Source organism: Homo sapiens, chromosome 21, assembly GCF_000001405.40.
Source record: "Homo sapiens chromosome 21, GRCh38.p14 Primary Assembly".
NCBI lineage: Eukaryota > Metazoa > Chordata > Mammalia > Primates > Hominidae > Homo > Homo sapiens.
Genome location: NC_000021.9, coordinates 38,732,346 through 38,873,300, shown reverse-complemented (window position 1 = coordinate 38,873,300; position 140,955 = coordinate 38,732,346). Strand labels below are relative to the sequence as shown.

The 140,955-nt window shown below is 44.2% G+C and overlaps 1 protein-coding gene and 3 long non-coding RNA genes across 8 annotated transcripts, besides 21 other annotated features; 1 reads left to right on the top strand and 3 right to left on the bottom strand.

Annotated features, from left to right (window-relative positions):
- Positions 11,109–11,188: a silencer, noted in NCBI's record as "silent region_13317". NCBI's record gives its function as "represses an Ori minimal core promoter by ATAC-STARR-seq in GM12878 lymphoblastoid cells {active_cell/tissue: GM12878}" and the evidence as "EXISTENCE:reporter gene assay evidence [ECO:0000049][PMID:35858748]".
- On the bottom strand, positions 14,439–15,762 carry LOC101928398 (uncharacterized). The gene is made up of 3 exons (NR_109926.1): positions 15,676–15,762; positions 15,346–15,525; positions 14,439–15,224 (listed from the first exon to the last, which is right to left on the bottom strand). It is a non-coding gene; the product is annotated as an uncharacterized LOC101928398 (long non-coding RNA).
- Positions 40,761–41,960: an enhancer, noted in NCBI's record as "BRD4-independent group 4 enhancer chr21:40203265-40204464 (GRCh37/hg19 assembly coordinates)". NCBI's record gives its function as "activates an origin of replication core promoter dependent on BRD2, P300/CBP, MED14 and CDK7 cofactors, and independent of BRD4, by STARR-seq in HCT116 cells {active_cell/tissue: HCT116}" and the evidence as "EXISTENCE:reporter gene assay evidence [ECO:0000049][PMID:35650434]".
- Positions 41,582–41,771: an enhancer, noted in NCBI's record as "active region_18463". NCBI's record gives its function as "activates an Ori minimal core promoter by ATAC-STARR-seq in GM12878 lymphoblastoid cells {active_cell/tissue: GM12878}" and the evidence as "EXISTENCE:reporter gene assay evidence [ECO:0000049][PMID:35858748]".
- ETS2 (ETS proto-oncogene 2, transcription factor) lies at positions 48,346–68,118 on the bottom strand. 4 transcript variants are annotated; one of them, NM_001256295.2, is made up of 11 exons: positions 67,685–68,118; positions 67,181–67,330; positions 63,195–63,266; positions 60,187–60,298; positions 58,909–59,028; positions 58,320–58,520; positions 56,210–56,293; positions 54,655–54,876; positions 53,535–53,798; positions 51,597–51,715; positions 48,346–50,627 (listed from the first exon to the last, which is right to left on the bottom strand). In NM_001256295.2, exons 1-11 carry the CDS (start codon positions 67,952–67,954, stop codon positions 50,412–50,414), a joined length of 1,830 nt encoding a protein of 609 aa, NP_001243224.1. In that variant the 5' UTR covers positions 67,955–68,118; the 3' UTR covers positions 48,346–50,411. The 4 variants fall into 4 exon arrangements, with proteins under 4 accessions (NP_001243224.1, XP_005260992.1, NP_005230.1 ...); XM_005260935.2 differs by lacking the exon at positions 67,685–68,118 and having other exon boundaries at positions 66,493–67,372; NM_005239.6 differs by lacking the exon at positions 67,685–68,118 and having other exon boundaries at positions 67,181–67,372.
- Positions 50,363–50,900: an enhancer, noted in NCBI's record as "H3K4me1 hESC enhancer chr21:40194325-40194862 (GRCh37/hg19 assembly coordinates)". NCBI's record gives its function as "activates a minimal SCP1, AML or CMV promoter by ChIP-STARR-seq in naive H9 embryonic stem cells {active_cell/tissue: H9 hESC(naive)}" and the evidence as "EXISTENCE:reporter gene assay evidence [ECO:0000049][PMID:30033119]".
- Positions 58,075–59,274: an enhancer, noted in NCBI's record as "CDK7 strongly-dependent group 2 enhancer chr21:40185951-40187150 (GRCh37/hg19 assembly coordinates)". NCBI's record gives its function as "activates an origin of replication core promoter dependent on BRD2, BRD4, P300/CBP, MED14 and CDK7 cofactors, with strong dependence on CDK7, by STARR-seq in HCT116 cells {active_cell/tissue: HCT116}" and the evidence as "EXISTENCE:reporter gene assay evidence [ECO:0000049][PMID:35650434]".
- Positions 58,075–59,457: a biological region, named in NCBI's record as "CDK7 strongly-dependent group 2 enhancer GRCh37_chr21:40185951-40187150".
- Positions 58,671–59,457: an enhancer, noted in NCBI's record as "OCT4-NANOG-H3K27ac-H3K4me1 hESC enhancer chr21:40185768-40186554 (GRCh37/hg19 assembly coordinates)". NCBI's record gives its function as "activates a minimal SCP1, AML or CMV promoter by ChIP-STARR-seq in naive H9 embryonic stem cells {active_cell/tissue: H9 hESC(naive)}" and the evidence as "EXISTENCE:reporter gene assay evidence [ECO:0000049][PMID:30033119]".
- Positions 61,189–62,388: an enhancer, noted in NCBI's record as "P300/CBP strongly-dependent group 1 enhancer chr21:40182837-40184036 (GRCh37/hg19 assembly coordinates)". NCBI's record gives its function as "activates an origin of replication core promoter dependent on BRD2, BRD4, P300/CBP, MED14 and CDK7 cofactors, with strong dependence on P300/CBP, by STARR-seq in HCT116 cells {active_cell/tissue: HCT116}" and the evidence as "EXISTENCE:reporter gene assay evidence [ECO:0000049][PMID:35650434]".
- Positions 66,650–66,749: a silencer, noted in NCBI's record as "silent region_13316". NCBI's record gives its function as "represses an Ori minimal core promoter by ATAC-STARR-seq in GM12878 lymphoblastoid cells {active_cell/tissue: GM12878}" and the evidence as "EXISTENCE:reporter gene assay evidence [ECO:0000049][PMID:35858748]".
- Positions 66,770–66,869: a silencer, noted in NCBI's record as "silent region_13315". NCBI's record gives its function as "represses an Ori minimal core promoter by ATAC-STARR-seq in GM12878 lymphoblastoid cells {active_cell/tissue: GM12878}" and the evidence as "EXISTENCE:reporter gene assay evidence [ECO:0000049][PMID:35858748]".
- Positions 66,980–67,269: a silencer, noted in NCBI's record as "silent region_13314". NCBI's record gives its function as "represses an Ori minimal core promoter by ATAC-STARR-seq in GM12878 lymphoblastoid cells {active_cell/tissue: GM12878}" and the evidence as "EXISTENCE:reporter gene assay evidence [ECO:0000049][PMID:35858748]".
- Positions 67,460–67,529: a silencer, noted in NCBI's record as "silent region_13313". NCBI's record gives its function as "represses an Ori minimal core promoter by ATAC-STARR-seq in GM12878 lymphoblastoid cells {active_cell/tissue: GM12878}" and the evidence as "EXISTENCE:reporter gene assay evidence [ECO:0000049][PMID:35858748]".
- Positions 67,550–67,879: a silencer, noted in NCBI's record as "silent region_13312". NCBI's record gives its function as "represses an Ori minimal core promoter by ATAC-STARR-seq in GM12878 lymphoblastoid cells {active_cell/tissue: GM12878}" and the evidence as "EXISTENCE:reporter gene assay evidence [ECO:0000049][PMID:35858748]".
- Positions 67,990–68,149: an enhancer, noted in NCBI's record as "active region_18462". NCBI's record gives its function as "activates an Ori minimal core promoter by ATAC-STARR-seq in GM12878 lymphoblastoid cells {active_cell/tissue: GM12878}" and the evidence as "EXISTENCE:reporter gene assay evidence [ECO:0000049][PMID:35858748]".
- Positions 67,990–68,573: a biological region, named in NCBI's record as "H3K4me1 hESC enhancer GRCh37_chr21:40176652-40177152".
- Positions 68,073–68,573: an enhancer, noted in NCBI's record as "H3K4me1 hESC enhancer chr21:40176652-40177152 (GRCh37/hg19 assembly coordinates)". NCBI's record gives its function as "activates a minimal SCP1, AML or CMV promoter by ChIP-STARR-seq in naive H9 embryonic stem cells {active_cell/tissue: H9 hESC(naive)}" and the evidence as "EXISTENCE:reporter gene assay evidence [ECO:0000049][PMID:30033119]".
- Positions 68,160–68,219: an enhancer, noted in NCBI's record as "active region_18461". NCBI's record gives its function as "activates an Ori minimal core promoter by ATAC-STARR-seq in GM12878 lymphoblastoid cells {active_cell/tissue: GM12878}" and the evidence as "EXISTENCE:reporter gene assay evidence [ECO:0000049][PMID:35858748]".
- Positions 68,400–68,539: an enhancer, noted in NCBI's record as "active region_18460". NCBI's record gives its function as "activates an Ori minimal core promoter by ATAC-STARR-seq in GM12878 lymphoblastoid cells {active_cell/tissue: GM12878}" and the evidence as "EXISTENCE:reporter gene assay evidence [ECO:0000049][PMID:35858748]".
- On the bottom strand, positions 84,163–89,249 carry LOC107985480 (uncharacterized). The gene is made up of 3 exons (XR_001755102.2): positions 89,210–89,249; positions 86,752–86,944; positions 84,163–85,649 (listed from the first exon to the last, which is right to left on the bottom strand). It is a non-coding gene; the product is annotated as an uncharacterized LOC107985480 (long non-coding RNA).
- Positions 84,965–86,164: an enhancer, noted in NCBI's record as "BRD4-independent group 4 enhancer chr21:40159061-40160260 (GRCh37/hg19 assembly coordinates)". NCBI's record gives its function as "activates an origin of replication core promoter dependent on BRD2, P300/CBP, MED14 and CDK7 cofactors, and independent of BRD4, by STARR-seq in HCT116 cells {active_cell/tissue: HCT116}" and the evidence as "EXISTENCE:reporter gene assay evidence [ECO:0000049][PMID:35650434]".
- Positions 85,161–85,250: an enhancer, noted in NCBI's record as "active region_18459". NCBI's record gives its function as "activates an Ori minimal core promoter by ATAC-STARR-seq in GM12878 lymphoblastoid cells {active_cell/tissue: GM12878}" and the evidence as "EXISTENCE:reporter gene assay evidence [ECO:0000049][PMID:35858748]".
- Positions 89,250–99,823: 10,574 nt separating the features above from the next.
- Positions 99,824–134,280, top strand: LINC00114 (long intergenic non-protein coding RNA 114). 2 transcript variants are annotated; one of them, NR_027065.2, is made up of 7 exons: positions 99,824–99,852; positions 125,841–125,904; positions 126,885–127,002; positions 131,929–131,980; positions 132,233–132,417; positions 132,887–132,985; positions 133,972–134,280. It is a non-coding gene; the product is annotated as a long intergenic non-protein coding RNA 114 (long non-coding RNA). The 2 variants fall into 2 exon arrangements; NR_027066.2 differs by lacking the exons at positions 99,824–99,852; positions 125,841–125,904 and adding an exon at positions 104,327–104,456.
- Positions 106,215–106,344: an enhancer, noted in NCBI's record as "active region_18458". NCBI's record gives its function as "activates an Ori minimal core promoter by ATAC-STARR-seq in GM12878 lymphoblastoid cells {active_cell/tissue: GM12878}" and the evidence as "EXISTENCE:reporter gene assay evidence [ECO:0000049][PMID:35858748]".
- Positions 134,281–140,955: the final 6,675 nt, after the last annotated feature.

Sequence of the window (140,955 nt, the reverse complement as noted above, 5' to 3'; positions counted from 1 at the left end):
TTCTTCCTCCTGAAAGTGGCAGAAACTCAGATCAAACTGCCTTAAGCTTCTAAGGGGACTCATTGACTTGGGTAATTGAGCGCATTAGCGTATGGCGCTTTATGGATAGCTGGATCCAGAGTCACAGATGCTATCAGGATTCTTTCTCTTTCTTTTAGCTCTACTACTTTCTCTGCAATAGGTTAGTTCTCCAAAAGGAACAAGACGGCCACTGGAGCCCCAGGATTACAGGATCCTTTGTGTTTGGGATCTTATGGAATCCTGGACCTGCTTGGGTCACGTGCCCACTTCTGTGCTGAGGAGTTGGAAGTCATTTTCAGGTTGAGGAGGGCATCCCCAGAAAGCCAGAGAAGGGGGCAGAAATGCAGGTGAGCTCAACACCAGGCCTCCGCTACCGAATGTCAGGACACCAGCCTTCCTGAAGGGACATGTTAGGTGGACACCCAGTGAGAACCTATGATAGCAACCAGCAGCAGTTGGAGGAGGGCTGGGTGCGGCAGCTCACGCCTGTAATACCAGCACTTTGGGAGGCCGAGGTAGGCGGGTCACTTGAGCCCGGGAGTTTGAGAACAGCCTGGGCAACATAGTGAGACCACATCTCTACTAAAAAAATAAAGAAAAATTAGCTGGGTGTGATGGTGTGTATTCATCATCACTGCTATGAAGAACTCCTGAGACTGGGTAATTTATGAAGAAAAGAGGTTTAATTAACTCAAAGTTCCATAGGCTGTACAGGAAAGATGACTGAGAGGCTTCAGGAAACTTACAATCATGACAGAAGGTGAAGGAGAAGCAAGGACATTCCTCACAAGGTGGCAGGAGAGAGGGGGTGGGGGGAAGTGCCACACACTTTTAAGCCATCAGATCTCATGAGAACTCACTCACTATCTCGAAAATAGCAACGGAGAAATCTGCCCCCATGATCCAATCACCTCCCACCAGGCCCTTCCCCTAACACTGGGAATTACAATGCAACATGAGATTTGGGTGGGGACACAGAGACAAACCACACCACAGTGCATGCCTGTAGTCCCAGCTACTTTGGAGGCTGAGGCAGGAGGATTGTTTGAGCCTGGGAGTTCAAGGCTGCATTGCATTCCAGTATCCTGGGTGACAGAGCGAGATTGTATCTCAAAAGAAAAGAAAAAGAAAAAGAAAAAGTTGGAGGAAAAAAAAATTTAATAGCAGAAAAAATAGGAGTCTTCATACTGACAGCCTCACAACTCAGAGAACTTGAAAAATGTTATGTAGACAATGGCAATAAAGGGCTGACACGTCCCTGTGCACTGGTGAACACAGAACCTTCTTGAGGCTGTGCCCTTCAGCTTCGTTTGGAATTTGACATTTTAAAAAACACTCCACCCACAGGTTTCCTTTGAGAGACTAGAGTGTCTTTGAACTTAATATTCAGGTAAATAAAAAGACCACTTGGAAGAAAATTATCTCCTCTGAAAAGCTTGTCACTTAACACTTGTTTATTAGGAGAACTACAAAAAAGTCAGCAAAATGGCAGAATTCTTCTCTGACATTTAAAGCTTTCCATGTGGTTTGCCACTGAGAACAAGGTGTATGTTCTTTTCAATTGCCTAAATCTTGCTGCCCCAGCTGGGAACTTTGCTGCAGAATCCAGAGAAGTGACTCTTCAGGGTCTGAGAATGAACTTGGATGGAAAAAAATACGTTTTTATTTTTACTAATTTCCAACAGATATCAAGCATTTTATTCAACTATGGAATGGAAGCAACAGATTACAGCAGCATTAACAAGACCTGGGATACCATCACCAATCAAAATCATGGATATTTCATAGCACAAGAACGTTGTTTCAGAATCTCAAAGTACTCCTCCTACTCAACATGACTTTGAAATTGCAATAGTTGTTAGAACGGTCACTGCAGTTTGATATATGATGTGTTTACAAAGAGGCACATATATTGCTCTTTCAGAATTATAACTCTGTATGCATTTCAATGTAATTGGTTTCCTTTGTCATCTTCTGAATTTTATGTATTTAAAAATATTATTCTGATGTTAATACACAACAAAGAAAGGATAGAATTTTCAATAAATGGTGTTGGGGAAATTGGATATCCATATACAAAAAATAAAAATAAAATTGGATTCTTATCTTAAACCCTACACAAAAATTAACTCAAAATGGATTAAAGACATAGACATAAGACCTGAAACTTTAAAATTACTAGAAGAAAACATAGGGGATGACACTGGTCTGGGCAATAACTTTTTGGATATGACACTAAAAGTACAAGCAACAAAAGCAAAAATAGACAAACACAATTACATCAAGCTAAAAAAGCTTTCACACAGTAAAGCAAGCAATCAACAGAGTAAAGAGACTCTGTTGCAACCTACAGATGCAACTTACAGAATGCAAGAATGTATCTGTCAACCATACAGCTGAGAAGGATTTAATATCCAAAATATACAAGGAACTCAGCTCAATAGCAAAAACAAAAAACAACAACAAACCAAAACCAACTCACATATAACTCAGCTAACAATGGGCAAAAGATCTGAATAAATATTTCTCAAAGGAAGATATACGAATTACCAATGGGAATATGAAAAGATGCTCTACACCACTAATCATCAGGAAAATGCAAATTAAAACCACAATGAGATACCACCTCACACCTGCTAGAATATCTATTATCAAAAAGATAAGTGATAACAAACGTTGGTAAGGCCATGTAGAAAATGGAACCCTTGTACACTGTTGATGGGAATATAGATTGCTACAATCATTATGAAAAACAGTATGGAAATTCCTCAAGATACTAAATATAGAACTACCATATGATCCAGCAATCCCACTTCTGGGCATATATTTAAAGGAAATGAAATCAGTATCTTGAAGAGGTATCTGGACTCATATGTTTATTGCAGCATTATTCACAATAGCCAAGATACGGAATCAACCTTAGTGCTTAGTGTCCATTGATGGATGAATGGATGAAGAAAATGTGATACACACACACACACAAACACACACACACATGCACGCACACACAGGGATATTATTCAGTCTTTAACAAGAAGAAGATTCTGCCATTTGCAACAACATGGGTGGACCTGGAGGACATTATGCTAAGTGAAAGCAAGCCAGACACAGAAAAACAAACACTGCACAGCATGATCTCACTCATATGTGGAATCTAAGAAGGTTGGACTCAGAAACAGAGCAGAAGGCTGGTTACCAGAGGTGGCAGTAGGGATGACAGTGGGAAATTAGGAGAGGTTGGTTAAAGGATACAGACTTTTAGGTATAAAATGAATAAGGTCCTCAGAGCTAACGTACGGCACAGTGACTGTGTTAATAATAATGTATTTTAGATTTGAAAATTGCTAAGAGAGTAGATCTTCAGTACTCTCACCACAAAAAAAGGTTGAACTATGTGAAGTGATAGATAACATTAATTAGCTTGATTGTGGTCATCATTTCACAATGGATATATGCATCAGAGCTTCATGTTGTACATCTATATTCCATTTTTATTTTTTCAATTATAACTCAGTAAACCTAGAAAAAAATAATAATATCACTCTGAAAAGTGGTCTGCAGGTTTCACTAGCTTCTGAAGGGGGCTGTGGCACTTCCTAGATGCTGGGCACTATTCTATGGTTTTCCATATATTATTAAGTGAATCCTCACAGTCACATTATGAGGTATGTATTAATAATTAAGATAAAAAAACTGAGGGTCACAGAGTAGATAAATTCCCCAAGGATAAAGCCAGTAAGTGGCATAGTTGGCACTGAAATCTAGAAATCCAAGCCCCTAAGCTTTTTGCACCTCTCCTTGGTGAGGTAACAACCTTGTCATGGTCCAGTGAAGAGGCAGCGCCCAGCCCTGTCCCAAGCCCAGTGCTTCCTTCCCCCCAGTGCTTCCTTCCCCAAGTAATGTTCACAAAGAGTCCCAAAGTGAGCAGATGTCCCAGGGCCAACTGAGGGGCCCCAAGTCACACTCAAGAGGGAACTGCTATTGCAAGAACAAAGGAAATCTGCGCAGGGTTTGCTTCCCCCAAACGCTCCTGGTAAAGTTTCCCAAACTTTTACTTTCTGTGATCACTTAATGAACATTTAACTTACCCAGAGACAAATCTCAGGTTTTTTTAAAGGTGTCATCAGAAATTTCCCAACAACAAAGAGAAAATGCAGTGTTCTAGGTTAGTAATAATAAAATCTGTTTCTTACAGTGAGAGAGGTGATATTTTCTCTTTCCCTAAAACCTCTCCATCCCTGTTGATGATAGAGAACTCAATCCAACAAGAAGTTTTCTTTCTTCATTTTTCTTTTTTTTTCAAATTGAAAAGTAAAAATTGTAAATATTTATGGTGTACAACATGATGTTTTGATATTTGTGTACATTTTGGAATGGCTAAATCAAGCTTTTTAACATATGCATTACCTCATATACTTATTTTTGGAGTGAGAACACTTAAAACTGCCTTTCTAGAAATTTTCCAATGTATAGTATATTATTATTAACTGTGGTCTCATTATGTATAATAGATCTCTTGAACTTATTCCTCCTGTTTAACTGGAATTTTGTGTCCATTGACCACCATCTCCTCAATCCTCCAACCTCTACCCTCTGGTAGCCACCATTCTATGACTTGTTTCTCTGAGCCCTACTTTTTTAGATTCCACATATAAGTGAGATTATGCAGTATTTATCCTTCTGTGTCTGGCTTATTTCACTTAGCCTAATGCCCTCCAGCTTCAGCCATGTTGTCACAAATGACAGAATTTACTTCTTTTAAAGAGCCCTCACACTCTTGCTCTCTCAAGCTACCTTGTCCTTCTGCCTTCTGCCATGGGATGCGTAGCAAAAAGGCCCTCACCAGATGCAGCCCCGTCACCTTGGACTTCCCAGCCTCCAGAACCATACGAAATAAATTTTTCTAAATAAATTAGCATGAGGGCTAATTTAAAGGTTGAATAGTATTTTCTTTATCCATTCATGCATTAATGGATACTTAAGTTGATTCCATATCTTGGCTGTTGTGAATAATGCTGCAATGAACATGAAAGTATAGATATCTCTTCAAGCTACCGGTTTTATTTCCTTTAAATATATGCCCAGAAATTAAATTGCTGGATCATATGGTAGTTCTATTTTTAATTCCTTAAGAAATCTCCATACTGTTTTCCATAATGGCTGTATTAATCTACATCCCCACCAACAGTGTACAAGGGTTCCATTTTCTACACAGCCTTGCCAACATCTGTTATCTTTCATCTTTTTGATACTAGTCATTTTAACAGATGTGAAGTGATATTAATATCTTATTGTGATATTAATTGCATTTCTCTGATTAGTGATGTTGAATATCTTTTCATATACCCATTGGCCACTCATATGTCTTTTTTGAGAAATATTTATTCAGATTCTTTGCCCATTTTAACTGATTTATATTTGTTTTTGCTTGTTTTTGTTTTTGCTATTGAGTTGTTTGAGTTTCCTGCATATTTTTGATATTAACTTCTTATCAGATGTGTGATTTGTAAATATATTCTCCCATACTATATGTTGTTTCTTCACTCTATGGTCATTTCCTTTGCCGCGTGGGAGCTTTTTTGGTTTGATTGAATTCTATTTGTGCGAATTTATTTATTTATTTATTTATTTATTTATTTATTTATTTATTTATTTATTTATTTTGAGATGGTGTCTTGCTCTGTCACCCAGGCTGGAGTGCAGTGGCGCGATCTTGGCTCACTGCAAACTCCCACTTCCGGGTTCAAGGATTCTCCTGCTTCAGCCTCCTGAGTAGCTGGGATTACAGGTGCCCACCAGCATGCCCAGCTAATTTTTGTATTTTTAGTAGAGATGGAGTTTCACCATGTAGGTCAGGCTGGTCTTGAGCTCCTGACCTCGTGATCCTCCCGCCTCGGCCTCCCAAAGTGCTGGGATTACAGGCGTGAGCCACCGTGCCCGGCTGCATTTTTACTTTTGTTGCTTGTGCTTTTAGGGTCATATCCACAAATTCATTGCCAAGACCAATGTCCTAGAGCTTTTTCTCCATGTTTTCTTCCAGTATTTATAAGGTTCTAGGTCTTATATTTAAGTCGCTTATCTACTTTGAGTGGATTTTTGTGTGTGGTGTGAGACGAGGGTCTAATTTTATTTATTTGCATCTGGATATCCAATGTTCTCAGCACCATTTACTGAAGAACTGTCCTTTCCCTATTGTATGTTCTTGGAATCTTTGTCAAAGCTCAATTGACCATAAATTCATGAATTAATTTCTGGGCTGTTTATTCAGCTCCACTTGTCTGTGTCTGTTTTGTGGCAGTTTTATGCTGTTTAGATTACTATAGCTTTGTAATAGATTTTAAAATCAGGTAGTGTGATGCCTCTAGCTTTGTTCTTTTTGCTCAAGATTTATTTGGCCATTCATGGGTCTTTTGTGGTTCCATCCAAATTTATGGATTGTTTTTTCCATTTCTGCTAAAAAAAGTCATTGGAATTTTGATAGGATTGTATTTGACTCTTGGATCACTTTGGACAGTATGGACATTTTAACAATATTAAATCTTCCAATTCTTTTTTTTTTTTTTTGAGTCGGAGTCTCACTCTGTCGCCAAGGTTGGAGTGTAGTGGCATGATCTTGGCTCACTGCAACCTCCTCCTCCTGGGTTCAAGCAAATTCTCTGCCTCAGCCTCCTGAGTACCTGGGATTACAGGCGCCTGCCACCACAGCAGGCTAATTTTTTGTATTTTTAGTAAAGACTGGGTTTCACCACGTTGGCCAGGCTGGTCTTGAACTCCTGACCTCGTGTAACACCTGCCTTGGCTTCCCAAAGTGCTGGGATTATAGGCCTGAGCCGTCATGCCTGGCCTTAAATCTTCCAATTCTTAAACACAGAATATCTTTCTATTTATTTGTGTCTTTTTTTAACTTCTTTCATTCATGTTTTATAGTTTTCAGTCTACAGATCTTTCATTAACTTGGTTAAATTTACATCTAAGTAATTTTGGGGGGAGGCGCCACTGTAAATGGGATTGTTTTCTTGATTTCTTTTTCAGATAGTTAATTGTTCTTATATAGAAATGCTACTGATTTTTGCATATTGATTTTGTATCCTGTAACATTATTAAATGTATTAGTTCTAACAGTTCTTTGGTAGAGTCTTTAGGATATTTTATATATGAGATCATGTTGTCTGCAAATAGAGACAATGTAACTTTTTCCTTTCCAATTCAAATGACTTTTATTTATTTCTCTTCTAGTTGCTCTGGCTAGAACATCCAGAACTATGTTTAATAGAAGTGGTAAGAGTAGGCATCCTTGTCTTTTTCTGATCTTAGAGGAAAAGATCCCAACTTTTCACTGTAGAGTGTGACGTTAGTTATGAGCTTTTTATATGTAGCCTTTATTGTATTGAGGTACACTCCTTCTATCTCTCACCTATTGGGACTTTTTACCATGAAAAATGTGGAAATTTGTCCGGTGACTTTTCTTTATCTCTTGAGATGATCACATGGTTTTTGTCTGTCTTTCTTTTAATGTGGTGTATCACATTTATTGATTTAATTATGTGAAACCATCTTTGTATCCTAGGAATAAATCCCTCATTAGTCTTTCAAATGGAAAATCTTAGCTCACAGTTAAAGGTCAGAAGGACTGTCAGTAAATAGTCAGTGGCTCAGAAAGGATTTAAATTCAAAGTTGACTTCAATATTAGGGAAAGATTTCTCACTGAAGAAGGCTCTACTTTCCTGAAAGATTATAGGAACTACCAGGAAAACCTTGAGTCATGCTGGGGAATGCTAAATTTTCTTCCCTTCCCTTTTCCTTTGTTTCCGTTTCCTTTCCCTTTCCTCCCTACCCCCAGTACATCCTCTGTCTCCCAGCATGTTCCTATCTCCTTTGAAGCTTCTCTCCCTGAATTAGGTATTCACAGAGTTCATTTGAAAGAATTAATTAAATGTTACATAAAAGTTAAAACCAACCGAAAAGAGATGAGTAAAATATTCACCTCACCTGAATTTTTCAATGAAAAACCCTGAGCACAGTTTTCATGGAGTTTAGTAAGCAGATTTGCAAAGGCTTCAGGTCAGGGAGAATATTCAGGCATCACCATGTGACCAGGACCCAGCAACGTACTCAGTCTATGCGCAACTGATACTCAGTCTATGTGCAACTGGGTTGGGCAGTGAAAGTTGATTGAGGTGGGAAGAGCATCTTGTGTTATAATAGAATATCACAGACTGGGTCATTTATAAAGAAAAAAATTTTATTTCTTATGGTTCTGGAGGCTTGGAAGTCCAAGGTCAAGGGGCTGCATCTGGTGAGGGCTTCTTGCTACTCATCCCATGGCAGAAGGCAGAAGAGAGCTTGGGAGAGCCAGAGCGTGAGGGCTGAACTTGCTTTTATAACAATTCCACGCTCACAATAACTAACCTGCTCCCTCAATAATGACATTAATCCATTCATGAGGGCAGGGTTTCATGACCTGATCACCACTTATTAAGGCCCCACCTCTTAACGCTTGCACCCTGGGGATTCAGTTTCCAAAACTTGAACTTTGGAGGACACATTCAAACAACAGCAAGGAGAAAAATGAGAAAAAAAGGAGAAAAAAGAGAAAAGAGGGACAGAGGAGGGAAAGAAAAGGGAGAGAGAAATAGGAAAGATAAAGAATGATAGAGGGGAGGCAAACAGAGACAAAGATTGAACAAATTAGAGAAGAGGGAAAGGGGTCTGGGGTTCGCTTCTCTGTAAACATGAGTTCAAGCCCTGTTCTAGCCTCACCAGCTTTCTGAATCTGATTTACTTCTCAACCATAGACTAGGGATCACACACAAACCCCAGAGAATTAAGGAATGCCAAGAGGGGCTTGTAGAGCACAGAGCCAGGCCTGGCCCTCCATAGACACTCAGTGAATAGAAATGCAAGTGGTGTAGGGCCTGGCATTGCTGTCACCAAGAGCCGCTACTCACTTGGGCTTAGAGGATGGAGCTCTCCTCCGTGTCTTATCTCAGTCACAAGTGCTTCTGCTGAAAACTGCTCTTGTTCTCCAACCACTCTTTCCTCTGGAACCATAGTGGTCCTTTGGGATCAGAGAGCACAGCTGCCACCACCAAGGAGCTGCAATCACCACCACCAAGAAGCTGTAGCAACAGAGACCAGCGCAACGGTACTGTGAGGACCCAAGAAAACCCAGCTGTGAGCCAGGAGCTTTCCTCCCTGAAGCTTTCAACACCACGGGAATTGATTCATGGCCCTGTCATTTCATCTCATTCCTCGTGGACTCTCAGCATCTTTAGAATGACCTGAACATTGTGGAGGGAGTCCAGAATCCCTACCCCTGGGCTCTGAGGCAATGCCTTGGGTTTTTGCATTGTCTCTTTTCTAGTAATGGCAGCAACAACAACAACAGCGAAAACCCCAGCTCAACCCACTCTGACCCTAGCGCTCTCTTCCTGGTGTCTTCACTTGCACAGCTTAAAAACTATAAATAACAAGGCCCTTTTCCAAATGTCTTTTGGTAAACTATGCCTGACCCTGAAAACAAGGCCACCATCTTCCAGGTGGGAGTGGCCTGTGAGATTATAACCTCAGTCCTCTTTCCTAATAACTGGCTGCTGTGATCTACCTTGCCTGTGTGGCCCTGTCCTTTGATTGACACACTGGTTGGGGTGGAAGGTGAAGAGTCTGCCATGTTACAACCTTAGAAGGAGAATGTGTGGTCCCCAGACCAGTGCCTGGGGCAGAACATCTTTTCCTTGTGACTCAACCAGACTGATGAGGGTTCCAGCAATAACTGGACAGCAGCTAGGCCCTGGATGGCCAAGGAGGAGACAGGCTCTTCACACAGACACCCTCAGGGTGGATGCTGAAATCTGTGAGTAGGCTGGGGTGGGGGAGACGCCCACGTCAGAATACCTGGGAGAGGCTATATGTAAAAGGGAACTTACCTGCTGCTTGTGTGGATGTGGCCTAATACTAAGATGTTTTATGACTCCAGATTAGCTAAGAAAGGGGAGCTAGAGAGAGGCAGTGATTAATCCTCCCACGGAAGAACATGGGATGGGGGAGGTCAGATCTTGATCACCTGGTGACTTCTCCATGGACCCCAACATGTCCCTCCATGTAGACAGAGGGGGGTCAGAGCAGCAGTGCAGGGTCTTCCCAACCACTGAGGAGCCCGGTTGCACCCTGCAAGTTCAACAGAGGGCCTTTGTGGCACTGGTTTGCGTTGCTGGGAGGAGTGCAAAATGCACAGGAACCAGGGCCTACCCTTGGGGTGGAGCAGGTGAACAGCACAGAGAGGCGACACCATCACATTAGACAGACCAGAAATGTGTCCCAGGAGGTAGGGTCCATGTGCTGGGAGCCATGGGGGAGCCTCCATCCCTCTCTCAGGGCTTTCCCCATGGGGGCCTCGGAAGCTGCAGTGCTTGTCATATGCAGTGGCATAAGAAAGAGTCACATCAAGACCCAGTCCATGACATTCCTCAGGGGCCCCTGAGTGGATTTCACAAGGAAAATCTCTTTTAAAGCCAAGCCCTAAGCACATGTGTTTCTCCCAAGGAAGGGGCATGCTTCAGCCCTGATCTTGTTTCCCTTGTTCTTGGCCCATACAGCTTGGCCTCAGTTAGGGACTCAACTGTGTGAACTGTTGAAGTCCTATGGCCCACAGGGTACTTTCTAACCCCCTCTTGGCCCAGCCTCCTCCTGGGTCCTCTTGTCCCCGACCCCTTGTGCATTCACATTTCCAGTTTTCTGTTTTTTGGTGCAGTGTGCACCTTCCTGTGTGCCACCTTGGGTCTGTGGTGGAAGGAGGTAGAGGGTGACAGTGTGCACATCCGTCTGTCTTTTCCAGTCGGGGGTGTCCTAGTGTCTCCATTCATTGGACTCTCAGTGTCCCCAGATGAAGTCTTATCTCAAAGTCCTCCAGGAGAAGATACAAGCAGGGTCAGATGCCGCAGACACACAGTTATGAGAAGAGCCCACCTGGCCAGCCCGGGATGGGTCAGTGGGGCTCCTAGTGCACTGGAACACTCTGTAAGCTTCAATGCAACTGCTTAAAAATGCAAAGCAGTTTTTGTGGGTTGGCTGGTTTGCATATTGGGCGCACGTGTCTGTGGTAAAAGTCTAAAGCCATGTGTTTCCTGGTGGTTAAGAACACAGGCTCTGACCTTCTGTAGCCTGGATTGGAACTCTGGCTGCTTAGCTGTGTGGTCTTCAAGTTACTTAATGTCTCGGTGCCTCCATGTCCTCACCTGTAAAATGAGGATGATGATGACTATCTCATGGGGGAGGAGGGGACTATGAGAGCCCCTATGTTGGTCTTGAATTCCCGGCTGCAAGCAATCCTCCTGCGTTGGCTTCCCAAAGTGTTGGGATTAAAGGCCTGAGCCACCTCGCCCAGCCAAGATAGATACTGTTTTAATGCTATATATATAATCAAAATTAATGCAATAAATTCCTTGATGACAAAATAACAACATTTTAAATAAAGAGGATCTGTATTTCTGAACTTGCCTTTTGCTGCAGGCTCTAACATGGCTTGGTCTACCACTGACTGGCAGTTACCTCTCTTTGAGAATGTATGTGCTGGTCGCAACACACTTATGATTTCTCAGTCGTATGGCCGTATGGCCAGCCTGCAAGGCAGGAATTATTACAGATAAGTAAACTGAGGCTCCTGGAGATTAAGTCATTTGCCCAAGGTCAAACCACGGCCCTTGGCCTCTGCAAAGCTGCCTCCCAACTGTACCCACAGCCGGAGAAGACGGCCCCAGGCTCAAGACTAGAGATATGATTGGTCTCTTCCAGCTAAAAATGCCTAAGCAGATCAGAGGCTAAGGAGGAGATTTCAATCATGTAACTGCTATCTTGTGAGCCTGTAATAGCTGGCGAATGCATGGGTTTTTCTCCTGTGGTTTTTGCTTAACCTCTTTTTTAATTTCATTGTTCCTTTAACAATGTGATTCTTTTGGCTCTCTAATCTGTCCTAATAAATGCTGTAATTACAAGTTTCCCTGACGATGCTGTGCAGCAGGCGAGCTCCCTCCCTGGCTCCTGGGAAACTGAACTGGAGAGGGATCTTGGCAGGGAGCCGCTGCATCCGCCAGGCCTCAGTCACCACCCGCCTCTCAGTCAAGTTCAGCTCTTTGAAGCCAGGACCTTGTCTGTCTTGTTCACAGTAGTATCTCCCAAATCTGCCTGGTGCCTGGCACATAGAAGGGGCTTAATAAATCTCTGTTGAATGAATAAATGAAAAAATAGAAGTCTAAGTAGCGTGTTCGAACCCTTGAAAAAGTACATGCAACCTATGTAGCATCTTTTCTTGAACCTTGTACCTCGTGTGGTGGTTGGAGTTCACTGAGGATATTTGTAGAATGAAATAAAAAAGCATATAGGTGTTGTGTTGCATTGTATAATGTGCCTATACACACACACAATTATATATATGTGTGTATGTATACATATGTATATATAATTATATGTATATATATACCTCTTCAGTCAAGAACACAGCAGAATACACATTATTTTACCCCAAAGAGGATAAAAATACTCATTTGTCATCAGATTCTTAGACATAAGGTGTATTTGTATTTGATGTGTTCACTAAGATTCACTGAGCCCTCAGACATCCTGCTCATGGGACAAATGAGCTTGTCCGGAGCTCGTGAGTTGGTTCATGATTTGAAGCCTTTGACCTTGTCTTCAGGCTATTCCTTGTACAAGCTGTGTTTAGGCAGAGTGCGTTCTCCATGGCTGCTTCCCCAGTGTGACTTCCAGTCTGTGGTCCTTTGTACTCCTCAGAAAAATAAAGTGTTCTGAGGCTAAAGATCACCCATGGTAGATAGGGGCGTTGGAGAGGATGAGCAGGAAGAGCCCATCTGTGTGGGTTGGGGATCTGTTCTGCTGCCAGGTCCTGCCCTCCCTCCTGAGTCCCTGGATCCAGAACACAAACTCTCCTGTTCCCCTAGACCAAGCTGTGTGCACCCTCGTGTCTTTGCCTGTGCCTTGTCCTGGCCAGAAATCTTTCCTTCCCTGTCCCTTCATCTTTCCTTCCCTGTCCCTTCATCTTTCCTTGACTCCTGCCCTATAATGATCTAAAGAGCCTCCCTCTTTCGTATCTCATCAGCATAGGCATCACCTGGGAGCAAAGCAAGGCTCAGGCCCCTGCCTGATGAATCAGAATCTGCTTACTAACAAGCTCTCCAAGTGATTCATCTGCCCCTTCAATTTTGAAAAGCACTGGAGATAGCTCCTACTCATCCTTCAGTGTTCAGCTCAGGAGCCGCCTCCTCCAGAGAGCCCGCCCTGATCTTCCTACCCACCACAGCCGGCTGCTGGGACAATTAAAGAGCGAGGCACAGCCCCAGCATGTACACCCACCACATTCATGAGCACTTATAGCTCATGAGTCTTTCTTATTTAATGGTGGTGCACTCTGGTGGAATAAACTTAAAATTCCTCTTGGAATCTCCAAACGAGGGGCATCATATAGCCTCAATGCAGGCTGTAAACGCATCATACCTGAGAACCCCCACCCTTCACTGGAGCCCCACCTGTACCCGCCCCTACCGTCCTTGTTGTGGGAGTAGTGCAGGAACCAAATGCAAGTTCAAGAGAGACATGCGGCACACCACACTCTATGCTAGGGAAAAGCAGGCTTTCCCTGGGGTAATTAATACACTACAGCCTTTCTGACTTTTTGTCAGGGGCTCTCCTGCAGAGATTTTACTAAGGCTTTCTTAAAGTAGTGACAAACATCACAGGGTTATAAGAAAGCACCCAAGGGTGTCTTTCATTCCTCCTCTCTGATCCTCACAACCATCCAAACACAGCCCGATCTGTCCTTGATTCATCTTGTGATGACCACCCCAACAGCAGACCCCTGTGACACCCCTCGCTGAAATCCTGCCTCTCCCCCAATTCTTATTCCGTTCTCTCCACAACCAAAAAGGTCAAGGTGGCATACACATTCCTCCATGCCCCCTTCCCTGCAACCCCACCTCTCGAGGGGTAAGACCCTTCCCTGGGTGATCACACTGCACTGGATGTCACATCTGTGCACAGGGCTCTGCACACTCCCCACAACCCCACTTTACTTTGCTTCCCCTGGACCCAGAGGCAGAGTTCTCCTGGTCTTATCCTACCTGTACCTTCTACCTGCAATATTCTGCCCCTGACCCTCCTAGGGTCCTCCTTCTTACTTTTAGATCTCAGGTTAAATGTTGCCTCCTGGGTGCTCTCCCATAGCCCCTGTTCTCCCATCACTGGATTGGAAATGTCTGCAGAGCACATATTCCCATCACTTGCTTGTCTTTTATTACCTGACCTTGCCCATCACTAAAATGTAAGTTCTAGTGGTCTGCAGGCCTCATCGGGTTGGCATTTTTCATCTCTGTATCCCAAGCCCCTAGAACAGTGCAGAAGACATGATAGACACTCCATGGATATTTATTAAATAAATGGATGTGAGTGAATGCAATAAAACAAGCACTTTCAGTCAAATAAACCCAAGAGTGCTGGTCATTCTCCAAATTTGTTTTCTGCCTGCTCTGTGCCATGGAGGCCAACTCCTCTGGCTTGCACTTCGCAGGCCCTCTTTCAGGCAGCTGCCTGTGCACCTGCAGTCAATGAGAGGATGGGAGCAAAAAGTGGGGGCAGTTTTCCCTGGTCCCTTGACAGGGCCTCACTGGGCTCAGATGACATCACTTCCTCTCTCCTCCCTTGAAACCTGGGGGTGGGAAACCTTGGCATCTGGGAGGCTTCCCATCATTTGTCTGAGCTCTCATCCCTGCCCACAGCTCAGGAAACTTCCTTTGTCAAAGTCTCTTCATCTGCACCATTTAGCATGAACTGTTCCTTGTGGGGGCAATGCTCCTTCTGCGTGCATACAATTTAGATATCTTTTCTGTATATACAGAATGTATGCACATAACTTTAAAAAAATTTACTTAATTTTTAAGGGGGTGGTTTCTTCATTTTCTGCTTTCCTCTTTAGCTCTGCTTCCAAGTTCCCCTCATCACTGCGGTCCCTAGTGAAATCTTCCAACTGCATGGTGTCCAGCACATTTTCAGCCAGAGATTTTAGTTGGCTCGTGGTATCTTTCATGACCTGTTTTTTTTGTGCATTCAAAGGTTTCCAGCCTTTCTTTCTCCTCCTTCCTTTCCTGTACTCTCTGCTCCCATCTCGCGATCTCTTGGTCGAGCACTTCCGGACTTTCTGCAAAATAGGTGTTTTCATTCAAACTGTGTTATTTCCTTCTGAAGTTTTCCTCCATCCTCCTTTCATCCTTTTAAGATGTGTCCTGCATCAATCACTTGGGAACGCTTAGGAGACTCACTTTTCCATGTTTTTTTTTCCAGAAAGCCTCCTGTGTCCTGCAGAGAAGACCTGCTCAGATTTTTATTAAGGGTCGATAAGCAGAGGGATTGTAACATTCAAGGTCTGGCCTCCATCAGGGGTGACTTGAGGGCTTCCTCAGCCTGTCTCTTTAGTCCAGTGTTCCACCTTCTCCATGGACCTGCTGGTGAGAACAACACTTTTACTAAGCTCTTTTCCTCTTTATAAAGTGTCATCTCTTAATGACTAAGACCACCACAGCAACACAAACCAGGACCTCCCAGGGATGCCCAGGGACCCCCGGGGCTCATCTCATGATCTCAGCCATCACCAGCACAGCAGCCCGCAGCAGCTTCAGAGCGGCTGGAGAGACATTTGGGGACGAGCAGCCCCTCTGTGGCTCTGCCTCTGTTTGCCAGTGGCCTGTGGACCACAACTGCCTACTCGGGACCCTGCGGAGTGTTCTGTATCTAATGCAAACAGGTGCCTGGCAACCAGGACAGATAATCAGTTGGGCTGGGGGAGGGGAGCAAGCCAGATTCTAAAAACAGTGTCCCTGACATTGCTGTGCTTACTGCACAGATAGAGGTGATATTATATTCCCTGCCCAGGTCATGAGGGAACTGGGAGTGGCTGACAGCACTCTGGAGCTCAGCCACACCAGGCCCAGCTGGCCCCACAGCAAACCCAGAGGGTCGAAGTGAGGCTACGCCCTGTCCCTTTCTGTCCACAAGGGCCTGTCAGGGCACAGTGGTGGGGCCTGTCCCTGGGTGAGGCTCAGTCTCCTGATTTCAAGTTTCCTTCTGCACAGGGAAAGTGGGTCCTGCCCACCAAGGTCCGAGGGACCCTCCTCTGAAGCCCCTCTCTCCTTTGTGTTTGGTCAAGGTTAGCAGATGGGGAGAGGACTGAAGAGTCTCCCCAAAGGTCTAAACTGAGAGACCTGGATTTTCAATGTAACAATCCAGGAGAAATAAGTAGATGGAGTCTAAAATTTCTGGTGGAGTCTACAATTTCATGGATTTTCTATGAAGCTGGTTTGTCCCTGTTCAGCAAGTGTCCTGAGTGAGGGTGACTCTGCTTTGGGTATGACAGGTTGACCCAAGCTCCTTCCCTCATGCCTCCCAAGGTGGCCCTGGGAACAGTCTCCAATCCACTGAGCCGTCTTCAGAAGTGCATGTCTACTACAAGGGGATGGGGCCTTCTTTCGGCTCATATTTGCCACCTTTTGCTTATTAAGCTACTTCTCTCTCCTAGAATCCCTCTGGCAGACCGAGACTCACAGCCTCTTGTTCATCCTCTGGGACTTTGCCATGAGCAACTCGCTCATGGTCCCTTTACCCAGAATGAAATTAGAGAACTGTCCGCCAAGGCCAGCCCTGGGGTCTTGAGAGATTGCCTAGCTCAGGCAGTAGGGGCCCCATGGATGTAGAGGACCAAGGCTCCGACTGGCCAGGTGGTGAGGGCCGGGGTGGAGGTCTAGGTCAGCCAACGCCTGAAGCGATAGTTGTGATAATTTCCTTCTTTCCTTCCTTCCTTCTCTCTCTCTTTCTTTCTTTCTCTCTTTTTTTTGAGACAGAGTCTTGTTCTGTTGCCCAGGCTGGAGTGGAGTGGCATTATCATATCTCATTGGAGCCTCAAATGCCTGGGCTCAAGCAATCCCCCTACTTCAGCCTCCCCAATAGCTGGGACCACAGGCATGCACCACCATGCCAAGCTATTTTTTTTTTTTCCTAGAGATAGGATCTCGCCATGTTGCCAAGGCTAGTCTGAAACTCCTGGCCTCAAGCAATCCTCCTGCCTTGGCCTCCCAAAGCGTTGGGATTACAGGCATGAGGCACTGCACGTGGCCTCTTTTTTTAAAAACAAAACAAAACTGGGCTTTATTTTTTAGAGCAGTGATAGGTTTAAAGAAAAATTGTGCAGAGATATTACATAGACCCTTGACTCCTCCCACAGTGTCCCCTATTATTATCAGCATTTTGCATTGTTGCAGTACGTTTGCTAAAATGGATGAAAGTACTGGTACATTATTATCCATGAAAGTCCATAGTTTACGTGAGGGTTCACTCCATGTGTTGTTCAGTTCTAGCAGTTTTGACAAATGCATAATGTCAGGCACGCACGATTACAGTAAAGCATAGAAGAGTTCCACTGCCCTAAAATTCCTCCTGGCTCCACTTGCTCACGCCGCCCTTCTTGCCCCTTTGCCCTGATACTTTTTCTGTAGTCCACATTGTCTGATATAAATACAGATATTCCAGCATTAACATGGTATATCTATCTCTATCTCTTTACTTGTATTCTAATTGTGTCTTTATAGTTAAAGTGAGTTTCTTGTAGACAACATACAGTTAGGTCTGGTTTTTTTAATCCACCCAGCTAGCGTCTGTCTTGTAATTCACATATTTAGAACATTGACATATAAACTAATTATTAATATATTTGATATAATATCAACCATATTTATTACTGTTTCTATGTGTTTCCCTTGTTCTGTTTCTTTTTCCTCTTACACTTTTTTCTCCTTTTCTGATTTTCCTTGAGAATTTTATATGATTCCATTTTATTTCCTCTTTCATTATATATCAGTTATACTTCTTTACAATTTTTTTAGTAGTTGCCTGTGATTTTGCAATATACACTTAAAACTGATCCAAGTCCATTTTCAAATAACACAATACCACTTCATGTGTAGTGAGAATATGTTATCACAGAGTATTCACAATTCTTTTCCTCATCTCTTATAACATTTTTGTCATTCATTTCACTAATTTATAAACTATAATCACCCAATACATGTTTACTATTATTATCTTGAAGAAAATGATAAACTGTTAGATTAGCATAAAATATGAAAAAGAAATTATTCATTTTAGCCTTCGTTTCTTTCTTCTTGAATGCTCTTCATTCCTTTTAGTAGACCTGAGTTTTTCACCTATGTCATTTTCCCTTCTTTTTCAAGGAAGTCCTACTGGCAGCAAACCCCTTCCGTTTTTCTTTCTCTGCAAAAGTATTTGCCATTCACTTTTGAAGGATAATTTCACTGGATACAGAATTCTATCTATAGCTAGTGGTGTTTTCTTTCTTTCAGCCCTTTAAATATTTCACTCCACACTCTCTTTTTACTTGCATGGTTTTCGAGGAGAAGTCTGATGTAGTCTTATGCTTGATCCTCCATACGTAAGGTAGGTTTTTTTTCCACCTCTGAATTCTTTCATTATTTTCTCTGCATCTTTGATTTTCTGCAATTTGAATATATACTATATACCTAGGTATACGTTTTAAAATATCCATCCTGCTTGGTGTTCTCTTTAGTTTCCTGAATCTGTGGTTTGGTGTCTCATTAATTTTGGAAAATTCTCAGTCATTATTACTTCAAATATTTTTTCTGTTCTTTTCTCCCTTTCTTCTTTTTTGGTATTCCCATTACATATATGTTACACCTTTTGTAATTGTCCTGCCATTTTTAAACATGGTGCTCCATTTTTTTTTCAGTCTTTCTTCCCTTTGTCTTTCAGTTTGAGAAGTTTCTATTCATATATCTTCAAGCTCACTGACATATAGCTTATATTGTGTTCCAGTTACTACAAAAGAGCACTGCGGATGTGCTGGGCAGAAATGGGGGAGGCGAATCATTCTATATAGAGTCCAATGATTAGGTTTCAGGTTTTTAGTGAGCCTGTGTCCCTGGGCTGTGACCTTCACCTGGGAGTCTCAGTTATTATCCCATCTTATATTAGGTAATACAGGAAAGCTAGCTGAGATGGGACTGGGATGTTTCCTTTTCCCTGGGTGTTAGGATGAAGGAAGCTGAAGTACAGCATTTCCCTCCACAAAGATGAGGTGGTGCTTCTCCACCTGTCCACTAAGATAATGGAGGTGGTGGAGCCTGGTAGACCACAAGTAGGGTGGTGGCACAGATGTGATGTCCCCTGCCCAAGATGGAATCAGAGAGCCAGCCTGGGATCCCACCTCCATCACTTCCCAGCTTTGTGATCCTGAGCAAATTAGTTATTGTCACTGCAGTGTCATTTCCTCATCTTAAAAGAAGGTAATAACAGTCATCCCATAGCACACTTATGAGAGTTAAATCAAATGATGCAAGGGAAATGCCTGCAACACTGCCTGGCAGATAACAGAGTCTCAACAGATGGTAGAGGTCATTCTGAAGAGAATGCCATTTGACCTAACTGGGGTGACGAAGGCAGTTAAGAGTAGGCGAGAGGAGTGGTAGGGCTTGGGGAAAGCAGGTCAGGCAGCTGGTGGGATTTGCAGAGCTGAGGAGAGCCTTCCAGGTGCATTTAGTTGCTGACGGAGTCTGGCCCAAGCCCAGGCCACAGGCACAGTCCCAGGAGACATGCTCATGAGCTGTCATCTCAGTCCAGCCGCTGACTCACCCCACAGGCGGGCACCCAGGGAGCAGGTGCTGCAGCTGTTGCGTCATTAGACCTCTGAGGCTGTAAGAGCTGACCATCTTCTGGCTGATGGAGTAACTTGCCCACAGGTGGGGATGGGAGGGATGAAGGCCCAGCCTCTCTTGTGTGTCTGGGATGAGAGGGACAGTATCCTCACCTTGGTCTAGACTTTGTCGTTCAAAAGGTAAGCTGGGGAGCAGCAGGCTCAACATCACCTGGGCGCGTGTTACAGATGCAAACCTCTGGTCTAGTCCCAAACTTGCTGAGTCTTAATCTGCATTTGGCAAGCTCTCAAAGTGATTCCTTTGTATGTAAAAGTCTAAGAAGCACTGGCTAGCATCTTTCTGGTTCACATGCACGTTAAAGCTTGAGAAGTGTTGGCCTAGGGATCTTCGTGGATTCCAAATAGAAGTCAGAATACCAATAACCAGTATTAATTTCTGATTGTAATATCAGCAGCTGAAGGATCAAGGTGTTTGGAACCCAGGAATCACAATCAGACTTTTTCAGGCCGCAAATGGATTGATAAAACAATGGAGGTCTCTCTGATAAGGTAACATTTCAGCTGAGCATGGAAGTAAGTGAAGACATGATCATAGGAGTATCTGGGGATCGAGCAGCAAGTGCAAAGGCCCTGGGGCTGGAACACACTCAGTGTGTGTGAGAAATGGCAAGGGGTTCAGTGTGCCTGATGCAGATTAAGCAAAGAGGCCAGGAGTAGGAGGTGATATGGAAAGATTGTGTTGACTCTGCAGTTCATGGTAAGGCCTTAGGATATTGTCATGAGTGAAATGGGAAGCTGTCGGAAGGTTTAGAATGAAGGGGTCATATTATCTGACTTTTGTTTTAACAGGAATCTCTCCAGCTGAGTCTAATTTCTGAGAGTAGACTGAAGAGGACACAGCAGGGCAGTCTAGTCAGAGGTGCCTGCAGGAATCCCAGACGAATGGTAGGGAAGGTAGTGAAGGAGGTGAAGAGATGAGCTTTGAGCCTGGTCCTGTTTAGAGCAGAGCTGGCAGGACTTGCTAGGGATGGGTGCATGCTGTGGGAGAAAGAGAAGCTCCTGGGTTGGCTCTGTGCACCTCTGTGACTCAGCTTTCCTGGAAGGTGCTTTGCGTTTTTCCTTCAGTATCTGACAGGCATGGGCAGAAGAGTCTTTGTTTTTTGGGGGGCTTTTTTGTTTGTTTGTTTGTTTGTTTGTTTGGTGATGGAATTTCACTCTTGTCACCCAGGCTGGAGCACAGTGGCCTGATCTCGGCTCACTGCAACCTCTGCCTCCCGGGTTCAAGTGATTTTCATGCCTCAGGCTCCCAAGTAGCTGGGATTAAAGGCGCCCAACACCACTCCCAGCTAATTTTTGTATTTTTTAGTAGAGACGGGGTTTCACCATGTTGGCCAGGCTGGTCTTGAACTCCTGACCTCAGGTGGTCCACTCACCTCGGACTCCCAAAGTGCTGGGATTACAGGCGTGAACAACCATGCCCAGCCCAGGCAGAAGAGGCTTAAACATGGCCGGTGGTACATGTACTTTCATTACTTTTCTGCCCACCCCCCCTAAAATGTCAGTAAAAGCATGAAAACAGGGAACCTTACAGGATGAGGAGCCCAGGACTGGGGATTAAATAAGATGAATGACAATGTGAGTTATGTCTGAAGAGGAAAGCAGACACAGCCATGGGTGGGAGGTGACTTAGCAGAGGGAAGGAAGCTGGCTACCGAGTGTCTGCAGTCAGAGGTGCAGGCAGAAGACCTTGAGGATCCACCCGAGAGGCTCCGGAATCAGACTCCAGGCCCTCTGAAAGGTTGGGATGAGATGGGGTTGGCAAGAGGTGGGTTATTGAATGCTGTCCAAGGGTTGTTAGATCTGCTGCTCAGGCAGACACTAGCTCCTTGATCCCACGAGAGACTCGAGGGTGATCCTCTGGGAAATCGAGGCAGCTGGCACTCCAGTGCAGGGTGAGGTGGGGATATGAATTGTGCACACTGAATGGTGGACTTCTGGCCCCTTCCCCATCCCTGCTCCAGGGCAGCCATAGCCAAACCTATAACCAGCAAGCAGGAAAACAGATGACCTCTGAGGACAACATCACCCAGAGGACAGGCTCCAGATGCTAACAATGTGGGCTCCTCTGAACATGTACTTCGCCTCTCACTGCACAGGCAAATCCTGCCCCAGCACACCAGTTTCTGATAAATATTTTAGTGTCTCACTCTTAACTATGAATAGATAGCCAAGGATCACCAGACAGGAAGCCCTCTAACACAGACAAACAGAAACTAAAGACAAGACAGAAAGGATCTCAGAGAAAACAGGCAATTCAGGGAGCAGAGGGAAACTTTCTGGACAAACCCACAATTAAAACCTTCTAGGACTTAAGAGGAGCTGTATACTTGTGATTCAAGATCAGGCTCCTAGCAGGAACATTCATAGCTCCAGGATTAGGGGCAGGAAAGAGGACAGAGCTGAAACAAAATTCTACAGGAGGATTAGAAGATAACAATGAGAATTTTTGCCAAAAAAAAAATACCGCAAAAGGCCGAAGAACCAACAATAGGAGAGGAGAGATGAAAAGACAAGAGAAGAAAGTTGAACTCCTGACAAACAGGAATTCCAAAAGAGAGAAAAGGAAAAAAATATATAGAGAATAAGTTATTTTTTAAAATGCAAGAAAATTCCCTAGAGCTAAGTGGCATAAATCTCCTGATAGATGCTCAGGCCAAGGCAAATCATCATGGAATATCACTGCAGCAGAGATAAAGAGAAGGCCTTAGAAGCTTCTAGAGGAACACAGAGGCCACTTAGCAAATATCAGCAATCAGGAGGCCCTTAGAATTCTCAACAGCAACACAGGGAGCTAGAAGACAAGGGCCTTCAAAATTCTGGAAGGGCAACAAATTTCTAATGTGGAATTCTTGGCTTATGAAACTACTGATCAATTTTGAAAATGAAATACAGGCATTTTCAAGCACTCAAGATCTCAAGAAACGTTTCTTGTCTGCACCCTTTCTCAGGCAGTTACTGGGCACATGCTCGTCCAAGATAAGAGAAAACCAAGAAAGAGGAGTCTCAGCAGCGAAACCAGTGAAGCAGAGCAGGACAGAAGGGATTGTCAGGCTGGCAGCCATGCAGGGGACCCAGGGAGCCATCAGTCCAGGTGGAAGCTGGGAGACCAGGGTTTCCCGGAGGCATTCCTCCAGGAAAAACATGAACTGAATTTTTTTTTTGATATATAAGCTGTGCGGAAAATAGAATTGAGAAAGCGTTTTACAAGTAAATTGTGGCTGTTGAAAATTAGCCAGAGGTGCATCGGGGAAAATCCAAAGTAATTATAAGCTTGAAAACATACACATGTACGAGACAGAAATGCAATCTTATTTCTTGATGTGGCTCAGTGGAAAATATTTACATAATCATAGTATTGACTTCCTGAAGACCCAGATAAACAACATTGGGAAGATGAAGAAAGAGAAGCGAATGTTTGTTGGGGCAACAGGGTGGTAATTTGGGGGAGTATTAAAGAGCTGTATTGGCTTCCTGTTGCTTCTGTAACTCATTACCGGACATTCAGTGGCTTAAGACAACACAACTGTGACCTTGCAGTTCTGGAGTTCAGAAGTCTGAAATGAGTCTTCACTGTGCTATAATCAAAGGCGTCGGCAGGGCTGTTGTCTTTCTGGAAGCTCTGAGGAGAATCTTCCTTGCCCTTTCCAGCTTCCAGAGGCCGCCACATTCCTCGGCTTTGGCCCCTTCCTCTGTCTTCACAGTGAATTGTTCCAACCTCTGCTTCCACGGCGACCTCTCTTTTTTCTGACTCCACTCTCATCCCTCCCTTTCATATGGACGCTTATGATGATATTGGACCAGGCTGAATAATCCCTCCCTTTCATATGGATCCTTATGATTATATTGGACCAGGCTGGATAATCCCTCCCTTTCATGTGGACCCTTATGATGATATTGGACCAGGCTGGATAATCCAGGAAAATCTCCCCATCTCAAGATGCTTACTTGAATCACACCTGCAAAGTCCCTTCTGGCATGGAAAGTGACATGTTCACAGGATCCCATGTTCCCAGGATTAGGACATGGACATCTTTAGTGGGGAGAAGCCATGGTTTTGCAGATCCCCAAGGTTAATGTGCTCAATGGAGGATCAGGATCTAGCCCTATGAGCATGTTATTAACGAGCATAGAAGTGAATTCCCAAAAGCATCACTAAGTGCACTGGTGGTCGTAATCTCATGGCTATGAGCAGCGTGGGGTAGGCAGAGCCAGGGGCTAGTTGTTTCCATTATAAGCCTTGTGATATTTTAGACCATGTGTATCTAATGCTGTGATAAAGAGTAAAATGTCCAGTCAGGTGCAGTGGCTCAAGCCTGTAATCCCACCACTTTGGGAGCCCAAGGCGGGAGAACCACTTGTGTACAGGAGTTCCTGGCCAGCCTCGGCAACATAGTTAGACCCTGTCTCTATGAGAAATAGAAGATGAGCCAAGCGTGATGGTGTGCCTATAGTCCCACCGACTTGTGGGGCTGAGGTAGGAGATTGCTTGAGCCCAGGTAGTTGAGACTGCAGTGAACCATGATTGTGCCACTGCACTCAGCCTGGGTGACAGTTAAGACCCTGTCTCAAAAAAAAAAAGAAAAAAGAATAAAAAGAGTAAAATGCTATCGTTAGGCCCAACTCATACCTAATCAATCAAAACGTAACTTAAATTCTGGAGATCTAGTGTCCTGCGTGGTGACTGCAATGAACAATACTGTGTTGTACACGAAATTTGCCAAGAGGTCAGATCTTGAGTGTTCTCATCACATACCAAAAAGGTAACTGTGAGGCGATGGATATGTTAATTAGCATAATTGTGTACATGTATTTCAAATAATCAAGTAGTACACCTTAAATACATACCTTTTAATTTGTCAATTCTGCCTGAATAAAGCAAAGAAATCTAGGTAGGAGCTCTGAGCTCCGTATTTTTGTAGACTTAGCCTAGGCTCCACCAGGCTGTTGGATGCAGAGCCGGGCAGGAACCCCTGTCAGCCCTCGTGACTACTCCTGGAGTTTATCGCTGACATGTCTCCCAAGCAGGATGTGAGCAGATAGGTTGCAGGGCCTGTGCCGGAGTCTTCTGGCTGCCTCTTGCCCACATCTGTTTCTTACATTTTCAAGGCACACAGAAGGATGTGTGAATGCATGGGAAATCTCAAAGGGGAGGATTTCAGAGGTTCCACCCCTTGTTCTTCACAGACACGAGGTTTCCAAGTGCCTGCTTTCTGACTGGGGTTGGTCCATATAAAAGCCTTTGCACTGGTCTGCAAACGAAAGTAGAAAAATAAGGAATGTATAGCAAGTTGTCATACTTCAAATGAACTTAATTGAGAAACTGTCTTTTATTCTAAGATAACTTTCTTTACCCTTTTTTTCTGTTAAAAATATCCTTTTATAAAATGATAGCAAAAATGAGTGTAACTATTTTTTCAATTTGCTTATTTGGCAAAGTGGAAGGTTGAAAGGCCAGTACACTTGATCCTTAAATTTTCATTGTTGTTGAAATTGTACAGGGCTTTAAATTTACAGTCTGGAAACCTCTGAACAGAGCTGGTTTCTCTGCCCTGCCAGGGTCCTGCCTGTCATCACATGCGGCTATGCGCCCAGGACAGGTCACCGGTCAATTTCCTTTCTCTGGTTTGGACGATGACTTTTTCTCGTGGTCTTTGTGTAATACCTGTGTGGCAAATAACGTAGTGAGTGACTGGGCGACTTCCAGAAGCTCAGGGTGTGTGCTAGATGAGAAATCATCTTTGACTGACATGTAAGAATCCCCTTTTCATTTATCTTGGCATATAAGTAAGCCTGAACTGGGAATCTATCCAAATTTGCATTTCAAAAAGGGCTCTTGCACTGTGGAGGTTCACAGAAGTTCAGTAATGATTTTCTGAACTAATGAACTACAAATGGTTGTAGTTCATCATGGTTTTGTAGACATTATGGTTGTGATCCTTAAACTGGGCTTGATTAAACTTGTCCTGTGAGTGGCATGCAGAGGGACCGCACCCCACAGTCAAGGCTGCACTGGGAAGGGGCCCTGCACAGTCCTGCGGAGCTGGAAAAAGTCCCCTCATTCTGAGAGGGGCTGGGGGCGTCTGAGGCTATTCCAGATCAGGCTGGAAGAGTAGGTAATGCTTTCCAATGCAACGCTTTAACAGTCCCATTGTTTTTCACTAAGTAGAGGGCAGGGATGATGGCACTGTGCTGAAGGAGGTGGCTTCACAGCCAGGTGGATTTTATTTCATGTGAGACTGGCTGACCAGGACTAGGATGACCTTAGAACAATGACACTTCCTAACAGATAATAGGTAAATTGTGTTTATACAATTTTATACAATTTATAGTTTTAATATTTGCTCTTGTCTGAATGTGTCCCCCAGAATTCATGTATTGGAAGCTTAATCCCCACTGTAACACTGTTTGTTGGGGTGTTGGGCCTTTTGGGAGGTGTTTAGGTCATGAGGATGGAGCATGTATAAAACTTGGTATAATCATGTACAAAATTAAAAGGGAAAAATACTTTCTATAAATGTGATGTGCAGCTAGTTACTCTCCACAATACATTAAATATCATTAAATACAAATATTTCAAAATCAAAATAGAAAATTTGCAGAGTAGGAAAAACCACTGTCTAATAAAATGTGAATAATGCAAAAGTTAAAAGTGTCACTCATTATATTTAACGAAGTTAAAAAAATTTAATAAATTTTGGCAAAGGTACTCTGAAGTGGCCATTCTTGTCTTGCTGGTGAAAGAGTTAGTTGATACAAGCACTCTGGAAATCTTTTGCTAAACTATATCAAGAATCTTAAAATGTTCATGCCCTTTGATGTACTTTAGCATGGGAATTCCAATTATAAAAACACCTCCCAAGAATATAATCAGTGTTTGGACCAAATATACCACACAAAAATACTTATTACAGAATTAGTTGTGACAGCAAAAACCTGGAAACATCACCACAAAATCCGTGAACAGGGAAAAGGTTCAATAAATTCAGAGATTTATTTGGGATGATAATACTTGACTATGGAGACCAGGGGATAGGCCTTAAGTGGCGGAAACCATGTGATTAGATATAGATTACTGTCAGTTAAGTTTTTGTTTGGAAGGTGAAATAGAGGGTGCTTCTTACATTGTTAAAAATACATACATATGTATGAAATGCACCTACCATGCATAGATCAATACTGAGATTTTTCCACAAATTGAGGAGTAGAGTTTGCCCAAGTCTGAAAATAGAGACTCAAAGATAGACATAGATATAGACATTAATATAAACATATAGCTGTAGTGATAGATATACAAATACACCCACATGTATGTGTTTTTATATACACATATATTTTTATATAGCATTTAAAAATAAAAGTTTTAAAATACTCTTTACAATAGCACCCCAAAATATGAAATACTTAGAGATAAATTTAACAAAAGGTATGTAATACCTCTGTAATAAAAACTATAAGATGTTGTGGAGAAATAAAATAAGACCTAAATAAATGGAAATATATACAATGTTTATGGATTGGGAGACAATTTTCTTATTATGTCATTTATCTCCAAATTTATGTATAGATGCAAGGCAATCCCAATCCAAATCCCAGATGGTTTTTAAAAATAGAAATCAATGAGCAGATTCTAAAATTTATATGAAAATTCAAAGCACATAGAATGGCAAAAATAATTTTGAAAAAGAACAAATTTGGAGGACTTATACTACCTGACTTCAAATTTTAACCTAAAGCTGTAGTAATCAAAACAGTACTTGATATAGTTTGGCTGTGTCCCCACCCAAATTGCACCTTGAATTGTAATAATCTGCGTGTGTCAAAGGCAGAGCTAGGTGGAAATAATTGAACCATGGGGGTGGTTTCCCCATACTGTTCTCATGGTAGTGAATAAGTCTCATGAGATCTGATGGTTTTGAGTTCTCCTACATACGCTCTCTTGCCTTCCACAATGATTGTGAGGCCTCCCCAGCCATGTGGAACTGTGAGTCAATTAAACTTCTTTCCTTTATAAATTACCCAGTCTTGCATATGTCTTTATTAGCAGAATGAGAACAGACTAATACAGGACTGTACTGCTGAAAGAACAGACAAAAAAAGATCAAGCAAAATAGAAATTCTAGAAATAAGTTCCCAACTATATGGTCAAATGGTATTTTCAACAAAGATGCCAAAGCAATTCAACGAGAAAAAAAGGAAATTTCCAAAAACAGATGCAGAAATAAGTGAAATCCATATGAGGAGAGGGAAGAACCTCAATCCCTACCTCATACCATACAAAAAATTTATTCCAAGGTGGACCATAGGCCTTATCATAACACTAAACCTGTAAAACCTCTAGAAGAAAACTTTAAAAATATCTTTATGAATTTGGGGATGGACACATTTGTTAGCAGAGTCATAGAAAAAAATTTTTGGAATTCACCAAAATTTGGAATTGGAATTCACTAAAATTGGAATTGGAATTTGTATTAGTCCATTTTCACACTGCTATAAAGATACTACCTGGGACTGGGTAAAGAAAAGGGGTTTAACTGACTCACAGTTCTGCATGGCTGTAGAGGCCTCACAAAGGCGAAGGGGAAGCAAGGCACATCTTACATGGTGGCAGGAGAGAAAGAGAAAGAAGGGGGTAGCACCAGACCCTTATTAAACAACCAGATCTTGTGAGAACTCACTATCACGGGAACAGCATGGGGGAAACTGCCCCCATGATCCAATCGTGTCCCACTAGGTCCTTCCCTCAACATGTGGGGATTACAATTCAAATTATAATTCAAGATGAGATTTGGATGAGAACCCACAGCCAAGCATTATGAGAATTCACCAAAATTAAAAACTTCTGCCCATCAAAAGACATTATTAAGATATGAAATAGGCAAGCCGCAGGCTGGGAGAAAACGTCCATTCTTATGATTTTTTGACTTTATGATGGCTTTATTGGAGTGTTAAATGCAAACTCATGATAGTTTTGACTTACAACAGGTTTATCAGGATGTATCTCCATTGCAAATCAGGGAGCATCTGCATATATTTTTAAAAACTGCTAGAATTTAATAATAAAAAAAACAACCCTAGTTAAAATTAGGTAAAAGACTAAAAAGAGACTTTACCAAATAGGATATGTGACCAATAAGCACATGAACACCGTTAGTCATCAGGGAAATGCATATTAAAAGTGAGATAGGACTTCAGCCCTCTAGCATGGCTAAAATGAAAAAGATTGACCATTCCAAGTATAGCAGAGGAAGCCGAACTACTGGAACTCTTACATGTAGCTGGTGAGCACATAAAATGATATAACCATTTTGAAAAATGGTTTGGAAGTTTCTTATAATTTTAAATATATATCTATCCTATGACTCACAATTCAGTTCCTAGAGATATGAAAACATATGCCCACAAAAATCCTTGCACAAAAATGTTCATAGCAGCTTTATTCATACTAGCTCCAAAACAGAAATATGCCAAGCGTTCATGAACTGGTGAACCAATAACAAAATTGCAGTGTACCCATACATGACTCAGCAACAGACAGGACCAAAGCACCAATACACAGCAACATGCATGAATCTCAAAAGCATTATTCCGAGTGAGAGAAGCAGACACAAAAGTACATAGTGTATGATAACATTTATGACCTTCTCAAGGAAAACTAATTCATGGGGATAGAAATGAGAATAGAAGTTGTTTCTGGAATGGTGGGAATTGATCAGGAAGTGGCACAGAAGGAATTTTCTAGAGTGATCGAAAACATCTAATATATTGATAGTGATGTGAGTTACATAGCTGAATGCATTTGTCAGAACTGATTGATATGGTTTGGATCTGTGCCCCTGCCCAAGTCTCATGTCGAATTGTAATCCCCAATGTTGGAGCGGGGGCCTGGTGGGAGGTGATTGGATCATGGGAGCAGTTTCTTCCTTTGATGCTCTTCTTGTGATGGAGTTCTCACAAGATCTGGTTGTTTAAAAGTGTTCAACACCTCTCTCCTCTCTCTCTATTCCTTGTGCTCCAGCCACATAAGATGCATCTGCTGCCTCTTTGCCTTCCGACATGATTGTAAGTTTCCTGAGGCCTCCCCAGAGACTGTCGTGCTTTCTATACAGCCTGCAGAACCATGAGCCAATTAAACCTCTTTTCTTTACAAATTACCCAGTCTCAGGTATTTCTTTACAGCAGTGCAGCAATGAACTAATACACTGATCAAACTGAACCCTTACAATCTGTTCATTTTACTGCATGTAAATTAAACCTCACTTTTTTAAAAAAGGAAAGACCTTGCCATTATGGAGCTTGAAAAACTATTATGTAGTCATTGAAAAACAGATTTTTAAATTTTTCTAGTAACATATTAATGGCAACAATGTTACTTATTAAGAAGCTATATGATTATATATGACATGTTCTTACTTCTAAGAAAAATGTGGGCTTTAAAATATTGGTAAGAAATACAGGAAAATGCGATCAGTAATTGTATTAGTATGCTTGGGCTGCCATAAGTAAATACTATAGACTGAGTGGCCTAAACAACGGACATTTATTTCTCTCAGTTCTGGAGGCTGGAAGTCCAAGATCAAGGTGCCAGCCTATTGGGTTTCTGATGCGGGCTTTCTTCCCGGCTTGCAGATAGCTGCTCTCTCCCCTTGCTGTGTCCTCACGTAGCAGAGAAAGAGAGAGAGAGGGAGAGATTGTGTATATACAATATATATAATTATTAAATTATCTTTTTATGAGGACACCAATCCTATTCGATCAGAGCCCTACTTTCATGGCCTCAGTTACCTTAATTACCTCCATAAAGACCCCACCTCCTAATACAGTCCCATTGGTGGTTGGGAATTTCAACATATGAATTTTGAGGGAACATGATATAGTCCATTGCAATAATGATAATGATCTCTGGTTGGCGAGATTATAAGTAATTTTAATTTTCTTCTTTTTTTTTCATGTTGTTCTATTTTCCAAGAATGAGAGTGTATTATTTTTATCATCAGAAATAAACAATGAAAATTTTCTCTTTTAGAGAATACTATTTTACAGCACTTTTCCTGCTCTCACTGAAATGGCTTCGTTTAGTTTTCTGTTGCTGCCATGACAAACAGTCACAAAGCTAGGGGCTGAAACCAATAACGGTTTATTGCCTGACAGTTCTGTAGGTCGGAAGTCTGGGACAGCTCAACTGCTTTCTCTGCTTTGGGTTCTGTAAGCCTGAAACCAAGATGTCAACCAGCTGGGTTCTTACTAAGAGGCCTGGGAAAAATCAGCAGCCAGGTTCATCTATACTGCTAGTAGTTTCCATGGTTGTGGGGCTGAGGTCCCTGTTTCCTTGCTGGCTGTCAGCTGGGAGGAGCCGTCAGAGCCCCTAGAGATCTCCCTCTGGTCCTCACATGTGGCCCCTGCATCTCAGGGCCAGTGAGCGTGCATGCCATCCATCTCAGGATCAGACTCCACTGACTTCTCTTCCTGCTGCACCCCTCTTCTGCTCCCAGCCTGAGAGTGCCCTACTGTGAAGGCCTCATGAAATTAATTTGGCCCACCCAGAGAATCCAGGACAATCTCACTATTATAAAGTCCCTAAATTTAATTACATCTGCAAAGTCTCTCTGACCATGTAACACAGCATATTCACAGGCCTCAGAGATTAGGGCATAGACATATTTGGGGGGCCCTTGTTTTGCTGATCACACACATTGTGTGTGAAATTAGAAATAAGGCATGTTGGTTGCACAACCAAGCACAAGGCTGTGCCCCCTGGGAGGTTCTCAGTTCCTTGACTGGAGTACAGCTCTTGAATGAACAAGACTGTTGTAGTCATCGCCTTTCGATAATGAGGGCAGCATTGTGCCAACACCTTGACAGAGTGATTCAAAAGTGGGTAATCTCTGTGGAGACATGATTCTCATGTTATTGTCTGGTCAGACAGCTTCACTTCATGGAAACCACCAACATTCTCATTTGTACTTTGATATTTCCACTGGGCACCTCTATCAGCAAACTGCTCAAATCTATTCATTTCCTCGGAAAGCTGTTCCATAAGTGCTAATTGAGTCTATCTTTTCAATACATTTAAAAAATAAGTGCTAGAGATGGTGCACAGAGTTAGGGAAAAAATGATGCTGGAAACAGGTGACTTTGAGGAGGGTTCATACACCACGGGGCTGTTCACAAAGGTGTGGGCGTAGGAAACTGCAAAGTAGAAAGCAAGGTGCGGTACACGCAATAATGACCCCCAAGAGGTCCACCTCCTGCTCCCCAGAACCTGTGAACATGCTGCCTTACTCGGCAAAAGAGACTTTGCAGGGTGACTGAGGATCTGGAGATGGGCAGACTGTCATGGATCACCCATGTAGTCACAGGGTTCCTCGAAAGAGGGAAGCAGGATCCTCACAGTCAGAGATGAGTGATGATGAAAGCGGAGGGTGGGCAGAGAGAGAGTTGAAGGTGCCACACTGCTGGCTCTCAGGATGGTGGAAGGGGCCATAAGCCTGGGAATGCAGGCTGACTCTAGGAGCTCCAGAGGGCACTAGCCCTTGACGTTAGCCCAGTGGGACTATTTCTGGACTCTTGTCCTCTAGAAATGTAAGATAATAAATATATGTTGTTTTAAGTGAATGAGTGTGTGGAAATTTCTTACAGCAGACACAGGTAATGAATACAGGCAGTAACCTGGGGCTCCCTGCAGTTCAGCTTCAGCACCTTCTAAGCCTCGAGGGACAAGGGTAGGCACTAGTTAGTGGAACCACAAGGAGAGCCATGGAGAGTCAGCCTTTGAGAGGAGCATAGCCTCAGGCCCACGGACACAGCCAGCTCAAGGCCAGCTGGTCAAAAGGGAGGCAGGAGAGCCCGGTGGCTCACGTCTGGAATCTTAGCACTTTAGGAGGCCAAGGCGGGCAGATCACTTGAGGTCAGGAGTTCAAGACCAGGCTGGCCAACACGGTGAAATTCCGTCTCTACTAAAATATACTAAAAATAAAAAAATTAGCCAGGCGTGGTGGCACGTGCCTTTAGTTCAGCAGCTCGGGAAGCTGAAGCAGAAGAATCGCTTGAACCCAGGAGGTGGAGGTTGCTAGTCAGCCGAGATCATACCACGGCACTCCAGCCTGAGTGTTAGAGTGAGACCCTGTCTCAAAAAAAAAAAAAAAAAGCAGGGATCAGGGGAGGCAGGAGAGTGAAACTCCAGTCTCCTTCTGGAAATCCCCATGGGATGAACCCCCAAGAAACATGGGGTAGGAATCTGTTTGTGGTCAACACCCCACAGGTCAGCGGCACCCCACAGGGTGGAGAAGGACAGAGGTTAGACATAAAGGCTGAACTGACCACACTGTACACCATGCAGTCATGAGACGTGAGAAGCGGGGTGCCCCTTGTGCTGAGTCAGAGGCAGATGCATGTCTCTGCGCCATAACTCTCAAGATCATGCCTTATTGCAGTGGTTCCCCAGCTTTGCTGAGCATTAGAATCATGAATGGAACTTGGAGAAAATATAGATGTCCAGGGCCCACCCAAGAGTAATGGAATCAGAGGCTCCCAGGGAGGGCCCCAGAGGTGTGCTGACTATTGCATTGACTTCCTAGCTGCCCTTTCTATAGTTCTTTTCCTGGCATAGCAACTCCATATCTTTACATTATATCTTGAGACTCAGTGCCTTACTTCACCACAAAAAATGTCCTTGAATCTGAGTCAAACAGATGAATCATTTGTCTATAATTCACAAGAACGTTGCATCATACAAACTTTAGAATGGACTCCTGTGAAATGATTTTCAAGCATAATATCTTCAGGTCCACAATAAATTAGAGGGGCCTTAACTTTAAACTATGCTTACACATTATTCAGCTTTTATTGGGACCTTCCCAAAACTGAGGTGGCTTACATTTGGCCTTTAAGAATATAGAATTGTCTTAACCAAAAACGTGATGTTCCCACATGGGCTAACTTGGCAAAGCAGTGGCGTTTCTTTGACTGTCCACGGCTGTATTTAGAGTTTGATTTGACTCATGTTGTCTATTTTCTCATGAGCTTCTATATTTTAGGAATGTTGCAGTTCTCTTTGAAAAGTTTGAATGCAAGTGACCCATTCATTCTGTGATCATATAATTTATTGTCGTAACTGAAGCAATTTTAAGAGTGAAAGGGAGCTATGAATAATATACTGGGCACAGCATGATACGCTGGCCCCAGCCAGGCCCGTCCAGGGCACTCAGGGATGTGTGCTCACCTTTGCTGTTCATGACCCGAGGTAGGAGACAAGGACCAAGGTCAAGGGCTGCTGCACACTCACCGCATGCAGGCCGAGGTCTGGCTTCATATGAAGCATGCTCAGGTCTTTGGTAAAAGGTCCACTCTGGCTGTGTGCAGACATGAATTGGAGGAAGTAATAGTGAAGTGGGGGCCTAGTAAGGGAGGTGGTTACCCAAGGAACAGAGCACTTGGGAAGAGGTAATGGTGGCTTACAGGATGGTGGTAGTCGAGATGGACAGAAAAGAGTAGAGGGGCTTTGCAGGGCGGAATTTATGGGAGTACCTGATGGATGGATACAGAGGAGTCAGGAGGGATTTCCAGATGTCTGGGCTGAGCAACCGGGAGAGCAGGGAGCTGCTGACCCACACAGGGGATTCTGGAGGCCAAGCATACCCTCCATGGTGGCTTCTCCAAGGGGGAGCTTCAGCCTACGGTTCCTCACACTTTTCTGGGACAGGTGGTATCCTCAGGACAAGACTCACCCACGCAGATGAGTGTTTCTGAGGATAATTGGGAAGACACCCTGCATATGTTGCACGCTGTTTCTCATGGTCCTGTCCTTCCTGCCTGATGTTGGGCTGCAGAACCCCAGTCACATGGTGCAGCTCACGCAGACCAGGCTGTCTGTGCCCTTGTGTCTTTGCCTGGGCTGTACTGTCTGCAGGAAATGCTCCTGTCCCTTCAACTTCCCCGGATCCTGCCCTGTATTTATCGAAGGATTCTTGCTGTTCCACATCTCATCCTGCTGTAGGCATCACCTGGGAGCAACCCGGGGTCTCAGCTCCTGCTGCAAGACCTGATAATCTGAACCTGCTTAGTGAAAGATCTCCAAGTGATTCATCTACCCCTTCATGTGTGAAAAGCATTGGAGGTAGCTCCTACTCATTCATCAGTGTTAAGCTCAGGGACCACCTCCTCCAGAGAGCCTTCCTTGATGTTCCCACCCTCCCCAGCCGGCTGCAGAGACAGTTGGAGCATGGGGCACAGCTCCAGCAATGCGCCGTGGCCACCTTAGTAGGCACCTCTAGCTCTAGTTTCTTCAGGTCCCAAGACAGTTCTTCACTGGGCTCAGATGACACCACATCCTCCTCCTTTTAGGTCCAGAGGTAAGACTACCTTTTCTCTAGTGCTAGCCCCTGGGAGTCTCACCATCTCTTGTCCAAGCCTTTATCTCCGCCCAGGAAACTGTCATACGAAACTGTGACAGCCCAGGAAACTTTCCTTTATCAAAGTCTCTTCATCTGCACCATTTGGAATGAACTGTTTCTTGTTGAAATCTTGTCTGATTCATCAGGCAACTCTCCTTTAGTGTATAGATAATTTAGTTGTCTTTTCTGTGTGTACAAATTGTGTACATACAAAGTTTTTCCTTTATTTATGTAAATATTAAAAAAACACTTTGTATCTCTCTTAATTCTACATTTTCTTCAGGTACTGACATAACAACTGAAAGTCCCTTCTCTCAACATTCGGGTGTTTTGTGTGTGTGTGTGTGTGTGTGTGTGTGTGTGTGTGTGTATGTGTGTAACAGAGAATGGGTTTGCCATCAATGGAAATCTTTTTGTTGATTATATAGTTTAGAAATGTTTAGACAACATTGTCTTAAAACATCAATGGTTAAGAAAAATATAAAACAAGAAACAAATAGTTATAAAATATCAACTCTCCCAGGTTAGTCAATAAATTTAGGACTAAACTAATACAAATATTAGATAGTTTGAATGTTATATTGTTCTTAAGTTTTTTTGCATTGTTTTTAAAAACAATTAAAATTTATTCAGGTAAATACTGTTACTTGTATAGATGTACAGTAACAGCTTGTGGCATTCAGAAATGAACTTTATCGTTTTAAACATCTCCACCCATCTCAAACATAAAAGGTGAACTTAAATAAAAATGCAATACTCATACCATGTAATTTAAAGGGTCCAGTGATGAGGAATTATATTTATGAGAATTACATTGATGTCTATATTTTAAAATACTAACGTAAAATTATAATGCTATACCAAACTTCAAGAAATCAAAATCGTGGCATCCCAAGTAACAATAGCTAAACTAAAAAGAGATAAATCCAGATCACTTTAAAGAGACAGCCCAGGCTGCTGTGTCCCTCTGTGGTCCCGCGCATTCAGGGCCCTACTTCTGGGAGAGTTGAGTGAAACCTGGTGGCCTGGGTCCCTGAGCCTCACAGCACCTCCCTCCTCCTTGCTGGGGACCTGATGACCCAGGGGACCCCTGCTACTTCTGGGCCTCTGTGGGCTGTGCCTGGAGAAGCAGGAGCAAAGGATCCCCCAGGGAAAGCCTGGAACTTGAAGTCCACGTCAGCCAGGATTGGCCTACTACAATCATCTTCTTTTCTTAGCTCCTGGAGCTTTCTCTCAGTGGACAGAACTGCCCTCCAGCTTTCCTGAGCTCTTTCCTCACAGATGATAATCTTCTTCTTCTTTTTTTTTTTTTTTTTTTTTTTTAGACAGAGTCTCGCTGTCGCCCAGGCTGGAGTGAGTGCAGTGGCGCGATCTCGGCTCACTGCAAGCTCCGCCTCCCAGGTTCACGCCATTCTCCTGCCTCAGCCTCCCGAGTATCTGGGACTACAGGCGCCCGCCACCGCGCCCGGCTCAGTTTTTGTATTTTTCAGTAGAGATGGGGTTTCACTGTGTTAGCCAGGATGGTCTCCATCTCCTGACCTCGTGGTCCGCCCACCTCGGCCTCCCAGCGTGCTGGGATTACAGACATGAGCCACCGCGCCCGGCCGATAATCTTCTTCTGACAGAAGGAAGTGGTCCTCTCCAATTCTTTGCTGATGTCTTTGGCCATCTCCTTGTAGAGGCTTCAAATCCGCTGTGTGTGTTCACGTTTCTACACATGCTGGGAAGTTTCTTCATCTCTAAGCTGTGTGTTTCCACCTCAGGTGATCTTCTCTGAAGTTGCACTATATGTTCTTGATGTGATTCAGGCAGGATTTGAAGCTTCAGCTGCAGGTTCTGGATCCCACCTGTGAGCCAGGATTTTTTTTTTTTTTAGATGGAGTCTTGCTCTGTTGCCAGGCACAATCTCGGCTCACTGCAGCTTCGACTTCCCAGGTTCAAGCAGTTCTCCTGCCTCAGCCTCCTAAGTAGCTGGGATTACAGGTGCACACCACCATACCCAGCTAATTTTTTGTATTTTTAGTAGAGACAGGGTTTCACCATGTTGCCCAGGCTGGTCTCGAACTCCCGACCTTAAGTAATCAGCCTGCCTCCGCCTCCCAAAGTGCTGGGATTACAGGTGTGAGCCACCACACCTGGCCCAGCTAGGAATTTTCAAATTGCAAAGATGCTTTCTCAGTTTGGAGGCATTTGATTTTTCCTGTGAGCTCTCATTCATTGCATTTTCTTCCCACAATTGCCTGGCTATTTCTTGATTTTTCTTGACTTTCACAGGACATATTTAAGTCACCATCACCCAGCAAAACTCTTCTGACTTACAGTTGGGAGGGCTGGGGCTGGGGGAGGCGGTCTTCATTTTCTGCTTTTCTCTTTAGCTCTGTTTTCTAGGTCTCGTCACCGTGGTCTCTAGGGAAATCTCGCAACTACATGGTGTCCAGCAGGTTTTCAGCCATAGATTTTAATTGGCTCATGGTATCTTTCATGACCTTTTTTATTTGTGCATTCAAAAGTTCCAGCTTTTCTTTCGCCTCCTTTTTCTGTACTCTTTGCTTCCATCTTGTAATTTCTTGGTTGAGCACTTCTGGACTTTCTGCAAAATGAGTGTTTTCATTCAAACCACCTGTTATTTTCTTCTGAAGTTTTTCTTCATCCTCCTTTGATCCTTTTAAGATGTGTCCTACATCAGTCACTTGAGAACATTTAGTAGGCTTGTTTTTTCCATGCTTTTCCCAGAAAGCCTCCTATGTCCTGCAGGGAAGACCTGTATTAATGGTTGACAAGCAGAGGGATTATAATGTTCAAGGTCTGGCCTCCATCAGGGGTGACTTGAAGGCTTCCTGGGCCTGTGCCTTGACTTCCATCCTTCTACACGTTCTGGCTGCCTTCTACATGGACCTCTTGATGGAAACAGTGTTTGGCTCAGTTCTTTTCGTGTGTCATAAAGTGTGTCATCTCTTGATGATTAAGATCACCACAGCAGCACAAACCAGGACCTCCCCAGGATGCCCAGGGACCCCCAGGTCTTCTCTCAAGCCATCACCAGCAGGGCAGCCCCCACCAGCCCCAGAGTGGCTGGAGAGACATTTGGGGACCAGCAGCCCCTCCGTGGCTCTGCCACTGCTTGCCAGTGGCCTAAGGGCCACAATGAACCATTCAGAACCCTGCAGAGTGTTCTGTCTCTAATGCAAACAAGCGCCTGGCAACCAGGACAATCAGCTGGGCTGCGGGAGGGGAGGCAGCCAGGTTCTACAAACAGTGTCCCTGACTTTGCTCTGCTCACTGCACAAATAATAATATACTAATGAAAAAAAAAAATGAAAGAGAACACAAACAAATGGAAAGACATCCCATGCTCATGGATTGAAAGAATTAATATAATCAAAATGACCATACTGCCCAAAGCAATCTACAGATTCAATGAAATCCCTATCAAAATACCAACATCATTTTTTCCCACAGAAATAGAAAAAACAGTATAAAAGAGTCTGAAAGGCCAAAGCAATTCTGAGAAAAAAGAAAAAGGCATTACACTATCTGACTTTAAAATATACTACAAGGCTATTGGTAACCCAAATAGCATGGTATTGGCATAAAAATAGACACATAGTCCAATGGAATAGACAAACCAAAAATAAATCCACATACTTGCAGTCAATTGATTTTCCATAAAAGAATGAAGAGCATGCAATGGGAAAAAGACACCCTCTTCAATAAATGATGCTGGGAAAATTAGATACTCACACATAGATGCATGAAACTGAACCTTTATCTCTTACCATGTACACAAATCAACCCAAGGTGAATTAAAAACTTGAGCATAAGACCTGAAAACATAAACTGGTAGAAGAAAACATAGCAAAAACACTTCAGGACATTGCGCTAGGCGAACAATTTATGGCTAAGACCTCAAAAACACAGGCAACAAAAACAGAAATAGAGAAATGAGACTATATTAAACTAAAATGCTTCTGCACAGCAAAGGAAACAATCTACAAAGGGAAGAGATGCCCTTTTGGATGGGAGAAAATATCTGCAAACTATTCATTTGGACAAGGAACTAATATCCAGAATATACAAAAACCTCAACAAAGTCAACAGTCAAAACAACAACAAATAATAATAATCCCATTAAAAAGTGGTCAAAACATGAATACACACTTATCAAAAGAAGACATATGACATACACACATATCAAAAGACGGGGACACACGGTTGATGGAAGTAAAAATCAGTGCAGCCACTACGAAAAACAGGATGAAGATTTCTCAAAGAAGTAAAAATAGAACTACCATGTAACTTATTTAGTGTTGAGGTGTATATGGGCTGTATTGTGTGCCCTCAAATTGATATGTTGAAGTCCTAACCCCCAGAACCTCAAAATGACACTGTCTTTGGAGGTAGGTTACTTACAGAGGTAATTGAGTTAAAATGAAATAATTAGATCTGGCCCTAATACAATATGACTGGTATCCTTATAAAAAGGGGGAATTTGGACACAGAGAGGGGCAAGGAGGGAAAGTGACATGAAGAGACACAGGGAGAAGATGATCATCTACCAGCCAATGGGAGAGAGGGCTGGAGCCAGCTCTTTCCTCACTGCACTTAAAAGGAACCAACCTTATAGACACCATGATCTTGGATTTCTAGCCTCCAGAACTGTGAAAGGATACATTTCTGTTGCTTTAAACCACCCACTTTGTGACACTTTGTTATAGTAGGTAGTCCTGGGGCATTGATACAGGAGACAGGGCATGGGAGGTGATGACCACCAGGAGGAGCAGAGACAGAAAAGGTGAAGCAAGCAAAAGGAGTGGGGTGTGTGTGTGTGTGTGCATGCGTGCACATATGCACATGTGTGTTAGTGTATAAGTGTGCGTGTGTGTGTGCATGTGAATACCTGTGTGCACACACGCACATGTGTGTATACATATGTATGTCTATGTGTGTCTCTGGAAGTGTGACTGCACACATGTATGTGCAAGTGGGTTGTGTGTGTGCATGTGTGTTCTTGGGATCCTGAACTGTCTTAATCCCAACTGAAGGGCTGATTTACAGAGACACTTAAGCACATGTGACCCCGGCCCCCATCACAGTGTTGGGTAGGGTGATGCCCTGTGGCCTCTTGTTGTGATACAATTGCTGACATGCAGCGATCAGGAGCAACTGGTTATTTTGGCTCCACCCACAGACATAGTTGAAGTGCTGGGCTCCACACTTCTCACTTTAGGGAGACTCCTATACCATTGCCTCTTTCCTCCAGGGCTCCTTCACTAGGAAGTGGCTTCCAGAAAGCGTGGGCAGCCTGGCTTCCAGTGATCTGCAGATTCCCAGAGGCTGATATTGAACCATGGTTGGGATTTGCTCTGGGGTCCATACATAGCTTGAGAAAACAGAAGCCCCAAGGTATGCAAATTTGACCCAAAATACAAGTCTGATTCCTGAGGACCTGAGAATTAGAAATGAGATGCTAATTCCTTAGGATGAGCTTCATCCAGAGGGTGGGAAGGCGTGGAGCACCTGCAGCACTATTGACAACTACTAGGGTCAACAGGAAGCCAAAGGAGGGTACCCTGTGAGGGAACATCCGGCCACTCAGCTGAGCTCCAGCCCTCTGAGCCCTCCCCTATTCCCAAGCCACAGTCTGCATCTCAGGCACAAGGAATCAGGGACCACGGATGAGTCAGGATAAGCCTCTCCAATTTCTTTTTAGGGGGTTCACCTCTCCGAGCTTCAGTTTCCACATCTGTAAAATGGGCATAATAAAACCAATCTCCCAGGGTCACAGGGAGGTGTAAGTGAGATGACAGATGAAAGTGAGCTTTGAAAATGGCGCCATATTTCCCAATTAACTAATTACATGCTTACACTGCAATGAAAAATAACCTCTTCCAGAACCAAATTGGGTGGAGTTTACCAGCAAATCATAAAAGTGTTTCTCATCAGAGCTTTACAGGCTACAGCAGACAGGCAATCTTTTTTGCTTAAGAGCTCATTTTTTTGTTTACTTATCTTCGTTTGCTCCCACCTCCACTTTCTTTCCTCCAACCAACCCACCTTCCTCCGGGCCACAGTCTTTGCTGGATCTGTGCTTCTGACCTTATGCCACTCAAACATACATGTGTGCTGAGCCCCAGGTCTATGTCTGGACAGTATGAAGCCATAGACACAGAAACAGCTAGCAAGAGTCAGATGTGGTAATCCCAGGCAGTTTTGCCATCTGAACATGACTTTGAGAAATGGGGAGGGGGCAGTTACTCATAGTACATGGAACAGAGGTCATGTCCATTCCAGTTGCCAAGATGTCATCACCTCAGCTATGACCAAAAATGGTCTTTCCCCTAATGTTAAATTTCAAGCAGAAGTCACATGTCCAGACTCCGCCCAGGAGTTACAAAAGAGTTGCACAATAAGGGGTTTCCCCCTGCACTGCTTCAAGACTCACCCTTCTGTTTTGCTGTTACAGAAAAGACAGATTAATATCTGGCCCAGATTATGAGATTCTTGCATCTGTTCGAACTCAGCTAGCTGCCAGCAGCTGCTGTAAATGAGGGCTGTGTGTTCTTTGGGTAGGAGGTTCCTGATAATTTAAAATTCAAATCAAGGGCTGTGGCCTCTGGTTTGTGGAAGGAGGAACTAGAAACTTGAAGGAGCCCTAGGTAGCATCTGGGGCAGCATTTATAATGACTTCAACCAAACATGACAGGGTTATTTTGGCCAGAGGACAACACCAGAAAACAGAAGACCAGGGTTTGAGTCTTGGTTCAGTTAAGTACTTGTTTCATCACTGAACTCTGCCCCTGGATTTCTTCTGATGAAAATGGAGACATGATTGTCTGGGATCCATATTTTCTTTGCAGATCCCCTGGCTCAAACACACCTTCCTTGGCGTGCTCTGTTCAAATAGCACCCCCATCCCAGGTTACTGACTTTACACAATCTTATACCCCCAATAGATCAATCCCCCCAACAGCCACAAATGACCTGGCTTTATGGAGGGGAAACTGAGGCAGAGAGTGATTAAATTGCATACCCAAGGTCACAAATAGTGCCTGACAGACCCAGTGACAGTGATAATCCAAGGTCCATCTCCAAATCACAACAAATCCTCCTGTTAACTTGCTTGATATTTCAGGAGAGGTGATGGGGCAGCTTGCTCCCTCTACCTCTTGCCACAGTTCCTGCTCCACTTCCTCTGGCCCTCAAGCCCTGTGCTCCCGCCCAGCAGCCCCATTAAAGCCTGAATCATTCCCAGTGACAAGTGTCCACCATGTGGAGTTCTGGAGCCCTATCAGGAAAGAAAGCTGGTAGGGTGTTATTTCTGAGGGCTCTGTTCTGTTCCATTGATCTATATCTCTGTTTTGGTACCAGTATCATGCTGTTTTGGTTACTGTAGCCTTGTAGTGTAGTTTGAAGTCAGGTAGTGTGATGCCTCCAGCTTTGTTCTTTTGGCTTAGGATTGACTTGGTGATGCGGGCTCTTTTTTGGTTCCATATGAACTTTAAAGTAGTTTTTTCCAATTCTGTGAAGAAAGGCATTGGTAGCTTGATGGGGATGGCATTGAATCTGTAAATTACCTTGGGCAGTATGGCCATTTTCACGATATTGATTCTTCCTACCCATGAGCATGGAATGTTCTTCCATTTGTTTGTATCCTCTTTTATTTCCTTGAGCAGCGGTTTGTAGTTCTCCTTGAAGAGGTCCTTCACATCCCTTATAAGTTGGATTCCTAGGTATTTTATTCTCTTTGAAGCAATTGTGAATGGGAGTTCACTCATGATTTGGCTCTCTGTTTGTCTGTTGTTGGTGTATAGGAATGCTTGTGATTTTTGCACATTGATTTTGTATCCTGAGACTTTGCTGAAGTTGCTTCTCAGCTTAAGGAGATTTTGGGCTGAGACAATGGGGTTTTCTGGATATACAGTCATGTCATCTGCAAACAGGGACAATTTGACTTCCTCTTTTCCTAATTGAATACCCTTTATTTCCTTCTCCTGCCTAATTGCCCTGGCCAGAACTTCCAACACTATGTTGAATAGGAGTGGTGAGAGAGGGCATCCCTGTCTTGTGCCAGTTTTCAAAGGGAATGCTTCCAGTTTTTGCCCATTCAGTATGATATTAGCTGTGGGTTTGTCATAGATAGCTCTTATTATTTTGAAATATGTTCCATCGATACCTAATTTATTGAGAGTTTTTAGCATGAAGGGTTGTTGAATTTTGTCAAAGGCCTTTTCTGCATCTATTGAGATAATCATGTGGTTTTTGTCTTTGGCTCTGTTTATATGCTGGATTACATTTATTGATTTGCGTATATTGAACCAGCCTTGCATCCCAGGGATGAAGCCCACTTGATCATGGTGGATAAGGTTTTTGATGTGCTGCTGGATTTGGTTTGCCAGTATTTTACTGAGGATTTTTGCATCAATGTTCATCAAGGATATTGGTCTAAAATTCTCTTTTTTACGGCTACCTGATCTTTGACAAACCTGAGAAAAACAAGCAATGGGGAAAGGATTCCCTATTTAATAAATAGTGCTGGGAAAACTGGCTAGCCATATGTAGAAAGCTGAAACTGGATCCCTTCCTTACACCTTATACAAAAATCAATTCAAGATGGATTAGACTTAAACGTTAGACCTAAAACCATAAAAACCCTAGAAGAAAACCTAGGCATTACCATTCAGGACATAGGCATGGGCAAGGACTTCATGTCTAAAACACCAAAAGCAATGGCAACAGAAGACAAAATTGACAAATGGGATCTAATTAAACTAAAGAGCTTCTGCACAGCAAAAGAAACTACCATCAGAGTGAACAGGCAACCTACAGAATGGGAGAAAATTTTCGCAACCTACTCATCTGACAAAGGGCTAATATCCAGAATCTACAATGAACTCAAACAAATTTACAAGAAAAAAACAAACAACCCCATCAAAAAGTGGGCGAAGGACATGAACAGACACTTCTCAAAAGAAGACATTTATGCAGCCAAAAAACACATGAAAAAATGCTCACCATCACTGGCCATCAGAGAAATGCAAATCAAAACCACAATGAGATACCATCTCACACCAGTTAGAATGGCCATCATTAAAAAGTCAGGAAACAACAGGTGCTGGAGAGGATGTGGAGAAATAGGAACACTTTTACACTGTTGGTGGGACTGTAAACTAGTTCAACCATTGTGGAAGTCAGTGTGGCGATTCCTCAGGGATCTAGAACTAGAAATACCATTTGACCCAGCCATCCCATTACTGGGTATATACCCAAAGGACTCTAAATCATGCTGCTATAAAGACACATGCACATGTATGTTTATTGCGGCATTATTCACAATAGCAAAGACTTGGAACCAACCCAAATGTCCAACAATGATAGACTGGATTAAGAAAATGTGGCACATATACACCATGGAATACTATGCAGCCATAAAAAATGATGAGTTCATGTCCTTTGTAGGGACATGGATGAAATTGGAAATCATCATTCTCAGTAAACTATCACAAGAACAAAAAACCAAACACCGCATATTCTCACTCACAGGTGGGAATTGAACCAATGAGAACACATGGACACAGGAAGGGGAACATCACACTCCGGGGACTGTTGTGGGGTGGGGGGAGGGGGGAGGAATAGCATTGGGAGATATACCTAATGCTAGATGACGAGTTAGTGGGTGCAGCACACCAGCATGGCACATGTATACGTATGTAACTAACCTGCACAATGTGCACATGTACCCTAAAACTTAAAGTATAATAAATAAATAAATAAATAAACAAATAAATAAATAAAGCTGGTTGAGTGATGTTGGGGAGAGCCAGGACATGGGGGAGAGCCAGGATGTGGGGCAGAACTGACGGAAATGTAATTCTGCTTCTTCCCCGCCATGGAAAAGGCGGGCAGGCAGGCCCCATGACTTCATCTCTGCACAATCCCAGTTTTGAAGATGTTCCGAAAAATGATTTCTCTAAATACTTATTTCCCTTCCCTTTCCTCTTTTCTTCTAAGTTTCAGAAAAACTGTGGCAAGACCAGGTGCAGTGGCTCATGCCTATAATCCCAGCACTTTAAGAGGCCAAAGCAGAAGGATCCCTTGATTTTAGGAGTTTAAAACCAGCCTAGACAACATAGGGAGACCCCATCTCTACAAGAAATTTAAAAATCAGATGGGTCTGGTGGTGCATGCCTGTAGTCCCAGCTACTCAGGAGGCTGAGATGGGTGGATCACTTGAGTCCAGGAGGTTGAGGTTACAGTGGGCTGTGATCATGCCACTAAACTCCAGCCTTGGCAACAAAGCAAGACCCTGTCTCAAAAAAAAGTGGCAAAATATACATTTTTTGTTTCCTGAAACAGATTTGGAATTGGACTGGAGCATGGAAAAGAACAAAGATAGAAGGATGGCAGGAAAAGGGCTTTGAGAGTATCCATTTCACCCTGTGTGAAGGAACTTTTCTTTATCATGCAGACTAGACAATTCTTCTTGATTTAAACAAGAAATGCTTCCTCCTTACCTGGCTATGAAAAGGTCAGAAGACTGGAAGCACGGACACTGGATTTGGGAGGCCAAAGGCTAATTTTCCCTACCTTCGCTTTGTCCTCCAGAGATCCACCACTTTTGCTCTGAGTGAGCCTCTCTTCTTTCTAGAACGATTGTCAAAATGTGCCCCACAGACTCTGAGGTCTCCGAGACCCTTTCAGAAGGATCCTCAAGGTTAAGACTATTTTTACAAGGATACAAATCCACGCTTGACTTTTTGACCTTTGCTATGATGGTATAAAAGCACAGGTGGTTTTGCACTATGGTGCTGAACCAGAATCACGTGAACCGGAACAGTTGGCAGTCACTGTGTCACTGCACTCTCCACCACCACCATGCACTTGCAGAAAAAAAGAAAAGAAAAAATAAGAGTTTCACTCAAGAATTTTTTTTTTTTTAAGACAGAGTCTCGCTCTGTCACCCGGGCTGGCTGCAACCTCCACCTCCCAGGTCCAAGTGATTCTCCAACCTCAGCCTCCAAAGTAGCTGGGACTACAGGCATGTGTCACCGCATCTGGCTGATTTTTGTATTTTTAGTAGAGATGTGGTTTTGTCACGTTGGCTAGGCTGGTCTCGAACTCCTGGCCTCAGGTGATCCGCCCACCCCAGCCTCCCCAGGTGTTGGGATTACAGGTGTGAGCCACCACACCTGGCCTCAAGAATGCTCTTGATGAAGCAGTAAAAACTTATTTTTTACTAATGGAAAACACATCTTTTTAATTTCTGTGTAATAAAATGGAAAGTACACTTAAAGAACTGGTCTGCACACATACTGAAATATGGTGATTGTTGTAAGGAGATGCAATTGTGTATTTGAGTTGCAAGCTAAACTGTCCACTCTATTCATGAATATCACTTTTATCTGAGAGAATAACTGGCAAATTATTCTGATTTGGGTATTTGGCTGGTCCTTCCTCAAAAACTAAATAAAGTGAGCCTGTCGCTTCCCCCCCAAAATGGTGGGAAGAGACACGTAGCTCTTGGGAGAACGCAGTGAGCTGGCTCTAGCACACCAATGAATATAAGCTTTTTGGCGTACTCACTAATTTTGAAGCATGTAAAAAGAACAAATTTGAAAACAGGTGTCCTAAGACCACCATCACCTTAACAACGTCAGAGTCCACTGAGGGGACAGAGTGTTGTGGCCTCAGTTCCAAAAGTACTTAAACCTCAAATTCTAATGTAGTTAGTATAAACATCCGAGAATCTCTCCTCAAATACTTAGGGGTATTTGTTGCTGATTATAAAATTTGAGGTTTCAAGTGAAAATTTGAATTTTAAAAAGTGTGTATCCACCACTGTGAGTTTGATAGTTTCCCAGTAATTTTCTGATGTGATTTGTGGTGATATTAAGTAATGTAATTGTTGAATATTATATTTTGAAATGTGTTAACATTTTGAAGCAATATTTTCCAAGTGACCAATGCAGGATGTTACAAAATCACACACGGCTAAAAGATCTGTTCAAAGTGCAACGTAGGCCAATGGAATTTAATGTAACCTTAGGAAAGTTTATTAATATGGTTTCATACCTGAATTGCAACTAAGGAATTATACTTTGTTAAGTTTTGGCATAGTAAAGAAAGAATATCTACAATTATCTGAAATAGTCTTAAATGCTCCTCCTTGTTTCTGTTACATATCTGTTAGGCCGGATTTTCTTCACATACTCTATCAAAATATATGCAAACAGATTGAATGCAGAAACAGAAGAATCCAGCTCTAATACTAAACCAGACATTAAAGAGATTTGCAAATGTGAAACAATGCCATGCTAACTTTTTAAAAAATAATTACTTTTTGCAAGAAAAAAATGCTGTTAATGCCAATAAGTAAAATTATTTTTAAATGAATTCTTTTAAAATTTACTTTAATTTCTAATATGGAAATTATTGATAGATATAACCAGTAGAGTGTTGGTAAATGTTTAACAATCAGCACTCTGGGGGAGAGAAGGCCCTGATTTGTAGTGTCTGCTGATTCCCATGGTGTAAATACTCTCATCACGCCCCATCTCAAGCTACCATTACTGATGCGATGATGGGAAGGGACATGTAGCTCTCGGGAGAACACAGTGAGCTGGCTCTAGCGCACCAATGAATATAAGCTTTTTGGCATACTCACTAATTTTGGAGCATGTAAAGAGAACAAATTTGAAAACAGGTGTCCTAAGACCACCATCACCTTACCAATGTCAGACTCCACTGAGGGGACAGAGTGTTGTGGCCTCAGTTCCAAAAGTACTTAAACCTCAAATTCTAATGTACTTAATATAAACATTCCAGAATCTCTCCTCTGTTATCTCTGCCAAGCTTCTGGCAAAGAAAGACATTTGAATCTTTCTATTATAACACTTTCTTAAAAGAATTTTTTGTTTTGAAAGAGAGCACTTTTTGGGAATTCTTTTAGGAAGGGCTCAAAGTTGATTCCAATTTGGGTTGTGGTTTCTAAGTGACTTGTGTATAAACCAGTTAAACAGAGACTTGCCGCTTGATGATGGAATGTTTTGAGTAGAGAATGGATCTGGGGTTAACATCCTTCCTCCAACTCCTTCATGCTGGGTGTGGAGAGGAAGAACGAGGACTATCACAAAGAATTTATATAAACAAAATACTTTATTATTGAGAGAGTAAAGGCCCAATTACAAAATTTTTATACTTAAGATCTGTTTATTACCATGCCAATGGTTTATAAGGACTGTAGTTTCCATAACTGTTAGGCTGAACCCCATGAAACTCCTTCTTTGTAGATAAAAGCCAGCCTAATATTGGCAATTTCACGTGGTTCAACCTCACATACAATGAGCCACTGCCTAGGATTCTTTTGGCAGCAAGATGTTCCCAGTCACATGTCTGTTTATATTATAAACAGATGTCCAAGTGATAAATACATCCCTCTTGAGAAAAACATCCTGTGCTTATGTATACTGGGAATGGTCTTTTGTGGGTATTGAGGCAGCGCAGCTCTGGCTTTGCTCTTCCCAGCTTGCCCGGCCACCCGATTCCTCAGTTTCATCACAGGAGGATTCTTTACAGATGTCAGCCACCCGTCCAAGGCCACGCAGCTAGTAAACAGACAAGCCTGTCGGACTTTGAAACCAACTTGACCGGGTCATTTATAAAGGCCGGGAATACACATGACTCAGGTGCTCTTTTGAAACGACTACAAAAGTCTCCATTTTGATCAAAACGTTTTCTCCGAATGAATGGCTCCGATGCTTTCTCTTTCCCATCTTAAGTCCCCGCTCTGTGCCTCAGAATAGTCTGTGTCCAAGAAAATAAGAATCACGTCATCTTGCTGTGGACACTGAGCAAAAAGGAGCAGCATGCTATTAAGATGGTTGAGACACACGAGTGAACAAAGATGGGACAAACTGTGCTTCGTTCAAGAGGTTTCATCAAGACCCCTACCGCCCCCCGTCCTTCAGCTCTGTACAGTAACTTTAACTTTACATAGAGCTGAGATAAAAATAAAGCTTTCTTACAAATTACATTTTTTTTCCAGTGAATTACTTTTGCAGTAAAAATAGCTGCTACATAAATCCCTCCTGATCTCTGAAAAGGAGTTGCATATTTCCAAAAATAATATTCTTATTTTAATCACACAGAAGAACGTGGAGCACAGGAAGGAAATGGCTGGGTGGTCAGAGAGAGGTGAGCTGTCGGAGAAACACAGTTAAACTAAAAAATAAAATCCATTTTGTGTATAAACTGACTTAAACGCATGCAAAGAAGTGGAAAACATATGCCATTTGTCAAGAAAAATACTGCTTTATAGCTTTTACTTTACAATTAAAGGAGAAAGCAGAGGCCAGATATAAGCCCAGATAATAACATTTAAGTTTCTCATAAAAACTCCCAAATGTACAAAGTCCTTGCCAGACAACCAAGGCAAGAAAACCCCCCAAAAACAAACAAACAAACAAACAAAAAAACACAAAAAGCAGGGATTACCCCCCACAGGCCTTATCCCTGTAAGTCTATTAAATGTAAATAATACATACTTTACAACTTCTCTTAGTCGGCCCTTGGCAGATTAAATCTTTGCAAAATTCCATATGTGCTATTGAAAAATGAAATAAAACCTCAGATGTCTGAATTCTTATTTCAAATACAGTTATATAATTATTTTAAATTACAATATACAATTTCTGTTAAATACAACTGTTAAGGGATTCTGAGAACAATTATAAGATTATAATAATATATACAAACTAACTTCTGAAATGACATGGTTGTTTCCTTCCCACCCTCCTACCCTCTCAAAGAGTTTTTGCATTTGCTGTTCCTGGTTGCAAAAGGCAAAAGAAAATCTAAAAATAGTCTGTGTGTGTCCACGACATGCTCGCTCCTTTGAGAATCTCAAACAGCCAGAACCATCCCGTCCCACGGACTGCCAGGCGCCAGGACGGCTTCCTGGTGCCTCTTTCTCGACCATTTTCACTTAAAAGCACTGTGAGTAGAATTAGCTGTGCCGTTGCTGCCACAAGGGAGGCAGCCTGGTCAAGAGGCGTGGTTTGGGATGCAATAAGGCCACTGCTTCTTGGCCACTTTCCTGGACATTTTCAATCCTGCCTTTCCTGGGTCCTCGGAGCAGCTGGTCAGGATGGGCTTCCCACTCAGTCCACGAGCCTGGGGCCGGCTCAGGGTGGTCCCGGCGACCTCAGTCCTCCGTGTCGGGCTGGACGCCCAGGATGGCGTGCAGTTCCTCGGGCGTGAACCCCAGCAAGTTCTGGAGGTCGCACACGAAGCGGTACACGTAGCGCTTCCCCGACGTCTTGTGGATGATGTTCTTGTCGTAATAGTAGCGTAAGCCCCGGCTCAGCTTCTCGTAGTTCATCTTGGGCTTATTTTTCCTCTTTCCCCACCGGCGGGCCACCTTTGGTGAACATGGATGGAAAAGAGTTAAACTCAATTTGTCAATGAAGAAAAAGTGAATGACATTCCTCCCTGATTATGATTCTGAGGCATGTTCACTCTAGAGAGAACTTGACACCTACACAAGGTCCGCAGGAGGACCTTTTGAGTACCTCTGAGTACCTTTGAGTACCTATGGTAGGGGCACTGTGTCCCCAAGGGGCAGAACCACTGGGGAATGAGGTCCCTGCTCCCTGGCCCCAGCTCAGTGAAACCTCCTGGGAGCCAAGGGTTCAGAGCCAGGAGGGTCCTGAGACCAGGGAAAGGTGGTGTCACCCACCCTCCAGGCTGGATATTCCAACTACTGAAGTTAACAGGTGCCGAGTGGGATTCTGAGCTGTGTGATATACTCATTCCTCAATGCTTGTCTCCCAAGGGAACTGGAGGCGGGGTGGGAATGGTGACAGATTACGCTCCCCAGTGCCAGAGACCAAGGGCTTCTCTCTAACGCTTTTCTGGCGGGGTTGGTATCCCACCTGCCCTTGGCCTTCTCCTTTAGACAGGGCTCCTGGTTCTAACTCTGCAGGGCTGGGGTCAACACTGCTGGGCTCAGCTAAGGAGTGGACAGAAGGCTGGCTCGGGGCCACATGAGGCTTGTTCCCCCGATGGACAAGGGCAGCCTTCCTAAGGCATTTTCAGATGGTCAGCAGAGAACCTCAGTTTGCAGCTTGGGCCTCTTGATCAGACAACTGATCAAGACAGTGAAATCTGTGCAACGCCCTTGTATGAAGCATACCCAGAAAACACTGTACACGTTTATCAACAAAGCAATGACTCCACTTCCATTTTCCCAACAGCCAAGGATGCCTCACGTGGAAAGATTCTCAGCAGTACTGGTGAACCCTTTTTTGTGCCCAAAGAACTGAGTTTTTGAATGCAAGCAGGAAATCAGGTTTTCAAGCCCAGAGATTTCCCAGGGCTCTGGCCATACCTCATCGGGGTCGGCGAGCTTAAACTCCCATCCGTCTCCAGTCCAGCTGATGAATGACTGGCAGGATTTGTCTGATAGCAGCTCCAGGAGAAACTGCCACAGCTGAATAGGTCCACTTCCTGCGGGGAGAGGGAGGGAGACGGATCATACCCTTTCACAGATGTAAAATACAGCAAGTCTTTAACCATCCTAATTGTACATGCTGATTTAGGAATGCAGACCCAACTCTCTGAATGGGGTTCCGATGTTACACTCAGGGTGGCACTCAAGGTGTTGGTGACAGTACTAAGTGCTTTAACGGGATGGGGCGGGGCACCAAATGTGAGTTCCTGCTCCACACTGCCTACTCCTAGAAAATAAGGTCACTAGGCGAGACACTCTTCCCCTTGATTGCTAGGTTTGTTCTTTCTGGAAGAAAGTTTAGGGCCACCAACTCTTGGCATTAAAATTCCCCATCTGGTTTAATTGTTCCTTATGTAAAAACCTTCAAGGTTTTTTTCTAGAAACACCCAGTGGGGCAGAGATGGGGGTGGCTGAGGGGGTGTTTCATCACAGAATGAGGCGTGTCATACGTGGGATCCCATGCCACCTTCCTGCCAAATGACCATGTGTAAATTGCTTAATGTGAGCCCGGTTTACTCAATAGCCACGCGGGGTCACACCCGTTGCCTCACAGCCTCTGTCTGGTGAAGCATGCTTTGCCAAGAGCTTCTCGTCCACCTGTCCTCGATTGACATTTAGAACTACCACCTTGCAAAGCAGGTGTCAGTGTGGTTCTGTTCTAAAGAGGAGGGATAAGATGCGGCTCAGAGGCCAGGTGCCTTGTCCTGGATCACACGCCCATCACAGCAAACAGGAGAAGAGCCTAGATCTTCCGACCCTAAGCCCAACCTCTTTCTACCAAATAGCTCTTCCTCAGAAACGCAATGGCCGTTATCAATAAAGCTTTGCTGTAAAGCACGGGACAGGCATTCTAGAACCAGAGCTGTGTGAGCACCGATAGCTGTCTGCCTGTGAGCCAATTTCCCCATCTGTAAAATGGCCTCATACCACCCCCATGCCAGGCTGTCCTACAGACTGTATGCCTACTTAACTACAGAGTTGGCAGTCAATAAACAGAAACTTATGTTACTATTAAAATGAACCACACTAACGTTATGGCTGTTTATTCTTCTCAGGCCCTAAACTCCCAATAATGAAACCGATAATGGCTTTCACACACTCTTTCCGTGTATTTTAATACGTTTACGTGGCTGATTGTTCTTAGATGACAGAAAAAGAATGAATGCCTCAGTATCCTTATTTTAAACTTATCAGATTTTTTTAAGTTAGGTAATTTCAATCCACAGTGGCTCCATATGGTTAAAAAAACAAAAACAAAAACGCATTTAAGGATACACGAAGCAGTGAAAACAAAGCCCCAGTATTTTCGCTAAAGTACTGGAAATACCTGTTTCTAAAAACAGCTTTATATTTGTCCACTGCCTAGAATAGCTCTCACCCAAACCTCAAAAATAAGAGCAGATAGATTTTAGAAGCAAGAAAAGGTAAACAGTGCCCATATTATTTGAGACTGGCTCTGCTGCCCCTCCCTAAGCCAGTTTACATTCTTTGAGATTCTTGGAGTGGGTGAGTCAGGGCTGAAGACTGCACAGGCCATGTCCCCTGCTCCAACTATTCCTCAGAACGTCCCAGGTGGAGGGAGTGGCCTGTCAATTTTCACTCATTCCATGGAGCTCTGTGTACATGAAAATTCCTCCAAGTGTGGCTTTTGTCGAATTCAGAGATACAGCAAGCCACGCATAAAACATGGAGTGTAGAGCACTGGTGTACCTAGCTTAGAAACACCCTCGGTGAATGTGGTACTGTGGCTCGAAAGGAAGCAAGGGACAGGACCCAGGAGACTGGGCGGCCAGGCTCTCGGAGTTCCACACACACCTGTGAAGCCGGCCAGCACAGCTGCAGGTATAACTGGTTTGCCTTGCTCCACTGGGTCACTCCTCTCTTGGATGTAATCCTTGAAAGACATGGTTGGCTTATTGAGGCAGAGAGACTGGCTGCAGTCATCTTCGAAGCTCTCGAAGGAAGGAACCCGTTGCACATCCAGCAAGGACGACTGGCTGTTCCAGGACTGGAGGAGGGAGTCTGAGCTCTCGAAGCTGTCCGCACCGTTCTCAGGGGAGTCGTGGTCTTTGGGAGTCCCTGGCAAAGACAACCAAACACATACTTTGATTCCTCCAGGACACAGTTGGTCTTGGGCACGACCATAGCATCACCAACCACTACCAGTGCAATCATGCACCTGCTGGTGTAGAACCACTCAGACTTCTCAAAATGCTCTCTACTCAGGTGCTTATTCCTTAGGGTAACTATACTACACAAATCCTATCTTCCATCAACAGTAGAATGAATAAAATTCTTATAATGGAATACTATACAGCGATGAAAAAGAACACATGGCTGCTACATCCAACAACATGCATGAATCCCAGACATGATGAGTAAAAGACAAACACAAAAGAAAACATGCCTTATGATTCCATCTATGTAAAGTTCAAGAAAATCAAAACCTAATCCGTAATGATAAAAGTCAGAATCGTTCCCTTCTGTCGGGGGGACATTATTGATGGGAAGGGGTACGAAGGAATCTTCCAGGCTACTGGAAACTTCTCTATCTCCATCTGGATGGTTATTACATGGGTATACATACATACACAAATCCAACCAGCCACATGACCTGAGACTTGTGCACTGTATTTATGTTACATCTCCATAAGAAGAAATGTCACATTCCTGCATCGCCTCCATAAATATCCCAAAGTGTGGAGAAATCTGGCTGTAAGAGCAGGGACTGTTTTGTTTACTCAATGCCTGCAGTACCTGGGCCAGTGCCTGAAACATATTAGGGGTATGCTTGTTGGAAATCCACTTAGAACATGGGCTTTGACCCCCTTCTCTAATGGCTGAATCCAGGAAGTATTTATTAAGAGGTTCATTATGGCTCTGGGGTTCTCAGAATCAAAGCAACAGCCTTGTTGAAAGATGCTTCCAATCTTACCAGAATTGTTGGTGAGCAAATTCAAGTTGCTGCCTGGGAAGTCCTGACTGACAGAGCAGTAGGTGACGCTGACGGAGCTGAGCCGAGACTTGGGGAACATCTGAAACTCCTGCTCAGAGCTGAGTACGCTGGGTGTGGAGGCCGGACACATGCTGTCCAGGAGGCCGCCTTTGGGGTAATTCTGTGTCTGCATTCCATAGGGCGCCTGCTCTGTGCCAAAACCTGGAACAGAACAATCGGACGGCAGAGCTCTTAAAGTCAGTGTTACCCCAGTAACTAACCCCTACGAGCAAATGACAGGTGAGCACTCCGCACACTCCAGCCCTCTGCAGAACCTCAGTGGAGACCCGGGCTTTGGTGGGGGTCTGTCACCAGGCCTTCTTCTCAAACCATTCAGCTTCTCAACCAGCAGCCCTCTGCCAAAATGACTGCAGCCTCTGCAGGCAGGACTCAATGTTCCTATTTCTACAACCCTAGTGCTTTCATGGGACCTTCAGGAAGACAGGGCTCACTGGCTCTTTTAGCTTCCGAGGAGAGTAAGGCTCAGACAGACCAAGTGACGTGTCATGTACTGTGTGATTCATAAGGGCAGAACCAGGCCATGAACCCTGTGTGCTGAGGCACAGCCCACTCTGCTTTCTGCTCCTTCATCACACCGCTCCTGTCTCTGTTCATTGCAGAATAATTTATTTTCTGGAGAGGGAAGGAAGCTCTCTGACTCTGATTCAGGTTCAGGCAGGCACAGGGTGTCCCACTGTCATGTTCAGAAAGACCTCCTGAGCAGGAAGCCCCCAGTGGGGCAGAGAGGTGGGCTTCACCGGGTCTGAATGGTGGAGCTGGGGCCAGAGAGAAAACACTGGGCCGGACCAACACCACCCAAGCCTGCTGTTCCGAGGACCCCTCCCTCGCTGGCCTGGCCAGACCCTGTGCCCTCCCCAGTATCAGCAACCAGAAGAAAGGACCCAGATTCCATGACAGCTCTTTAAGCTCCCAAGTTCAGAGCCAGTTTACAAATTGCTTTTCACGCACTCTGTGCCTGCCGCCTCTTGTTTGCTACACTAAACCAACATTACTGGTGACTGCGGTAATCAGCTCACTTCGTTCTGCTCCTTGCTCTAAGAATTGCCTGGACTAGCACTAACAGTGCTGACCTATGGAAGATCGTGTGAGCCACTTAAGCAACTGCGAAAGTTCTAGTGGCCATATTAAAAAAGCAAAAAGAAACAGGTGAAGTTAATTTTCTTATTTTACTTGGCCTCATATAGCAATTATCATTTCAATATGTAATCAATACATTAAAAATTATCAGGGAGACATTTTATATTCTCTGTTTCATACTAAGACTTCCAAATCTGGTGTGCATGACTATACTCTTCCTACACATCTCGATGTGGACCAGTCACATTTCAATGGCTTATAGCTCAACACCCACGTGTGGCCACCATAAGAGACACACAGGTCTAGGTGGCCCCTTAGGAGCCTACAGTAGAGAGATTCCAAGTCTACTGGGAAGACTGAAGACAAAGTTCTTAAGGGCAGAATCAATCGGACTGACCTAATGTATTGCTGTTAATCCAATGAGGAACGGAGGTGAGGTGTGAATTTTCTTCATATTGATCTTCTGTCTTTTCTTGGTTTTCTGAAAAGCAGACACAGGAGACGTAAGATGGCAGATGTAGGTGAAAACTACACAGAACAAATTGACTTTCTGAATTCCTGTGAGATGATAATTTTAGAATGATGAGATGCACGGAGTGCTTCACATTTAATCTCATGGTGCTCCACGTCCCTGCCTGTCTTTTTCAAAAAACGAGAGAAAGCAACCCATTTTTCCAATTACTAAAATAAATTTTCCAAAATGAATGATGTCATTGGCAACACTAAATTTTCTATCGCAAAAGGTCCAGATGGTGTATTGAATTCATTCATGCATTCAAGAAACAGTTAAGTATTTATGAAATGCCATCTGTACCAGAGGCTGCATACAGGAAATTAATAAAATGGATGGTGTCTGCCCCCGTGAAGCTTACAGTTCCACTGCTTCCAAACCTGCACGCTTCCCCAGGGTGTGGGAAGTCTCCAGGGCTGTGGGAGTCTGGGATGGGGAACACATGTGCCCAAGAACTTTGAAAGGGAAAAGGTTTGTGCACTGTGTATGCATACTTACTACGAATATATTACAAAGTGCACGTCCACCCGGAAACCCAAATACACACAAACTCACAGGCCCGAGGAATGGTAAAACAGGCCCAATTTGCCAATAAACAGATCACCAGAAACTTGGTAGAAAAGCCCTGTCCAAGTTCAGAAGAAATGAGGGTCTTTAAAAATGAGTTTCCCTGGCCCTCAGACGCCGTAACTAAAAAAAGTTAGCTGTTGAATCCTAGGTGTTTTCGAGATTCTGAGTCTACAGTTGATGCTGAAATTCAGTGTGTTTAAAATCAGTCAGGTGAGGACTAGTTCCCTGAATTCTATAAACATGCTTATTTTCTTATATTTTTTTAACCTAAATAATCCCTACTGTATTTTATTTCTTTCCCTCCCTCCCTCCCTCCCTCCCTCCCCTCCCTCCCTCCCTCCCTCCCTCCCCTCCCTCCCTCCCTCTTTCTTTCCTTCCTTCCTTCCCTCCCTCCCTCCTTCCTTCCTTCCTTCCTTCCTTCCTTCCTTCCTTCCTTCCTTCCTTCCTTCCTTCCTTCCTTCCTTCCTTCCTTTCAACAGAGTCTCACTCCCACAGGCTGGAGTGCAGTGGTGTGATCTCGACTCACTGCAACCTCTGCCTCCCGGGCTCAAGGGATTCTCCTGCCTCAGGCTTCCGAGTATCTGGGATTACAGGCATGTGCCACTATGCCCAGCTAATATTTTTATTTTTTGTATTTTTAGTAGAGACAGGGTTTCACCATATTGGCTAGGCTGGTCTTGAACTCCTAACCTCAAGTAATCTGCCCGCCTCCGCCTCCCAAAGTGCTGGGATTACAGGTGTGAGCCACCGCACCTGGCCCTCTTTTCTTTTTTAACTCAACATGTTTTAAACATTGGTCTCCCTGCTATTTTAAGTTTTGAATCAAGACTTTCTCTGTATTTGGTGAGATTTCTACTGATCAATGGCCAGTTTCTGTACAATATGATAGCGTGTAAATATATATCAATTTCTCACTTGTTTAAAAACAGACCCCGCCCCCTCAACAATCCTCAACATCCAAAATACATTCCATTTGGATGTAGGAAAATTTACAGTAGAATTCACAGGGTTTATGTGAGTAAAGGCTCCCCCCTTTCATTAAGGCTGCCATATCTCTTAGCTCTGTAAGGTGAGCTCAGAAGACGTGGGAATTCTTGCTGTCCTACATATCTGAGTCAACATGGACTCCCGTGATGAATACAGCCAGCAATAGCAAACAATTTAGTGACTAAGGCTACTACCTTGTGGCTATACTTGATGCTATACACACACACACACACACACACACACACTCACATAAAGTGGGATAAAAATCTATAATCACTGCCATATATCTGACTCACTTGAGTGGCATTTTGAGGCAAGGTACTCTATGTCATTTCAAGTGGCAACCCTAAGGTTGAAGAACACCCACGTGACTTTCCCAATCAGTCTTCCCGGCCACAGCTCATCCTGGACAAGGAGAAGTAAGACGTTCAGCTGGTACCTTTGATCATTTGCTCCAGATGTTCCCAGAGAATGTCACCCACAAAGTCAGGTGCCAGCTCCAGAAAGCGTTCCTTGCCAAGGTTACACAGCATCTGGCCATTCATGCCGAACCTCTGCAGATTCACGTTCACCAGACTGAACTCATTGGTGGCCCAGAGAAGCCACTGGCATACCTGTTGCTCACTCCACAGCCAGGGGTCTACCAGGAGAGAAGAAAAAATGGAACACATGAGGTAAAAACAGTGGAAAGGTAGTGAGACCACTGTCATCCCTAATTTATGCACCAAGTACCGACATACACCAGAACCCACGAATGAGCAAGATACCATGATGACACGTCACCATTCTGACACGACCCAGGCACATTTCAAGACACCAGTAATGCGTCCTTCTACTACATATTTAATGAGTTCTGGATCAAGTCTTGGGTTGATTGGGGTGAAACAGAAACTGGCTCAGGTTAACGACATCCATGCTACTCTTTGCAGAATACCCCAAGCAAAAGCTTAATAAACAAGTCAAGATCAAACAACTGCACTGAAGTTGGTTCTTCTCACCCAGTGCAGGCTCAGGAAAGCAGTACTTACTCTTTGGAATGCCCAGGCGCCGCTGTTCCTTTTTGAAGCCACTGAAGGTAGCTTTTAAGGCTTGACTCATCACAGCCTTGCTGCACGGGGTTAACAAAGGCAATTCACAGTTGGCGGAGTCTGGAAGGAAACCCCCCATGGGGACATTAGGACTTCAAGTTGGTGATATCAGGTGGAGATTTAGGAGAGACATCTTAGTTTTTGGAAAAGAACAATTTTGATCTCAAACCTTGGCATGATTCCTTAAAACAGTGTAACTATTAACAAAAAACTTTTCTGACTATAATTGAGAAAATATATATCTCAGAACTATACTTATTAAAAAAATCTAAAATAAAACTCAGATTTGATTCTATTTTGCAAAGCGTCACAAAGCAGTTGTGCGTAGGGAAAACTGCTAAGTCTATTTTAAAATTGTAGGCAATGAAAACAGTTGCATGGTTTCTGGTCAAAAGGCTGAAGGGACTGTATCATTTGGAAGTCACTTCCATTAAACTAGGCGTAGAGCTGAGAAGTGAGTGTGATATGAATGTGCCGCACTTAGCACGGTAATGGAACCACACCTTCCATTTTTATTGAAAAACAATCTTCTCCAGACACCCTCAGCAATTTCAAGAATGATAAATGGCTGCCATGCAGGGTTATGCTTACGCCAGTGTATGCGTTTTAATTAATTTTCTGGCCTGTATTCTCAGCACCTACTTCACATGACACAGTCATCTCTGGCATGTTTCCAACTAATAGCTCTGTCACAGTAATTGTATGAACATTATCTGACGTGCTATTCCTTTAAGAAGAATAAACAATGACACGAAGAACTACAGAAAGAACTACCGATGGGTAAGGATTACAAAGAACAATTTGTTGCCCCAAAACTCAGGGCAGGGGAGATGATTTAACTAATGATGCAAACCCAAATTACAAGTTTGGGTGTGTTTTAATGTCTACTCTTCTGTCTGTTTTCCAGGGCAGAGCAGGGAGATGAGGACCTGCTTGCCAATGTTGAAAACATCCAGGAGGGGCAGCTCAGGGGTTCCCCTGCAGTTTCCTAACAGCGGCTCACTGGGGGGCGTCTGGCACTCAAGACATCAGAATCCACATCAGAATCACCAAGTTGATACAAATGAAAAACTGCCTTCTCCCAGGTCCAGAACTTCTGGCTATTCATATCAAAGATTCCAGATACCAACATTTCTCACTTAGGAACTGTCATCTCTTTATTAACTGAACTACTTAGGAAAATCATGCACAATTTGTCAAGTCTGAGGAACCAATTACCATGAGAAATGGAATCCAAGCCTGTTGGCACTTCTTGCAGTGTTTGCTCTTCATTTAGAGAAGGAAAAACAGCAAACAGGGACCCATCAAAGGTGTCAAAGGCTGGCTGGCGCTGCAAAAACAGATGGAAAAAAAATGGAAATACAATATTTAAACTGATTGAATTACCTGTTGTAAAAGTGGTCTGTGGGCAATCCTACCAATAGTCCCTGATTAAACTGGCAATTTTGAAGCAAACATGGAATCAACCAGTCAGTCCTTAAAACAGACTCGTAAAATGGTCAAAGTGACTGAAATGATTGTATTTTACTGTGGATTATTATTATTATTATTTTGAGACAGGTCTTACTCTGTCACACAGGCCAGAGTGCAGTGGTGCAATCTTGGCTCACTGCAACCTCCCCCTCCTGGGTTCAAGCGATTCTCCTGCCTCAGCCTCCCGAGTAGCTGGGACTACAGGCGCCCACCACCACGCCTGGATAATTTTTGCATTTTTAGTACAGACAGGGTTTCACCATGTTGGCCAGGCTGGTCTCAAACTCCTGACCTCGTGTAATCCACCCGCCTTGGCCTCCCAAAGTGCTGGGATTACAGGCGTGAGCCACGGTGCCCGGCCACTGTGGATTTATTTAAGTAACCTCACAGAGTCGGAGTGACTGGGAATTTGTTTTAGTGGCCTAATCCACTTAAGTTAATATATTAAATACACAAATCTGAAAATAACAGAATCTTACAATGGTGTCGAGAGGAGCCTCAGAGACCCCTTTACCAAACACCTGACCCTCCTGTTACATTGAGAAAAATTCAACTAGGCTGTGTGTGTAAGAAAAATGACCCTTGACAAGGCCGTCTGAGCACAATGCAGTTAAAAGGCAAATGACCCGATAAACACTGAAAAATCAAACAATGAAATACACTACTTTATCTTTGGAAGCATTTATTTTGAAATGTTTGCCATGAAACAATTTAACTGAAACTAGAGATGCTTTTCCACATCAATTCCAATGGTTTGGAAAATAGTAATACATGACAAAATTCCTTAACGTTTCATTTTATAACAAGTAAAGTGTCTTAAAAATGAACCCCCTCCCCGCCCCCAGGCCAGGCGGGGTGGCTTATGCCTGTAACCCCAGTGCTTTATGAGGTTGAGGCCAGAGGATCACTTGAGCCCAGGAGTTCAAGTCTGCGGTGAACTACGATCAAGCCACTGTACTCCCGCCTGGGCAACAGAGAAGGACCCTGTTGCTTAAAACCAAAAACGAAAAAACAAATAAAACAAAACAAAAAAAACCCAAATCACCTACTAAGGGGAAAGATTTCCAAAGGAAATAGGTTTAAAGTTAAACTAAACTATCTGCAGAAAAGAAGAGACACACAGAAAGATAAAACCTTACACTAACTCGATTTCTGAGCATCTTACATAACATTTATGAAAGAAATACCTTTTAATGTAAGACTCATTTGAAAGTAACCGATAATATCTGGATTCATCATCGCCTAAATTGTTGAGGAACACGTGAAGAAAGACTATATTTTTCCAACATAAGCTGGAAATCCCATGTTATGTGTAATACAATGACCCATCTGTTGAGTCATCAATAAGAAAATGTGTAACACATTTACAAATAAAATCGGTTACCCGCTTTCTTTTTAGAAATGCAGAACAATGAATGACGCATTACAAAAGAGGGCAGGCAGAGGCTGGAGCCCAGCCCAAAAAAATCCAAGTCAATGATGACCAACTGCCTGAGATCTACGAGGAAAACCGATCAATCAGGCAAGTGCAAATTACTCATCTGGATTTACAAACTACTTTAGAGCAGAGCTAATTTTGGTGAAACCTCCAATAAACTTTTAAAGTTCCCACAAGCATTGCCCAGGTGACTAAGAAATGCCTTTCCTAACCGTAAATTCTTTTTTTTTTTTTTTAAAGCCAGGAAGCCAAAAGACAATACAAATCTGTGCTTCCTATTTCAACACATCAATTTCAGCAACGACTGCTTCTTTTCAGAAACCGCATAAGCATCGTCAAATTATTTGAATTAATAGAAGGATTTTTCTAAGGGGTGTGGTTTCAACTTAATACCATGATTTCTTGTACCACTTCTGCCATGCTTAAAATGTCCGGCCAAATCAAACAAGCAGACTCACTAGGCTGAAGTTTGATGACCTTTAGAATACTGCAGAAAGGACTGTGCTGAGTTTTGCCTCTTTGGGTCATATCAGACAAATAACCTCAATAATGATATACAAAGGAAAATGTAATATGCCAGAGACGTACATCATCATTATGCAAGACGCTAAACTTTGAGGAGGCCAATTTTAAAATCATGCTTCTGAAACATGTTTACTACATAATACTGAAAACAATCAAATCTTGCTGTCATATTTGGAGAAGACAAGTGGGAGATTACCAGTTTGTGCTACTAAAGAATGTTCCCAAAAGGAATGATGATAGAAGCTACATAAAATGTTTATGCAGCAGAGAGGGCGCTTTCATTTTTCATCTGGTTTTTGGTTTAACATAAGTAGGCCTGCTTGTTCTCTGAGCCAGTAACAGGCTACCTACAATTCCACGGGCGCTGCCCTTTCTGATAGGAGCTGTAGCGGTTGGGTCTGTCTGCCTCTTCTCTCTCATTTCAGTTCTTAAACAGCTTCCCATCAACCAAGGAAACTCCTGGGTAGACAGAAAAGGCAGTAGAGACAGCCTCTCCAGCTGTTTTATTGGGAGTTATAGGATTTTCACCTGGAAGGAGCCTCAGAAAACAAGCTATAAAGGCCTTTGGTTTCATATCGTGGAGGAGAAGAACAACACACATCAAGATACCCATTCTGCAGACCAGAAAACTGAGGACCAGAGCAAGTAAGCAAATAGTCTATAGTCACATGGCCAATAAATTAAGAAGCTAGGGCTACAACCAGTTTTCTGGGACCCAGGCCTTTTTTTTCTTTCCTCCTAGAGATCGAGTTTTCCAATTAAAAAAAAAAATTAAGACTTGCCCACTCACCTTGAGTGTCCCTCTGTAACTGTTAGCCACAGGGGCTACCTGGTCCATATTCTTGATTCCGAAATCATTCATCTTAAAAAAGAAAAAAAAAAAGTCAAAGAGGCAAAAGATTAAGTACACTAAACTCATCATTGGTGGCATCAAGACTTGATCCTGGCTGAGTTCTACAGCTAACAGGTAATTCAAAAGTGAATGCAGGGAATTCTTGTTTAAATGGCTGTCCTCCCAAAGGTCTCAAGAGGAAAGCATTTCTCAGTATCACAATGGGATATGCTGTTTCAGTGATTGAATAATAATGCTGATTCCTCACTGAATTCCACTTAGATGTCACAGAAAAAGTCACTTGCTGGCTGGCTGGTCAGAGCCTCCTTGCTGGGTTAGCAGGGCAAGAGGGCCTGGGTCAGGCTTTTCATTCACATTTCCATGGCCAGCTTAGGTGAGTGCTTGGGTGGGTACAGTGGGGCAGTGGGCCGCCTCCTGTCTGCTCTGGACACAATCAGCTTAACCTGAGAGCTTCAGGACAGCTGCAGGGGTCATTTCTAGAGACAGGAAAGGAGTCCAGGAAGCCCCCTCTCTTCCCTTCCACTCTCCAGGCTGTAAGAAAGCACACACCCAGGGAAGGGATCAAAGGGAGAACTGAAGACCAAACCCCCTTACATGGTCCCAGATCTTCCTGCTTTGAATACAGAGCTCAAAATATTTCTGCTTTGTGTGTTGCTTGGCTGTGCACTTCTTCAAGAGGAACTGATTCCAAGCACGGATCTGCCTTACTTCCTCTGACTGAGTCTTAATCTTCTACTAGGCCTGGGCTAAGCAATATGGTACCCACTTGCCATGTGTGGCTACAGAGCTCTCAACCAGTGGCTAGTACAAATCCACACATACACACTAGCTCTCAAAGACTTAGTGGAAAAAAGAAAAAAGCTCAATAATTTTTATACATACATAATATTTCGAATATATTAGGTTAATTTGAAATACACTGAAATCAATTTCACCGGCTTTATTGTTTTTAACATGGCTATTACAATGAGGCTTGTAATTGGACAATGACATAATAGGCTGAAAATTTATTTGGAGCTCTAAAATGTAATTGTTCAGCCAGGTAAGTTACATATCAGTAAGAAAGATACTTAGATAATAGAGTAACTAAAACTCATTTTCAGAGACCTTGGGTTAGCACCGATGAATGGCCTTCACCTCTAGGGTGATTCCTTGCCCTCCCAGGTTCATGGCTATGGAACTGAAGGCTGGTGGCAAAGCTCTAAGCCTAGCTCCATGGCCTCCACTGGGTGCTCTTACCTGTTTACAACTGAGAACTTTTTAAGTAATTCAGACAACATTCAACTGATAGAACTTACTGGATGTGGCGAAATAACAAAGGCTCACCGAACTATTTAATTTGCATTTATTTTCTTGTTTTCTCTTTATGATCAACATTATGGCTAAACCAGACCTTCCAAGAACCCTGCTACCCAACACACACCCAACACACACACACACACACACACACACATACACACACACCCCTCTTGGCTAAAAGGCAGCAGGTGAGGCCAGAGGCATCAGAAAATTCTGTTAAAACACTCGGAGTGCAGGTAATGATCATGGTAGCCAACAAAGGCTGGTCAGCACTGGCAATAAATAATAGTCCTATGAGAGGACAGAGAGGGGCAGCAGTCTTGGGTCCAAAGTGGCCACATTCACTCAGAATCTCCACTTGGTGGATTATGCCACTTATATTCACTCAACAATCAATAGTCTCTCCTATTGATGGCTGCCATTGCCAGAATGCCTAGTTACTAAGAGCTAAGCCCCGTGCTGGGGGACCATCCACTCCTACCTAATTGAATCTTCCTGCATCCCTGAGAGGCAGACGTCATACAGTGAAGCAACGGAGGCCCAGCAACATGGACAATCTGCCCAGGATCCACATAGCTACCAGAGGGGCCACCGCAGGGCAAAGTGGAGATCAAACCCCAGTTGAGTATGGTCCTAAATCCTGAGTCCTCCACACAGTCCTCTGTGCCGGGAGAACATGAATGATGAGGAATGGACCCTTCCCACCCATCCTGATATTATCAGATCAGGCCCTTCTCACTACTCCTTCCAATGTGAAATGCTCCTTCCTCTAGAGCTTTATGTCATTTCTCTGCATGAAATAAGTCCTGGTAGCTGCTGATTAAAGAAATAAACAAGCCTCAAACAGAAGGCCAAAATCATAGACATCTTGGGTGTTGCCAGTTATCCATCCAGAGCCGGATGGGTCAGCTCTTTTTCTTCCTTAGGCTTGCAGACTGCTTGCTGACTTGATTCTGTTTTTCAGCTTCTCTGAGATGGACAGAGAATGAATGTGGAAGGCAGTGGAAAAGCTCTCCCCAGCTTTTGTGTACAAATACCAGGAGAAAAGGCAGCCTACCACTCCCACATAAAGAGCTGTAATTACTAGCTACAGAATAGAATTCTTTTGTTGTCCAGCTTTTAATGAGTTTTGTAAAAACCATGCAGAATTAAAGTGCTCTACTAAATGGTTTCAGGCAGACACACAACTAATCAAATTTAAGCTTGCTTATTTTACTCAACAGGGCTTGTTAGATGGCAGACAAGCCAAGTTTTTCCACATAAATCAATTTCAAGTTTGGTGTTGCTGATGGATCGCTGCTTTTAAACCAAAAAAAAAAAAAAAAAAGGATAAAGAGCAGAAATGTAACAGCTGAGAATGGTTACATTTAAAAACAAGGAGAATTTGCCTGACAACAGTACCCTTATTGGAACAAGTAATCACTTATGTAAGATTATTTAGATAAATTTGAAAACAAACAAAAAAAAGAAACAACACAACCTTGTAACACACATTTGAAGGTAGTTTGCTTTTTTCGCTTTGAAAGCGATCAGTTTAGAGAGATGAATGACTAATCCCAGAAATGAGTATCTGAGCATTTCCCTGCGGATGGTCGGTGCTAACATTTACTGTGCTGCGCTACTACTCAGAATTTTAATAAAGCTTAACGTGGAGATTTATCTCTCTGATTGGTGGTGGTGTGGGCAGGCAGATAACGCACAGGCGCTTCCATTGTATGGAACAAATATAATCTCTTACTGGCGAATTAAAATAAATTACTCCTGTCTCCAAAGGGGACTGCTCATTTCTTTACTTTCTAAATAACTAGCGCGTCAACTACTGTTTTAGGCTACCCTGAAATTGTGTACAGGCTAACATAAAAGGTCTCCTGCCGTAAAAAATAAAATAGGATAACACACACGCAACCCAAACACACACAAGCAAACACTCAGTTACCTCTTCATTCAAATGCTGTAGGAACGAGAAAATAAAGGCAGCCCAGCGCAACCAGATCTCATTTCCGACAGGTTCCCCACGCTCTCCTCGCACGACCGAGGGGTCCCCAGCCCGGGCCCTGGACGCGGCGAGCAGGTGACCATGGCACCCCGCGCCCCGCAGGTTCCCGCGGTGCCGCAGCCTTCAGGTGTCTTGGGCGCCCCAGATCCTCCGGGCCCGGCGCCGCTCCAGGAAGTCACCCTCAAAGCCGGGGCGCCAGGCCACCTCGGACACGCTCTCCTGTGCCCCCACTCCCGTTCGCGAAATCATGTTCGCCGGGACATCCACTGGGCAGGACCCCCTACCAGGCCTGCGTTTCCTTTTAAAAACAAAAGCGAGCGAAACAAGCCAGCGCGCCCTGGCCGCGCCCGCCGCTAGGCGACCCCGAAGACAGCGGCCCTAGCACGCAGGAACCCCCCGGCCGACCCCGCCAGCCCCGGAGGCCACTCCATAACCGGAAAACGAGCCGGCGCGGAACTCAGACGCGCGCCCCTAGAGTCCTCGCAGCAGCCGCCACCCCCACCTGCACCCCCGGCAGCGCCCCGAGATCTGCGTGTCAGTGCCCCCCGCGACCCCCGCCCAGGCCCCGGGTGACCCTCCATGGGACTGGAGCCGCGCGCCGGGCGCTCTCTGCGGGCCCAGCTCTTACCCTGCCGCTGCGGGCAGGGCCGGCGCTTGGTCGGGACGGTGGCTGCTCGGCGCCCGCGGCTGCTCGGTGCGCGCCGGGCGAGGGCGAGGGCGCCGGCCAGAGACGATCAGGGAGGCCGGACGCTGGCCGGGCGGCTCCGGGAGCTCTGAGCTGGAGCGACACCGCACTCGTCAGTCTCTGGAGGAAGTAACCGGGCCGTCCCCCACGCGGCGCGCTCTTCAGGAGCGGGAGGAGGAGGGAGGAGGGAGGAGGAAGGAGGGACGGCCGAGTGGAGGGGAGGGGAGGAAACGAGGGAGGAGAGAAGAGAGAGGGGAGGGAAGGGGAGGAGAGAGAAGAGGAGGGGAAGGGAGGTAGGCAGGATGGGGAGAAGCGGGAGGAGAGGGAAGGGGGCAGCAGGAGGGTTGGGGGAGCGGAGGGAGAGGAGAGGGAACGCACGAGGGGAGAGAAGAGGAGGGCGGAGGCGGCGAGGGAGCGCGGGGCGGGGCTGACACCTTCCGGCCCAACCTTCCCTCCGCCTCCTGCTGTCACTCGGCTGGGTCCCTCGCCGGCTGGCCCTGAGGCCCCGGGAGCAGGGCCTCGGCCCCACGTGCGCGCGAGTGTGCGCCCTGGGAGCCGGGCGGAGACTTTCCGTGGAGCGCTCGGCGTCCTCTCTGGGGCCAAGGCCCTAACGCCAAACCTGCCTTTGGAATTCCGCAGCGACGGAGCAGTGGTGCTGGTGGCACCGAAGGGCAGCCGGGCTTGGGTAATAAGGCCCTGAAATTGAGCCGACCCCATTCTTGAACCTCTGAATGGGCTTAGGACTAATGATCATTCTATCACAAAAAGGCTCCAAATGAGGCGCTTCCTGTAGAAACCGGGCCCTGGCTGTGTCCCCGAGTCGTGGTGCTGATCGCGCTGCTCCCGGGAAGCCCCGATCCCGCAGGCTCCGCGGGAGTGGCGCCCTCTGGAGCTGAGCGGTGCCCAGATAGCGACCCGCCTTGGCCGCGCTTCAATCTGGGCTGGGCACTCCACGCACATCATCGTCACTCTCGGAGGACTTGCGGCTCCCACTTTACACAGGTGGGAACTGAACCTTAGGATGAATAACCTGCCACGTCAGATTGATGAGAAATTCAAGGTGGAAACCTGAGTTTATCTGACTCCGAAACCCTGGTCAAAACCACCCCCTACACTGTGGTTTCCGTTTTTATCAGAAGGTGCTTGAGTCCATGGCTGTTTGGACTCAGGTCACATGCTCAATATTTTGCAGGAAAGTTTAGATTCCTGAAGTTGTGGATGAAATAGGAAACCCCAGCTTAGGCGAGGCCACGGGGCTGAAAGCTGCTCACATCTCAAGAACTGCGGCACCACCGGGAAGGGAGAGGAATGGCCCAGCTTCTCTGTGACTCAGGGTTCTAGGTTTCCATGGTGACTCTAGGTCTAGAGTTATCCGGATAATTGAGATATCGGTGCACCTTAATGTTTCTGGGTCCCCGAAGGTCTCCGGGTATCACCGTGGCATGAGTCACAGTCAGAATCTATACGGCTGAAACAATCACGTATAGGGGAAGTGATTATTTCTTGGAGACTGAATTGATTCTGATGGCTTCTCAGTGTATATTCAGGCCCAGATTAGAGAACACAGATAGGTCAAGAAAGAGTTCCATAAATGGAATACAGATCCATAGTAAGTTACCATGGAGACATGAGTATGTTACTATTTTTTTAAAAAACCGTAGCAGAAAATACTGACTCATCTGGGCTGCAGTTTCAGCTAATATAGGGTCTTTCTCCCTCAGGCTACTTGCACAGCCCTGAGAAGCTGGGTATAGACAGCTGCTCCCCAAAGCTCAGCTACTTCCCGAAGCTCACTTGCCCCAAGCAGACTGCCTTGTCCCACCATGCCTGCCCTCGTGTTCATGGGTGCTGAGTGCCAGGTGCTCCAGGGCTCCCTGAGTCGCTGATGGGCTCCCTGAGTGGAGCCATATTTCCTCTTTGCAGGGCTGGCACAGGCTGGGGGCTAGGAGGTGGTGCTTTGCTCATGCTGGGCTGTTTCCAACATATATGAGCAGAAAGATATCAAAAGAGGAGCACAGGAGTTTGAAGACCACCGGTTCCCGACAGTGGAACCTTCCTCTGCTCACTAACCTTGGGCCTCCTCTACAGAATAAGGGATGATTATGGAACCTACGTCCTTAAGACTATGGCAAATGACATAGAACCAAATGTGCAGAATATGTTAGAGTGTTGAGTACATGGTAGAGAAGGACTCAAAATGATCTAGCTATTAAGAATCTTTTTCCAAGCTCTCCTCAGGGAGGATTTTATAGAAAACATTTTGAAAAAACTATCATATACACGAAAAAAAAAAAAAAAGTCCTGCCCCTCGCGGGTTTAAATGTGTGAAAGCCTTGGGAAAGGGATCCCGGCCGGAAGACCAAATGGCAGAGCTAAGACGGCAGGGAGGCTGTGGGAAGAGGAAGCTGGGCCTGTGTGCTGGGGTCATCGTAAGCCTAAGCTCCTGCCTCCCACCCAGGTCCCTGGTCCTCCCTATTTCCCCTTCCAAAGAGTCTGAGGCTGCCCCAAGCAGCCCCCTTGCCCTGGGTCCTGCCCTGTAGCTGATCCACCTCTGCACGAGGGCAGTCACATGTTCATAATAAAATGGCTTATCCTAGTTCTGGGGCAATATCAGGGTTCCTTACATTTTTGTCCTTAATACTAGTTGGCTTGCCAGTTACTCAGCAGAATTAAAAAGCAGTCTGGCTGAAGCCAGTGATTATTCATTGACTGTTATCGTGCGATTCACAGGGAACAATGAGCTTTACAGTAAATTAAACCTAATAAATAAAAGTATAGCCCTTGTGCTTGGAGATCAAAAGTCGAGGGTGTTGGAAGGAAATTAAAAGTCAGAAGGTGCACAGGGTGGAGTGATCAGATGCGCTATGGCAGACTGAGTTATGAGCAATGTTAACACTTTCCCCTTAAGAAAGAGGGACATTCACAGAAGAGAGGAGGAAAAGGGATATTACAGTAGAATATATGTGTTACGAACATGAAATATCTAGAGAGTAAAATGCAGAAAAAGAATTCTTTAGAATCCAGACATAATTATGAGAAATGATTAGCTAGCTTACGAAGTCATCCTTTGAAAAAAAACACACACAAAAACGTCTCCTTAGAAACATGTCTGTATTTACCTTAAAATCCAAATCAGTAGTCAACAGGCAGTTTGTGGTGGTTTCCAGTTGCAAGTTAAACAGACGTCATTTGGTCCGAAGTGCATCATTCATTCACTTAGCAAACACAGAGTCAGATGCTGAGAAGACAAATATGATTAAGGCTTAGTTAGTTCCCGCCCTCAAGAAGTAAAAGTGAAGTGCACAGTTCAGTTAAAATCACATGCACAGTGAGACTTTGGTAAGGAGTGGAGGAAGAAAAGAATGAACCTAGAGATAGAAATCATTTCCTCATGTGTAAGCTGCCGCCTGCATCTGGCCTGCTGGGGTGTCTGGCAGTGGTGGCTATTTCACTGATATATGTTGGGGTCAAGGACTTGATAAGCTTAACCCACACTTCCGCCCACCTCCGAATCCAACCAACCTTGCCCATTTGCAGGCTGGCCCAGCTACCAAGAATCCTAGGCAGATGTGGGGCCGTGGAGCTGCCTCCTGCTCCATCAGGGTGGACCCAGATTATGCAAGAGTTGGCCAGTGTCTAGTCTTTTCTGTGAGATTCCTTGGAATGGCAGATAGGGTATTCTGCTGGTGGTCAAAAACGTTGCTAATGCTCCTTTCTAATTCCTTCTGCTCCTTGTCAGCCTCCTTTGTCCCTTGCACTCCCTGTGGGCATGAAGACATGGTTACCCAGCTAGGGCTACCGTCTTCACCTCTGAAGGGCAGCCTGTGGGCCCAGACTGCCTGGGGTCAAATCCCGCCCAGCCATTCCCTAGCAGGCCACCTGTGGGCCCCTCGGGGCCTCCCTCTGTTAATGTCTCCCAAGCACTTAGAACAGTGTCTGGCGTGTCATTAAGTGTGTGATAAATAAGTAGCAGGTCCCCTGGCCCTGGAAGTCTTGGTCTCCTGCGGGCATCGCTGATCACTGCTGCCCTGCACTGGCACTTTTGGTTGACAACAAGGTATAAAATCAATCCCAGTGCTGTCAATGGGAACCATGGTGTCTTTGACTATGTTTTTCTTGCCTTTGGTGGTCAGAAACGAGAAAATGAAACATTGGATTTTAAAACTGGAAAAAACTTCAGAGAGCTGATGGCTCAGACCAACTCTGGTTTGTAAGATGCAGAAACTGAGACCCAGGGAGGATCAATTCCTTGCCCAGGGTCAAATGCCTATTTCCTGGCAAAGCTGGGGCCACACTCCAGGCCTCCTGCCCCCTCGTCCAGCACACTGCCACCCTGACACAGTCATTTTCCCTTATAAGGCAGTACTCTGGGAGGGTATAAACCGCTTGAAAATCCACCATGATATCAAACTGCACAGTGACGTGCTTTAGGCAAGTCTGAACAACCAAAATAGTAATAGCGACCCGTTGTATTCTGTAAAACTGATAATCCCTAAATAAATGTGTCTGAACTGAGTCAGACGTGTACAGATATATGATTTTATAGTTGTGTGTTTTTGTCTGAATCACAAAATGATTCCAACAGTATGCATGGAACTGAATAATCCTCAGTGCATCGGCTTATGTATTTTGCTAACTAGAAAACTGAACCACTAGTCTTCACACAAACCAAGAGTTAGTCATTCCTGTGCCAGTCAGTCTAGCAAATGATTAAGTTAGCTTAACTCACATTTTGGTGACAAAATAAAACTTGGATTAAAGTGTTAAGGCTGAATAATGTCACCGACTTAAGCAGGTGTATAAAGAAATCATTCAGAAGTTGGAATATTTTTAAGTTATAACACGTCTTTGGTGGAATGGCTTTCCAATTGCTGCAAGACTTTCCACCCACGTCTTCCCATTTATGACTTTAAGTGTGTCTCTTTCAGACCGACTGAGCTATTAGTACCTCTTATCTATGGCTGTGGTGTAGAGTCATCCCGCCTCACCTCGTGTTCTCTGCTCCAGGCAAATGCTGCCTTTACCTCTAAATTCCAGTGGTCACCACCTGGGACATGCCCCTTTGGTGCAGGTTGAAGAACCAGAGGAGGGCCAGCACCTCCACTCTTAGCTCTTAAGGCATAGGACACCAGCCCTCATCTTCTGGAAGATTCTCACTGAACGCCATGGGAGTTGCCCCAGTTCTAGCAAGGAAATACCTCTTAAAAGCGTAAAGAAACACTTGGCTTAATTCTTTGTGGTCACCATCTTGAAATTTGTAATAAGTTTTGCATAAGAGGCCCATTTTCATTTTGCACTGGGCCTTGCAAATTCTGCAGATGGTCCTGGACGGGACCTTGCCCTGTGTGCAGGGAGCCAGCACTACAGATACACAGGGTACATCCTAGTGGTGGGTTGTCAGCCCCTGCTCCCAAGGTAGGGTTGGGTTTCCATGTCGTACTCACTCTGTCTCAGTGCCTTGAAACCATTCTTTCTTGTTTGACAATGGAATTGAAAGGGCATGTTTACAGATTCTCCTGGCTGAGTGTAAATACTTCCATTTGTGATTAAACTTTTTTAGAAGTCACAAAAGAGCATTGTATTTGTGTGTTTGTGCATCTATGTATGCATATGTGTGTGACAGACACCTATAGAAACACCTTTACTGACGTATAACTCACCATAAAATTGATCCATGTCTTAGTCCACTTCTCCTGCTATGACAAAATACATTTGACTGGGGAATTTGTAAACAACAGAAATTTGTTTCTCATAGTTTGGGAGGCTGGGAGGTCCAAGATCAAGGCACCAGCAGATTCAGTGTCTGGTGAGGCTCTCTGTTTCTTGCTGTGTCCTCACATGGCAGAAGGGATAAAGGGCTCCTCAGGCCTGATTCATAAGGGCACGAATCCCATTCATGAGGACCCCACCATCATGATCTGTTATCTCCTAAAGGTCCCACCTCAACACCATCACCTCGGGGGTTAGGTTTCAACATAGGAATTTTGAGGGGACACATGCATTCAGACCATAGCAACCCATTTAGACTATACAATCCAACGGTTTTTAGAATATTCATAGGTAAGGACCAGGCACGGTGGCTTACACCTTTGGGCTCACACCTTTGGGCTCACACCATTGATCCTAGCACTTTGGGAGGCTGAGGCGGGCAGATCACTTGAGGTCAGGAGTTTGAGACCAGCCTGGCCAACATGATGAAATCCCATCTCTACTAAAAATACAAAAATTAGCTGGGTGTGGTAGTGCATGCCTGTAATCCCAGCAACTCAAGAGGCTGAGGCAGGAGAATCGCTTTAGCCCGGGAGGCAGGGGTTGCAGTGAGCCAAGATCGTGCCACTGCCCTCCAGCCTAGGTGACAGAGTGAGTTAGACTATGTCTCAAAAAAAAAAAAGAATATTTAAAAAAAAGAATATTCACAGGTAAGTACAACCATTATCGAAGTCCCTTTTAGAACATTTTCATCACCTCAAAAACAAAGCTGTTTTGATTAGCTATCACCCCATTATCCCTCCGACCCCCAACCCTAAGCAACCATGGATCTACCTTCCGATACTATGGATTTGCCTTATGATTTATGAAGTGTTCTGGACACTTCATAAGAATGGAATCATACAATATGTGGTCATTCGTGACTGCCTTCTTTCACTGAACATAATATTCTCAAGGTTCTTTTGTGCTGTAGCATGTACTGCATGGATGAACTTCATTCCTTTTTATGGCCAATGTATTTTTTTTTTTTATTAAACCCAATTACCCCATTTCTGTTTGTAGGTACATGTGAAACTGCTGGTCAGTAGCAATGGAGGACTCTTAGGGTGTCTTTGACACCAGAATTGGGTAACAACACTTGATGTTCTTTTTCTGGACCAACCTGGGCTGGGGCGGAAGATGTGCAGTAGGGGCTTGGGTGGCACTGGGCAGCCCATCACAGGCCTCTCTCAGGTGTCCTTGTCCCCTCAGCTCCCACCCTCCCAGCAGAGGGTGGTGAAGGAAGACATAGCCGGGCTCACCCAGAGGGCACGAGATGCAGGCAGCCCCTTCTCCACTCGGAGCGTGAATGTTTCTTGGTAGCAAGAATGTTTGACTAGATACAGCAAGTCGTGCCTTCTCGTTTCTTTCTTTTCATCCTACTATAGAAAAGTGAGTGGACTATTTCACTGCAAGAATGACCTGCTCTAGTTTAGGGGAAAAGGCAAGCATTTGACATTTAAAAAATGACTTTCAGTATGACTTGTGCATTCAAATACTTATTTCAAAAGGCTTCTAAACGTGATACCCATTCTCAACACAGCAGCCAGAGGGATCCTGTTTAAACGGCAGTCAGCCTGTCCGTCCTCAGGTAAAACCCTCCAACAGCTCTTGTGTGACTCAGAAGAAAGGCCTGAGCCCAAGCCCGCCACGCCCCTGGAGGCCCTGAGACTCAGCCTCCAGCAGTTACATGACTGAGTCTCTGCCTCCATGTTCAGTTCCTGCTCTGGGCACCAGGCCAACTCCCTCCTGAGCTGTTCCCTCTCCCTAGAAGGGTCTTCCCAGGAGTCCGTGTGACTCCTACTGTCACCGCTGCCAGATCTTTACTAAATAGTCACCTTTGGTGAAGCCTTCCCTGGCCACCCCACCTAAAATTTCAACAACTCCTTTCTGACACCGAATGAGTTTTTTTTTCTTAAGCCCTTATCGTTACGTTCTTTATCTTTTGCTTTTTTACCTTAATAATTCTCTGTCTCCACAGCACAAATTCCACCCCATTAGGGAAGGAATTATATCTGCTTTGTTCACTACTTTCCTGCAATGCTTAGAATAAATCCTGATGCACAGCACTCAATAAATATCTGTTGGAAAAATTACACGATTTAATTCTGCGGAAGGAATTTCGCCCTTTCAAAGGAAAATGTAAAATGCTGGTTAGTAAGTACTAATGCTTACAGTAGAAGTTTTATCAGTAAAAAGATGCAAATGCATTATGTAATGTCTTTTACAATACTTTGCTGAAATGGTAAACACTATAATAATGATAGAACCTCACATTTATATAGTACTTTATACCTTTCCTAGGTGGACACGTCTGTGACACTACTGATTTTGAGTAGCATTACTATCTTCAGTTTAAATAATTTGCCCAAAGTCGCAGAGCACACTTCTAGAGGATTCAGGACCAAAATCCTCCTAATTTTTTCCTAGAGTGATTCCCCACTAAAACAAACAGAATGGCACTTTACCTGTGGAGCCCTTCACAGTTTTCAAACTGTTTCCCAGATAGCAGCTCCATTGCCCCTTGCCCTGCAATAAGCAGAGTGAGCACTGCTACCCTGGGTTAAGCAGTGAGGACACAGTGACTCAGCCTGGCCCGGGGGCCTGGCTGGCTAAGCTGAGAGCCAGGCCCAGACCTCTGCTCTTTGTCCCAACCTTATGGCAGACAATGAGCAATGACATATCACTCAGACATACCACTTCCTTGTTCTTGGCAGAAGAGGACACAGCTTGACCCTCAGCATTTGAGGCTGTAGAGCCCATTGGTTTCATCATTTAAGAGCAGCCCTGGCTGGGTGCGGTGGCTCACGCACTTTGGGAGGCAAAGGTGGGTAGATCATCTGAGCTCAGGAGTTTGAGACCAGACTGGCCAACATGGTGAAACCCCGTCTCTACTAAACATACAAAAATTAGACGGGTATGGTGACAGGTGCCTTTAATCCCTGCTACTCAGGAGGCTGAGGCAGGAGAATCACTTGAACCCAGATGCAGAGGTTGCAGCGAGCCTAGATCGTGCCATTGCACTCCAGCCTGGGTGACAAGCACGAAATTCCATCTAAAAAAAGGACTTTGCAGTTGTAGTAAGTGATGGATCTCAAGATGAGATTATCCTGGGTTATCCTGCTGGGTCCTGAGTCAAATGACAAGTGTCCTTATAAGAGACACACAGAGAAGAGATACAAGGAGATGAGAAGATGGCCGTGTGAGGACGGAGGCAGTGAGGGGAGAGAAGCGGGCATAAGCCGGGGGGTGTCAGGGACCCCGGAGCTGGAAGAGGCCACGAAGGATCCTCTACTGGGGCTTCAGAGGGAGAGTGGCCCTTCCAACACCTTGATTTCAGACTTCTGGCCTCCAGAACTGTGAAAGGGTCCATTTCTCTGTTTTAAGCTAACTTGTTACCAGAGCCCCAGGAAACAAGTCCAATCTCATCACGAGAAGTGACCTGGAAGGGAGAGAGAGGGAGGAGGCCGGCGGCAGGGAGGGAGCCAAGAGAGGAATGCATTCAAGGAAAGTGGGGCTCTCAGCAGGAGTAAGAAAGTGTGGAGTATATTGAAAAACTCGGGTAAAGGGCAAATGGCTGAATTAGGCTGTAGCTTGGATCTTAGACCTTCTCTCTGTAAAAATGAGAAAAAGGGATTTATCAAATGGCTTCAGCCAGTGGGGGCCGCACGCGTTACATGGTGGTGAGTTCATGTTGAAAGGTTGAGCCCCGTCCCTGGGGATGAGTCACCCTCTGCCATTCATGCAGGAAAGAAATCATTAAAAAAAAGAATAAGAATTTACAAATTCAGGTCAATTACATGTTCATAATGGTGTGAGGTGTCAGAGGCTGGAAAAATGAGAAGAAGCCAGCAGGCTGCCTTTGGCCCTCCTGCTCTAGTTCATTGCTAGTTTCTCATAGCTGGGTCCTCCAGGGCCTCTCAGATTTGAGTCTGATCCAGTCCCTCTTCCTGCATCAGCAAGAAAAAGCTGGCCTTAGCCCGAACAACATGGTGAGACCCCATTTTTACAAAAAATGCAAGAATTAGCCAGGCATGGTGGTGCGTGCCTGTAGTCCTAGCTACTCAGGAAGCTGAGGTGGGAGAATTGCTTGAGCCTGGGAGGTGGAGGTTGCATTGAGCCACTGCACTGCAGCCTGGGCAACAGAGCAAGACCTTGTCTCCAAAAAAAAAAAAAAAAAAAAAAAGCTGGCCTTGCAGACATCAACCTGGAGACCTAAAATACCCCCAGAGCCAGCCCCATGGTCTAGTAGAGACTGGTCTGTCCCCTGGCCGGCCCAGGGTCACTTCCGGGTCCGGAGAGCCCCCTGCTTCCTGTTCACTGTGCATGAGAACCTTCTCTTTCCCTCAGCCCTCATCCTCTGGGTGGGCTTCTGCCTTGGTCTCACTCCTTCAACTCAGGCATCTCCCCTGCCTGGTGTCCTTATTCCCCTCCTCGACCAGAGATGTGCCATTGACCTGCCATCCAAGACAGTCCCACACAGTGACCACCCGCCTATTTCCTGTGTGTGAACCACACAGGGGCTTCCTTCCAAGCTCATCTGTTGGTGTGTGGGAGTGTTAATGTGGACCTCAGGTGCTGCCCTGCACATGATCAATCCCAGACCATGGGGAAGAGGCGTGGTGGCAGCAGGGCAGCCAGCCATGTGACCACAGGAGCATTAAAGGCAAGTGACGAGGCTGGCTCAGGCCAGCGAGTTATTAGCAGAGATGGAGAAAAGGGCTTCTCGTCCCAGGAACCGGTACCACCACCCACCGGTTGCTCAGCAAAAGACCTGGAGTTGTCCTGGATTTCTCTTCTTCCTTTACTCCCATAAACCATCAGCAAATGCCGTGGACTCTGCTTCCAGAACACATCTCAAGCACAGTCTCTTCTCTAGTGCCCTGGTCATCACCACCATGCAAGAGCCTCCCAGCTCTCCTCTGTTCTACCTCCTAGAATCCACCCTGCACACAGCAGCCAATGTAGCCTTTGGAGAAGTTAATCCTATGACGCCACCTCTCTCCTCAAAATTCCCAGAAGGTTTCTCACCCTGCAGAGAAGAGAATCCAAAACTCCTCACCATGCCCTCTGTGACCTGGTCCCCACCCCCTTCCTCATTCTCCTCTTTGCTGGTCACACTCCAGTGTACCTGCCTGGGTCTGTTCCTGGAAAACTCCCGTTGCTGCCCCCTGGGGACTTTGCACTCGCTGCTCCCTGGCGTTCTTTCCACCTGGCTCTCAAGCCTGGCTCCTTTTCATCATCTGAGGCAAATGGGCAAATGTCACTGGCTCAGGGCAGTTCTTGCCGATCCCAAGCGGAAAGAGCCTTACTTTCATGTCACTATCACATCCTGCCAATAATGCGCTCCCAGCATTATCTCTCCAAAAATGATTTTGTTGCTTTATCTGTTTTTTTTTTGTCTTTTGTTTTTGTTTTTGTTTTTTTGAGACAGTCTTTCTCTCCTCCCCAGGCTGGAGGGCAGTAGTATAATCTCGGCTCACTGCAACCTCCGCCTCCCAGGTTCAAGCGATTCTCCTGCCTCAGCCTCCCAAGTAGCTAGGATTACAGGCACGTGCCACCATGCCCAGCTAATTTTTGTATTTTTAGTAGAGACGGGGTTTTGCGTTGTTGGCCAGGCTGGTCTTGAACTCCTGACCTCAGGTGATCCACCTGCCTCGGTCTGTTGTATTTCATTGTCTTTCTCCACATACGAAAGCGCAGGGTCAGTGAGAACCGGACCCTTTTCACCTGTGGTGTCCCAGCACCTTCCTGAGTGCCTGGCGTCCTCTGGGTGTTGATGAATATGCTTTCACTGAATGAACAGATGGGGGAGGAATGAATGAGTCTGTGTAGGTTCAGTGTATCATTCCAGCCTCTCCAGATCTTTATGACCCTCGAGTTTGTTATCCAAGGTCTCTTCTATTAGTAACTGCTTTGGCCCACATATAACCCTGATAAGCAAGTCATTGAACAAACAGTGACTGAGGCCAAGCCCGTAGTATGTCACTAGGACTCTCCCTCTGCATTGACATCACCTAGGGGTGGTGAGCTCTTTTTGTCTAATTACCCATGAAGATGTAAGACATTGCGCCAAATGTCCTACTGAAGAATAAATAACAGCTGCCACAGCCTCCTAGCTGCTTCGCCAGCAAACCTGATACAACTTGTTTCCACGAGGTCCGAATGACCCTGAGGCCTTCATTTGGTGGAGTGTTTCCCCTCACTCCTGCTGGAGCATCTGTGTCCGCCACTGCCAGCTGCAGGCTCAGGCCCATGTGGCCTCCGTCCCTGGGCTGGTGTATGCTGTGGATACCTCACAGGTGTTCTTCATGCCACAAGTCAACACAGAGCCTGTAGGCAGAGGAAGTGTGGCTCCGAGAGTGGTTGGTTCAGCGATACAGTCACTTGAAATACAACAAAAGCAAGTTGTTCTGCCCCTCGCGTAGAATAACACATGAAAATAACATCAGTAACAGGAGGCCACACATACAGGGGCTTAAATGAAATAGAGGTTTGGCCAGGTGCAGTGGCTCACTCCTGTGTAATCCCAGCACTTTGGGAAGCCAGGGCAGATGCATTACTTGAGGTCAGGAGTTTGAGACCAGCCTGGGCAACCTGGCAAAACCCTGGCTCTACTAAAATTACAAAATTTAGCAAGATGTGGTGGCGGGCACCTATAATCCCAGCAACTTGGGAGGCTGAGGCATGAGAATTACTTGAAGCTGGGAGGTGGATGTTGCAGTGAGCCAAGATTGTGCCACTGCACTCCAGCCTGGGTTACAGAGCAAGACCCTGTCTCGAAGGAAAAAAAAAAAAAAGAAATAGAGGTTTATTATTCACTCCCATAACACTTGGGGAAGGTGACCCTAGGCTGGTTTGTTGGCTTGGTGATGTTGTGGTAGTTTTGGGACTTAGGATCCTCCCACCTTGCTGTGTCCTCATTCTCCTGGTTGAAGATGTCTCCCTACCACATTTGCATTCCTCCCTAGGAAAGGAGGAAAGAGAAGCAGAGGCTCATCTTCCTAAGGGCACTAATCAGAATTGCACATGGCAGGCCCATTGGTCTGGATTTTGTCACGTGATATCATCTAGTTGCAAAGGAGGCTGGGAAATTTAGTCTTTGGCTGGATGAGCCTGTGCTGAGAATGGGTGCCTGTAGGACGAGCAGAAGGCCCATCCCTGTCCATCTCTGAGGTACACCCCTTCCTCCTGGGTGACCTTCCAGTCAACCAGGGACAATCCTCAGGCTCCCCTATCTCTTGTCCACTTTTAATGAATCTGGAATGGGGGTCTGCGGATTCTAGCTTTGGGATTTCTTTGATAATCAGTCTCTTCTTTCTCTTCTCCCTGACTGCAAAGGAGCAGGCACCATAGCATCTGGCAGTTACTTTTCAGATACCCTCCCTCTGTTATCTTTCTTTCAGTCAATACTATGCCAGGCAGCCAGATGTGCTCCCCAACACTGGCACACCTCGTTTTACTGTGCTTTACCTTATCGTACTTTACAGATACCATGTTCTTTATAAACTGAAGGTTGTGGTATACAGCAGGTCCACTGGTGCCATGTCTCCAAAGGCATGGGCTCACTTCCTATCTCTGTGTCCCATTTTGGTAATTTTCACAATGTTTTTTTATTATTTATTTGCACAAATTTATTATTATTCTATCTGTTGTGGTGGTCTGTGGTCAGTGGTCCTTGATATTATTATTATAATCGTTTTGGGGAACCACAAACTGTACCCACAGAAAACAGTGAACGGAATCAATAAATGTGTATGTATTCTGACTGCTCCACTGGCTGGGCATTTCCCTGTCTCTCTCCCTCTCCTTGGACCTCCTTATTCCTTGAGGCACAACAATATTGAAATTAGGCCAGTTAATAAGCCTGCAGTGGCCTCCAAGTGTTCAAGTGAAAGAAAGGGTCACACGTATCCCACTTTAAATAAAAAACTAGAAATGATTAAGCTGAGTGAGGAAGACATGTCAAAACCAAGATAGGCCAAAAGCCAGGCCTCTTGTGCCAAATAGCCAAGTTGTGGATGCAAAGAGAAAGTTCTTCAAGTAAATTAAAAATGCTACTCCAGCAAACACATGAATGGTAAGAAAGTGAAACAGCCTTATGCTGACGCGGAGAGTTTGAGTGGTCTGGATAGAACACCAAACCAGCCACAACATTCCCTTAAGCCAGAGCCTAATCCAGAGCAAGGCCCTAACTCTCTTCAATTCTGTGATGCCTGAGAGGTATGAGGAAGCTGCATAAGCAGAGATTGGTTCATGACATTTAAAAAAAGAAGTCATCTCGAGAATGTAAAAGTGCAGGGTGAAGCAGCAAATGCTGATGGAGAAGCTGCGGCAAGTTATCCTGAAGATCTAGCTAAGATCATTGATGAAGGTGACTACACTAAATCACAGATTTTCAGTGTAGATGAAACAACCTTGTATTAGAAGATACTACCTAAGATTTTCATAGCTAGAGAGGAGAAGTCAATGTCTGACTTCAAAAATTTAAAGGACAGGCTTACTCTCTTGGTGGGGCTGGTGCTGCTGGTAACTAAGTTGAAGCCAATGCTCACTGACCATTTTGAAAATCTTAAGGGCCCTTAAGAATTATGCTAAATCCATTCTGCCTGTTCTCTAGAAATGGAACAAGGCCTCGCTGACAGCACATCTGTTTATAGTATGGTTTACTAAATATCTTAAACCCCCTGTTGAAAACTACTGCTTAGAAAAAACTATTCCTTTCAAAATATTATCGTTCAATATTAACAATGCACTTAGTTACCCAAGAGCTCTGATGGAGATTTACAAGGAGATAAATGCTGTTTTCATGTATGCTAATATAACATCCATTCTGCAGTCCACAGATAGAGGGGATAATTTTGACTTTCAAGTCTTATTTAGGAAATACATTTTATAAGGCTATAGCTGCCATAGAGAGTAGTTCCTCTGATGGAACTGGGCAAAGTAAATTGAAAACTTTCTGGAAAAGATTCTCATTCTAGATGTCGTTAAGAACATTCATGATTCATGGTAGGAAGTGAAAATATCAACAATAACAGGAGTTTGGAAGAAGTGGATTCTAACCCTCAGGGATGACTTTGAGAGGCTCAAGACTTCAGTGGAGGAAATAACTGCAGATGTGGTAAAAAAAAAAAAGCAACAAAACTAGAATTAGAAGTGGAGCCGGAAGACGTGACTGAATTGCTGCAATCTCATGATAAAACTTTCACACACAAGGAGTTGTTTATTATGAATAAGCAAAGAGAGTGGTTTCTTGAGATGGAATCTACTCCTGCTGAAGATGCTCTGAACTTTGTTGAAACGACAACAAAGGATTTAGAATATTGCATAAATAGTTGATAAAGCAGTGGCAGAGTTTGAGAAGATTGACTCCAATTTTGAAAGACGTTCTGTAGGTAAAATGCCATCAAACAGTATTGCATGCTAGAGAAATCTTTCATGAAGGGAAAAGCCAATGAATGCAGCAAACTTCACTGTTGTCTCAGTTCAAGAAATTGCCACAGCCACCCTGATTGGTCAGCAGCCATCCACATCCAGAAAGACCACCCACCAACAAGAAGATTATGACTTGACAAAGACTTAGATGATTATTAGCACTTTCTAGCAATAAAGTATTTTTAAATTAAGGTATGTACATTGTTTTTTAGACATAATGCTATTGCACACTAGATAGACTACAATATAGTGTGAATATAACTTTTATATGAACCGAGAAACCTGAAATATTTATATGACTTTATTGCGATAATTGCTTTATTGCTGCAGTGTGGAACTGAGCCTGCAATATCTCCGAAGTACACCTGTACGTTCCTTAATGTTATTCTCTGCCTAAAAACACTCAATGCCTCTGCACTGCTCTTAAAATGAAATCCAAACAGATGGGATGACTTTCATCTGTGCTCTCAGCCTCTTCTTCCAATATTCCCCTCCGCATCACTCTCCCAGAAGCCCCAAGATCCAGCCAAGGGAAAGGCAAGAGAGTGTGCAGAAAAGAAAACATATGTCCATTGCAATTTATTGGATATCCACTGAGGGCAAGGCCTGCTATGTACACAATTCTACGGTCATGTCTGCGTTCTCTGAACTGACTCCTGGGTCTTATCTCCTGGGCGATAACGGTCAATTTTGCTTGACTGTTTCTCCCTCGTGATTCTACACTTCAGGTCTCAGAAGAATTCCCTTTCGCCAAGGCCTTGAGTATTGAGGGTGAAGGAAGCACTGAGACCTCTTAGAGGAGTCACCAGGAGGCTGATGGGAGAGACTGAGATTGAAACGAGCTCCACAAACTCAGGTGGCTGAGCATAGAACTCCCTTTTCACTCCCAGAGATGTCCAGAAGCAGCAGCAAGGCCTGGGTTGTGCTCCTGGCTACTTAAACCTGAGCTTTTCAGGACTAAAAGCCATAGGCAGCCACAAAGAGCACACCTGCTATGGATGGCTGGCGACACTCTGGTCTGGTGAATGGGCCTCACCTGTGCCACCAGGATTGAACCTGGAAGCCCCTCAACCAATCCTGATGTCCATGTCTGTTCACAGACCCCGAGACCCTTGAAGGACGTGTTGGTTCTCTTGTGGGAGGACCTCACTTCCAGCAGCCATGTGCATCTGAGCCTTCCAGCCAACCTCCTACAAAGGGAGGTCATTTATTTATGAGGTCATTTATCAGGAACTTATGCACTGGGGAATGAGTGTTCCTCAAACTTTTAGGGATCAACTGGACACAGATTCTCTGCTAACACCAATTGCGGGGCACTCAGTTACCCTGAAGCTCTGTTGGAGCAGAAGGGGCTGCCTTAAAGGGTCAGATAACAGAGTCATGTGACAACAGAAGCTGTGATGGAGCCCTGACTTTGCCACCTACCACGTGATCCTGTGCAGAGCTTCCTTTCTCCTGTCTCCATCTCTTCTATCACACCGAGGTGGTACACCTTGCTCTGTCCATTATACAGACACTGAAAGAACTTGCCCTCTCCCCTCCCTTCTCCTCCCTCCCATCCAAAAACAAGTGCCTGCTAAGGGCCAGGCCCAGTTCTAGGCAGCCTGGGATGCACTGATGAACATCATGGACAAATATCTCAGTCCTCATGGAGTTTATATGGGAGGGGAACACACATGGTAAACAATAAGCATAATTAATAAGTCAGGTACATAGGAACTGAAATGGCAGTAAGTACGAGATGGCTAAAAAGAGAGAAAACTGAACAAGGCAAGGGAGATCCAAATTCCAGAAAGTCCAAGGACCCTTCAAGATGATGGTTGTCAAAGTTTTTGGTTAGTGGTTATCAAACTTTTGGTCTCTGGATCCCTTTACACTCTTAAAAAGTTTTGAGGATCCCCAAAAGCCCTTGTGTATGTGATTTTACCAATTTTTGCCATATTAGAAATCAAAACTAAAAAACACTTAAAATATGTATTTAAAAGTAACAACAATAAACCTTTTACATAAAATCATGAGTAACATTTTTCAATGAAAAGTGACATATTCTAAAGCAAGAACAAAATAATTAATGGGAAGCATGGCATTGTTGTACATTTCTGCAAATGTTCTTCATTTCTGGTTTAATAGAAGGCAGCTGGCTTCTCCTATCCACCTCTGGATTCCATCCATTGTAGCATCACGTGTCAGGAAGCCTTTAGAAGATTCCATTGTTCAAGCATGAGAGAGTGAGAGTGAAAAAGGCAAACCATACTTGTGAAAGTAGTTTTGACCTCACAGATCCCCAGAAAGAGGCTCAGGGACCCCCGAGGGCCTCTGGACCACACATTGAGAACCATGGCTCTGGTGTGTTCCAGTCTCCTCGTCCTTTCAGATGAGACACTGTGGTCCTGAGTGGACAGTGAGTTCTGAGTTCTTACAGTTGGTCAGCAGCACAGACTGAGACCAGACCCACGACTTCCTACCTTAGCCAAGATTCTCTCCTCAGCTTGATGTGTGTTTGTTGCTTTATTATTTCAACACAAATCACATGTGCAGGTATTTAACTCTGCTTATAATGAAGGAGCAATTTTTAAAAGAAGAAAGGTACAAGCTCAGTGGCCATGGTGCGGCCACAGATAAGTCTTGCTGGCCTGCAAAGCCCGGCTGTTAACTGGCGTGTCTACGCCCCCATCCATCTCACTGGGCAGGGGCTTGCACAATGCTCCTTTGTGCTTTCTGAAAGGCCTGTGTGTTTCAGGTGTAGCCTTGTGTACTGTGAGAAGAGTCATTACAATAACAGTAAATATTCCTCTTTGATGAATGGAACGAAGGTGGTTTAAACTGAAGCTGCATCTTGACGGGAGGAGGGGAGGCAGTGAGCCGTGCAGGCCAGCCAGTCACACTTGGAAGAGCATCCACCCTTCTGCATGAGTGTCTTTGACTCACCTTGACCTTCAGTGCCGGGGTTGCCAGTTGAGTCTATGTTCTGGGAGGCATTGGTTGCCTTAGTCGTGAGCCAGCTAATGTGAGTGGGTCGGCTCTTCTGTTAGATGGAACTACAAATGGAAGCTACCAACTTTTAGTTTCTATTCCAAAAAAGGGCTGGCCCTTGGAGTGAGGGTGGCCTGAACAAACCGTGCCTTCCCTGAGCTCTCCAGGTGGTGTAGGCATGAGTCATTTAGATGTTATCAGGCGGGAGAAAGTCCTGAAAGGGACGCCAGTGAGTCACTGTGCCGGGCAAAGACTGGTGAGACACACAGAAACGAAGTCCAAAAAATCAATATGGTGCGCCTCCCCCAGGGGCCCAGAGGGGATTGTGCAAGCCACGATTCCACCTCCAGGAGGGGAGGGCTGGGCCGGGTGGGGGTGGGTGGGGGCAGATGGCTGCAGCCAGCCCTGGGAGCATGGAATCTGTGGGGATCTCTAAGCCGGAGCCCCAGCACCTGTCGCCTTAGCCTACTATTAACATGCCAATCTTTCACGGTGGTCTTCCTTTTAACATTTAAAAATGTAAAACCAGGTGCATGGGACAGGCTTGAGGGTCTTCTGGAATGGAGGAAAGGAACTGAGCTTTGCGAGAGAAGGCCAACAGGCTGCTCCTGGAACCAGGAAGGCCAGCTCCGGAGAGTTTAAAATTTATCCTTTTAATAGACAGCTCTAACTGAGAACCTATTTTTAAAAATTTTAGTTCCTCAATTTTTTTCAGATAATTTTGACGTCATAAAATAATTTGGTTGATAGAGTTTTTATGGCGGTTGTAAATGTGAATTATTACATACTTACCATGTTTATTGAGACTCTGGACTAAGTTTAAGAGAACTTTCATGTATTCAATACCGTACAGTTAGAAATTCATTTTCATGTTTCTTCTTTTCAAATGTTCAACTCTTTAATTGATCTTATTGATAAAACAGCGCTACAATTAAAAATAGGTGGCAAAAATCTTATGCTATAAATACTGTCTCATGTTAGGGCTTAATACTAATGCGAACTTAGACAAGTTGTCATTTTAAAATCCAAAAAAATATATAGACGAGAATTAGGGTATGTAAATTCCTTTACACCATACTTAATGCTGTTAGTAAATAAATCATTTAAAGAACCATATACATATTTCTCTTGAATTAACACTTGAATGCCCTTATCTCTCTCACAATAAGAATTTGCCATTCTTATTAGAAACATTCACTATCTGGTATAGAGATGTTAAGCTCTCTGTACTGGTTGGTAAGGGGGTGATGGTGCAAGGGAGTTTAGATGAAAAGCTTGGCTTTTATTTGTGTCTGACCAAGCTAGGGCCTTTCTTATCATGTATCATAAGAACCTGGATCCCTTGCTCCACCTACCATATTCATAAGAACATTCTAGATCTACCCAAATCAGGAGCATGCATTTTCTCTCTGTGGTGTCAAATGGGGACTGAGAAAGTACAGGCTTTTTAATGATCCGCACTCCTGGCTCCCCTTCACGTGGGTTCATTCAGCAGGTACGAGGTGCTCAGCAAATGTTTCTGAATGACTGCCAGCATCCAGAAACAGACTGCAGAAGGAAAAATAAGGTTTATTATAATGCCATTGCACCATGAATTTTAAAATAAAATTTCCAACTTGACAGACAACATTTAAACAAATTTTGTGGCCACTTTGTGGTAGTCTCGGACTTGTCAGGCCACACAGAAATTTCAGAAAAAAAAATTTAAAAAGTCAGTCAAGATACAGACACAGAGGCCAGAGCTCAGCAGTGTTCCCCTCTATTTCAGCCGAGGCCCTCACAGAAAAACATTTTGTAAGCTGCCCCCACTGACCCCCAGCCCAGAATCTGCAGCGCCCCTGCCTGGAGGGCCAAGAGGATATTATGCCCATAGCTTTTGTCCAAAACTGCCAAAGCTGGGATTAGAAACCAACAAAAACTTAATGTTAGGATGTAATCTTAAAAGACATAGTTGGCCAAAAAATGCAGCCACATTTGGACTGATAAACAGCACGCAGACCCATTATTTATTTATTATTTAATTTTGCAACTGGATATTTTAGTTTGTGTTACACTAGGGCATAATTCAATGCAACAGCAACCCATAGAATTAAAAGCTCATGCTATACAAAAAGTAAGTTTTGTTTTGGGTGTATTTTGACAGGCAGCCTAGCAGCATTGATCAAATTATGGCTCTGCTGTTCACAAGCTGTGTGACCTTGGGTGAGCTACTGACTCTCTCTGGGCCTCGGCTGTAATGTGGGGGCCACAGCACCTACCCCAGTTGTGTTGTGAGGATCATTAAGCCTCCTGACAATCTCTCTCTCTCTCTGTCTCTCAATCATCTGTCAATCACACAGGCTACAGACCAGGCCACATACACAATGCATCAGCACAATCTATGCTGGGAAAACAAATGCTGTCATTGACCACACTGCATCCATAAAGGATCAATTTGGTGTTTTTATGTAAAGTAAGATTGTTTTCTCCTCTAATTTGAGAATCTGTTAGAGTGATGGAAGTTTGAGAATCTAGAAACACAAAGTAAAAATGAAAAACAGTCGAAGCAGAAGATATAATTTCCTTGTTTCTGCGCTGCCCCACTGCTGTGTAGCGAAATAGAAATGACTTTTTAAAGTTCAGTTTAATACATCAGACAATCACAACCTATTATAGCAAGTGGGGGCTTACTGCCCCTAGACTGGGTAGCCAACTGAGGCATACAACGGCTTCTTATCTCCTAAAATGGAACTCAGTAGGTCAAACCTCCTTGTTGGGTTGTGGGGAGGATTAATGAGACAATGTTTGCTCAGAGAGGGCAGCAAAGTCTGTTTCTACCTTCTCCAAAGGGCTTCTTTATGTTATGTAAATAGAGACTGTTTTTTGTTGTTGTTTGTTTTAAGACAGGGTCTCCCTTTGCCACCCAGGCTGGAGTTCAGTCGTATGAACATGGCTCACTACAGCCTTGACCTCCCAGGCTCAAGCCATCCTCTTACCTCAACCTCCCGAGAAGCTGGGACTACAGGTGCATGCCACTATGCCAGGCTAATTTTTGTATTTTTTTAGAGGTGGGGTTTGCCATGTTGCCCAGGCTGCTCTTGAACTCCCGGGCTCAAGCGATTTGTTTGCCTCAGGCTCCCAAAGTGCTGGGGTTGAAGGTGTGAGCTACTGCACTTGGGCAATTGTTAATATTTTGATTTACATAGAAACCAATGATTGGTTAACAGTGACTGATTTTCCTGGTAAGCCCAAAGTAAACCATCAGTGAAAAATGAATGGCAGCCTTGAAACCTGCCCTCATGATAAAAACTTGATCAACAGCCTGATTTGAGTTTCTGCCAAACACAAGTGACAGTGTCTGACTCCTATGCTACAGCAAGCTCTGAATGGATCGCCTCTGCCTGCTCTCCTTTGGGTAGTCTTTGTTTATTTCCACACACGTTTAGTTGTTTTGGTTATTTTAACCACCATTTTCACTTGTTTCTTAAACAGTGACTGTAGAATACATCTTCTGGTCAATTTTACCAAGAATATTTTCCAATATCTTACACATACATAAAGGCTAAAACGGAAGCCTCAACCAATTTCAAATGCTTGATACATGACAGACCACATTCTGTAGTCGCCATGCTATTAAATTAGAAACCCATGTGATTGAAGTTTAACAAAGATAATTATGGGCCAGGCGTGGTGGCTTATGCTTTTAATCCCAACACTTTGGGAGGCCGAGGTGGACTGATCATGAGGTCAGGAGTTCGAGACCAGCCTGACCAACATGGGGAAACTTTGTCTCTACTAAAAATACAAAAATTAGCCAGGCGTGGTGGTGCACACCTGTAATCCTAGCTCCTCAGGAGGCTGAGGCAGGAGAATCATTTGAACCCAGGAGGCAGAGATTGTAGTGAGCCGAGATCGCGCCGCTGTACTCCAACCTGGACGACAGAGTGAGAGTCCATCTCGAAAAAGAAAAAGAAAAAGAAAGGTAATTATGAAGAATTCATTAATGTATGGATTAAAGATAATGTATTAGTTTGCTAGGGCTGCCATAACTAACGCCACAGACTGGGTGACTTAAACATTAGACTTATTTTCTCACAGTTCTAGAGGCAAGAGGTCTAAGATTGAGGTGACGACAGGCTTGATTCCTTGCGAGGCCTCCCTCTGGCTTGCAGATGGCTGCCTTCTCACTGTCCTCACATGGGCTTTGTGCCTGTGTGTCTGTGTCAGAAACTCCTCTTCTAATCCAGTCATGCTGGACTAAAGCTCACCCTAACCACCCCATTTTAATTTAATTACCTCTATAAAGGCCCTACCTGCAAAAAGTCATGTTATGAGGTTCTGGGGGATTTCAACATATGAATTTTTGGGGGACACAATTCACTCCAAAAAGAATGATCAGAAATATTTTTCCACTATTCCCATTCAGCAGCAGGAGCTGTGTGCCTTCCAATGATCTGGGAGACCTTTCTGTGTTGCTTCAAGCAACAGACTATGGTGGAATTGTGCTTTGCTAATTTCTAGATTCAATTCCCAGACTGGCCAGTTCCTCTCTCTCTGGGGATCTGAGCTGCTTTGAGTTGGTCCAACCATCCTGAGCCTGCCAAGCTGCAGAGGCCAGAGGTAGCCACTGTCCAGCAGTCTCACTGAGCATGCCATCCAGCCATCTGCACCCAGATGCCAACATGTGAGTGAAAGTCCTTGGACCCTCCAGACCAGCCCATCTACCAGCTGAAGATCACTAGTTCCCTTAGTTAATGTTCAGAAGAGCAGGAGAATCATCCAGCTGAAGCCTGTCCCAATTCATGACCCACAATATCATGAGATAGAATGAAATGATTGTCATTTTAAGCTAATTTTTTTTTTTTGGAATGCAGCAATAGATAATCAAAACAAAAGGTGGAAGAAGAAATCATAATGGACATTAAAATATTTACAACTGAATGATTAGGAAAATACTAAATATGAAAAAGGAGGCTGAGCACGGTGGCTCACGCCTGTAATCCCAGCACTTTGGGAGGCCGAGGTGGGTGGATCATGAGGTCAGGAGATCGAGACCATCCTGGCTAACATGGTGAAACCCATCTCTACTAAAAAATACAAAAAATTAGCCAGGTGTGGTGGCGGGCACCTGTAGTCCCAGCTACTTGGGAGGCTGAGGCAGGAGAATGGCATGAACCTGGGAGGCAGAGGTTGCAGTGAGCCAAGATCACGCCACTGCACTCCTGCCTCCATCTCACAAAAAAAAAAGAAAGAAAGAAAGAAAGAGGACGTGCAGCTAAAGCAGAACTTAGAAGCACATTTATAGCTTGAAATTGTTTATACATATTGGGGAAAAAGGGCAAGGCTGAAAATTAATAAGAAAAGCATCCATCTTAATATGCAAGAAGAAGAACAGAAAAATAAATAAGCTTGAGATCTAGGCCTGCACATCAGATCTTCAAGAAGTCTTCAGGGCTCCTAAAATGACAAACTTTTGGTAGCATGTCAGGGAAAGTCCATACATCTCAATGGGTTCACAACATTTCTGTTTGCTGGTTGCACAGGCTCCTCCAACTTCTCTATATAATTTCCTTAGTTGCTGCCACCACTAGGGCTGTGGTGATGAGGGCTATTGTTTCTCCTTCTTTGTGTGTCTGTGTTTGCATTGTTTGCATTGTTTGTTGCTCTCTCTGCTAAGAGGTGGTGATTCTCTCAATCTAATCATAAAAGTCACAAAGGCAGTCCACGGTGCTGCACACTTTGCCCTGTCTGTGCCTGAGGATGAACTCTCTAACATTGCCTACTCTTGGCCATCATTTTTTACCTGAGTTCCTAGAAGGTCCCAATGACACACCCTGGCACCATTGGTCCTCAAAGCCCATCTACTTCTGGCTGCCTGACTTTGGAGCCATGGCTTCCTACTCTGCTGTCCTTCAGGATTCTCAAGAATCTGGCCCCTGTCCACCCTCATAGTCCTCGATTCTGAATGCACCTGAGCACATCCTACGCTTGCTAGCCTCTACCTCTTGTTGTGCCCTGCGTGCAGCCCTCAGCTCCCACCACTGTCTCTATTTCATGTACACTAACGAGACATCTTGACTGAGTGCAAGGACAGGGGCTGTGAATCAGAATGGCTTGACTGTAAATTCCACTCCACCTCTTATGGGAGTGTCACCTTGGGCACATGATCACACTGATTTCCAATTCCCATATTGCTGTTGAAAAGATGAAAGGAATCATTCCTCAAAAAGTTAAGCACAGACTTATCATATGATCCAGCAGTCTCACTCCCAGTGTGTATACTTAAGAGAAATCAAAATGTGGCTGGGAGTAGTGGCTCGAGGCTGTAATCCCAGCTCTTTGGGAAGCTGAGGCAGGTGGATCTCTTGGCTCAGGGGTTCAAAACCAGCCTGGACAACGTGGCAAAACCTTGTCTCTACAAAAAATACAAAAATTAGCTGGGTATGGTGGCACATGCCTGTAGTCCCAGCAGCTTGGGAGGCCAAGGTGGGAGGATCACTTGAGCCCAGGAGTTCAAGGCTGCAGTGAGCCATGATTGCACCACTGCACTCCAGAGCCTGGGTGACAGAGTGAGACCCTGTCTCAAAAAAAAAAAAAAAAAAAAAAAAAAGCCCATACAGAAACATGTATACAAATGTTCACAGCAGAATTATTCATAGTAGCCCAAAATACACACAACAAAATATTATTCAGCCAAAAAATGAGGGAAGAACTGACATATGTTACGACATGGATGAACCTTGAAAACATGCAAAGTGAAAGAAGTCAGAAACAGAAAGTCACTTGTATGATTCTGTTTATATGAAATGTCCAGAATAGGCACATCTATAGAAACAGAAAGCAGATTGGTGGTTTCCAGGGGCTGAAGGGAGGAAGGAGTGGAGAGTTCTTGTTTGACAGTTATGGGGAATTTTTCTGGGGTGATGAAAAAGACTGGAAACTAGAGATAGGTGGTAGCTGCCCAACACTGTGAATGCACTAAATTGTGCATTTAAAATACTTACTTGTATGTTACGTGAGTTTTACCTCAAATTTTTTTTTTTTTTTGAGATGGAGTCTTGCTCTGTTGCCCAGGCTGGAGTGCAGGGGTGTGATCTTGACTCACTGCAACCTCTGCCCCCTAGGTTCAAACGATTCTCCTGCCTTAGCCTCCCAAGTAGCTGGGACTACAGGCGCCTGCCATCACACCCGGCTAATTTTTTGTATTTTTAGTAGAGACGGGGTTTCACTGTGTTAGCCAGGGTGGCCTTGATCTCCTGACTTCATGATCTGCCCGCCTCGGCCTCCCAAAGGCCTGGGATTACAGGAGTGAGCCACCACGCCCAGCCCTCAATTTTTAAAAAATGATGTAAGAAATAAAGGACACATGGTAAGTGTGCAAGGAATATGAGTCACTGTTATTACCACCATCATCCACATTACCTGTCAGCCACACCCCATTCCTTTCTGCCCAGTAACTAACGGGGCTGCTTTAAGCCCTGGGTAGGCTGTAGGGTCTCTCAATTTTGGAGGCTCCATGATACATTCCATCACATATGTTAAAATGCATCTACTTCTCATCTTAAATATTTTCAAATGTAAAGTAATTTGAAACAATTAAGAGAAAACATTGCTTTCAAAATTAGTTGGCGAAAAGTAGTTATTTTCGTTCCTGGTGCATGCTTGAGAATTCTGAATTCTGATGAAGTGAGAAAAACAAACTTACACATTTTTTGCAAATGTAATGGAATTTGTATGTATGCAAAATTCAGTTAATGAGTTGAGATAAGGTTACATTTTGTAGACATTTGATGAACCTATTTTAACTTCCTGATGTTTCTTTCTTGTCTAGGCTTTCAAATATTTTCATAGGCGCTAGAAAAGCTATAGGCTCAAAGCAACAGCCCTGATGCCCAGTGGAGAAGCTAGCCTTACAGAAAGTGTTCTTTTCATTTCTTTTCTATTATTCACAAATTCCTTTCCATATCATTCTTTCAACCTTCTTATTAGAATTGACTTTCAAGTTGATATATTAGTTTCCAAAAGAGGAAGATTCTCCCAGCCTTAATTAATGAAGAACTTACATTTCATTCCTCAAATACATGACTTCTGTCAGGATACTTCTGTACCCACCATGGATGTTATTTAGCTAGCTAAAGGGATAATGGTATGGTTACATTGAAAGAATAGACAAATCTTTACCATTCAGCTGTGCAAAAGTTATTTATAAGACATAGAAGATATACGCTACATACCCTAGTAAATGTGATCGTATAAAATAAAGGAGAACAGGCTGGGCATGGTGGCTCACGCCTATAATCCCAGCACTTTGGGAGGCCAAGGTGGGCAGATCACCTGGGGTCAGGAGCTTGAGTCTATCCTGACCAAAATGGAGAAACCCTGTCTCTACTAAAAAAATACAAAATTAGCCGGGCATGGTAGTGCATGCCTGTAATCCCAGCTACTCGAGAGGCTGAGGCAGGAGAATCGCTTGAACCTGGGAGGCAGACATTGCAGTGAGCCGATATCGCACCATTGCACTCCAGCCTGGGCAACAAGAGCAAAACTCCATCTGAAAAAAATAAAAATAATAAATAATGAAGGAGAACAAACCAGATGCTGATAGAATTCAGAAAAGGGGTGTTCAGGGAAGTGTATCTTGGAGGAGGTGGATCTGCCATTGAAATGAAAGGGTAGGCAGGATTTCAACAGGCAGAAGAGTGAGATCAGATTGAGATTTCAGATGGAGAAAGGAGCATCAGCAAGGAGAGATATGCTGGTTTTCTACTGCTGCCAAAACAAATGAACAGACATTTGCTGGGTTAAAACAACACAAGATTATCTTACAGTTCTGGAGGTCAGAGGTCTAATACAGATCTTGCCAGGCTAAAATCTAGGTGTTGGCAGGGTTGCATTCCTTTCTGGAGGCTCCAGGTAGAAATGCATTTCTTGCCTTTTTCAGCTTCTAAGGCTGCCCATTCCTTGGCTTGTGGCCCCATCCTCCATCTTCAATGCCAGCAACGGTTGGTTGAGTCTTTCCTGCATCTCATCGATTTGACACTGACTCTTTCAGTTTCCCCCTTCCACATGTAAAGATCCTTGTGTTTACATGGGTTCCCACCTGGAGAATCTAGGATAATTGTATTAGGCCATTCTTGCATTGCTCTAAAGAAATACCTAAGCCTGGGTAATTTATAAAGAAAAGAGGTTTATTTGGCTCACGGTTCTGCAGGCTATGTAGGAAGCATAGTGACTGTATCTGGTTGGCTTCTGGGGAGGCCTCAGGAAGCTTCCAATCAGGGTGGAAGAAGATGGAGCAGGCATCTCATATGGTGAGAATGAGGGCAAGAGAGAGCAAGTAGGGGGAAGGTGCCACACACTTAAAAACCAGATCTCCTGAGAATTCACTCATTATCACAACAGCACCAAGCCATGAAGGATCCGCCCCCATGACCCAATCACCTCCCACCAGGCCCCATTTCCAACACTGGGGATTACAATTCAACATGAGATTTGACAGGGACATATATTCAAGCTGTATCAATGATCTCATCATTTCAAAGTCAGCCGATTAGCAACATTAAATCTATCTGCTACCTTAATTCCCCCTTGCTATGTAAGGAAATATATTTACAGGTTCCTAAGATTAAGATGTGGACATCTTTGGACAGCCATTATTCTGCCTTCTAGAAGAGGGAAGCATGAAGTAACAAGTTTACTTAGGTGTCCAGTACTGACTCCCCAAAAACATCACCCCAACAACCTGCTGGTCAGGCAAAGCTGAGTTTACTGCTTCCCATGGTAAGCAACACAACTATCTCAACAAAGTCTGCATAGTATTTTCTGTGAGTATGACAAAGTTGGGCTATTTGTAAGGTTTAGGGGGTTTGGCAGGTCTTTCAATGGGGAAAGAAGTTTGAATAGGATTAAGGATCATGATATAATGGTTCAGGATTGGTGAAGACAGCAAGGTGAGGGTTTTAAGGCAGGGTTCTCAGAAGTGTATTGGAGAGTAAATAATCCTTGATACTAGTTATTGAAGAGTTGAGTAGTTTGATAATCACTTAAATTAGTTTTTCTGGGAAGTTCCTGAAACAATACAATTAGTAACTTTTATTTCCTGGGCAACGATTTCTTAGAATAGTAAAGTCATATTAGAGAGGGCAACTTAATAGTGAAGTTCTGCCAACGCAGACAGGAAAGCATGTGGGTGTTGGTGGTTTCTGCTCGAGTGATAGACTGAGGCCATAGAAGGCTTTCGACCAAGCTTGTCCAACCCACAGCACACAGACCACATGTGGCCCAATACTTTTTTAAGATATTATGATATTTTTTTGTGTGACTATTTTTTTTTTAGCTCATCAGCCGTTGTTAGTGTTAATATATTTTACATGTGATCCAAGACAATTCTTCTTCTGATGTTGCCCAGGGAAGCCAAAAAGAGCTATATGCTATTTTAAGGAATTTGAATTTTATTTGGATGAAATGTACATAACCACTTGCATGAGAGGAAGACCCTGGCAGCAGGTTGGAATGGAGACAAGATTGGAGCCTGGAGGCTTATGAGGTGGATATTGAAATGGTTCAGGCAAGAGGAATTGAGGACTTCAACCAGAGAGAGATTGCAGCATTTACTGCTTATTTGCTCATTCATCCAGAAAATACTCTACCAGTTTCATCTGTGTGATGCACTGTCATCCACGCTGGGGTTCTTGGGGACCAATATGGGCAAGGATGTGTTTTGTGGCACTTAAGGAGAGCTCACACTACACACACATGAAGAATGACTGATTTCATGACTCTGTTGAAAGACCTTCTGAGTCCAAGACTCTGATTTTTTGGCAGGTTAAAGTCTCATCAGCTTCAAATTTGAAATTGTCTGCATTCATTTCTTCTGGCCATGGTAACAAATGACAACAAGCATAGTGGTTTAAAACAACACAAATATATGATCTTACAATTTTAGAGGTCAGAATTCCTAAAAGCAAGGTATCTGCAAGGCTGCATGCCTTCTGGAGGCTCCAGCAGAGAATTCATTTCTTTGCCCTTCCCAGCTTCTACAGGTACCTGCATCCTTTGGCTCAGGGCCCCCCTTCATCTTCAAGCAGTATAGCATCTTGAACTCTCTCTCCCCAACCTCTGCTTTCATTACCTCATCTCTCTCTTTGAGTCTGAGACTTGTCTCTCCCTTCTAAAGATGCTTGTGATTACATTTTGGGAACATCTGAATAATCTAGGATCATCTCCCCACCTCGAGGTCCTGCATTTAATCACATCTGCAAAGTCCCTTTGACCATGTAAGGCCACATATTTACAGGTTTCAGGGATTAGGACTTGGATACCCTTGGAGGGCCATTATTCCACCTACCACACCCTCCAAGACTGGCTCTTACTCTTCTTCCCCTCGAGCCCTTCTTGTCCATTCCCCAGTGGAAGTTTCTACTCCAACCAAGCTGGTTTTCTCGCCATCCTTCCCCACATTCATCCTGGCCTCTAGAATTCTCTCCTAATGTCCTAACTTCTCTCTTGACTCTTCTAAGTTCTTAGCATCTTTCAGGGCCCCTGGAAGCCCACTTCCTCTGGGAAGCCCTCCAGATTGGAGCTCATGTCTTCTTCTTCACAAGGTCCTTCCCATTCATTGTAACATGTAACAATATCCTGTTAACTTTTTAATGTGTCTATCTTACCTCTTTGAAGGGAGAGACTGAGCCTTCTCTTCCCTGGAGTAGAGCTGGCTGCATAGTCAGGAATTGCTGGATGGATTAAATAAATTTAAGGGAAATGCATTATTTTACTTCAAGAATAAAGAGTGATGGGGAATTCATATGATGTTAGTAATCAAATAAATGCAGACACACCATATCAAAATTGTAAGCAACAGTCTGTTTCCTCAGGGAAAAGGAGAAATGGGAGCAAGATACAGCCCAGCAAGGGGCTTGGATTGGCCCTCAGAAAGAGCTCCCGGGGCCCGGGTTTCGAGTCACTAAATTACTAGTCTGGGCTGTGGAATTTCATGCTTGGCTGCATTTGGGAACAGGGAACAGACTGTCCCTCAAGGATGATCTGGGCACAGCTATGCTCAGAATTAGAGAATGAACTGAGTAATCCTTTCAGTTTCTTGTTACTCTAGGAATCTAATGGCACTCGGTCCCAAAGTGAGCAGCATCATACTCCTTTCATTCTCGGGCTTCTCTTTCTCTTCCCAACTGTGATTTTTTGGGGGACTGATTTTAAACTATACACTTGGTCTGGAAAATGCCAATAAACGAACTACTTCAAAGCACCTTGCTTGGTGGTATCCATCCGTACTTCCCAGAAACAAGGTGCATGCATCAGAATAGTAAATGCTAGCTGCGCTAACAATCTCCTAATCTCAGTGTTGTAATGTCACAAAGGTTTGCTTCCCCTCATCCCCATTCCAATACAGCCTGAGCAGCTCTGCTGGGTTCTTCTCCATGTGATAACCCAGGGATCTAGTCTCCTTACGTCTTGTGAAGCCACCATGGTCAATACACAGCCTCCAGGGTTGTCACAGAAGGGGAAGAAGGTGTGTCAAAGATCACTCAGAGTGCTTTATGGCCAAGTCTACAGGACTCCCATCACCTCTGCCCACACACCTCTCACCAGAACCCAATGGGAGGAAAAGGAGGCTTGGAAAGGTGGTCCTCCTGTGTGTCCAGGAAGAGAGTATGGGGTGGCTTATCTATCTACACTACATCTACAAATGCCAAGCGTTGCTTGTGGCCTCATGTGAATGTCTGATTAATATGACATTTTATCCTAATACTCACAGATGTCTGGCAGCATGGACACCAGACTTTGAGATCGCTGACTGATTCTGGTATCCGCCTGACACAACCAGTGACGGCTTTTGCAACTTCTGACAGCCTGCCCAGCCTGTGTGCTCACAACTGAGTGGTCGTTTCTAATCACTAATAGTGCTCAGGCCCGGGAAGAGTGTGACATGTGTCCTGAGGTGATTTGTGATGGGGGCTTTGTTTTGACATTTTTTTCTGACCATTTGAGAAAGAACCAAGTTCCAGATCATTTGGCTTCATGACAAACAACAAAGGAGCTAGGCTTTTCTACCTTAAACCTCGGCCAGCCGGGGTGCCCCCTCCCAGGTGATGTCAGAAAGGCGGCCATGCCCTCGGGGTGAAGGGTACTAGCCATCCTCCCCCTGCCTGTACCACAGAGCCTAGGATGGGGCCTGGGATGGAGCCTGGGATGCTCTGGCTGGGGCCTGGGGCGGGGAGTGGCCTGCCAGCCTGTGTTATCTTCTAGCATTGGCACCCCCAATTTAGTCCGAGGAACCCTCCAAAGCAGCTACAGTTTCCTTCCCTTCCTGGGAAAGCTTGGCCCAAAGGCCAGGAAGGTCTTTGCCTCGGCTTCTCAGAAGGAAGGGAAGACCTGCTTTGGGCATATGGGGTAGAATTTTCTACCATGTAAAGGGTGGTATGGTCAAAATGTGAACTTGCCTTATGTCACTAATTCCTGCGAAACTTTAAATTCTTCATTGCATCCCTCACATTCAACGAGGGAATTTGTCAAAATGCTTTCTGGCAAAGTGCCTGACACAAACAATGTGAATTTCTCTGTGTAGAAATGACCCTTTCTGCCTGGTGCTAGCTTTCCTGATAAGCTCACTGGGAATGTTCCTCCTGCCGAAATGCAGATTTGTTGATCATCTTTTGGATTTCAGATCCTTGCTCTGGGAGAACGAGATGCAGGCCCGTTCCTACTGAGGACCATTGTCCCATAGCCCACTCTTGCTCCAGAGTCCTGCTGGCTTCTAGTTTCTTCTCCCATGGACCCCCAAATTCCGGGGACTTATTTCCTAATGCCTCCCACTTAGTATTCCCTGAAATAATATTCTGAGGAGTTCTGAATAGGGGAGTCTTCAAATAAATCAGCAAGTGCCGTGAGAATGCATGAGTAAGGGAAGGCGTCATGACCCAGGCCTCTCGAGCAACACTAGGGAGGCAAGCGGACGCCATCCTGCATGTGTGCAGCTCACACCTGCCACCCACGGCACAACACACCTTTCCACAGGGAAACACAGTGTTCTCTCTTCCACCCCTCATTGTCATAGCCCAGTGAAGATTCACCTATTGGGAAAGAAATGAAAACCAACATGTCTTTGAACTTAATTGTTTTCTTAACATTTGGGGCTGGGACATCTGTCTTTGCTTAAAAACACATCTATTTATATCAACAACCGTTTACATTGAGTCCTTGGAGACTGACTTAAGCAGATGTTGCCTGATGTGGGTTTTCGTACTTAGAAAAAATGTGGAATTCATTTCTACCCCACTCCCTCCTCAATAAAGTTAAATTGCAGAAATTTGCAAACCTTAGATTTCAGTGTACACAAAATACATCCTCCTAGCTTTTCATAACATGTGACTCATGTTATTGTGATGAAGGGACTAATGAATCATTTTCGTACTACGAGGGCTGGAAGACGGCAGTCCTGAGGGAGCCGACTTGCTTAGAAGGTTGGTAATGCGATTACTCATTCAATGGAGACCAGTGTAAAAGCTGAGTGTTGTACATACAGCTATGTTTATACAACCACTGCCTTGGCTTGGAGGAAGGGGCAAGGGCAAATTGGAAGTGGGTGGGAAAGACTGGAGGTGGCTTTCTGAGGCAAAGCGATGCCCAGGAATCAGACATGGGCGTGAACCAGAGGAGGAGAGACTGAGGGTGAAACCACGCTCCATCTGCATCTCGAAGTCACTTAGGCAATGACATTCATGCAGAAGGCAGACTCTGGCCACGTGGTGAGAAGAGCTCTGCTGGATTCAGGAGGAAAGCCTTCCTGCTCTCAGGGGCCCCAGGCAGGTCTGCACCACCTTTGAGGGAAGTTCCATTTCTGTCTGTTTGATTCTTCTTCTTCTTCTTGCCTTCTCTTCTTATTATCTTCCTTCTCTCTTCATCCCATTCCTCAGTGGCACACAGGCACTTTAATCCTATCTGACAGATGTTTATCCTGTGTTTGTGCCCAAAGAGAGTTCACATTGATGCAATATAATTTGTGAAACCATTTCTTCCTTATTCTGTGAAATGACACATGTAAGTTTGTATATACATAGACCTCTGTCTTCAAAGAGTAATTTTTACTGAAAAGTGAATTTACTTAAAATGGGGAACATGATTTCACAGAACCAACAAGGGCAGTGTGACAGCTGAAACTTTGTCTTGAAAAATAAAACTTAAAGTAAGAAAAGAAGTAATTTGGGATTATAATTATTATTTTGAGACAGAGTCTCACTGTGTTGCCCAGGCTGGAGTGCAGTGGCACGATCTTGGCTCACTGCAACCTCTGCTTCCTGGGTTCAAGCGATTCTCCTGCCTTAGCCTCCCAAGTAGCTGGGAATACAGGTGTGTGCCACCACACCAGGCTAATTTTTGTATTTTTAGTAGAGACCAGGCTTCTCCATGTTGCCCAGGCTGGTCTCGAACTCCTGACCTCAAGTGATCTGCCTGCCTCAGCCTCCCAAAGTGCTGGGATTACAGGAATGAGCCATAGCACCCAGCCAATTTGGGATTTTATTAATGAATTTTAGATTATTACAGTAACATCAGCTTTCACTGCACACTGAACAATCATGGTAGTTCCTCCATCACTTTCTTTAACTTCAGGGAACCTTATATCATAGGCAAGATTTGGAGTTTCATGTTGTCATCAGTTTGCACTGTATTTGCAGTGTTTTCAATTTTCATTTGTTACTAAGACTGGCATAGACATTGACCCAATAGACTACCATTAAGGCTGATGGTAGATGTGAAGGGGGTTTGAGTGTCAACTATTTCTCTACATGGTCAGTTCATTAGGGGATATTTAAAAATTATGGTTACTTTGACTTTGCTATCCACTGCTATCATAATGTTCTCATTTCAGTACAAATGCTCAGATAAAAAAGACACTCTCTCCCTTTGACACCTACTGGTGTTTATTATGAGTAAGATGTTTTGTCTCCATTAATTAATTTAAACCTTACAATGATTCAATAATTTAAGTATGACTGTCTAGTTTTATGGATGCAGGGAATTAGAAGCTCAGAGAGGTGGTGTAACATGTCTGGAGTCACAGAGTGAATAATGGAGGAGCTGAGATGTATAATCAGGTGTGTCTGATTCCAAAGTCTGTGGCTCCAGACAGTGAAGATACAATAAATACCTAACTCTTCAAGGCCCAGACACCAAAGAATATCTACAAGATCAACACTACCCAGGAAAACATGACCTCACTAAATGAATTAAATAAGGCATCAGTGACCAATCCTGGAGAAAGAGATATGTGACCTTTGAGACAGAGAATTCAAAATAGCTGTGTTGAGAAAACTCAAAGCAATTCAAGATAACACAGAAGGAATTCAGAATCCTATCAGATAAATTTAACCAAAGTCTGTGGCTCTAGCCTCTCTACACATTTCATCCAAGTCAACTGGGCTGGGTGGCCAAACACCTAAAGGTCACATCTGTCCATGGACAGCAATCAGCTCTTGATTTTCTGAGCCTCCCAAATTCTGACCTTGACTGCAAGGACCCCCTTTCAATTCAATTGACAATTAAGGCCAATGAGTGAGACCTGGTGAAGACCACACCTGAAATGAGACATAATTTCAATTCTATCCACTGCTAATTCTCTATCACTGTCACAGTACATCTTAATCTGCCCATTGAAGCATCCGAAACATAACCCTACAGGGAAAAATTTGCTAAAAATAATAGAGACCCTACCCTGGAAACGACTGTCTCTATTGGTCATTTGTCTTATGCCGCTGGATTTGAATGGGTCAATATCTGCTCTGACAGACGGCACTACAAGCACATCATGGCAACAACAGTTTTCAAATGAACTCCCTGACAATATTTCACTGGATCTGTGTGATCAACCAATGGATAACGTATTCTGTAGCACAGCACTGAGGACAGCTTGTGTTTGCTTTTATGTGTCCTGTGAGAGGCCGTTGGGAAAATTTCAAATCCTTTGTGGGTGTTAAGTGTCCAATGTGGACTGATGGGCAGGTGGAGGTGTGCAGGTGGAGAGCTGAGTCACGGCTGTGTTTGTTATGGTGGCTCCTGATTGGTTTCTAGGTTGGCTTGCTCTGCCCATGTAGAGTGACAAGGTGCATGGATGATGCTTTAATCCAAGAAGTCACAGCCCCATGGGTCAGGCAATTGCAGGTGAAATCTCAAGCAGGTGATTCTTAAGCCCAGCTCTGCCCCAGGAGATCCCAGGCTGATCAGATAACCTTTCAGAGGTTCGATATCCTCACCTCTCATGTGTAAAAAGTGGCAATGTCAAGCTCTCGGAGGTGTTGGAAAATCAGGTGAGATTTAGGGGAATCGGAAGCTTGAGAGTGCTTGGTCAGTGATCAAAAGCTGATTTCTAGGGAAGGGCTAAAGAGGAGCAATCGGTCTTTACATTGAAGGTGAGTTGTTTGTTTGTTTTTAGTTAAGATTAGTGCTTCTTAAATGATAGTTATTTTGCCATGTCAGAAGACACTTTTAAAGAAGAAGGCCTCTGGGAATATAAATGCAAAAGAAAAACCAGTACATTCCAACTTAGAGCTAATTTAAGAAAACAATCTTTCAGCAAACTTGACAACTGCTCTGAGAATGTAGCTTCTGAGACCAGTGGTGGCTCTAATCCTAAATGACTCTAATAAACAATTCTCTCTGCCATTAGAGTTATCAGAGAAATAATTTATATGATACGTTTCAGCTTGATAGACACCATCATCCCATTGCAAACCCCTATTTAGTGAACTAGATTCCAAGCTCTATTAATCATTTGAGTAGGGTGTCTGTTTGGATGTGACGTATCTACAATTAGGCTTAATTAAAACCACCCACATAGAGCATGCTGAAAGACCAGCATTTAAAAATAGGAGCTGAATAATTAGGGTCATTAATAGGAACTGATTATTTAGTTTATGATGGCTTAAACACAAATTAGGCTCAGCAGTTTTCTGGTTTCTAATGAAAACGCAGAGGGCAGAGCAAAGCTCACTTAAAGGGAATCCCTCATTATACTCTGGGAATGGCCATCGTTCTTCATCATCCTCTGTTTTAGGGTAGCCCATTCACCAAAGCATTTGCATCGGGCTGGTACAAGTAACCTGCGCCTCTGTGAGGGGTGGAGGAAAAGTGCTCTGCCCGGGGCCAAGCTAGGTAAGCCAGGGGCAGGCTGGATTCAGCCTTCCCCAGGGCCCTGGGAGGAGCCTTTGTGCTCTGCCTGAACTGCACAGGGTAGGTGGCCACCCTCCCTGGGCAGAGGCCTCCTGCAACCGACTCTTTGTCATCTCTCTGTTGCGGTTACTGCGTGGATTTTTCTGAGGCCACAGGAAATCTACTGATGCATCTCCCGGATCACCCACAGTCTATGACTGCCCGCTCTTAAATAAACAGTTTATGTACATGATGCTGTGCTGTTTGTGATGTTTCACATTCTTTGGCCTTAATGGGGGGCTTATAGAGCTTCCAACTGAGTAAGACAAGGATATCTTTCAAAGCAGGTATGAATAAGGCAATGAGATGCTCCACCTCTACCAGGGCCTGAGCTGAGCTTACGAGTGTAAAATCCAGAGCTGGCGCTGATTCGGTGTGGGGGTGGGATGGGAGCAGGGTAGGAAAGTGAGAAGCTGAATTCAGTAGAGCATCAGAGGCTAAGATTTATTGGCTGGTACCCAGTGAAAATGGAAAGACTTTTCTGGCCATGATTTTTTTTTCCCATAGACTTGAGCTGGATTTTATTCACAAGAATCCAAAATAAGTATTTTAAGTGTGTGTGTGTGTATGTGTGTGTGTGATTTGTGTGCGAGTGTGTGTGTGTCTTATTAGGTGATTAAGCACGTAAGAGGCTAAGTTCCTGTTCCTTTCCTTTATGTTGGAAATAATTTTAACCTTGTTCTCCTGGCTCAGAATCCTTTTCAAGCTACAAGCAGATTTCTTGTGAGTTGCAGGATGGTTTCTGGATTTGTTGCGTGAGACGTGACCTACCCTCCAATGTCTGAAGTCATCTCTTGCCTGCCTGGAAGGCCTGCTGTATGTTTCGGGCATTACTGTTTATCCTCACGTCATAGTTTTACATGTGAGTCACTCTCATACAAAATGTTCACTTCTATTTTGTTTTGGAGGAAGGTTAGGGTGTTTTAAGCTAGACTGGTTTAGATTCACAAGAAAAGGATGTGACCTATGTTTCTGATGTGTTTGTGAAGTTGATTAAATAAGAGAATGAAACAGAAAGCAGTCCCTTTAGGAAAGTATCACATAGAGTTTCTCGGCCTCAGCACTGTTGGCATTTGAGGCCGGATCATTCTCCGTGGCGGGGGTCGTCCCGTGCGTTGTAGGATGTTGAGCAGCATCCCTGGCCTCCACCTACTAAGACTAGCAGCACATCCTCCCACCGTTTGCCCCCAGTGGTGACAATCAAAGATGTTTCCAGACATTGTCAAATGTCCCCCGGGGGTGGGGGGCAAAATCGCCCCCAGTTGAGAACCTCTGATAGAATGATTCATCTGGGTGGGGAAAATTAATTTTGTTCTTCCAAATATCTGAAGTAGCTTGAACGAATTTTGTTTTTCTGAGACATTCAAAGAATTATGGAATCTTGAGATTGTTTATCCTCTGAAAGAAGATGAAATCTTCTCTTTTAACTCCTTTTTTTTTTTTGGATCTTTTTGGTTTTCTTTGTGATTTATCTCCAGCAATTTTAAGATTTAGGATTACATTGTATATCAACCATTCTTACACTATGTAAATTAAGTTTATTTCCTACTTGACTCAAGATAAAAAATATAATTTCCAATGGTTTTCCAACTGTTTTCTACGTTGGCAAAATTTCAAATCATCTGTAACTGTTGACCTTTATTGAGGCTTCTCTAATAATCACTTTCTCCAACTCACGGAAGAGACACTTCATAGATTTGTGGTGACAAACCTTAGCTTTAAAGCTAGCTGAATGTTTTGTATACTTCTCTTCTTGACCCAATCTATTGATAACTGTCCAGCCTTTGTGGTGTGCCGAATTAATGTACTGCAAATTGCGTCCATAGAAACAGGTGGTATATTCCCCCAAGGCACGTTGTGAATTTATAATCACCCATGTATCCCACAGAGTTATTCTGAAATTGATTCAAGATTACGTTCTGAGATAAATCTGTATTCATTGCTATGAAAAGTTGCCCATAATATACTAGTGAGTAGAAAAGCAAGTCATTGAATACTGTGGTTTTAAAATAAAATGAAGTGAAACCAAATGATGTTAGAGCATGCTTTTATGCACAGCAGAGAAAGTTCTTCTAAATATGTTTACCACGCATTAAAACAGTTGCTTCTGTGGAGTCTGAAAGTGGAGGGCTGGCTTGTGGGCAGGGGAGGAGGTGGAGGCAGACGCAGTTCTGTTTCTATCTTATACACTTCTGTATCTTTTAAGTTTTTTGAATCAGCACATACTAACTACTTTTATAATTTAAATAAGTGAAACCTATTTTCTCTTTCTTTTTTGTTTGCCACTACACAAGTGACAATTTCGTGCTTTTACTTCTGCCCTTTTTTCCTCAGAGGGACCACGCTGTCTTTCAGTTTCAGTTTGAACAGTTGGCTCTATCTCAAGTGATACCAGTCAATAGTTTCACCTTGCCTCACTCAGCCTGCACAGGATATGCAATTGCGTTTCAGGGGTAAACTTGGTATCATTTTCTAAACACGTCCACCGTTTCTTCTATGTGGCAGCGGGGGCATTGGTTGAGCAGGATCAACAAAGGCCTCCCCTCACCTGCTTCCAGCCCTGAGGCTCCAGAGCTGCAGAGCCGCGGCTACCTCTGTGGGTGGAGACGTAGGGGGAACAGGCAGACAGATGCAAGCCTGGGAACATAGGACTCCAGCGAGATAGGCATGTGAGTGCTCACCGGAAGTTAGCACACAAACACTCACTATCACCTAGCTTTGGGTTTAAAAGCAATTACTCTTTGTTTTTTTTTTGTTTTGTTTTGTTTTGTTTTTGAGACAGGTTCTCACTCTGTTGCCCAGGCTGGAGTGCAGTGGTGCGATCTCAACTCACTGCAGCCTTTACCTTCTAGGCTCAAGCAATCCTCCCACTTCAGCCTCCTGAGTAGCTGGGACTATAGGTGTGTGCCACCATGCCCAGCTAATTTTTGTATATATATACATATTTTTTTTTGTAGACACAGGGTTTCTCCATGTTGCTCAGGCTAGTCTTGAACTCCTGGCCTCAAGCCATCCACCTGCATCGGCCTCCTGAACTGCTGGGATTACAGATGTGAGCCACTGCACCCGGCCTCCAGCTACTTTTAATAAGGGGAATCAAACTAAGGACAAAAAAAGTGATGCCATGCAGAGCAGCAGAGCTAATTCCAGGTCACACCCTCATGACACCTCACGGGACATTCAATTACCTTTCCAAGGGCTGCTGCAACAAAGCACCATAAACCAGGTGGTGCAACAAAGCACCATAAACCACCAGAACCCCCTTATGGTTCTGGAAGCCAGAAGTCCAAGATCAACATGTTAGCAGGGCCTTGCTCCTTCTGAAGACTGTAGGGAAGGATCCTTTCTTATCTCTTTTGAGCGTCTGGTGTTGCCAGCCATCCTTGCATTCCTTGGCTTGCAGACTCATCCCTCTAGTCTCTGTCTGCATCATCACATACGTGGCTGTCCTCTTCCCTTTATGTCGGTGTCCCTTCTTCTCTTCTTATAAAGACACCAATCTTCTTGGATGAAGGGCCCACCCTTTCTCATATGACCTCAACTTAAGTAATTTCACTGGCAAGGATTCTATTTCCAATTTCCAAATAAGGTCACATTCTGAGGTCCCAGAAGTTAGGGCTTCAAAATATCGATAACAGATGTCCTCTGCAGGTTTCCTTTTCTCACAGTGGCCATTGCTGCATCTTCCTGATTGGCTCTAGATGTGGAGTTTCGGAGAGATCTTAGTCCTTTGCAAGGTTTCCTACTCAGCCCCATGAGCTGGCATTTCGTGGGCCCCTTCCCCAAGCCCCCTCCAGGCTCCTGAGCCATCTTTCCCCCACATCTTCCTGCTCTCCCCACAAAAATGGTTCCAAAGCTGCTGCTTACCAGCCTTGCACCTTGAGTCTGGCCTTTGGCCTCTCTGAGTTTCCCCAAGAGAAACATGTTGGTCTAGAAGGTCTCCAGGTCCCTTCCAAGGTGAAACTTCATGATTCCTGGATTCATTAACAAAGGCTATCAATCTAGCAACCTGTGATCTCCACCAATTATCTCTGGAAGCAATTTGGCTATGAATTGTTGTAGGGAGGGCATTTCAATGGAATAGAGATTGAAAATTGTTATAATAGAAGTCACAGAATCTTCAAGAGCAGTACTCATCAATGCTCAAATAGCTGCAGTTCTCTATTGCCCCCATTGGAGCTGAGCAGACCCCCATGAGGAGGAGGATGCTCCCACCCTTACCCATGTCCTGTTTAAGTGCCTTGGCACAGTGCTGGCTCAAGACATCCTTCCAATTCTGCACTGCCATTCGTCCCCTCTTATCTCTGATGACCAGGGCTGTCACTGGGCACAGCTTCCCACTGCCCATCAGCATGGTACCCTGGACATTGCAGGTCCTCCTCTCCCTGCACGAGGAAGTGCTGGTTTCACTGAGCCACTGTGGCAAAGCCTAGCCATGAAGTAACTGGCAATGACTGCACCGTTTAGTTCAGGACTAGTGCAGGCTCCGCAGTCAGACATCTGGGCTGAAGTCCCAGCTCCACATTGCCATGTGCAGATGCGGATGCCTCCCTGAAACTTTGTGAGTTTCAATTTCCTCTTCACTGGGAGGTGACTACAGCATCTTCCCCAGAGGTTCTCATGAGGATTGTCTCATGAGACAATCGTTGTAAAACATGGAATGCAATGTGAAAATTAAAGACATCACTAGGAAGGCTCCTAGGTAAACGTGGTGAAGAGGGAACTCGACTATCTTCAATAAAGAGATTATTTTTTAAAGTTGTAAATCCCCAAGGATAGATGGGAAGACCAGGAGAAGAGAGAACAGGGTGCAGATTTTAGAGGCTGGAGTGCAGGTGGATAGTGGAGCTGGGCTTGGCCAATTTAAGAAAGCCAAATCCTACACTAGCTGTGCAGAAATTGCCTGATTTGCACGACAGAACATTGATGTTCAGGACCCAGTGCCTCCAGAAATGGGAGTGGAGGAGGCCTAAGGAAGGAGGACGGGATGAAAGTTGTTTGGGGGCCGGGTGCAGTGGCTCACACCTGTAATCCCAGCACTTTGGGAGGCCGAGACGGGTGGATCATGAGGTCAGGAGATTGAGACCATCCTGGCTAACATGGTGAAACCCCATCTTTACTAAAAAATACAAAAAATTAGCCAGGCATGGTGGCGGGCGCCTGTAGTCCCAGCTACTGGGGAGGCTGAGGCAGGAGAATGGCATGAACCCAGGAGGCAGAGCTTGCAGTGAGCCGAGATTGCGCCAGTGCACTCCAGCCTGGGCGACGGAGTAAGACTCCGCCTCAAAAAAAAAAAAAAAGGTTGTTTGGGAGGCAGTTGGATCCCTGGATGCCCGCTCCTAATTTTCCCTGGCTGAACTTGGGGATTTATTCTTTGGAGAAGCTGTAACTGCAGTTGCTGGCATGGAGGACCACAGGCACAATGGCAGGTGGGACTATACAGAAAACAGGGCGTTGAGGAAGCAGACACACAGCAGAATGCAGAGCCCCTGAGCTCCCTAAGATGGCAACTAGACATTTACCTTCCAGGCTGCAGACTGGAAGGATCTTCTCTGGTCCAGAAAAAAAAAATTACATCAGGAGTCTCCTAATAAATGGTTCAGGCAGAGCATGCTACAGGGGAGCTCTTGGTGGATGGGCCCCTGTGCAAATGCCTAAATCTGCTTTTGGGTTTCCCCAGATTAAAAATGAACAGACAGGCTGGGCATGGTGACTCTCACCAGTAATCCCAGCACTTTGGGAGGCCAAGGTGGGTGGATCACTTGAGGTCAGGAGTTTGAGACCAGCCTGGCCGACATGGCAAAACCCACTCTTTACTAAAAATATAAAAGTTAGCAGGGTGTGGTGGCGCACGCCTGTAGTCCTAGATAACACAGGAGGCTGAGGCACCAGAATCACTTGAACCTGGGAGATGGAGGTTGTGGTGATCAGAAATTATGCCACTGCACTCCATCCTGGGCAACACAGCGAGACTCTTTCTCAAGAAAAGAGAAAAAAATGTTAATTTGCTGAGAATGATGGCTTCAGAAAACCAAACACCGCATATTCTCACTCATAAGTGGGAGTTGAACAATGAGAACACATGGGCACAGGGAGGGGAACATCACACACTGGGGTGTGTTGGGGGGTGGGAGTCTAGGGGAGGGATAGCATTAGGAGAAATACCTAATGTAGATGACGGGTTGATGGGTGCAGAAAACCACCATGGCATGTGTTTAACTACATAACAAACCTGCACATTCTGCACATGTATCCCAGAACTCAAAGTATAATTTTAAAAAATTAAAAAAGAAAAAAACCATTTTGACAACTTAAAAAAAATGGACAGCAAAGCAGCCAAGGACTGGCTGACCACTAAGGACCTGCTGGAGGTAACAAATGTGAAAGGTAAAAGCACATGAAAAAGTTATAAAACAATTTGGGCTAATAAGCCCGTGAAAAGATATTGAGTATTGTTACCATTAGCTACCAGGGAAGCACAAGTCAAATCCGCATTGAGTTTGTGCGCCCGTGTTCACAGCAGCACGATCCACAACAGCCAACAGGTGGAAAACAACCCAGGCGTCTGTCCAGAGATGCATGAATAAGCAACATGTGGTCTCTTCGTACCATGGACCATTATTCAGCCTTAAAAAGGAATGAAGTACTGACACAGGCTACAACATGGATGAACCTTGAAAACACTATACTAAGTGAAGAAGGCCAGACACAAAAGACCAGAAATTGGCTAGGCGCAGTGGCTCATGCCTGTAATCCCAGCACTTTGGGAGGCTGAGGCGGGCGGATCACCTGAGGCCAGGAGTTTGAGACCAGCCTGGCCAACATGGTGAGACCCCATCTCTACTAAAAATACAAAAAATTAGGCGGGCATGGTAATGGATGCCTGTAATCCCAGCTACTCAGGAGGCTGAGGCAGGAGAATTGCTTGAACCCAGGAGGTGGAGGCTGCAGTGAGCTGAGACCACGCCACTGTACTCCAGTCTGGGCAACAAGAGCAACATTCCATCTTAAAAAAAAAAAAAAAGACCAGAAGTTGTATTATGTCATTTATATGAAATTTCCAGAATAGACAAATCTATAGACATGGAAAAATGGATTAGTGCTTCCCAGGGGCTGGGGAGAGGTGGAGATGGGGGATGAATATTAACAGGTATGGAGCTTCTTATTAAGGTGATAAAAATAGGCTGGGATAAATGATAGTGGTGGTTGCACAGCTGTGTGAATATCCTTAAGAAGGCCAAATTTCATCTTATGTGAACTGTATCTCAGTAAAAATAAAAGTCAAAAGAAACCTGGAGGAAACCAAGACTACACCTACTGTTAACACCTTTAGAGAGATGAGATGAGTTTTCTTCTATGCATCAAGAATGAGAGACCATACAGGAGATCGAGACCATCCTAGCTAACACGGTGAAACCCGTCTCTACTAAAAATACAAAAAATTAGCCGGGCGTGGTGGTGGGCGCCTGTAGTCCCAGCTACTCAGGAGGCTGAGGCAGGAGAATGGCGTGAACCCGGGAGGCGGAGCTCGCAGTGAGCGAGATCGCGCCACTGCACTCCAGCCTGGGCGACAGAGCAAGACTCTGTCTCAAAAGAAAAAAAAAAAAAGTGAGAGACCATAAAAAAGCAACATTTGGAAAATAACAAGCACTGGGCAAGCTTGGGGAAAGTCACATGATAGCCAAAATGAAAGACCCAGTACAAGGATTAGAAGGCATGGCTGGAAAATTGTATTAGAAAATAGAGCAAAGTGAAAAGAGAGAAGAAAAGGGAGAGAATGTATGAAATTGGAGGCCCAGACCAGGAAATGCAGCTTCCAGATGAATTCCAGGAGGAGAGAACAGAGAAGCTGGTAAGTCTTTAAAATACAATTCAAGAAACTTTTCCAGAAATGAATAACACCAGCTTGCAGGTCTAAAGGGCCTAGTACAAGAGATAAAAATAGACCTACACGAAGCCTCGTTGCTGTGCAATTTCAGAGCAGTGAGGACAGGAAGAAGATTTTACAAGCTTCCAGGGAGAAGAAAAAAGGCAACACATGAAGACTCAGGACTCAGAATGGCTGTAGCTTTCCCTGCAGCCGCTCTGGGAATGACAAGAGGATGGGGCTTTCTGCAGGAAGGTGGTTTTCGACCTGGGCTTCTACACCTATAGAAACTATCAATCCAGTGCACAGGCAGAATAAAGGCATTTTCGGAAATGTTGAGGTGTCAATTAGAAGTTACAGGTTAGGCCAGGCGTGGTGGCCCACACCTGTAATCCCAGTTCTTTGGGAGACTGAGGTGGGAGAATTGCTTGAGGCCAGGAGTTCAAGACCAGCCTGGGCAACATAGCAAGACCCCATCTCTATTAGAAAAATAAATAAAATTAGCTGTGTGAGGTGGTGCATGCCTGTAGTCCCAGCTACTCGCGAGGCTGAGGTGGGAGGATCACCTGAGCCCAGGAGTTTGAGGCTGCAGTGAGCTGTGTTCATGCCACTGCAATCCTGCCTGAGCGACAGAGCGAGACCTTGTCTCCAAAAAAAAAAGTAACAGGTTAAATATTCATCTTGCAACAAGGATTGATCTTGAAAACTATCCAAAAGGAAAAGAGTCAAATCATGACGAGATAAATAGCATGAGTTACGTAAATTAAAAGCGTTTACGTGAAACACAGTAGGCACTTTGCAGATGGTTGGCAAACATATCCCCCTGGAGTGAAAGAAGGAGAAAGGGAGAGGGAAGATGATGAAAATAGGAGGGAAAGTGAGGAGGAATGAGAGGAGCAGGGAGTGAGCAGGTGGCCTGTGTGCCTTCTACCAAAATCATCACAGAATATGAGGTCAGCTTTGCAGAATCCGAAGAACTTTCATCGAAATAGCAAAAGCCCCATTCTGCCCTCAGAGAACTTACCTTAATGTATTAGTGTGCTAGGGCTTCCATAATAAAGTACCATAGGGTAGGCGGCTTCAACAACATTTATTTTCTCCGTCCTGGAAGCTAGAAGTCTGGGATCCAGGTGTGAGCAGGGTTCGTTCCTTCTGAGCCTCCCTCCTTGGCTTACAGACGGCCGCCTTCTCCCTGTGTCCTTACATGGTCATGTCTGTGTTCTAATCTCCTCTTCCTGTTAGGACACCAGTCAGATCGGATTAGGGCCCACGCTAATGACTTCACTGCATCTTAATTATCTCTTGAAAGACTATCTCTGAATAAAGACATGCTTTGAAGTACTGGGGGTTAAAGCTTCAACAGATGAGCTTGGGGGGAACACAGTTCAGCCCCTTCCAAACAGGTGGATAGACAGCTGTCAGAGATTGGGTTTCCTCATCTCTAACATGTACACGAGAACACCACCTAGCTCTCAGAGGTGTCTGAGAATCAGGTGAGAGCCAGCTGGAAAGGGCACGTGAGAGAGCACTGCCAGCAGCGAAGCACCCAACAGGCCTCAATTCTTATTTCTGCAGGTCGAAGCCCAGATCTCCAACTCAGACCTCCATTTGATGCATTGTTTGATCTTATTAAAGCTGTAAGTTCCCAGAACCATTTCCCACTTTGCAGCAAAAGCCACGTTAGCAGAGTCTTATCGTAACATGCCTGTCCATGATGCCATTTCATGATTTGTTGTTTTGAACGGATTGAGCTGAATCATTCGGATTGGCACTGTTTTCTCTTTCTGGGTCTGACTGGAGAGTCTGGCCAGGGTCTAATCAGTTGAATTCCGGTTAAGAAAGGACCTAGTCTCTTCTCCCTACAACTCTTCTTAAGATGCTTTTATCCCAAGAAAAATGGGCTTTTTATTTAATATAAACAGAAGCACACGTGAAAGTTTGAGCCTTTTTGCAAGTGTGAAACAAAGACTTCTATTTTTATCTTTTGCCAAACTTGACATTTTGTTGTGAGCCCTGGAAGGGGCTCCTTTTTTCAGAAGGGAGAGGCCCTCCCTGCCTGGTCTCCACAGCCTCTCAGGGAATGTGGTGTTTAATGATGAGTTATTAGATAGTCAGAGGCATTTGCGGAGCTGTATGGGAGTGCCAGATCGCCCTCTGATAATAAATTGAGCTAAAGTCTGTTGGCATCGCAGACAGGGCTGTGTTTAAGTGAAAATCTGAAACCTGACCAAGAATATGGAGCTAAAGTTTGAGGCCTCAGCCTCCAATGTCATTTTTCTGAACGACATCCAGCAGATATCGGATAAGCAGAAATGCCATTAGGAAAGCCCCAGGAACTACTCGCTGAGTAGACAGAAGATGCCTAAAGGCAGAAGGGATCTCCAGAGAGTTCAAGAAACTTCCAGGAATGGCTGGTTGGCCACATGAAATTAATGGAGACATCATGAAAAGATTTTCTTTGGTTTAACAAAATTGTGTCAGTCATGCATAGCTGTGTTCAGCTTTGGGGGTGCACAAAGGTGAGATAGACGTCACCACTGTTGTCAGGGGTTTACAGATGTGCGTGTGTGTGTGCATGTGTGTGTGTGGGAAGAGTGTCAGGAGGAAAGGACAGCAGAGGGATTTCTTTTGATCATAATACAAGGTAAGGTGGAAGGTATAATTCAGTTTAATATGGTTTTTCTCCCCACTCCCATCCCCTTTCCTGGTCAGTCTTTATTTTTCTTCAGGGCACAACCCATGTTCTGTTACATTATACATTCATTTGCTTATCATGTTGGTGGTTTCTTGCCCCAGCCAGACTGTACCAGGTACAGATGTTTCTTTATTCCTGGCACTCAGCGCAGTGTCTGGAATGCATTAGGCTCTGCAAGTCTGTGTCGGGTGAACAAATACTAAATACAGGAGAAATCCCCACGAAGGCACGGGACGAAAATTCCAGGAGTCTCACCCCTCAAAAGGCTGGGGGTTTGGTTCCTCCAAACCATGGGGTGGCATGGGCTGACAAAAAAACAAAATCATGTGGATCTTCAGGTCACATTATGAGAAATCAAATATTGTATTATCCAAAGATTGTTTCCAAAATCTTTGTTGGTTAAGTGATACAGGCACACAAAAAATGTTGACTGGGCATTGGGACATGAATGAAAGAGGAAATGCATTTACTGACTAAGAGAATTTGCTTGAAACTCTTGAGGGCTGTTTAATCTCTTTCAGCACAAAATCAATATGCCTATAAAGAGTTTAAAATATAATGGAACATTCTTAAAGTGAGAATTCAGTAAAATGAGCATTTAGTGTTAAGATGTACCAAACTGCATCTGGCAGGAGGAGTAAGATAAATTTCATTCCTCCCCTTTTCTTACTCTACAGGTTTGCACTCTTCAGGTTTTCTTTTTAAAAAACAGTATAGAATTAAACAGTGGAAGATGTTATCTATATTTTTAAAAACCAAAAGATTTAATTGTACATTTAATTAACACCAAAACTCAGGAAAATTGTAAGATATAGAAATATGTCATTTTGAAAACACTTCACTTGAGCACAGGAGTTCGATACCAGCCTGGGCAACATAGTGGGACCCCTGCTTCTACAAAAAATTTACAGAATTAGCCAGGCATGATGGTGCATGCCTGTGGGAAGAGTGTCAGGAGGAAAGGACAGCAGAGGGATTTCTTTTGATCATAATACAAGGTAAGGTGGAAGGTATAATTCAGTTTAATATGTTTTTTCTCCCCACTCCCATCCCCTTTCCTGGTCAGTCTTTACCTTTTACTTTACCCTGTGGTCCCAGCTACTCGGGAGGCTAAGGTGGGAGGATCACTTGAGCCTGGGAGGTTGAGGCTGCAGTGAGCTGTGATCATGCTATTGCACTCTAGTCTAGGTAACAGAGCAAGACCTCGTCTCAAAACATAATAAAAGGAAACACTAAAAATCCTAAACAACAACAACAAAAAAACCAAAACAGGAAACGCAACTAGTTAATAAGAAATAGTCCCAGCAACAATCTTTCCAAGGAAATGGAAATCAGTATATTGTATGTTTTAGTCTGGTGTGGTGGTGCAAGCTTGTAATCCCAGCTACTCGGGAGGCTGAGGCAGGAGAATGGCGTGAACCTGGGAGGTGGAGCTTGCAGTGAGCTGAGATCGCGCCACTGGACTCCAGCCTGGGTGAAAGAGCAAGACTCCATCTCATAAATAAATAAATAAATAAATAAATAAATAAATAAATAAATCTCCCCAAATAATATTTTAAAAAGAAAAATGGTCTGTAGTCCCAGCGTTTTGAGAGGCCAAGCTGAGAGGATTGCTTGAAGCTGGGAGTTCAAGACAAGCCTGGGCAATATAGCAAGACCCCCATCTCTACAAAAAATAATAATTTTACAAATAGCCAGGCATGAAGGCTCATGCCTGTAGGCTGAGGAGGGAAGATCACTTGGAGTTTAAGGTTGCAGTGAGCTTCACTGCGGTCCAGCCTGGGCAACAGAGTGAGATCCCAATTCATAAATAAATAAAATAAAATAAAAGACAGAAATGGATGACACTTGAAGATACCTGGCAAAGAACAATATTCAAATGGTCAATAAATATAGGGAAAGGGGCCCAGACTCTTAAGTAATCAGAAAAGTGCAAATTAAAAACATTGAGATTCCAAATACACTCACCAAGGTGGCTAAGATTAAAGGGAATATCCATGCCAGGGGCTGGTGACAATGGAGAGTGATGGAGACTCTCTCATATCATACATTTGGTTCTAGTCACTAAAGGAAGAGGTTTGGTATTATCTATTAAAGTGAAGATGTGCATTCCTTCTTTCATAGTAATTCCACTCCTAGGTAGATACTCAGCGGAAAAGCATGCCTATTTTTAGCACGAGACTTGTACAGCAATCTTCACAGCAGCAGTGTGTATAGCAGCTTTAGACTGGAAAAAACCCAACTGTCCATCAACAATGAAATGGATTCATGAAAATGTTTTTTAAAATATAATAAACAACTTCACTGCAGTGAAGAAATTGGACCACAGTTACATGAACATGAATGAACCTCATAAACAGAATGACGTGCAAAACAAGCCAGATACTAGAGAAAACATATCACAGAATCCCATTTATATACTTTAAAAAACAGACAGGGGCTGGGCGCGGTGGCTCACGCCTGTAATCCCTACACTTTGGGAGGCCGAGGCGGGTGGATCACGAGGTCAGGAGATCGAGACCATCCTGGCTAACACAGTGAAACCCCGTCTCTACTAAAAAATACAAAAAAAAAATTAGCCGGGAGTGGTGGCAGGCGCCTGTAGTCCCAGCTACTGGGCAGGCTGAGGCAGGAAAATGGCGTGAACCCGGGAGGCGGAGCTTGCAGTGAGCCGAGATCGCGCCACTGCACTCCAGCCTGGGCGACAGAGCGAGACTCCGTCTCAAAAAAACAAAACAAAACAAAACAAAACAAAAACAGACAGAAGTAAACTATAGTATTGAGGGGTCATGCTTAGGTGGGTATAGCTGAAGAAGAGCAAGGAAATCTACGTGCTATTCATTGAGCTAGACATTTCTGATTTGCACAGTTTTCTGTTTGGGAAGTATATTTCACAATAGAAGTGGCTAAAAATAACATAACCTCTATAACTTTTAAAAATACGAAGTTATTTGGGTCATTATTGGTGATTTAGATATAATCAGTGAGCAGGAGTAGATGAACTATCCCAGGTGCTTTGGTGAGGCTGGATTCCACCTGTGGGAGCTAGTTGTTATGTAACCATAGTGATAAGGAACACATTTCATTGGTTAAAATGGAGGGAAATTAACCAATCATCATAATCCTCATGTTTGCTACAGCACTTTTTTTTTTTTTTTTGCAATGACTAGAAGAGGAAGGCCAGGGATGAAATGTTTCTAATGTGTTTTAAAATTTAATGTGGCCTAAAGAAAAAGCGGTGTTACTGCAACACAACAGGAAATAGCTGAGGGAGCCTGTTAGCAAATTTTGAGCAACGGGTCGTTGCTGCCAAGGCTAAGAGGTGAAAAATGTGCCTTCTATGAGTCATTGACTCCACACAGTATGAAGCTAATAAACTACCACTGTGGCCAATGGGGAGTCTACATTCCGGGCAAATTTGTATAGGGTTTTTTCGCACGTGGGATGGTCAACAGACCCCAGGGAGAGTAAGTGTTTCTATTCTAATGATGGTGATGATAGACTATGGTGATCAAATTGACTAAAGCTGCAGGCAGCAGTCCTCTGCTTTGCTGGGATTACGGACCCAAGACCTATGTTTTATTATAGTAGCAAAAATAATCTATATGTGTATGGTTCTTTGTAGTTTACAAAATGTATTTGCATATATACATATCATTCTATTTTCAGCTATGTCGAGTAGGTAAATCAGCTATTATTACTCCCATCTGCCACACAATTAAACCAAGACTCAGGAAAATTAAGTGGTGTTGTTCAGAGTTACCTAGCAGGTACAGGTTAAGCATCCCAAATCCAAAAATCCAAAATGTTTCAAAATCTGAAATTTTCTGAGTACTGACAAGATGCTTTAATGATAGGTTCATTGGAACATTTAGATTTCAGATGTTTGGATTTGGGATGCTCAATTGGTAAGTATAATTCAAATATTCCAAAATCCAAAATAATCTGAAATCCAAAACACTTCTGGCCCCAAGCATTTCAAATAAAAGATGCTCAGCCTGTAATAGAATCAAGTCAGTCTACGGCACTTCAATTTAGTACTTGTTCCCCCTGATATAGGTGGTTCTCAATCTCTGATCCTTGGAGTTACTCCCAGGGGTTCAGAAACCTATAACAGAGATTAAATAACGCATACACTTACATGCCACCATTTTTATATGTATGCATTAATTTCATGCAATAAGACAAAATATTTTTAATGTTAATGAATTCACAGTGCCTTTTGTCACTCCATTTCTTAATAAGTATCACCACAAATATTTATTGAGCACCTACCATGTGCCAGGTGCTTTTCTAAAAGCTTGGAAACAGAAGTAAGGCAGAAAAGTCCCTGTCCCCTTGGAATTTATTTTCTTGTAAAGAATATAGTTGAGTGAATATTAAGTGAAAAAAAATTAAAGCAGCTTAAGGGAAGAGGGTGCCTACAGTGGAGTTGGGGGTGGAGACATCCCCTCCTCAAGAAAGTTGAGAATGACCCTGCACTCCACAGAGCTTCTCAAGGCACAAGTGGTGCAGGAAGAACATTTTATAAAAGTGAACATTCATTCATGATATTTTCGACCTCCACAAGTCCTAGATGGCGGGAGGGAGGCATCTATGGGGAAATTACTTTGTTAATGAAAGGCAATAAAGAAAGTCATCACCAATGACTTTTTTTTAAGAGACAGCATCTCGCTCTGTCACCCAGGATGGAGTGCAATCCTATGATCATAGCTCACTGCAGCCTTGAACTCCTGGAATCAAGGGATCCTCCCGCCTCAGCCTCCTGAGTAGGCAGGACCACAGGTATGTGCCACCACCCCTGGCTAACTTTTAAATATTTTTGTAGAGATAGGGTCTTACTTTGTTGCCCCCTAGGCTGGTCTCCGATTCTTGGCCTCAAGTGATCCTCCTGCCTCTGAAAGTGATTGGATTATAGCGTGAGCCACTGCACTGGGCAGAGCTTCTTTCTCTTGAATGAACCAGGACCATATTCATAGTTTGAAAAGATTGTGATATGCATTTAATAAAAAAGGGGCAGTTTATGGAATAATATTATCAAAATGCTTTTAGAGTATAGAAGGATCTCAAAAACATGGTCTTGGACGTCGTTTAATGATTACTGATTTTGGAGATGACATGTTCTGAAAAGTTCTAAATGTAAGACTTTATAAAAAACCTACTTAACAAAATGTCAACACTTGAAATCTTTGATTCCCTTGCCCAAGGAACTCTGACGGTTTCCCATGATAATGATTATACGGGTGACACCCAACTTGGCAATTTGCTCATAGCAGCCTAGAAGAGGAACTGCCTGCCAGTGAAATATTATCAAAGAAATGGATACATGTTAATTTTGTTTAAGAACGATTGAGTAGGGATCATCTTGGCTTTCAGCTAGAGATTTCTCCCAGCCAGAATTTTCTCCAATTACATAATAAATAATGGAGGCCTCATACTTTAGATTATTTCCACATTCATTTTACAAGCTATAGCTTGTCTTCTAAACGTAAAGCACATTCAGTTATAAACTGAAGCCCAGGGAACAGAATGTTCCCTGGACTTGGAAACACTATGTACTTTGCCTTCTTCTTCTTTTTTAATATTTTAGAGCTTGTTTAAACAAATTTAGCCCTGTCTTTAATTAATCCTAAAGACAAGAAAATGATAAACTATGCATTGCATTAAAGAGATAGAGAGAGAGAGAGAGAGAAACTTCACATTTTTAGCAAAATCAACTTGGCTTTTTCTTTTGAAGTTTTCCGAAATTGTCCATTGTGTGCCAGAGAGGCACAGGCACAGATTGGTCATGCAGTCCCTATTTCCAGAAAAGGCAACGTGAGCTGTCTGCCTGGTTGTGGGCCACCTGGCCTGTCCTCTGCACTGTCCATTCATTTCCTCTGCTCTCCCTCACTGCCCTCACTGCAGCCCCTCTGCCAATGACACCTGGCCATCTGCTTTTTCGAAAACAAAGGAAATGCATTTCTCCCACAGATACAAACAGCAGAATTGCCTTGGGAATTAGTGGCCCACTGTAGGTTGAGTATTGGGTGTGGTTTTCCATTTTGCCTCCCCATGGGGGCCTCCGAGAAAGCGTACCCACCCCTGGCGGGCGGTGGGTTCTAGTCCAGGGCTGATTTCTAGTCAGCTGTGTCCTGGGGAATCAGGTGGGACGCTGGGATGACAGCAGGAATGCAGAGGAGACCATCCTGGGAGGAAAGGGTGTCGCCACGTGTAGAGCGCTTCTCCCTGCAGGCCCTTGTGTGCACAGGGTCTGTCTGCTTCTCTCATGGGACCGTCACAAGGACATGGATTTGTGTGCCATCCCCACTTTAGATAGGAGGCCACCAAGGCTCCTGGGGGGAAAAGTGGCTTCATGAGTGGTAAGGGAGGAACAGGATCCTGCGGAGACTATACCTGAGAGATATCTGGAACCTGCACTCCTAGCCACTAATACCCCAGGTCGCTTATGTGTGTGATGTAAGTGGTGCTGGATGGAGACCTCTCTCCTCTCCCATCCCACCGGCCATGAGAAAGGCCCATCCCAGTGCCCAGCCGCAGAAGGTGTGGAATATGCAAGTTTCTGCTCTCCCTGCCTTCCCCTAAACATCACTCCTTTTGCTCACTGGGGTCTGAAGTGGCCCCACACAAGGACAGCTTTTCCCTTCAGAAAGGAGAGGAGGCAAAAATGCAAACAACTTGGCAACCAGGTTGTTCATATCCAACGTCGTGGCTTTCATCCCAAGAATCGTTCTCAAAGATGAGAACTGGATGGAGAGGCGCTATTCCGCTAAGGTGGAGGAACAGGGCTCGGAACAGAGAGAAACCACACAGCCCAAGGGCAGTGTCATCTCCTGCCACGCACAGCCTTCCTCCATCCAATCCATGCAGACTGACGCCTACCCTGAGCTCAGCCAGACCCCGGGAGGGAAGCTGCCCTTCAAAGTGCTCATGTCCAGGTGGGAACTGGAGCAACACAGCCCTCTCTGCAGAGCTTATGTGGGCTGAGGGGAGATTCTCGGGTGGATGCCTCCCTGTTTACATGAGGCAAAATATTAACCCTGGCTGTCAGGAGCAATGGGAGGGAGAAGAGAGAAGCCGGTGGCTTTGACTTGCGACTGTGGCAGGTGAAAATTCACCCCATCTAGCTTGCCAGGCCATGGGTGTGGACCAGGTCAGGTCTCCATCAGGGCCTCATAGATACTCCGTGCAGTTTTCTTGGACTTTTCGCCTCCAGAGCTGTGAGGAAATCGGTGTCTGTGGTTGAAGGCCCCCGTCCGTGGTGTTTGTTTTGGCCGCCCCAGGGAACTCACACATTGTTCCTCATTTAGCTGCGGCCACACTGGCTTCTCTGCTGTTCCTCAGATATCCTGGCTCACGTCTGTCTCAAGGCCCTGGCCCTGGCTGTTCCCTCTGCCTGGAGTGCTCTCCCCAGCCCGCTCCTTGCTAACGGCCTTGCTTGCTTCAGCTCTTGAGTCTGTTCCCACGCTGCTGTAAGGAACTACCTGAGACTGGGTAATTTGTGGAGAAAAGGGATTTCATTGACTCGCAGTTCTGCAGGCTGTACGGGAAGCATGACTGGGAGGCGTCAGGAAACTTACAACCATGGCGGAAGGAGAAGGGGAAGCAAGGGCCTTCTTCACACGGTGGCAGGAGAGAGAGGGAGCAACGAGAGAAGCGCCACACGCACTCTTTTTTTTTTTTTTGACAGAGTCTCGCTCTGTTGCGAGGCTGGAGCGCAGTGGCGCGATCTCAGCTCACTGCAATCTCCGCCTCCCCGGTTCAAGCGAGTCTCCTGCTTCAGCCTCCCGAGTAGCTGGGATTACAGGTGCACGCCAACACACCCAGCTATATTTGTATTTTTAGTAGAGACGGGGTTTCACCATGTTGGCCAGGATGGTCTCCATCTCCTGACATCGTGATCCACCTGCCTCGGCCTCCCAAAGTGCTGGGATTATAGGTGTGAGCCACCACGCCCGGCCGGGAAGCGCAACACACTCTTAAAGCATCAGATCTCATGAGAACTCACTCACTATCACAAGAACAGCCGGGGGAAATCTGCCCCCATGATCCAATCTCCTCCCACCAGGCCCCTCTTCCAGTTCCACATGAGATTTGGGCAGGGACACAAATCCAAGCTGTCACTCATATACCCCGCGTCAGTGATGCCTTCCCGTGTCCCAATCCGTTTCTCCAGCTCACTTCTTTCCTCAGCTCTCATCACCCTGAGCACGTTACATCTCCATCTCCTGCTTCTCCCTCACAAGATGTGAGCTCCATAAGAGCAGGACCTTTGTTTGCAGCTGTATCCCAGGGTCCAGAACAGGGCCCAGCACATAGTTGCTGCTGCATAGTTTTGTTTGTTTGTTTGTTTGTTTGTTTTTGTGACAGGATCTTGCTTGGTCATCCAGGCTGGAGTGCAGTGGTACAATCTCAGCTCACTGCAGCCTCAAATTCTTGGACTCAATTGATCCTCCCACCTCAGCATCCCAGGTAGCTGGGACCACAGGCACACACTACCACGCCTGGCTAATTAAAAAAAAACTTTTTTTAAATAGAGATGAGATCTCACTATATTGTCCAGGCTGGTCTCCGACTCCTGGCCTGAAGAGATCCTCCTGCCTTGGCCTCCCAAAGTACGGGATGACACGCATGAGTCACTGCCTGGAGCTATTTTTTTGTTTTGTTTTTTGTTTTGAGTGAATGAATGTACAGGTCATACTCCATGTGCCATGTGTGAACTCAATCCAGAGGAAAGAAAAGAACTTTCATGTGAGGAACGTGAGCCCTTTCAAATTATCAGGCCCAGAGAGGCATTAAAATGAGATAGCAACCATTCTCCACTTTCCCACTTTGAGCTGTGTGTTCATCTCTTTAAACTATTGCTATTGCCACAGATAGCTGTAGATTAACCTAATAATGCCACAGGGGATGCTGTAACCCACAACCTATAGCTTAACCATGTATAACCAATTGCTCTTCAATGTTGTTCGTGTACACCAATGAGAATTCCTGGCAAACAACTTTGTAGCAGCCAACTCCCTGCCTCTTGTTTTTAAAAATCCACGTCTACCTGCGCTCTTTGGATTGTAGATTCAGGACAACTTGAATCTATGCTCTCGGGTTGCAATCCTCAAGCTTGGCCAAATAAATTATCTGCTTGGATTAATTTTGCCCCACCTTCTTCCTTTCAGGTAGGCAATCTTCACAAACAGCCCCTTGAAGCAGGCATGTCTGAGATCAGCAAGGTTAAGTAAGCCCCCAAGGTCATCTTTTTACTCGGCAGGAGAATGACAGTTTGAATCCAGGCAGCCTTAGCTCTGATGTCTTTCTGCCTTGGACAAGGTGCCCGAGCCTGTCCCTGCTGTCTGGAGAGGTGCAGCTGGGGTGGTCCCCGGCAGGAGCTGGACATGCAGATCCGGTTGTAATTGGTCTGGGACCATCTACATAGGAGCTATGGGCCCAGGGAAAGACAAGACCATGTTGAGGACTTGGTTTCCCCTTTTTCTTAAAGCTGAGACCCCTGCCTATGTCAAGTCACACATTTGAAAAGGCAACCACATTTCACATCACATGCATATGTATTTGGGCATAAAATAATTTGAAATGATTTTATCAATTTATTTAAAAACATAAGTAGGCTGGACGTGGTGCCTCACGCCTATAATCTCAACACTTTGGGAGGCCGAGACGGGTGGATCACCTGAGGTCAGGAGTTCAAGGCCAGCCTGACCAATATGGTGAAACCTTGTCTCTACTAAAAATACAAAAAATTAGCCAGGCGTGGTGGCGTGTGCCTGTAATCCCAGCAACTCAGGAGGCTGAGACAGGAGAATCCCTTGAACCTAGGAGGCGGAGGTTGCAGTGAGCCGAGATCACGCCACTGCACTCCAGCCTGGGTGACAAGAGCGAAACTCCATCTCACACAAAAAACAAAAAAGCAAACAAAAAAACAAACGTAAGTTATCCTGTGTTTGGCTGTGATGTCTAGCCAATTAACCTGTACACTAGGGAATGCTTTCAAAGTCATGTTATTTTTATAATAGAATGGAAATTTTTAAAAACCAAATTTAGTTATTTTTAAATGCCATAAATATTATATTGTGTACACACTTACTTAAATGGATTGGTTTTGTTTTTGCAGTTTTCATATTCTGGAGAGTATCTGTATTTTTCCTTTCCCCAATTTTAAATATTTTTTGGAAGTCTCATGACTAGCTTGTGCCCCTGGGCCCAATAGCAAAAATGACTGCAGGCAAGGACCACAGAAGGGCACCCAGGTGGGCCGGTCCAGCCCGCAGGTTCAGAAGCCAGGCCACCTGGGTCTGAAGCCTGCCTTGACACTTTCTGGTGGCCTGAACAAGTGACCTGCTTTCTCTGTGCCTCAGTTTCTTCTGCCAAATGGGAGTGATACTAGTATCACCCTGCTTGTCAGAGTTTGTGAGGGTGAGGCTAAAATGACTTACAAGCAAGCATGCACTCGACACGTTAGCTCTTATTGTCATGGAATAGAAGGGTGTTAAGAACAGCATGGAGCCGGGCACGTGGCTCACGCCTGTAATCCCAGCACTTTGGGAGGCTGAAGGGGGCGGATCATCTGAGGTCAAGAATTTGAGACCATCCTGGCCAACATGGTGAAACCTCATCTCTACTAAAAATGCAAAAATTAGCCAGGCGTGGTGGCATGTGGCTGTACTCCAGTTACTCAGGAGGCTGAGGTGGGAGGATTGCTTGAACCTGGGAGGCAGAGGTTGCAGCAAGTCAAGATCGCGCCACTGCACTCCAGCCTGGGCAACAGAGTAAGACTCCATCTCAAAAAAAAAAAAAAAAAAAAAAAAAAAAAAGGAATAGCCTGGGTTTGTTTCAGGAGCTTCAGGAGGAAGTGGAGGCAGGAACGAGACTGAGAGGCAGGAAGGCTGTGTAGCTAAGCCATTACTAGGGAGTGTAAGGAAGGGGAGCACAGGAGAAGAATCACTTCTGGAGATGGAAGCCAGCCCAGAATGCATGGAGAAGCAGAACCCACCAGGGTCTGAGGAGCAGGGGAGGGGCACACTTTCATCTAGCATTGTGATCAGCCTTGTAGGAAATGAACACACTCCACATGTATAGACACTTAACAAATATAGCATTTACACCTTACAGCAGGGCCATAAAACTGATGGTGCAAGCTGAAACTGGGCAAAACAGTTTTAATAATTAACGGGAAATTTGTGAGTGTTCTGTGACCTTTAAACCATTTTGTCCAAACATTCAAGGTTGTCTTAGCGTCAGTTATAAATGTACAGTACAGGGAAATAAAAAGAAATGGAGTAACTAACATTCGTTTCATACACTGTGATTGAAACGTTCCAAACATTAAAGTGTTTTATTTATCTGTAAAGAATTTATCAAGAGTAGTTCAAAAAATGCCTGGCTGCTTCTTCTCATCCTATGATGTTGATATGGTTTGCATCTGTGTCCCCACCCAAATCTCATGTTGAATTGTAATCCCCAGTGCTGAAGGTGGGACCTGGTGGGAGGCGAATGGGTCGTGGGGGTGGAGTTCTCATGAATGGCTTAGCACTATCCCTCTTTGGCACTGTATAGTGAGTGAGTTCTCACGAGATTTGGTTGTTCAAAAGTGTTTACCAGCACCTCTCTCCTCCACATGTCCCTGCCACATACGATGTGCTTGCTTCCCTTTTGCCTTCTGCCGTGATTGAAAGTTTCCTGAGGCCTCCTCCGGAGTGGAGCAGATGCTGCCATGCTTCCTGTGCAGCCTGTGGAACGGTGAGCCAATGAAACCTCTTTTCTTTATAAATTACCCAGTCTCCGGTATTTCTTTATAGCAATGTGAGAATGAACTGAGGGAGATGTACACTACTAAAGCATCTTTCTAGGCATTGGTGACTTGTCCTACGTTTCTAAGTCTGGTTCAGCTTCCATCTGAAATTTCCGCACATGGGACCAAAGCAAAGACTGCATACCTTTATTATCTAACAGTGAACAGTGATGACAGGAGTACATGACACTGCTTTTTGAAATGTGGTCGTGAACTGGGGTACTAGTGCTGCTTCCTTGCTCTGGAGACCACCTTTCCCACCTACCAAAGAAATGATCTAAGCTCTTATCATGTGGTTCAGGAATGAGGGGTTTCTATGCAGGCCTAGCCATGTACTGGACGTATGACACTGGTGTGTGTATTAGTCCAGTCTCACACTGGTATAAAGGATTGTCTGAGACTGGGTAATTTAGAAAGAAAAGAGGTCTGATTGACTCACAGTTCCACAAAGCTGGGAAGGCCTCAGGAAACTTATAATCATGGTGGAAGGCAAAGGGGAAGCAGGCATGTTTTACATGGCGGCAGGAGAGAGAGAGAGAGCGAAGGAGAAAATACCACTTTTAAAAAACCATCAGATCTCATGAGAACTCACTCACTATCACAAGAACAGCATGGAGGAAACCGTCCCCATGATCCAATCACCTCCCACCAGGCCCCTCCCTTGACACAAGAGGATTACAATTCAAGATGAGATTTGGGTGGGGACACAGAGCCATACCATATCAGCACATTACCAAAAGGTTTTGTGCCTCAATTTCCTCTTTTGTAACATGTGTGTGGAATTAAATATACCTGCTCACAAGATCACCATTAGGGTTAAATGAGGTAACGTAGATAAAACATTTACGACAGTGCCTGGCATATAGTAGGAGCTTGGGATGTGGAAACTATTATTTTTATTATTTATTTATTTATTATTTTGAAACAGGGTCTCATTCTGTCTCCCAGGCTGGAGTGCAATGGCACAATCATGGCTCACTGCAGCTTCAACCTCCTGGGCTCAAGCAATCCTCCCACCTCAGCCTCCAGAGCAACTGGGACTACAGGTACATGCCACCATACTCAGCTAATTTTTAAATTTTTTTGTGGAGACAAAGTCTCACTATATTGCCCAGGCTGATCTCGAACTCCTGGGCTCAAGTGATCCTCCTGCCTCAGCTTCCCAACTACTGGGATTACAGGTATGAGCCACTGTGCCCAGCTTATTTTTACTATTTAAAATAGTGACTATGGGCATTTCCTAAGTACCAGGGCACTGCTGAGCAAACAATAGGTATGGCCTTATCCAATCCCCATAACATTCCTCAAAGGTGGTTCTAGAATCTCCATTTTACAGATGTGGAGGCTAAAATTTAGAGACAGATTTAACATGCTTATGGCCATGTTAGATCCAAGTTCATCTGACTCCAAAGGTGAAGCTTTTAATCACTGTTATATTTCTCCAACCGTCAAACTCTGAGAACATCTGGCTATAACTGTTCCTATATATATATATCGTTAAACATACATGTTCATTAAGGATTTTTTGGTTGTTTGTTTGTTTTTGTTTGTTTATGAGACAGAGTCTTGCTCTGTCACCCAGGCGGAATGCAATGGCACGATCTCAGCTCACTGCAAACTCTGCCTCCCGGATTCAAGCGATTCTCCTGCCTCAGCCTCCTGAGTAGCTGGGACTATGGGTATGCACCACCACGCCGGACGAATTTTGTAGTTTTAGTAGAGACGGAGTTTCACCATGTTGGCAAGGCTGGTCTTGAACTCCCTACCTTAGGTAATCAATCCACCTGCCTCGGCCTCCCAAAGTGCTGGGATTACAGGCATGAGCCACTGTGCCCTGCCCATTAAGTCTACATTATACCTAAATGATCTATTGTATAATGTGTCAGGTCATATCTATACCCATTTTTATATTGTAATTACGTAAGACCACAAGAACTTTTCTGTCCATATCCTGAAAAGTAGATCTCTACCCCGTGTTTATTCTTCAAGGTTTATATAAATTTAGGTGATAGAATGGGTGCTCTTATCATGAAATCATGAGCTTACCACCCTAAAATGACAGAAATAACTTAGTTCTGTAGTAATTTCTGGGCAGCTTCAGATTAGATTTCCTTCAATCTATTTTGAGGTGTAAATATTTCTCCTGGGGAATCATTGAGTTGGGCTTTCTAATTTGATTTGGCAGAAAAGGAAGTGGAGTCTTTCTGCCTCACAGGGAGCAAAGCATTTCAGTGCATTTGGGAGATATTTAGATATCTGTGTAGGTGTTTTTAATAAGTTAGTTCACCTAATTGTATTTCCTCTCCACTAAAGAAGAAAAGTCCTACCTTAATGGGTTTAATCTTCCTAAATTATTTTCTGGTTTTAATTGTGCTGTTTCCCACAAGCACCTAATTTAATTATAAGATTGTAACGCTTTTCTGTGAAAGGCTTGCTTGCACGTTGGGAATGCTGGGATTCAGTGTTTTGGGGAGGGGGGAGGAGTGCTTGTTCACTCTGTCAAGAGTGAGCAGGGGCCGGATGCAGTGGCTCACACCTGTAATCCCAGCACTTTGGGAGGCCGAGGCAGGTGGATCATGAGGTCAGGAGATCGAGACCATCCTGGCTAACACGGTAAAACCCCGTCTCTACTAAAAATACAAAAAAAAATTAGCCGGGCATGGTGGTGGGCACCTGTAGTCCCAGCTACCCGGGAGGTTGAGGCAGGAGAATGGCGTGAACCCGGGACGCAGAGCTTGCAGTGAGCCGAGATCACGCCACTGCACTCCAGCCTGGACGACAGAGCGAGACTCCGTCTCAAAAAAAAAAAAAAAAAAAAAAAAAAGTGAGTAGGAAAAATGCCCGAACACTTAGCTGCCTCAGTTGTTCAGGTCTTTGCGAAGTTTGCAATGTGAGAGGGCCAGACCCAGACAGGTGCTGTGAAGGACCACAGCCCTGTCCCGGGATGCGTCCGGTCGTAAGCTGCAGACGCACACTCCGAGGGCTGGGATCGTCCTCTGTTGCCAGGAAGCAGCTTCACTTCAAAAGCCATTTACTTTTGCACAAATAATAATAAATCAACTGACCTATAACCCTGCAATGAATTCAGGAAATGTGTGTTCCCACTAAACAATTAGTGTCCTGGAGTGACATATCGAGCAGTTACTTTTGCAACAGCTTTTAAAGACATTATACTATACGCAGAATAAGAAAGAAGGAAAAGGAATTACGTTTTTTTTTACCGTAGTGGGGAAAAGACGGATCTTTTTGCAGTGGGAGGGTTTTAGCTTATAGGAAATTCACTCTCAAGAGCAGCTTCCAGCCTTTGAGATGCCCAGGTATGCAGGAAGCTCAAGCCAGCTTGGCTCAGTGGCTCCAGCGTGCCTCTGGTCAGTTCCTCATGCAAAAGGAGCCGCTTTGGATTGGCCCAAGAATGGGGCTGCGGGCATGCAGAGCACACCGGGCTTCTGAGAGAAGGGAGGAAGGTATCTGGTAGATCCCTCCCATGGCATGTCCAGTGTGTGCATGAAAAGCGTGATTTGGGGCTGGGCGTGGTGGCTCATGCCTGTCATCTCAGCACTTTGGGAGGACGAGGAGGATGGATCACGATGTCAGGAGTTCAAGACCAGCCCAGCCAGTATGGTGAAACCCCGTCTCTACCGAAAACACAAAAATTAGCCAGGTGTGGTAGCACGCACCTGTGATCCCAGCTACTCAGGAGGCTGAGGCAGGAGAATCACTTGAACCCAGGAGGCAGAGGTTGCGGTGAGCCGACATCGCGCCACTGCACTCCAGCCTGGGAGACACAGTGAGACTCCGTCTCAAGAAAAAAAAAAAAAGCATGATTTCAGAACAAAAAGCAAAGAAGGAAGACCAGGAGAAAGAAAAATGCCAACATTTTAACTGGTGGGATTCCCAATAGTTGTTTTCTTCTCTGAATTTTCTAATCTGAAAATAATTTTTAATAATTATGGCCATGCATCATTGTGTAGGTGAGTGTGTGTGGAAGAGACAGAGAATGAGAGAATGAGAGAGAGAGACAGAGACAGACAGAGAGAGAGACAGAGACAGACAGAGAGAGAGACAGAGACAGAGAGAGACAGAGAGACAGAGAGAGAGACAGAGACAGAGAGAGACAGAGAGAGAGACAGAGAGAGACAGAGAGAGAGAGAGAGAGAAAGAGAGAGAGAGAATGAGAGAGAGAGAGAATGAGAGAGAGAATGAGAGAGAGAGAGAATGAGAGAGAGAGAATGAGAAAGAGAGACAGAGAGAGAGAATGAGAGAGACAGAGAGAGAGTGAGAGAGAGAGACAGAGAGAGAGAGAATGAGAGAGATAGAGAGAGAATGAGAGAGAGAGAGAGAGACAGAGAGAGAGAATGAGAGAGAGAGAGACAGAGAAACAAAGCAAGATGGCTATCTTGACTGATGATGACGATGACATTTTTAGTTTAAATAAATTTTAGAGGACACAAGTTCCCTACAAGAAAAAAGTACCAAATATAATAATGAATTCTAGGTTCTTCCATATTAGGTAAAGAACCTGTACACATCATAGTTTTGTTGTCATTTTTTCCTGAAGCAGCATTCCTTAGAAGCATTCCTAAGGGGTCTGTTCTTTAGCAAGAGTCCAAAGATGTGTTCCATGAAAAAAATATGAGAAGTTTGGAAAATAATCACCTGCTGGTGACTCCTTCATTTATTTATTAATAAGTATTTGTTAATAATTGAGATCTCACTATGCTTGAGACACCATTCAAGACATGCAATATTTAAGATACAATCTCTGCCTTCCTAGTACTTATATAGTACTCTAGATAGAGACGAGAAAGCAGACCAGCAGAGTCCAGGGACATGGGACCAACATAGCTGCCATGATGATCCAGAGACTCCTGCCCTGCAGTTGCCGATTAAGGTCTGAGAAGTCCTATAGTCAAGAGACCTACTTAATTTCTATAAACTCCATATTGCCAAACCTTTATGTAATAAGTTTTGATACCTCTCAAAACTTCTGCAGTCTACACTTGTGGAAACACTATCGTTTCATAAACCCAGCAATTCAATGTAAATTTATCATTGGCTTCCCTAAAGTAATTGCTTGGGAGCTCTTGTGCTTGGAGAGTTTGGAAACACATTAGTCTTTTGCAGAAACGAGTTAGGGCAGCTGGGGAAGATGACCCTGTTTTCCCTCCCTTCTCTACTTCTTCCTCAAATGACTGGTATCTCGAATTTGCATAACGGAGGCCAAAAGGTTTTGTGCTACAATAAAAGATAAGACTTGAAGAACAAGTCCCAGATATGACCAGGAGCATGCTTGAGAGTCAGCGACATGCAAGCGAATGATATGAGAAGTAGCTTGAGGGTGGATCTTTGTCCAGGGAGGAGAAGGGTTGAGGGGCTCTTGGAACCTAGATATTTGCAGTGGAAGCAGCACTGGGCTCCTTGGCAGATGACTGCTCTTTGTACTCAGGATAAAACCCACATTTGCTGCCCAGCATCTGAGGCCCTGCCTACCTTGGGGATGTTGTAATGTTTTTCTTCCCCCTTAGTTCCAGCCACACTAAGGTTTTGAGCCTGAGATCACCAGGCTCCCTGAGTCCTTGGCCTGTACCCTCACCTGCAATGTTGGTTTCCTCAACCCCTCAGATCTCTTACTTAATGCCCCTTCCCTTTAAGGTGCCCCTTCACTTAATTTAAGGGCACCTCCCTTCCTGCTATCTTTTTATTTGTGTGCTCTCTTGTTTCCTGTTTCCTGATTGAGAGTCACCTCCTGGATGGCAGTTCAGCTCTACTGTGTCCCCATTGGAGACGCAGGCCCCACTGCCAACCACACAAGAAATAGGCTCTGAAATATTTGTTGGATCCATGAATGGTTGATTGGCTTTCATTGGGCTGCTGGGAGGATTAAATTATGAATGTATAAAGGTGATTACATCTCATTCCTATATACCCATTACATTGATGGATAAGTATTAGGTTCTCTCTCCTCTTGCCAGGGACTTTAAGAAGCTGCTGAAGAACCCAAGAGGAAGGTGGGAGCTGTTGATGGTGAGCGACTCATACCACCATCCTTCAGGGAGGGTGTGGTTGGCCATAGCATGGTTAAGGAGAGCCAAGAGCAGAGATGCTTCTGAGTACAACCCAGCAGGGTGGAAAGAAGGAGGGGTCTACCCCAGTGCACATTTGTTGGAGGAAGGCAGCTTTCGTGGGCTCCCGACATTCCATTATTCTAGAACTACAAGTTAAGAACGAGAGGAGACTTGGGGAGACTCTGGTCCAATTCGTCTTTCTTTTTTCCAGGTGTGGAATTAGAGGCCTGATGGAGTGGAGAGCTTTCCTCCTCATCACCTGGGTCAGGACCATGGAGCTCCTTGAGCCTTGAGATTCCAGGCCCAGGAGCACATCATCATTGTGCTTCTTGGGGCCCAGGCGCATCTCCTAAGAACTTGTTCTTAGACATGTTGTGCTCAAACTTGTGGCATCATGTGAGTTTTAATGTTAAATCTGGAGCAAGGAAGGAGAGAAGGAAGGAAAATGGGAAAGAAGAAAAGAAAGAAAGAAGGAAAGAAAGAGAGAGATTGAGAGGAAACCAGATATATAAAGACTTTATATATATAAATATATAAATATATATGTATAAATAAATATATAAATGTATATAAAAATATATGTATAAATAAATATATAAATGTATATACAAATAAATATATAAATATATATATATAAATATATAAATATAGATAAATATATTTATATATTATATATAAAATACATTATATATAAAATACATTTTATATATAAATATAATTATATAAAAATATAATTATATAAAAATGTATATATTTATATATAAATATATATAAATATAAATATATAAAAATATATATAAATATATATATAAATATATAAATAAAGACTTCTTGGCATCTCACCACAACCATTTTTTATCTACAGAGCAGTAATAGTTTACAATATACCTACAGTTTCCTGGGCAGATCATCGTGTGCAGACCGGCTGCAGAGAGAAGGGAACTGTTTCACTTTCATCTTCCTGGTAAGGCTGGAAGACAAAAGCCATCCCTTGTTCCAATTTTGAAGGCTATAGGGAAGGCAATTTGAAGGGAAAGACAGCTTCTTTGACTGATGCAAATGGAATGAACTCCAGTGGAGTCCTTTCAGAAATCACTGTGCAGTTGTAGGATGGCTGTAGCGTAATTTGATTAAACAAACAGGCAAAGAGAAGCAAGAGGAAAGGCAGGGGGGCATTGTTTCATGTCAAGGTTCTCCTGAGTTAGTGATGGTGTGTCCTGCTTTCAGACTTGGCTATGTTTTAATTCTCAAAATGTCATTGCTTGAATGGTGCCACTTATTTTAGGTTTATTTCTGGCACATTGAATGGGTAAGGCTTTCCCAGAATCTTTCATAAACTCAGTTGCTAGGCTTCTCCCCCCATCACCATCCAAACCCTCACCTACTTTGTGCCATCGTCTACCAAGATTTTTCAAGGAGAATTCTTTATGCTTCCCATTTACCTTTTCAAAGGAAAGCTTTGTCCAGGGTTGACACTGGAAGGTTCAACATATCCCTGATGTCTGGTTTCCTTAGGTCTAAACATCTGTAGACTCTGTAGACTGAGTAGGCAATTCAAAAAAGAATTTGCCAAATGCTTTTAAATCTTAGATCCGTGGCTGGCACAATGGAAGATGTCCAGTAAATATTTGCTGAATGAAGACATTAGAATATCAATTGACAGAGGCGAATGCCCTTGGTCATTGTAATCTGTCATAATGGTGGACTCTCAGACCAATTTGCCGCAATTTTTTTTTAAGACTTTGCTATGCTTCACTTATGATGTTAGATTAAATATATTTTTAAATAAATAATTATTTTCTTCTACTTCTTGGTTCAAATTCTTAAACTTGATGTTTAAAGAAGATAGAAAATGAAGTAAACCTTGGAATTTAATGAAGCCTTATGATTCTTAAATAAGTAGAAGTCAGTCCTCATTACCTACTCATCCTGTAATTCTCTTCTCCACAGGGCCATTTCCAGATATGAATTGCAGAGACATATTTCAATATATCCTCACCCAAATATGCTTTAGAAGTACATTTCTTTTAATGTAATAAGATTTATGTCCTTTGTGTTTGTTTAGAGGGTAAATCTGGATTTGTATTTTTAGAAGTTACTTTCACCAAAGAAATTCGAAAGAAATAGTGTTTCAGAAAAATCAAAACAAGCCATAGAAATCTAATATGTTTCAGATACTATATTGGGCTGCATGAAGACTAAATCCATAATATGTATGAATAATGTATTCTAAAGTAAATATCATATTTTGTCAAATTATTTGTCTGGCAAAATTAAGTTCTTTTTTCTTTAAAATGAACTTTTTTTCTTATTTCGAAGTGATGTGTATGTAAAGAGGCAGTGTAGACTGGTGGTTAGGAGCACTCTGGAGTCAGAAGCCTGCTTCAGAATCTTGGCTACCTCACTTACCAAGGATAGAGCTGTGGGGAGTTTACTTGTTCTCACTCTCTCTTCTTTTTTCCATCTGTAAAATGGCAAAAATAAACCACCTAAGTAAAATGGCCTCTGCGAGAGAGAAATAAATTAATATATGTTGCTATGGTTTAAATGTGTCTCCTCTAAAATCCATGTAGCAGCTTAATCCCACTTTGATGGCTGTGTTAGTCTGTTCTCACACTGCTAATAAAGACATACCCAAGACTGGGTAATTTATAAAGAAAAAGTGATTTAATGGACTCACAGTTTCACATGGCTGGGGAGGCCTCATAATCATGGCAGAAGGCAAAGGAGGAGAAAGGCACGTCTTACATGGCAGCAGGCAAGAGAGCTTGTGGAGGGGAACTCCTATTTATAAAACCATCAGATCTCATGAGACTTATTCACTACCACGGGAAGAGTATGACAGAAATTGCCCCTGTGATTCAATTAATAAGACTTATTCACTATCACGAGAACAGTGTGAGAGAAATTGCCTCCGTGATTCAATTATCTCCACCTGCCCTTGACACACGGGAATTATTAAAATTTAAGGTGAGATTTGGGTGGGGACACAGCGAAACCATATCAATGGCATTGAGAGATGAGGCCTTTGGGGATGTGATTAAATCCCAGTGGATTAGAATAGATTAGTACCTTATAAAAGGCCTGGCGGGGACTAGTTTAGGCCCTTTTGGCCTTTCCATCCCTTCTGCCATAGAAGACCCCTCCAGAGAAAGCAACAAGGCACCATCTTGGAAGCCAAGAGAGGAGCCCTTACTGGACACCAAACCCGCCAGCACCTCCGTCTTGGACGTTCCAGCCTTCAGAACCATGAGAAGTAAATTTCTGTTCTTTATACATTATTCAGTCTGTGGTGTTTTATTATAGCAGCACAAATGGACTAACACATGTGAAACACTTAGAGCTGTGCTTTGCCCAGAGTAAGTGCTCAGTCAATCTTGTGAAAAATTTGGCAAGTCAGTAAAAGTAGAACTGAGAAAACAAAAAGTACCCACTTTCCACCACTTGCAGAAGCCATTAGTAGCATTTTAGCATATTACTTTCAGTCGATCCCTATCCATTTTATAATCTGAGAGTTTACCACTTGTAAAATATTTACACTTTTTGCTTCACTTGACACACCACAAGCATTTATTTGTATTATTTAAATCCTCTGCCCCTTCTGCAACTTCTTTTCTTTTTTTTTTTATTTTTTCTTTTTCTTTCTTTCTTTCTTTTTTTTTTTTGAGATGTAGTCTTGCTCTGTTGCCTGGTCTGGAGTGCAGTGGTGAGATCTTGGCTCACCGCAACCTCTGCCTCCCAGGTTGAAGCAATTCTCCTGCCTCAGTCTCCCAAGTAGCTGGGATTACAGGTGCGTGCCACCACACCTGGCTAATTTTTGTATTTTTAGTAGAGACGGGGTTTCACCATATTGGCCAGGCTGGTCTAGAACTTCCGACCTCAAGTAATCCACCCACCTGGGCCTCTCAAAGTGCTAGGATTATAGATTTGAGCCAGTGCGCCCATAACATATGGCCGTCTTCCATAACTTTCTTAACCGTTTCCTATTTCCCTGTTGTAGGATATTTAGATTGTTTCCAAGAACATCAAAACATATTAAAAATATTAACAGTTTTATGCTTATTGTATGGAACGTCTCCAAATCATATAGCCATTTTACCCTTCTTGCTAGTGAAGTGACATACAGTTTTGAAAACCCTACAGAACATGGTATTTTAGACGTGGCTGTTGAAACATGATGAAAGTAAAGTATTTTACCTGTGTGTTGAGAAAAAGTGATCAGTTAAAAGGAACAATAATATGGTAAAATACGCTGAGCAGTTTATATTTTCCTAGCACAGAACCTATCCCAAATACTTCACAAGTATCAACCCATACCACACAGCTATCTCAAGAGGCAATTTTCTTATGTCTACTTTGGAGGTTAGGAAATTGAGTCACCGAAAGGTTGAATGACTTGCCCAAGGTCACCACTCTAGTAAATTGAAGTGTTGGGATTTGGACCTACGAAATCTACTTCCAGAAACTGTATTCTCTACCACTGAATCTACACTGTCTTTTTTACATAGAGTATTTATTCTGGGTATTTAATCAGAAATGCTCTACCGCTGATTTCTTTTCATTATTCTTTATTTGGAAGAAAATAGAAAGATCTGTACATGATATCCAAAGCCTGGATGGACTTTCCGTAATTAACTATTTAGGCATTTGTTTTTCTGGACTCTAATTTAGAGCTGGTTCAAAATTTCAGTGGGTTGCTTCCCACCCTATTTTAAATTGGGTTATGGTATAACTTTGGAGAGAATGACTACACTGTTTTAGAAATAAACCTTTCCTTTTTACAGACCAGCAGTATTTCACCAAAGTGTACATCTGTTGTGAAGAAGGGGTGCAGCTGGAAAAAATAGAGCGTCAATTGTACTTTCTGTGTAGGTGTTTTTCAAGCAGCTCCCCAGGACACATTTGAGGAATATGCTTTCCATTTTGCTGCCCTTTTCCAAATCACACAATTAATAGATAACAACCCAACATCCACATATGCTCTGGGGGTTGTGGGAAAGTTGAGTGAAGGAAGAGAATTCCTGTGCACATGGGCTGAATGGGTGGTAGGGAGGAGTCCTAGTTTTTCATTCTATCTGGAGAGGATAGGACTTGGCTTCTCTCAGAGACATGAGCCCTTATGTGCTGGAAAAGGAAGTCACAGAGAATTTTCCAGGGACTGGTACAAAATGAAACAGAAAAATAGGACATGAAATGACAGACTCAGGTGCTCTTACTGCAAAGCTTGTCTTGAACTTGGGCATTACTGGGAGAGGTGTGGGATATGATTCTGTTAGTTGCTTCATGGCTCAGCCTCATAAAACATAGTTATTCCTGAAGGGGATGCTGATCTTTTCTTTTCTTTTTTTTTTCCATTATTCTTCCTTATTGCCCCATTGTAAATCATAATCTTCTCTCTCTGTCTGTCCCCAAATTTCCAAGAAATGGAATGAGACTTTTATAATTATGACTCCATTAGAGGTTCTCTAGAAATTGAAAATGAACCTATGAACCCCAACTATCTGAGATAAGTCTCAGTCAATTTAGGAAGTTTATTTTGCGATAGATAAGGATTTGCACCAGTGATACAGCCTCAGGAAGTCCTGACGACATGTGTTCAAGGTGGTCGGGGCAATAGCTTGGGTTTATACATTTTAGGGAGACATGAGACATTGATCAACATATGTAAAATGTATCTTGGTTCGGTCTGGAAAGGCAGGACAACTTGAAGCAGAGACAGGGCTTCCATGTCACAGGTAGTTAAGAGACAAATGAGCAGGTGTGGTGGCTAATGCCTGTAATCCCAGCACTTTGGGAGGCTGAGGCAGGAGGATCACGAGGTCAGGAGTTCGAGACCAGCCTGGCCAACATGGTGAAATCCCATCTCTACTAAAAATACAAAAATTAGCCAGGTGTGGTGGTGTGCACCTGTAATCCCAGCTACTCAGGAGGCTGAGGCAGGAGAATGGCTTGAAAGTGGAAGGTGGAGGTTGCAGTGAGCCGAGATAGCGCCCCTGCACCCCAGCCTGGGCAACAAGAGTGAAACTCCATCTAAAAAAAAAAAAGAGACAAATGATTGCCTCTTTTGAGTTTCTGATTAACTTTTTAAAATGAGGCAAGCAGATATGCATTCATCTTAGCAAGCAGAGGGATGGGAGGCAGGTTTGACCTAAGCAGTTTCCAGCTTGACTTTTCTCTTTAGCTTAGTGATTTTGTGGTCCCAATATTTATTTTCCTTTCACAAATCCAAATGTATTTGTCTCTAGATATTTTATTTTATTCTCGTAAAAGGTGGGAATGCAGAATATGCTTTGCTTTATTAAAAAGACTATGTATTTGCCTTTAAAATTTCAGGTTTTAGAAACATTTCGTTTTAAAAGTCTTTCCTTGAAAAATATGCAGATTGAAGCAAAATCTACTTACCCTAGCTTTTAGGAGAACTTCCTTCCTCAAAACGAACTTTTGCCTACGTGGCCTCCTTTTGTTTTTTCAAGTTGATTTAAATAGGAATGAAAATTACCCGTATTTAACCAGCAATCCAAAGGACAGAAGGTATTTTTCCTTGCAAAGGGGTGCTCATAATTTCGTAAAGTAATAAGACACCAGTGAAAACAATCACCCCAAATTCATTTCCATATGAAAAGAGAACCAGTGTAACTTGAAAACGCCTTTTATTAAATCTCAAGGTCAGAACTGGGGGAAAATTCTAAATGTTGAATCACAATAAGGCTCACTAGGATTTTCTCCTATTTACCCGCAGAGCCTGCTCTAGACTTCAGTGCTGGGCAGGGGGTTGCCCTGCGCCTGCACCGCGGCTGCAAAGCACCCTGTTTCCCTTCTCTGACCCGCCTGGCATTCCCGCCGCCGAGCGGCAGTTGAGTGATTTTTTTTCTTTTCCTTTAGCCGGCCCAGGGCTGCACTCGGTGACTGCTCTTCGTCAAATTCCTTCTTAAACAGTGGTCAAGTATTCTTCCGGTGCAGCTGTTATTTTCGGGTCCTGTATTCTGCTTTGTGCTGACCCTGTAATCTCAGCAGTACCCATTCGCCTAGCAGGGCTTCGGGATGCTTCCCCGACTCTCCTCGCACCTTCACACCAACGCACTCCGGGAATGTTTCTGATGGGTGTCAAGTCCACTCTCTGATGAACGGACTCGTGCTTTGAGAGCATCTTCAGGGTCAGTGCATCCAGTGACCGTTTCATGACACCGTTTGCCTCGAGCGCCACCGCCTGGCCAAAACTGGAACGACCTGTGCCCGTTGCTGAGGAGGAAAAACACCCGGGATGGAATTTCTAGTTTTTGTGCAATCCTCATCCTTTTCCATTTTCTGTAAAGTGACGATGACAGATATTTTCGCTTACTAATGCAAGTATTTTTCATCTGAATAAATATACCAATTTCTCTGGCAATAATTTGGGTTTAAAAATACTGAGGCTGGCCCGGCACAGTGGCTCACACCTGTAATCCCAGCACTTTGGGAGGCCAAGGCGGGCGGATCACGAGGTCAGGAGTTCGAGACCATCCTGGCCAACATGGTGAAACCCCGTCTCTACTAAAAATACAAAAATTAGCCGGGTTTGGTGGCGTGCGCCTGTAATCCCAGCTACTCGCGAGGCTGACGCAGGATAATCGCTTGAACCCGGGAGGTGGAGGTTGCAGTGAGCCGAGATTGTGCCACTGCATTCCAGCCTGGGCGACAGAGCGAGACTGCGTCTCAAAACAAAACAAAACAAAACAAAACAAAACAAAACAAAACAAAAAAATATACTGAGGCTGGGCATGGTGGCTCACTCCTGTAATTCCAGCACTTTAGGAGACTGAGGTAGGAGGATGGCTTGAGCCCAGGAGTTTGAGATCACCCTGAGCAAGACCCTGTCTCTACAAATATAATTTTAAAAATAACTGAGTCTGATGGCATGCACCTGTAGTTCCAGCTACTCAGGAGGCTGAGGAGGGAGGATGGCTAGAGCCCAGAAATTCGAGGTTGCAGTGAACCATGATCACGCCACTGCCCTCCAGCCTCGGTGACACAGCAAAGCCCTGTTTTTAAGAAAGGGAAAAGGAAACACAAAGATACTGAACTGAGCGCCATCCTATACCCTCAGCTATACATTACATAAATTGTATTCTTTAGAATTCTAAAGGCTGAGTAGGATGGGCTTTGGTAATGTAAAAATACAAAAGCAGATACAGGCAAAAAACATGAGAAAATTTTTTTCCTCTAGCATTCTGTCCATGGTGGACAGGATGGGTGAAGTGTGCCTAAAGTGCTTGTTTGATGGGTGCCCACCCCTCCCCACTCCCCAGTGGTCGACGCAGAGCACTGATGCTACAGACCCAGGCTCCAGAACACGCTGGATGGAAAGGTTCTGAGAAGAGTGTGCACACCTCAAGGAGTGTGTGTATGTGTGCGAGCAAATACCTCTGTAAGCAGTCTCCTGGGGGTGCTGAAAGAAAATATTAGGATTTCTCTTCATACCTATTTTTATCTCAAATTTCAGTACTTTTATTTTTATAGGACACATAAAAATTATTTGAACACTTGTATATTATTTACAAAACAAATCAATATTTTAATAGATATTGGGTGTGTGGGTTAAAAAATTGGAGTTTGCCAAGGAGATGGTGGAAGGTTGATGATGGCTTCCCTTGGACTGGGCAGAGGTGGGGTGAATAGGGCGTGGATCTTTATCTTTCTGCCTAGGGGGCAGCCCTATGCCCAAGGAACTGGCTCCCTTTTCCTGCCCATGTGTACAAGTGAGGGCTGCAAGGAGTCACCGTCAGGAGAGAGTGCAGGTGAGGGGTGAGGGGTATAGGGAGCTGGCACCTGGTGACTTTGCACTTGGGGGTTGAAGGGGACAGGATGGTGGGCAGGTGACCTCTCCAGGGAAGGGTCCTGGCTACTGGTTGGGCAGCAGGGTGGAAAGGAAAAGCCCTACGCTCTCCTCTAGAGAGG

Coding starts and splice junctions, on each gene's coding strand:
- ETS2 (NM_001256295.2), bottom strand. CDS start 67,954: ATGGGGTCGGCTCAATTTCAGGGCCTTATTACCCAAGCCCGGCTGCCC. Junction 59,029..60,186: donor CTTGGATTCCATTTCTCATG/GTAATTGGTTCC, acceptor GTTTCCTTCCAG/ACTCCGCCAACTGTGAATTG. Junction 56,294..58,319: donor TCTGGAGCAAATGATCAAAG/GTACCAGCTGAA, acceptor TCTGCTTTTCAG/AAAACCAAGAAAAGACAGAA.